The following is a 105239-nucleotide window of genomic DNA, read 5'->3' on the forward strand; positions in this document are numbered from 1 at the left end:
AGAGAAGGGGATAGTGAGAGAGAGGGGAGGGAGAGGGAGAGAGAGGGGAGGGGGAGAGAGGGAGAGAGAGAGAGGACGTACCATGTTTGCAGAAGCCTCTGTCATACCAGGGACAGTCTTTGATCTTAGACTCTGGGTCGATGTGGAGGAACGGACACTCCTTGTTACTGCACTCTCCTAGACACACAGAGACACGCACAGTTAGCAGATACAGATGGAGGCACCAGTAGACAGTTAGCAGATACAGATGGAGGGGGGCACCAGTAGACAGTTAGCAGATACAGATGGGGGGCACCAGTAGACAGTTAGCAGATACAGATGGAGGGCACCAGTAGACAGTTAGCAGATACAGATGGAGGGGCACCAGTAGACAGTTAGCAGATACAGATGGAGGGGCACCAGTAGACAGTTAGCAGATACAGATGGAGGGGCACCAGTAGACAGTTAGCAGATACAGATGGAGGGGGCACCAGTAGACAGTTAGCAGATACAGATGGAGGGGCACCAGTAGACAGTTAGCAGATACAGATGGGGGGCACCAGTGGACAGTTAGCAGATACAGATGGGGGGCACCAGTAGACAGTTAGCAGATACAGATGGAGGGGGCACCAGTAGACAGTTAGCAGATACAGATGGGGGCACCAGTAGACAGTTAGCAGATACAGATGGAGGGGGCACCAGTAGACAGTTAGCAGATACAGATGGGGGCACCAGTAGACAGTTAGCAGATACAGATGGGGGGCACCAGTGGACAGTTAGCAGATACAGATGGGGGGCACCAGTAGACAGTTAGCAGATACAGATGGAGGGGCACCAGTAGACAGTTAGCAGATACAGATGGGGGGCACCAGTAGACAGTTAGCAGATACAGATGGGGGGGCACCAGTAGACAGTTAGCAGATACAGATGGAGGGGCACCAGTAGACAGTTAGCAGATACAGATGGAGGGGCACCAGTAGACAGTTAGCAGATACAGATGGAGGGGCACCAGTAGACAGTTAGCAGATACAGATGGGGGCACTGCAGTAGACAGTTAGCAGATACAGATGGGGGGACACTGCAGTAGACAGTTAGCAGATACAGATGGGGGGACACTGCAGTAGACAGTTAGCAGATACAGATGGGTCACTGCAGTAGACAGTTAGCAGATACAGATGGGGGACACTGCAGTAGACAGTTAGCCAATACAGATGGGGGTACTGCAGTAGACAGTTAGCAGATACAGATGGGGGGGACACTGCAGTAGAGTTAGCAGATACAGATGGGGGGCACTGCAGTAGACAGTTAGCAGATACAGATGGGGGCACTGCAGTAGACAGTTAGCAGATACAGATGGGGGCACTGTGTTGTCTCTCTCGTTGTGATGTGTGTTGTTGTCTGAGGTCTCTTTATGTAGTGTTGTGTTGTCTCTCTCGTCTCTGTTGTTTTGTCCTATAATTGATTTGTATCTTTAATCCCAGGCCCCGTCCCCGCAGGAGGCCGTCATTGGAAAATAAGAAATTGTTCTTAACTGCCTGGTTCAATAAAAGGTGAAATTAACCCCCAGCGACGTACCGAACTTGGAGTAGAAGTAACACTCGGGCATCTTGGTCATGTCGTACTCGTGTAGGAACTCACACTGGTCTCCCTTCTTACAGAGTCCTCTGAGCCAGTGTTTACACACCACCGTCTTCTCCCCACTGATGTGACGGAACGGACACATCCCACCTGCAGCAACACACACACTGGGTCAGTTCCTATCCACACACACACACTGGGTCAGTTCCTATCCACACACACACACTGGGTCAGTTCCTATCCACACACACGCACTGGGTCAGTTCCTATCCACACACAGACACTGGGTCAGTTCCTATCCACACACACACACTGGGTCAGTTCCTATCCATACACACACACTGGGTCAGTTCCTATCCACACACACAGACACTGGGTCAGTTCCTATCCACACACACAGACACTGGGTCAGTTCCTATCTACACACACACAGACACTGGGTCAGTGCCTATCTACACACACACACACTGGGTCAGTTCCTATCTACACACACACACACTGGGTCAGTTCCTATCTACACACACACACTGGGTCAGTTCCTATCTACACACACACACACTGGGTCAGTTCCTATCTACACACACACACACTGGGTCAGTTCCCATCTACACACACACACACTGGGTCAGTTCCTATCCACACACACACTGGGTCAGTCCTTATCCACACACACACACACTGGGTCAGTTCCTATCCACACACACACACTGGGTCAGTTCCTATCACACACACACACACACACACACACTGGGTCAGTTCCTATCCACACACACACACTGGGTCAGTTCCTATCCACACACACACACTGGGTCAGTTCCTATCTACACACACACTGGGTCAGTTCCTATCTACACACACACACACACTGGGTCAGTTCCTATCTACACACACACACACTGGGTCAGTTCCTATCTACACACACACACACACACTGGGTCAATTCCTATCTACACACACACACACACACTGGGTCAGTTTCTATCTACACACACACACACACTGGGTCAGTTCCTATCTACACACACACACACACTGGGTCAGTTCCTATCCCCACACACACACTGGGTCAGTTCCTATCCCCACACACACACACTGGGTCAGTCCTATCCCCACACACACACACTGGGTCAGTTCCTATCCACCACACACACACTGGGTCAGTTCCTATCCACACACACATACTGGGTCAGTTCCTATCCACACACACACATACTGGGTCAGTTCCTATCCACACACACACACACATACTGGGTCAGTTCCTATCCACACACACACACACACATACTGGGTCAGTTCCTATCCACACACACACACACACATACTGGGTCAGTTCCTATCCACACACACACACACACATACTGGGCCAGTTCCTATCCACACACACACACTGGGTCAGTTCCTATCCACAAACACACACTGGGTCAGTTCCTATCCACACACACACTGGGTCAGTTCCTATCCACACACACACACACTGGGTCAGTTCCTATCCCACACACACACACACTGGTTCAGTTCCTATCCACACACACACACTGGGTCAGTTCCCTATCCACACACACACACACTGGGTCAGTTCCTATCCACACACACACACTGGGTCAGTTCCTATCCACACACACACACTGGGTCAGTTCCTATCCCACACACACACACTGGGTCAGTTCCTATCCACACACACACTGGGTCAGTTCCTATCCACACACACACACTGGGTCAGTTCCTATCCACACACACACTGGGTCAGTTCCTATCCACACACACACACTGGGTCAGTTCCTATCCACACACACACTGGGTCAGTTCCTATCCACACACACACACTGGGTCAGTTCCTATCCACACACACACACTGGGTCAGTTCCTACACACACACACACACTGGGTCAGTTCCTATCCACACACACACACTGGGTCAGTTCCTATCCACAAACACACACTGGGTCAGTTCCTATCCACAAACACACACTGGGTCAGTTCCTATCCACAAACACGCACTGGGTCAGTTCCTATCCACACACACAGACACAGGGTCAGTTCCTATCCACAAACACAGACACTGGGTCAGTTCCTATCCACAAACACACACTGGGTCAGTTCCTATCCACAAACACACACTGGGTCAGTTCCTATCCACACACACACACTGGGTCAGTTCCTATCCACACACACAGACACATGGTCAGTTCCTATCCACAAACACGCACTGGGTCAGTTCCTATCCACACACACAGACACAGGGTCAGTTCCTATCCACACACACAGACACAGGGTCAGTTCCTATCCACACACACAGACACAGGGTCAGTTCCTATCCACAAACACAGACACAGGGTCAGTTCCTATCCACAAACACACACTGGGTCAGTTCCTATCCACACACACACACTGGGTCAGTCCCTATCCACACACACACACTGGGTCAGTTCCTATCACACACACACACTGGGTCAGTTCCTATCCACACACACACACTGGGTCAGTTCCTATCCACACACACACACTGGGTCAGTTCCTATCCACACACACACACTGGGTCAGTTCCTATCCACACACACACACTGGGTCAGTTCCTATCCACACACACACTGGGTCAGTTCCTATCCACACACACACACTGGGTCAGTTCCTATCCACACACACACTGGGTCAGTTCCTATCCACACACACACACTGGGTCAGTTCCTATCCACACACACACACTGGGTCAGTTCCTATCCACACACACACACTGGGTCAGTTCCTATCCACACACACACACTGGGTCAGTTCCTATCCACACACACACTGGGTCAGTTCCTATCCACAAACACACACTGGGTCAGTTCCTATCCACAAACACACACTGGGTCAGTTCCTATCCACAAACACGCACTGGGTCAGTTCCTATCCACACACACAGGGTCAGTTCCTATCCACACACAGACACAGGGTCAGTTCCTATCCACACACAACGACACAGGGTCAGTTCCTATCCACACACAGACACAGGGTCAGTTCCTATCCACAAACACAGACACAGGGTCAGTTCCTATCCACAAACACACACTGGGTCAGTTCCTATCCACACACACACACTGGGTCAGTTCCTATCCCACACACACACACTGGGTCAGTTCCTATCCACACACACACACTGGGTCAGTTCCTATCCACACACACACACAGGGTCAGTTCCTATCCACACACACAGGGTCAGTTCCTATCCACACACACAGACACAGGGTCAGTTCCTATCCACAAACACAGACACAGGGTCAGTTCCTATCCACACACACACACTGGGTCAGTTCCTATCCACACACACACACTGGGTCAGTTCCTATCCACACACACACACACTGGGTCAGTTCCTATCCACACACACACACTGGGTCAGTTCCTATCCACACACACACACTGGGTCAGTTCCTATCCACACACACACACTGGGTCAGTTCCTATCCACACACACACTGGGTCAGTTCCTATCCACACACACACACTGGGTCAGTTCCTATCCACACACACACACTGGGTCAGTTCCTATCCACACACACACACTGGGTCCGTTCCTATCCACACACACACACTGGGTCAGTTCCTATCCACACACACACTGGGTCAGTTCCTATCCACACACACACACTGGGTCAGTTCCTATCCACACACACACACTGGGTCAGTTCCTATCCACAAACACACACTGGGTCAGTTCCTATCCACAAACACACACTGGGTCAGTTCCTATCCACAAACACACACTGGGTCAGTTCCTATCCACACACACAGGGTCAGTTCCTATCCACACACACAGACACAGGGTCAGTTCCTATCCACAAACACAGACACAGGGTCAGTTCCTATCCACAAACACACACTGGGTCAGTTCCTATCCACAAACACACACTGGGTCAGTTCCTATCCACACACACACACTGGGTCAGTTCCTATCCACACACACAGACACATGGTCAGTTCCTATCCACAAACACGCACTGGGTCAGTTCCTATCCACACACACAGACACAGGGTCAGTTCCTATCCACACACACAGACACTGGGTCAGTTCCTATCCACACACAGACACAGGGTCAGTTCCTATCCACAAACACAGACACAGGGTCAGTTCCTATCCACAAACACACACTGGGTCAGTTCCTATCCACACACACACACTGGGTCAGTTCCTATCCACACACACACACTGGGTCAGTTCCTATCACACACACACACTGGGTCAGTTCCTATCCACACACACACACTGGGTCAGTTCCTATCCACACACACAGGGTCAGTTCCTATCCACACACAGACACAGGGTCAGTTCCTATCCACAAACACAGACACAGGGTCAGTTCCTATCCACACACACACACTGGGTCAGTTCCTATCCACACACACACACTGGGTCAGTTCCTATCCACACACACACACTGGGTCAGTTCCTATCCACACACACACACTGGGTCAGTTCCTATCCACACACACACACTGGGTCAGTTCCTATCCACACACACACACTGGGTCAGTTCCTATCCACACACACACACTGGGTCAGTTCCTATCCACACACACACACTGGGTCAGTTCCTATCCACACACACTTGTAGAGGAGGCTGTAGTAGTCACATAGAGAACTCATCACCGATAATACTCTCACCTTTGAGACAGGCAGCTCTCATGAAGAACTCACACACAGCAGCCCCGGACTCTGCACAGACACAGGAAGTTACAATACATAATCCTCAAACTCTGCAAAAACACCTAACAATAAAACCAGTTTAGAAGTTAGCTAGCTAGCCAAGTTAGCTTAGCTACCATGCTAAAACTACAACAGTACCTAGCTAACGTTAGCTAACTGGCTAACTTAGTAAGTAGCGACTACTTACTGTCCATCCCGGGGAAAGGGAGAGGCTGAGCCCCCAGCTGCTGCTCCACAGCTATCTCTAGATCAAACTTGATGTGGTCCACGGTGGCTATCAGGTCCTGCATGATGGCAGGTCTCACTACGCTCCGACCAGACAGAAACAGGCTAGCCTAGCCTAGCCTAGCCTAGCCTAGCCTAGCTTAGCAGTCTAACGGCAGTTAGCAATCAGCTAATCTGTGAAATCTCGCTTTTAGTAGCTGATATATCAACCATAAAAAGGCGTGGGAGCTAGATTGCTTTGTCTAGCTAATTGTATATATTTTTAACGTGTAGAAATCAACAGTGGGAAAAGTTAGATTAACTAAGACAGGTCTTGTTGATCTGCCATCTTGTTTCTCCTGCCTCCAGAAGGCGGGCAGGTTGAACTCTAACCTTTGACCTGGAGGGGGGTTAAAAGGCCGACTAATCGATCTCTGAGAGAGTCTGGATGTGAACTTGCCAGAAGATGCCGACCCTATAATTACGCTTGTTTACACAGAGCTGCACTGGGGTCAGAATGACACCATGGTTACATTAAGCTCCCCATTGAGCTAGTGTGAGATATGGGCTGGAAAAGGGTAACGCAATGGGATAAGCCACCATACTCCAAATGCAGTTAACCCACTGTTCCTAGGCCATCATTGAAAATAAGGATTTGTTCTTTAACTGACTTGCCTTGTTACATAAAGGTTAAATAAATAAAAATATTTAAAAAATTCACACTACTAGTTTTCCAGGAAAACTGCCATTTGTATCCTCATGCGGTAGCCACCGCAGCCATTTTGAAATGCGTCAGCCAATCAGCTCTTTTGTTGTTCAACACCAACATGTCATTTCATGATGGCTGCTGTGAATACTGCTAGTTAGCATGAGGGCGAAGAGGGACGGTTTTTTCTGGGGGGGTAAGCGGTATTTCAATCTTCTTGGTGGAGCAGTGAGGATGAAGGTAACATTTGGGTGCAGTGGCATATCCCATCCCCGTATCGAGGTACGTTTCTCAACCCGTATCCCATCCCGTATCGAGGTACGTTTCTCAACCCGTATCCCATCCCGTATCCCATCCCCGTATCGAGGTACGTTTCTCAACCCGTATCCCATCCCCGTATCGGTACGTTTCTCAACCCGTATCCCATCCCCGTATCGAGGTACGTTTCTCAACCCGTATCCCATCCCCGTAACGTTTCTCAACCCGTATCCCAATCGAGGTACGTTTCTCAACCCGTATCCCATCCCCGTGCAGGTACGTTTCTCAACCAACCCGTATCCCATCCCCCATCCGTTTCTCAACCCGTATCCCATCCCCGTATCGAGGTACGTTTCTCAACCCGTATCCCATCCCCGTATCGAGGTACGTTTCTCAACCCGTATCCCATCCCCGTATCGAGGTACGTTTCTCAACCCGTATCCCATCCCCCGTATCGAGGCACGTTTCTCAACCCGTATCCATCCCCGTATCGAGGTACGTTTCTCAACCCGTATCCCATCCCCGTATCGAGGCACGTTTCTCAACCCGTATCCCATCCCCGTATCAACCCGAGGTACGTTTCTCAACCCGTATCCCATCCCCGTATCGAGGCACGTTTCTCAACCCGTATCCCATCCCCGTATCGAGGTACGTTTCTCAACCCGTATCCCATCCCCGTATCGAGGTACGTTTCTCAACCCGTATCCCATCCCCGTATCGAGGTACGTTTCTCATCGAGGCACGTTTCTCAACCCGTATCCCATCCCCGTATCGAGGCACGTTTCTCCACGTTTCTCAACCCGTATCCCATCCCCGTATCGAGGCACGTTTCTCAACCCGTATCCCATCCCCGTATCGAGGTACGTTTCTCAACCCGTATCCCATCCCCGTATCGAGGTACGTTTCTCAACCCGTATCCCATCCCCGTATCGGTACGTTTCTCAACCCGTATCCCATCCCCGTATCGAGGCACGTTTCTCAACCCGTATCCCATATCGAGGCACGTTTCTCAACCCGTATCCCATCCCCGTATCGAGGTACGTTTCTCAACCCGTATCCCATCCCCATCGAGGTACGTTTCTCAACCCGTATCCCATCCCCATCGAGGTACGTTTCCAACCCGTATCCCATCCCCCTATCGAGGTACGTTTCTCAACCCGTATCCCATCCCCGTATCGAGGTACGTTTCTCAACCCGTATCCCATCCCCGTATCGATCTCAACCCGTATCCCATCCCCTGGCGTTTCTCAACCCGTATCCCAAATGCGTTTCTCAACCCGTATCCCATCCCCGTATCTCACGCTGGCGTAAAATATCAACAGCAATAAGGTTTTTAATGTTATTTGACTATTTGACCCACAAGCCAGCCAGTCCTTCATCACTCAGAAGAAAAGGAAAACTCAACATACTGTTAGAATCTGGTATCAGGATAAATATCACAATTAGTCACCGATTGTATACTATGTATTTTTTATTAGCTAAGTAATAAATGCAACTTTCGTATATACGGGCTCACTGTAATACCACGCAGGGCAGAACAGGGAACTGACTGGATGTACGTAAACAGTTGTTCTTATATTGTGATAGACATTGTTCCAACCCGTCTGTTGGCCTATCACAGTAGAGACTGGGCGTGGTTTAAACTTGCTCAGCCTATTGCAGGCGCTCAGGCAGGTCCCCGCTTCTTGGAGTCCTCCCTCCATCGATGTATAGATCCTTACTGTTCTGGTATCGCAGCCTAGTTATAACAGTTGCTCAGTTCCTGCTATTGTGTTGTTCAGTATTTTTCCATCTCAGTTAGACCTCGTGATGACCACCCCTCCCTATACCTGATTAACCACAACTTTGTAAGATACAGCAAGTCACACCATGTGCTCAATATTGTTACATACAAACACAAGGACAAAGCATCTGCTGGGCTGTTATCTACAGTTTTGCAACATGCAGGTCACACCATGTTACTCAGTTCTTGTCACACACACACAAACAGACAAGTAGATGTAGCAAGCAGTTGTTTACTCTCATGATGATGCTCAAGTGCACAAATGCAGATACTTCACACAGCCAACATCAGATCATATTTAATCATATATATATGGTAATGGCTATAATGTAAAATACCGGATCCCACAATACTGCCGTATCTGTTAACCAGCCTAGTTCCAGGGTGCGCATGATTTACATCCTGGGGTAGCCCGTTTCACCCAGGAAGGGATCTTGTTTTTTATTGTCAGGGTTTAGATCTTTAGTGAGTGTATGTCAGAGAACACATGATGAAATGGGCACAGACAACAGCACAAAGGGCGAGAAGGCCGAGACAATAATACATCATGCAAAGCAGAAACAACTGACAGTAAGAGTGTCCATGATTGAGTCTTTGAATGAAGAGATGGAGATAAAACTGTCCGGTTTGAGTGTTCAAGTGTCCATTAGCAAGTAAAATCACTACCTACTTTACCCCCCCCCCCTAACTCCTCTCTGTCTTCTACACTGAAATCCTCCTCTCTGTCTTCTACACTGAAATCCTCCTCTCTGTCTTCTACACTGAAATCCTCCTCTCTGTCTTCTACACTGAAATCCTCCTCTCTAACTCCTCTCTGTCTTCTACACTGAAATCCTCCTCTCTAACTCCTGTCTGTCTTCTACACTGAAATCCTCCTCTCTAACTCTCCTCTGTCTTCTACACTGAAATCCTCCTCTCTGTCTTCTACACTGAAATCCTCCTCTCTAACTCTCCTCTGTCTTCTACACTGAAATCCTCCTCTCTGTCTTCTACACTGAAATCCTCCTCTCTGTCTTCTACACTGAAATCCTCCTCTCTAACTCTCCTCTGTCTTCTACACTGAAATCCTCCTCTCTAACTCCTGTCTGTCTTCTACACTGAAACGACTGGACAGGAGGAAACAGAATACACCACTTTTACATCCTGTTATCAGATGGGGCGGCAGGGTAGCCTAGTGGTTAGAGTGTTGGACTAGTAAGCGGAAGGTTGCAAGTTCAAACCCCGAGCTGACAAGGTACAAATCTGTCATTCTACCCCTGAACAGGCAGTTAACCCACTGTTCCTAGGCCATCATTGAAAATAAGAATTTGTTCTTAACTGACTTGCCTAGTTAAATAAAGGTAAAATAAAATGTCTAGGATGGAGAAGAGAAGGGGATGGAAGAGGAGGCCAGAAGAGGGGCGGGACCCAGGGTTCCAGAGCATCAAATTCATGATGCATTGTGGGTATATTGACTGTGACTGATGTAAAAGAAATAATGAGTAGTTATTTATGATACAGCCTTTTGTCAGAAAAATAACCAAATAAATACATGGACCCGTCAAACCTGTTGATGGTATAATATCAGTCAAATATAATCACCATTTAACTACACTGAACAAAAATAGAAACGCAACATGCAACCATTTCAAAGATTTTACTGAGTTACAGTTCATATATGGAAATAAGTCCATTGAAGTCAATGCCTTAGGCCCTAATCTATGGATTTGACATGACTGAGAATACAGATGTGCATCTGTCGGTCACAGACACACATTAAAAAGAAAGGTAGGAGGGTGGATCAGAACCAGTCAGTATCTGGTGTGGATCAGAACCAGTCAGTATCTGGTGTGGATCAGAACCAGTCAGTATCTGGTGTGGATCAGAACCAGTCAGTATCTGGTGTGGATCAGAACCAGTCAGTATCTGGGGTGGATCAGAACCAGTCAGTATCTGGTGTGGATCAGAACCAGTCAGTATCTGGGGTGGATCAGAACCAGTCAGTATCTGGGGTGGATCAGAACCAGTCAGTATCTGGTGTGGATCAGAACCAGTCAGTATCTGGTGTGGATCAGAACCAGTCAGTATCTGGTGTGGATCAGAACCAGTCAGTATATGGTGTGGATCAGAACCAGTCAGTATCTGGTGTGACCACAATTTCCTTCACGCTGCATGACACCTCCTTTGCATACAGTTGATCAGGCTGTTGATTGGGGCCCGGGAAATTTTATCCAACTCCTCTTCAATGGCTGTGAGAAGTTGCTGGATATTGGCGGGAACTGGAACATGCTGTCGTACAAGTTGATCAAGAGCATCTGAACACTTTTTTCCCCCCGAGCTCCTAGTTGTTTTGAATGCACTGAAGTCGGAGATTTCCGAGTTCCCGGTTGTTTTGAACGCGGCAAAAGCCCCAATTGAATGAAATAGAATTGAGTGACGTACATATCGTGCGAGGCTCGAGCTGAAGCTGAAAGACCTCTGCGGTGTGACGTCAATAAGAAGCGACGGTGAGCAGGCCTACGAAATCAATACACAAAAATAGGACGGGGGGAAATAAGGTTTTGTTGTTTTTGGTTAAATAAATCCGTTTGATTCAACACAATGCCGAAAGTGAAAAGGAGCAGGAAACCACCTCCGGATGGCTGGGAGTTGATTGAACCGACATTGGATGAATTAGACCAAAAAATGAGAGAAGGTAATTGTAGCTAGGTAATAATGTTAGCCACCTAAGCTAGTTTAGTCCGTACCAAACGAGGCTCCGCTGACATCATGTCTACACAATGTTGACATTTGTTTAGGATATTTAACCAGTCAACTAGTACTCATTTCGCTATGTTACCAAGCTGTTGTATGAATCTGACTTGGATCCTGTTTCCTGGATCCTGTTTTATTGACGAGCTGTGACAGCCAGATGCCGTTATTAACTTATTTACTCGTGTCTGTATGGTTCCTTTTTCCTATTGTGTTTTCTTGTTCAGATACCCTCGAAAATCATGACCCAAAATGTAGACGTTATATAGGTAGCTTCTAAGTTGACTACACTGAATAAAAATATAAACGCAACATGCAACACATTTAAAAAAAAATGTTACTGAGTTCATATATAATGAAATCCTTAAACTGAAATAAATTATTTCGGCCCTAATCTGTGGATTTCACATGACAGGGAATACAGATATGCATCTGTTGGCCAGTCAGTATCTGGTGTGGATCAGAACCAGTCAGTATCTGGGGTGGATCAGAACCAGTCAGTATCTGGTGTGGATCAGAACCAGTCAGTATCTGGGGTGGATCAGAACCAGTCAGTATCTGGGGTGGATCAGAACCAGTCAGTATCTGGTGTGGATGAACCAGTCAGTATCTGTGTGGATCAGAACCAGTGTATCTGGTGTGACCCGTTTGTCGCATGCAGCGTGACACGTCTCCTTCACATAGAGTTGATCAGGCTGTTGATTGTGGCCTGTTGAATGTTGTCCCACTCCTCTTCAATGGCGGGAACTGGAACACGCTGTCGTACACGTCGATCCAGAGCATCCCAAACATGCTCAGTGGGTGACATGTCTGGTGAGTTTGCAGGCCATGGAAGAACTGGGACATGTTCAGCTTCCAGGAATTGTGTACAGATCCTTGCGACGGCCGTACATTATCATGCTGAAACATCAGGTGATGGTGGCGAATCAACGGCGTAACAATGGGCCTCAGGATCTCGTCACGGGTATCTCTGTGCATTCAAATTGCCATCAATAAAATGCAATTGAGTTCGTTGTATGTAGCTTATGCCTGCCCATACCATAACCCCACTACCACCATGGGGCACTCTGTTAACAACGTTGACATCAGTAAACCGCTCGCCCACACGATGCCATACACGCTGTCGGCCATCTGCCCGGTACAGTTGAAACCAGGATTCATCCGTGAAGAGCATAATTCTCCAGCGTACCAGTAGATGAGGAAGATGAGCATTTGCCCACTGAAGTTGGTTACGGCCGAACTGCAGTCAGGTCGAGACCCTGGTGAGGACAACGGGCACGCAGATGACAGTTTGTGACAGTTTGTGTAGAAATTCTTTAGCTGTGCAAACCTACAGTTTCCGGGTGGCTGGTCTCAGACGATCATATGTAAAGAAGCCGGATGTGGAGGACCTGGGCTGGTGTGGTTTGTGGATGATAAGCTGGTTGGACACACTGCCAAATTCTCTAAAATGACAGAGGTGGCTTATGGTAGAGGAATGAACGTTGAACTCTCTGGCAACTTCTCTGGTGGACATTCCTGCAGCATGCCAATTGCACGCTCCCTCAACTTGAGACACCTGTGGCATTGTGTGTTGTGACAGAACTGCACATTTTAGAGTGGCCTTTTATTATCCCCAGCGCAAGGTGCACCTGTGTAACGATCATGCTGTTTTAATCAGCTTCTTGATAATCCACACCTGTCAGGTGGATGGATTATCTTGGCAAAGGAGAAATGCTCACTAACAGGGAGGTAAACAAAGTTGTGCAAAAAAATTTGGTGTGTGAAAAAAAAGTGTAGAATTGTAGGAAGTGTCTTAGAATGTCAAAACATATACAAAGTTGTACACAATTTGAAAGAGATTAGTTTTTTTTTTTTAATGAAATTTCTGGGATTTAAAAAAAAAATTATAATTTCAGGTCATGAAATAGGGGACCACTTTACATGTTGCGTTTTTATTTAGTTGTTCAGTAGAGTTAGTTTAGCAACCAACCAGCCAGCTAGTAGCTATTTAGCTAGCTACAATATAAAGGTGATGAATGAATGTGAATCTTGGATAACGGTTATCTTGGATAATGTGAATCTTGGATAACGGTTATCTTGGATAATGTGAATCTTGGATCAAATCAAATCAAATTTATTTATATAGCCCTTCGTACATCAGCTGATATCTCAAAGTGCTGTACAGAAACCCAGCCTAAAACCCCAAACAGCAAGCAATGCAGGTGTAGAAGCACGGTGGCTAGGAAAAACTCCCTAGAAAGGCCAAAACCTAGGAAGAAACCTAGAGAGGAACCAGGCTATTTGGGGTGGCCAGTCCTCTTCTGGCTGTGCCGGGTGGAGATTATAACAGAACATGGCCAAGATGTTCAAATGTTCATAAATGACCAGCATGGTCGAATAATAATAAGGCAGAACAGTTGAACTGGAGCAGCAGCACAGTCAGGTGGAAGTTGAAACTGGAGCAGCAGCATGGCCAGGTGGACTGGGGACAGCAAGGAGTCATCATGTCAGGTAGTCCTGGGGCATGGTCCTAGGGCTCAGGTCAGTTGAAACTGGAACAGCAGCATGGCCAGGTGGACTGGGGACAGCAAGGAGTCATCATGTCAGGTAGTCCTGGAGCTCAGGTCCTAGGGCTCAGGTCCTCCGAGAGAGAAAAAAAGAGAGAAGGAGAGAATTAGAGAACGCACACTTAGATTCACACAGGACACCGAATAGGACAGGAGAAGTACTCCAGATATAACAAACTGACTCCAGCCCCCCGACACAAACTACTGCAGCATAAATACTGGAGGCTGAGACAGGAGGGGTCAGGAGACACTGTGGCCCCATCCGAGACACCCCGGACAGGGCCAAACAGGAAGGATATAACCCCACCCACTTTGCCAAAGCACAGCCCCCACACCACTAGAGGGATATCTTCAACCACCAACTTACCATCCTGAGACAAGGCTGAGTATAGCCCACAAAGATCTCCGCCACGGCACAACCCAAGGGGGTTATAACGGTTATCTTGGATAATGTGAATCTTGGATAACGGTTATCTTGCATAATGTGAATCTTGGATAACGGTTATCTTGCATAATGTGAATCTTGGATAACGGTTATCTTGGATAATGTGAATCTTGGATAACGGTTATCTTGCATAATGTGAATCTTGGATAACGGTTATCTTGGATAATGTGAATCTTGGATAACGGTTATCTTGGATAATGTGAATCTTGGATAACGGTTATCTTGGATAATGTGAATCTTGGATAACGGTTATCTTGGATAATGTGAATCTTGGATAACGGTTATCTTGGATAATGTGAATCTTGGATAACGGTTATCTTGGGTAATGTGAATCTTGGATAACGGTTATCTTGCATAATGTGAATCTTGGATAACGGTTATCTTGGATAATGTGAATCTTGGATAACGGTTATCTTGGATAATGTGAATCTTGGATAACGGTTATCTTGGATAATGTGAATCTTGGATAACGGTTATCTTGGATAATGTGAATCTTGGATAACGGTTATCTTGGATAATGTGAATCTTGGATAACGGTTATCTTGGATAATGTGAATCTTGGATAATTCCTGTATTTTATTGATGACGAGCTGTGATTGTCTCCTTCCAGCCGAGACGGAGCCTCACGAGGGAAAGAGGAAGGTGGAGTCCCTGTGGCCGATATTCAGACTGCATCATCAGAGGAGCAGATATATCTTCGACTTGTTCTACAAGAGGAAGGCCATCAGCAGAGGTAGATGTTACTGTTATATAAGAGGAAGGCCATCAGCAGAGGTAGATGTTACTGTTATATAAGAGGAAGGCCGTCAGCAGAGGTAGATGTTACTGTTATATAAGAGGAAGGCCATCAGCAGAGGTAGATGTTACTGTTATATAAGAGGAAGGCGGTCAGCAGAGGTAGATGTTACTGTTATATAAGAGGAAGGCCATCAGCAGAGGTAGATGTTACTGTTATATAAGAGGAAGGCCGTCAGCAGAGGTAGATGTTACTGTTATATAAGAGGAAGGCCATCAGCAGAGGTAGATGTTACTGTTATATAAGAGGAAGGCCATCAGCAGAGGTAGATGTTACTGTTATATAAGAGGAAGGCCGTCAGCAGAGGTAGATGTTACTGTTATATAAGAGGAAGGCCGTCAGCAGAGGTAGATGTTACTGTTATATAAGAGGAAGGCCGTCAGCAGAGGTAGATGTTACTGTTATATAAGAGGAAGGCCGTCAGCAGAGGTAGATGTTACTGTTATATAAGAGGAAGGCCGTCAGCAGAGGTAGATGTTACTGTTATATAAGAGGAAGGCCGTCAGCAGAGGTAGATGTTACTGTTATATAAGAGGAAGGCCATCAGCAGAGGTAGATGTTACTGTTATATAAGAGGAAGGCCGTCAGCAGAGGTAGATGTTACTGTTATATAAGAGGAAGGCCATCAGCAGAGGTAGATGTTACTGTTATATAAGAGGAAGGCCATCAGCAGAGGTAGATGTTACTGTTATATAAGAGGAAGGCCATCAGCAGAGGTAGATGTTACTGTTATATAAGAGGAAGGCCATCAGCAGAGGTAGATGTTACTGTTATATAAGAGGAAGGCCGTCAGCAGAGGTAGATGTTACTGTTATATAAGAGGAAGGCCATCAGCAGAGGTAGATGTTACTGTTATATAAGAGGAAGGCGGTCAGCAGAGGTAGATGTTACTGTTATATAAGAGGAAGGCCATCAGCAGAGGTAGATGTTACTGTTATATAAGAGGAAGGCCGTCAGCAGAGGTAGATGTTACTGTTATATAAGAGGAAGGCGGTCAGCAGAGGTAGATGTTACATAAGAGGAAGGCCATCAGCAGAGGTAGATGTTACTGTTATATAAGAGGAAGGCGGTCAGCAGAGGTAGATGTTATATAAGAGGAAGGCCATCAGCAGAGGTAGATGTTACTGTTATATAAGAGGAAGGCCATCAGCAGAGGTAGATGTTATATAAGAGGAAGGCCATCAGCAGAGGTAGATGTTACTGTTATATAAGAGGAAGGCCATCAGCAGAGGTAGATGTTACTGTTATATAAGAGGAAGGCCATCAGCAGAGGTAGATGTTATATAAGAGGAAGGCCGTCAGCAGAGGTAGATGTTACTGTTATATAAGAGGAAGGCCATCAGCAGAGGTAGATGTTATATAAGAGGAAGGCCGTCAGCAGAGGTAGATGTTACTGTTATACAAGAGGAAGGCCATCAGCAGAGGTAGATGTTACTATTATATAAGAGGAAGGCCATCAGCAGAGGTAGATGTTACTGTTATATAAGAGGAAGGCCATCAGCAGAGGTAGATGTTACTGTTATATAAGAGGAAGGCCATCAGCAGAGGTAGATGTTACTGTTATATAAGAGGAAGGCCATCAGCAGAGGTAGATGTTACTGTTATATAAGAGGAAGGCCGTCAGCAGAGGTAGATGTTACTGTTATATAAGAGGAAGGCGGTCAGCAGAGGTAGATGTTACATAAGAGGAAGGCGGTCAGCAGAGGTAGATGTTACATAAGAGGAAGGCCGTCAGCAGAGGTAGATGTTACTGTTATATAAGAGGAAGGCCGTCAGCAGAGGTAGATGTTACTGTTACATAAGAGGGAGGCCGTCAGCAGAGGTAGATGTTACATAAGAGGGAGGCCGGCCGTCAGCAGAGGTAGATGTTACATAAGAGGGAGGCCGGCCGTCAGCAGAGGTAGATGTTACATAAGAGGGAGGCCGGCCGTCAGCAGAGGTAGATGTTACATAAGAGGAAGGCCGTCAGCAGAGGTAGATGTTACATAAGAGGGAGGCCGGCCGTCAGCAGAGGTAGATGTTACATAAGAGGGAGGCCGGCCGTCAGCAGAGGTAGATGTTACATAAGAGGGAGGTCGGCCGTCAGCAGAGGTAGATGTTACATAAGAGGGAGGCCGGCCGTCAGCAGAGGTAGATGTTACATAAGAGGGAGGCCGGCCGTCAGCAGAGGTAGATGTTACAGAGGTAGATGTTATATAAGAGGAAGGCCGTCAGCAGAGGCTCCAGGACAGGCTCCTGTAGTGACCTCCAGGACAGGCTCCTGTAGGGACCTCCAGGACAGGCTCCTGTAGGGACCTCCAGGACAGGCTCCTGTAGGGACCTCCAGGACCGGCTCCTGTAGGGACCTCCAGGACCGGCTCCTGTAGGGACCTCCAGGACAGGCTCCTGTAGGGACCTCCAGGACAGGCTCCTGTAGGGACCTCCAGGACAGGCTCCTGTAGGGACCTCCAGGACAGGCTCCTGTAGGGACCTCCAGGACAGGCTCCTGTAGGGACCTCCAGGACAGGCTCCTGTAGGGACCTCCAGGACAGGCTCCTGTAGGGACCTCCAGGACCGGCTCCTGTAGGGACCTCCAGGACCGGCTCCTGTAGGGACCTCCAGGACCGGCTCCTGTAGGGACCTCCAGGACCGGCTCCTGTAGGGACCTCCAGGACCGGCTCCTGTAGGGACCTCCAGGACCGGCTCCTGTAGGGACCTCCAGGACATAGTGACCTCCAGGACAGGCTGCTGTAGGGACCTCCAGGACAGGGTTAATGTTGTTGGCTTATTTTTTGGGTTGGGTTTTTAGGTATAATGCTCTGTGTGTGTGTGTGTGTGTGTGTGTGTGTGTGTGTAGAGCTGTATGACTACTGTATAAAGGAGAGTTATGCTGATAAGAACCTGATCGCTAAGTGGAAGAAGCAGGGATACGAGAACCTGTGCTGCCTTCGCTGCATCCAGACACGAGACACCAACTTTGGAACCAACTGCATCTGTCGAGTTCCCAAGAGCAAACTGGAGGTGGTGAGTACAACTACACAATACTATAGTACTACTACACAATACTATAGTACTACTACACAATACTATAGTACTACTACACAATACTATAGTACTACTACACAATACTATAGTACTACTACACAATACTATAGTACTACTACACTACTATACCATATCAATACACTACATCTGTAGAGTTCCCAAGAGCAAACTGGAGGTGGTGAGTACAACTACACAATACTATAGTACTACTACACAATACTATAGTACTACTACACAATACTATAGTACAACTACACAATACTATAGTACTACTACACAATACTATAGTACTACTACACAATACTATACCATATCAATACACTACATCTGTAGAGTTCCCAAGAGCAAACTGGAGGTGGTGAGTACAACTACACAATACTATAGTACTACTACACTATAATACTACTGCAACCCAATACTACTACACTATAATACTACTGCAACACAATACTATAGTACTACTACACTACTATACCATATCAATACACTACATCTGTAGAGTTCCCAAGAGCAAACTGCTACACAATACTACTACACTGTAGTACTACTACACTATACTACTACTACACTATAATACTACTGCACTATACACATCACTACTACACTATAATACTACTGCACCATAATACTACTGCACCATAATACTACTACAATATAATACTACTACACTATAATACTACTGCAACACAATACTATAGTACTACTACACTACTATACCATATCAATACACTACATCTGTAGAGTTCCCAAGAGCAAACTGCTACACAATACTACTACACTGTAGTACTACTACACTATACTACTACTACACTATAATACTACTGCACTATACACATCACTACTACACTATAATACTACTGCACCATAATACTACTGCACCATAATACTACAATATAATACTACTACACTATAATACTACTACACTATAATACTACTACACGAATACTACCGCACCATAATACTACCGCACCATAATACTACCGCACCATAATACTACTGCACTATAATACTACTGCACTATAATACTACTACACTATAATACTACTGCACTATAATACTACTGCACTATACACATCACTACTACACTATAATACTACTGCACCATAATACTACTGCACCATAATACTACTACACTATAATACTACCCCACTATAATACTACCGCACCATAATACTACCGCACCATAATACTACCGCACTATAATACTACTGCACTATAATACTACTGCACTATAATACTACTGCACTATAATACTACTGCACTATAATACTACTGCACTATAATACTACTGCACTATAATACTACTGCACTATAATACTACTGCACTATACACATCACTACTGCACTATAATACTACTACACTTTAATACTACTGCACTATACACATCACTACGCTATAATCCTACTACGCTATAATACTACTGCACTATAATACTACTGCACTATAATACTACTACACTTTAATACTACTGCACTATACACATCACTACTACGCTATAATCCTACTACGCTATAATCCTACTATGCTATAATACTACTGCACTACAATACTACTGCACTATAATACTACTACACTACAATAATACTACACTCTAATACTACTGCACTATAATACTACTGCACTATACACATCAATACGACACTATAATACTACTACACTATAATACTACTACACTATAATACTACTGCACTATACACATCACTACTACACTAATACTACTGCACTATAATACTACTGCACTATATAATACTACTGCACTATATAATACTACTCCACTATAATACTACTCCACTATAATACTACTCCACTATAATACTACTCCACTATAATACTACTCCACTATAATACTACAGCACTATAATACTACTGCACTATAATACTACTGCACTATAATACTACTGCACTATAATACTACTGCACTATACACATCACTACTACACTATAATACTACTGCACCATAATACTACTGCACCATAATACTACAACAATATAATACTACTACACTATAATACTACTACACTATAATACTACTACACTATAATACTACTACACTATAATACTACCGCACCATAATACTACCGCACCATAATACTACCGCACCATAATACTACCGCACTATAATACTACTGCACTATAATACTACTGCACTATAATACTACTGCACTATAATACTACTGCACTATAATACTACTGCACTATACACATCACTACTGCACTATAATACTACTACACTTTAATACTACTGCACTATACACATCACTACGCTATAATCCTACTACGCTATAATCCTACTATGCTATAATACTACTGCACTACAATACTACTGAACTATAATACTACTACACTACAATAATACTACACTCTAATACTACTGCACTATACACATCAATACGACACTATAATACTACTACACTATAATACTACTGCACTATACACATCACTACTACACTAATACTACTGCACTATAATACTACTGCACTATAATACTACTGCACTATATAATACTACTGCACTATATAATACTACTCCACTATAATACTACTCCACTATAATACTACTCCACTATAATACTACTCCACTATAATACTACTCCACTATAATACTACTGCACTATAATACTACTACACTATAATACTACTACACTATAATACCACTACACTATAATACCACTACACTATAATACTACTGCACTATAATACTACTGCACTATAATACTACTCCACTATAATACTACTGCACTATAATACTACTGCACTATAATACTACTGCACTATAATACTACTGCACTATAATACTACTGCACTATAATACTACTGCACTATAATACTACTGCACTATAATACTACTACACTATAACACATCACTACTACACTATAATACTACTGCACTATAATACTACTGCACTATAATACAACTGCACTATAATACTACTGCACTATAACACATCACTACTACACTATAATACTACTACGCTATAATACTACTACGCTATAATACTACTGCACAATAATACTACTGCACTATAATACTACTGCACTATAGACATCACTACTACACTATAATACTACTACACTATAATACTACTACACTGTAGTACTACTGCACTATAATACTACTGCACTATACACATCACTACTGCACTATAATACTACTACACTATAATACTACTACACTGTAGTACTACTGCACTATAATACTACTACACTGTAGTACTACTGCACTATAATACTACTACACTATAATACTACTACACTATAATACTACTGCACTATAATACTACTGCACTACAATAATACTACACTAATACTATTACATTATAATACTACTATACTATAATACTACTATCGGTACACTGTCATTTTATATCTCACACACACCTGAGGTGTATTCATTAGTGCACACCTTAGCAAAACATTTTGCAACGAAAACAATGGTTCCTTATTGGCCAAATTCATGTTTGTTCCTCCCCATTTCAGTTGCTAGTGGGTTAACCTCTCGCTCGCTCTCTCTCGCTGTCTGTCTTGTCTGTCTGTCTCTCTCCCTCTCTACAGGGGAGGATTATAGAGTGCACCCACTGTGGCTGCCGAGGCTGCTCCGGCTGAATCGTCAGGATCATCGCCTGACTGTTCTACTCTGGCTCGTCTAGTCAGGTCTGGATCGCCTGGCTGTTTTGCTGTGGGGATCGTCTAGCCTGGCCTGGCTGTTCTGTTCTGGATCGTCAGTTATTTTCTACGGGACATCAGGGCTCATCTACTCCACCTGTGTGCTTCATTACCCTGGAGCGTCTAATCTCAAATACACCCCTAGTCTCTAGCCCACTACTCTCTAGCCCACTACTCTCTGCCCCCTACTCTCTGCCCCCTACTCTCTGCCCCCTACTCTCTGCCCCCTACTCTCTAGCCCAAAACTCTCTACCCCCTACTCTCTGCCCCCTACTCTCTAGCCCCTACTCTCTAGCCCACTACTCTCTAGCCCAAAACTCTCTGCCCCCTACTCTCTAGCCCCTACTCCCTGTATAGGGGTGTCTTTGTGATTGGGCAAGGTTATTGTTACCATTCCAGCTGTTTAGTACACACGGTGGTCATTATTAAGTGCTATTGTACCTCATTTACAGTGAAGAGGGCCGTGGGAGAGGGTGGGATGGGAGGCTTTTTCTGCTGTTGAACATGTCATTGCTTTCAACCTGATGAATCTTGTTTTGTTTGTACCTTTTTATAATTTCAATTAAAACTCTCTTGTTTTAAATAATGCCGTCTGTGTGTATGTCACGGGTGGGATCTGAACCAGGGTCTCCCACGTTGGAGAAACCAAGCGTCTTGACCATGGGACCAAGAGGACAATGTGAATTCACATGGCACGGCTGCCTCATCACACCATGAACCAGACACCTCTCTGCAGTCAATCTGAATGGGTTCTGAGACAATAAACCAGACTCTCTGGTCTCTCTAACAACATCTCTTCTAGTCTCTAACAACATCTCTTCTAGTCTATAGTCTCTAACAACATCTCTTCTAGTCTCAAGTCTCTCTAACATCTCTTCTAGTCTCTAACAACATCTCTTCTAGTCTCTAACAACATCTCTTCTAGTCTCTAACAACATCTCTTCTAGTCTCTTAACAACATCTCTTCTAGTCTCTAGTCTCCAACAACATCTATTCTAGTCTATAGTCTCCAACAACATCTATTCTAGTCTATAGTCTCCAACAACATCTATTCTAGTCTCTAACAACATTCTTCTAGTCTCTCATCTTTAGTCTCTAACAACATCTTCTAGTCTCTCTAACATCTCTTCTAGTCTAACATCTTCTAGTCTCTAACAACATCTATTCTAGTCTCTCTAACATCTCTTCTAATCTCTAGTCTATCTAATACTAGAACACTGGGTTCCACCATCTCTGACCTGTTTACCTCAATACATTAATACTAGAACACTGGGTTCCACCATCTCTGACCTGTTTACCTCAATAGATTAATCTAGAACACTGGGTTCCACCATGACATCTCTGACCTGTTTACCTCAATACATTAATCTAGAACACTGGGTTCCACCATATCTGACCTGTTTACCTCAATACATTAATCTAGAACACTGGGTTCCACCATGACATCTCTGACCTGTTTACCTCAATACATTAATACTAGAACACTGGGTTCCACCATCTCTGACCTGTTTACCTCAATACATTAATCTAGAACACTGGGTTCCACCATCTCTGACCTGTTTACCTCAATACATTAATACTAGAACACTGGGTTCCACCATCTCTGACCTGTTTACCTCAATACATTAATCTAGAACACTGGGTTCCACCATATCTGACCTGTTTACCTCAATACATTAATACTAGAACACTGGGTTCCACCATCTCTGACCTGTTTACCTCAATACATTAATACTAGAACACTGGGTTCCACCATCTGACCTGTTTACCTCAATACATTAATACTAGAACACTGGGTTCCACCATCACTGACCTGTTTACCTCAATATATTAATCTAGAACACTGGGTTCCACCATCTCTGACCTGTTTACCTCAATACATTAATCTAGAACACTGGGTTCCACCATGACATCTCTGACCTGTTTACCTCAATACATTAATACTAGAACACTGGGTTCCACCATCTCTGACCTGTTTACCTCAATACATTAATCTAGAACACTGGGTTCCACCATCTCTGACCTGTTTACCTCAATACATTAATACTAGAACACTGGGTTCCACCATCTCTGACCTGTTTACCTCAATACATTAATCTAGAACACTGGGTTCCACCATATCTGACCTGTTTACCTCAATACATTAATACTAGAACACTGGGTTCCACCATCTCTGACCTGTTTACCTCAATACATTAATACTAGAACACTGGGTTCCACCATCTGACCTGTTTACCTCAATACATTAATACTAGAACACTGGGTTCCACCATCACTGACCTGTTTACCTCAATATATTAATCTAGAACACTGGGTTCCACCATCTCTGACCTGTTTACCTCAATACATTAATACTAGAACACTGGGTTCCACCATCTCTGACCTGTTTACCTCAATACATTAATACTAGAACACTGGGTTCCACCATCTCTGACCTGTTTACCTCAATACATTAATACTAGAACACTGGGTTCCACCATCTCTGACCTGTTTACCTCAATACATTAATCTAGAACACTGGGTTCCACCATCTCTGACCTGTTTACCTCAATACATTAATCTAGAACACTGGGTTCCACCATCTCTGACCTGTTTACCTCAATACATTAATACTAGAACACTGGGTTCCACCATCTCTGACCTGTTTACCTCAATACATTAATCTAGAACACTGGGTTCCACCATCTCTGACCTGTTTACCTCAATACATTAATCTAGAACACTGGGTTCCACCATCTCTGACCTGTTTACCTCAATACATTAATACTAGAACACTGGGTTCCACCATCTGACCTGTTTACCTCAATACATTAATACTAGAACACTGGGTTCCACCATCACTGACCTGTTTACCTCAATATATTAATCTAGAACACTGGGTTCCACCATCTCTGACCTGTTTACCTCAATACATTAATACTAGAACACTGGGTTCCACCATCTCTGACCTGTTTACCTCAATACATTAATACTAGAACACTGGGTTCCACCCTAAAGACATTTGATGAGGCCTACATTAAAGACATATGCTCCGTTGTGTAAATAAATTAAACTAGCTCCAGTAGGCTAATATTTGTGAGTGTGAACTGTATTACTGTATTGTATTATATGGTCTGAAGTTACACACATTGTTTAAACTAATTCTGGTGCGCAAAAGTGGTCTTCAAAGTTACAAATATACACTAGTGAATTTGATTTACATTTACTGCTATAGTCTACCACCATCTGAATGGTTATGGGTCTGAATGGTTATGGGTCTGAATTAATAACTGCTATAGTCTACCACCATCTGAATGGTTATGGGTCTGAATTAATAACTGCTATAGTCTACCACCATCTGAATGGTTATGGATCTGAATGGTTCTGGGTCTGAATGGTTATGGGTCTGAATTAATAACTGTTATAGTCTACCACCATCTGAATGGTTATGGGTCTGAATGGTTATGGGTCTGAATTAATAACTGCTATAGTCTACCACCATCTGAATGGTTATGGGTCTGAATTAATAACTGCTATAGTCTACCACCATCTGAATGGTTATGGGTCTGAATGGTTATGGGTCTGAATTAATAACTACTATAGTCTACCACCATCTGAATGGTTATGTGTCTGAATGGTTATGGGTCTGAATTAATAACTACTATAGTCTACCACCATCTGAATGGTTATGGGTCTGAATGGTTATGGGTCTGAATTAATAACTGCTATAGCCTACCACCATCTGAATGGTTATGGGTCTGAATTAATAACTGCTATAGTCTACCACCATCTGAATGGTTATGGGTCTGAATGGTTATGGGTCTGAATGGTTATGGGTCTGAATTAATAACTGCTCCATCCTACCACCATCTGAATGGTTATGGGTCTGAATTAATAACTGCTCCATCCTACCACCATCTGAATGGTTATGGGTCTGAATTAATAACTGCTCCATCCTACCACCATCTGAATGGTTATGGGTCTGAATTAATAACTGCTCCATCCTACCACCATCTGAATGGTTATGGGTCTGAATTAATAACTGTCCATCCGCTCTTCATTCCAACCCCTGCTCTTCATTCCAGTTCTATTGGCTGCTGTATTTAACGTTCAGCGAACATAGAGTTTGCGTCCCTCTTCCAATAGTCTATTGGTATAAGAAATGGAACAGAAAACGATGTCCAGCAACCTATTCTAGGCAAGCTTCTTCAGCATGGGACTCCGAGGAGTGTGTTTCAAGGAGAGAGGCCTGTGGGGAGCATTTCACAAGAGACTATCAGTTAGAACCTTATTATGCATAATCTATCATTAATTAGCTAAATATAAGGCTAATACTGCACTGAATTTATTACCTGAAAGAGGTAGGCTAGGACAACTATATATAGAGTCTGTAGGTCTGTTATGACTGTCTGTCTTTGACAGGGTGGGACCTAAGGTGCTATAACTGATCCTATTGGTCTGTAATGACTGTCTGTCTTTGACAGGGTGGGACCTAAGGTGCTATAACTGATCCTATTGGTCTGTAATGACTGTCTGTCTTTGACAGGGTGGGACCTAAGGTACAATAACTAATCCTAATTGGTCTGTTATAACCGTCTGTCTTTGACTGGGTGGGACCTAAGGTAATAAACTATCTATCATATCACTATAACAATTTAAATGCTGTTCTGAATGTACCATGTTGTGTCATAATAATAATTTCATAATTCAACTATATATAGGCACTTTAATCAATATATTTGTACAGTACGGTATTATTTCATCACTGTCTATCAGTTTCATTGGAAAGTTCAGATGTTTCTGTTATGTGTTTTTATTGGCTAACAGCGAGAAAGGGGGCGTGGACATCACGTCTCTCTGTACACTGATTGGTTTATAGGTTTCGCGGACTTTGTATTCCTAGTAAACTCAATTTGCATGTTTGTCTTTCTCCAAACGTCAGATTTCCAACGGTGACAGCTGCACTGCCGAGCGACCCGGTGGGTACCCAGCAAAATAACTCTTTAGTTGTTATATTTACACTATTTGTACATTATTCACAAATAAAATAGCTCGATTAGCGTGCGGTTTTTGGGGTGACGTTTGACACTTTTTCTAGCTAGAAATATGATACAATGTGTAACTTTTTCTTGAATAAGTGAGTCCTATTTAAAAAAAAGAAAGTATTATGCATTAACTCAAATGTTCTATTTAGTGAAATCGGATCGTAATATCGTAAATGTAGTGAAACAGTTAGACCGCATGTCACGAGACAGCTGAACCTGCTGGCTGACTTTAGGGTCAGTGCTATGCGGGATCCTCGGGACGGTCGTACTCTAACTGACCCATACCTTACCTACAGATAGACGCAATGACCCGTACCTTACCCTACAGATAGACGCAATGACCCGTACCTTACCTACAGATAGACGCAATGACCCGTACCTTACCTACAGATAGACGCAATGACCCGTACCTTACCTACAGATAGACGCAATGACCCGTACCTTACCTACAGATAGACGCAATGACCCGTACCTTACCTACAGATAGACGCAATGACCCGTACCTCACCTACAGATAGACGCAATGACCCGTACCTCACCTACAGATAGACGCAATGACCCGTACCTCACCCTACAGATAGACGCAATGACCCGTACCTTACCTACAGATAGACGCAATGACCCGTACCTTACCTACAGATAGACGCAATGACCCGTACCTTACCCTACAGATAGACGCAATGACCCGTACCTTACCTACAGATAGACGCAATGACCCGTACCTTACCTACAGATAGACGCAATGACCCGTACCTTACCTACAGATAGACGCAATGACCCGTACCTTACCCTACAGATAGACGCAATGACCCGTACCTTACCTACAGATAGACGCAATGACCCGTACCTTACCTACAGATAGACGCAATGACCCGTACCTTACCTACAGATAGACGCAATGACCCGTACCTTACCTACAGATAGACGCAATGACCCGTACCTTACCTACAGATAGACGCAATGACCCGTACCTTACCTACAGATAGACGCAATGACCCGTACCTTACCTACAGATAGACGCAATGACCCGTACCTTACCTACAGATAGACGCAATGACCCGTACCTTACCTACAGATAGACGCAATGACCCGTACCTTACCTACAGATAGACGCAATGACCCGTACCTTACCTACAGATAGACGCAATGACCCGTACCTTACCTACAGATAGACGCAATGACCCGTACCTTACCTACAGATAGACGCAATGACCCGTACCTTACCTACAGATAGACGCAATGACCCGTACCTTACCTACAGATAGACGCAATGACCCGTACCTTACCTACAGATAGACGCAATGACCCGTACCTTACCTACAGATAGACGCAATGACCCGTACCTCACCCTACAGATAGACGCAATGACCCGTACCTCACCCTACAGATAGACGCAATGACCCGTACCTCACCCTACAGATAGACGCAATGACCCGTACCTTACCATACAGAAAGACATCATGATCCGTACCTCACCCTACAGATAGACGCAATGACCCGTACCTCACCCTACAGATAGACACAATGACCCGTACCTTACCCTACAGATAGACGCAATGACCCGTACCTCACCCTACAGATAGACACAATGACCCGTACCTCACCCTACAGATAGACGCAATGACCCGTACCTTACCCTACAGATAGACGCAATGACCCGTACCTTACCCTACAGATAGACACAATGACCTGTACCTTACCCTACAGATAGACACAATGACCCGTACCTCACCCTACAGATAGACACAATGACCCGTACCTTACCCTACAGATAGACGCAATGACCCGTACCTCACCCTACAGATAGACACAATGACCCGTACCTCACCCTACAGATAGACACAATGACCCGTACCTCACCCTACAGATAGACACAATGACCCGTACCTCACCCTACAGATAGACACAATGACCCGTACCTTACCCTACAGATAGACGCAATGACCCGTACCTCACCCTACAGATAGACACAATGACCCGTACCTCACCCTACAGATAGACACAATGACCTGTACCTTACCCTACAGATAGACGCAATGACCCGTACCTCACCCTACAGATAGACGCAATGACCCGTACCTTACCCTACAGATAGACACAATGACCTGTACCTTACCCTACAGATAGACGCAATGACCCGTACCTTATCCTAGGTATGAGGAGGGCCCAGAGTTTCTCTCTCTTTCATACAAAGGTATGAGGAGCGCCCAGATTTTCTCTCTTTCATACAAAGGTATGAGGAGCGCCCAGAGTTTCTCTCTTTCATACAAAGGTATGAGGAGCGCCCAGATTTTCTCTCTTTCATACAAAGGTATGAGGAGCGCCCAGAGTTTCTCTCTTTCATACAAAGGTATGAGGAGCGCCCAGAGTTTCTCTCTCTTTCATACAAAGGTATGAGGAGCGTCCACAAAGTGTTTTGTGTGTGGTAGTGCTTAGTAATGAGTCTCTGATAACGAACACATTTAATAAAACGACACGTCCTGATCCAACATCCACATCATGATGGTAAACGACACGTCCTGATCCAACATCCACATCATGATGGTAAACGACACGTCCTGATCCAACATCCACATCATGATGGTAAACGACACGTCCTGATCAAACATCCACATCATGATGGTAAACGACACGTCCTGATCAAACATCCACATCATGATGGTAAACCCAGAGAGTTATTTCAGAACAGGACAGAATGATTCAGGAAACTGGGCTTCGACTTTGGACCAGTCAGTCAACTAGCAAGACATTGTTGTCATTTTCTAACAGTTGATGATCAGCAGAAATAAGGGACTAACTAACTCTCTCAGTAGATGTGACTTCCTCTTTCTAACAATCCCCTGGTCTTGTACACAGATAGTATCTAACATTCACCAAAGCCAGCTACTGATAGTTCAACCCAGATGGAATATGATCAGGCCTACTGTACATCTGACTAGAAATGACTGTTGAAAACTAGTCTAGGTTGGAACTGTTGATCAGGCCTACTGGACATCTGACTAGAAATGACTGTTGAAAACTAGTCTAGGTTGGAACTGTTGATCAGGCCTACTGTACATCTGACTAGAAATGACTGTTGAAAACTAGTCTAGGTTGGAACTGTTGATCAGGCCTACTGGACATCTGACTAGAAATGACTGTTGATAACTAGTCTAGGTTGGAACTGTTGATCAGGCCTACTGGACATCTGACTGTAGAAATGACTGTTGAAAACTAGTCTAGGTTGGAACTGTTGATCAGGCCTACTGGACATCTGACTAGAAATGACTGTTGATAACTAGTCTAGGTTGGAACTGTTGATCAGGCCTACTGGACATCTGACTAGAAATGACTGTTGATAACTAGTCTAGGTTGGAACTGTTGATCAGGCCTACTGGACATCTGACTGTAGAAATGACTGTTGAAAACTAGTCTAGGTTGGAACTGTTGCTGTTAAAATACAATAATAATTGTTATTCTGAACTGGAATAAACTGATTGAAGCAAGATGCTTTTTGAGGCAAACAGGACGTTTGAGAGATCTCCAGGGTTATCTATATCCCTGAGAGAATGGGTTTGGTTATGGAGACCAGAGAGATCTCCAGGGTTATCTATCCCTGAGAGAATGGGTTTGGTTATGGAGACCAGAGAGATCTCCAGGGTTATCTACTGAGCTTGGTTGTGGAGACCAGAGATCTCCAGGGTTATCTATCCCTGAGAGAATGGGTTTAGTTATGGAGACCAGAGAGATCTCCAGGGTTATCTACTGGGCTTGGTTGTGGAGACCAGAGAGATCTCCAGGGTTATCTACTGGGCTTGGTTGTGCAGACCAGAGATCTCCAGGGTTGACTGAGAACCCACTCACACAGTTCTGGGTTGTTCATCTACAAACAGGAAGTGGTCTCCTGACTGAGAACCCACCTCACACAGTTCTGGGTTGTTCATCTACAAACAGGAAGTGGTCTCCTGCCTGACTGAGAACCCACTCACACAGTTCTGGGTTGTTCATCTACAAACAGGAAGTGGTCTCCTGACTGAGAACCAAATCAAATCAAATCAAATTTTATTTGTCACATACACATGGTTAGCAGATGTTAATGCGAGTGTAGCGAAATGCTTGTGCTTCTAGTTCCGACAATGCAGTAATAACGAGCAAGTAATCTAACTAACAATTCCAAAAAAACTACTGTCATACACAGTGTAAGGGGATAAAGAATATGTACATAAGGATATATGAATGAGTGATGGTACAGAGCAGCATAGGCAAGATACAGTAGATGATATCGAGTACAGTATATACATATGAGATAAGTATGTAAACCAAGTGGCATAGTTAAAGTGGCTAGTGATACATGTATTACATAAGGATGCAGTCGATGATATAGAGTACAGTATCAACGTATGCATATGAGATGAACAATGTAGGGTAAGTAACATTATATAAGGTAGCATTCAGTTCTGGGTTGTTCATCTACAACAGTTCCAACCTAGACAGATATGTCAGAGTGTTTTTAATGGGGGAAATAAACATGAATAGATATTTATATGGATATTTAATGTCATTGGTATTTGTTTTAGGCATAAGGGCAATGAAATGTACCGATATTTATGTATAGTTGCATATTTTACTTAGCTTGGGTCCCAGGAAAACAGAATTTCTCATTTGGGTGCCAGGCTGAAAAGGTTAAAGAACCCCCTGCTTTACACGCTACAACACCGAATGGGTGACTTTATCTAGCGAGGTTAGTTAGCTGACGGTGGCTGGCCTCTGTAAGTTGGACAAATAAGATAACACAAGTCATGAGTCCAGCTGCTGTTGCATCAGACACAGAGTGGCAGTGACAGGGGTGGCACCCTATTCCCTACATAGTCCACTATTTTCACCAGGACCATACCAAATGGCACCCTATTCCCTACATAGTCCACTATTTCACCAGGACCATACCAAATGGCACCCTATTCCCTACATAGTCCACTATTTCCACCAGGACCATACCAAATGGCACCCTATTCCCTACATAGTCCACTATTTCCACCAGGACCATACCAAATGGCACCCTATTCACTACATAGTCCACTATTTCACCAGGACCATACCAAATGGCACCCTATTCCCTACATAGTCCACTATTTCACCAGGACCATACCAAATGGCACCCTATTCCCTACATAGTCCACTATTTCCACCAGGACCATACCAAATGGCACCCTATTCCCTACATAGTCCACTATTTCCACCAGGACCATACCAAATGGCACCCTATTCCCTACATAGTCCACTATTTCCACCAGGACCATACCAAATGGCACCCTAATCCATACATAGTCCACTATTTCCACCAGGACCATACCAAATGGCACCCTATTCCCTACATAGTCCACTATTTCCACCAGGACCATACCAAATGGCACCCTATTTCTTACACACTGTTCCAGTGATAAGCTGACTAAATATAGTCCTGAATACCAGATGACCTGACTAAATATAGTCCTGAATACCAGATAACCTGACTAAATATAGTCCTGTTGGTTTAAACATGGCTGTTCTAGTGATAACCTGACTAAATATAGTCCTGTTGGTTTAAACATGGCTGTTCCTGTGATAACCTGACTAAATATAGTCCTGAATACCAGATAACCTGACTAAATATAGCCCTGAATACCAGATAACCTGACTAAATATAGTCCTGAATACCAGATAACCTGACTAAATATAGTCCTGAATACCAGATAACCTGACTAAATATAGTCCTGAATACCAGATAACCTGACTAAATATAGTCCTGAATACCAGATAACCTGACTAAATATAGTCCTGAATACTATATTTTCCCAACAAGTGATATTTAGAGGGGTTGGCAAAAGATACTGTTGAATCTTATTTGGCATAGCTTAACTAACTAACTAACTAACTAACTAACTGTCTGTCATGTCTCATAGCTTAACTAACTAACTAACTAACTGTCTGTCATGTCTCATAGCTTAACTAACTAACTGTCTGTCATGTCTGTAGATCAGTACCAGTCGTCATGTCTCATAGCTTAACTAACTAACTAACTAACTAACTAACTAACTAACTATCTGTCTTGTCTGTAGATCAGTACCAGTCGTCATGTCTCATAGCTTAACTAACTAACTGTCTGTCTGTCTGTGTCTGTAGATCAGTACCAGTCGTCATGTCTCATAGCTTAACTAACTAACTAACTGTCTGTCTGTCTGTAGATCAGTACCAGTCGTCATGTCTCATAGCAACGGTACCAGTCACCATGTCAGTAAGGACGTGTGGGCGTCTCACAACAAGATGATGCAGGAGCCACTCAGCTCCAACGACTCTGAGGTACGTCACGCGGGGGGGGGGGAGTGTGTGTGGGTGTGTGTGTGTGTGTGAGGCCGGGATTGAAACCGATCGCCCTTTGTCGACAATGCGTCTTCCAAAAGGCAATTTTCACGGAGCCCCGCATTCACAGTAAACACTGTGAGCTCAATCAGAAAGGACCTTTTGAAATGTGAGCGCTGTTGACGAAGGGATCTGATTGGTTCCTGGTGTGAGTGTCTGATTGGTTCCTGGTGTGAGTGTCTATAAGGCTGTGTGTTTAAGCCTGGTTTCTATATTCTAGAATCCACATGGTGATAAAATATGCACATTTTCCCTCCGATGGTGTTTCTACCTAAACTGACTCGTTGCTGTTGATGACGTCGCTTTTACGTTTCCTTGTACCGAATATAAAGGGCAATGTGTTTCAGCCAGGTAACTACAGGCCAGGTAACTACAGGCTGGGTTAAGGCCAGGTAACTACAGGCTGGGTTAAGGCCAGGTAACTACAGGCTGGGTTAAGGCCAGGTAACTACAGGCTGGGTTAAGGCCAGGTATCTACAGGCTGGGTTAAGGCCAGGTACTACAGGCTGGGTTAAGGCCAGGTAACTACGGGCTGGGTAACTACAGGCCAGGTAACTACAGGCCAGGTACTACAGGCTGGGTTAATATACATCTAAAGGGCAATGTGTTTCAGCCAGGTAACTACAGGCCAGGTACTACAGGCTGGGTTAAGGCCAGGTAACTACAGGCCAGGTAACTACAGGCCAGGTAACTACAGGCTGGGTAACTACAGGCTGGGTAACTACAGGCTGGGTTAAGGCCAGGTAACTACAGGCTGGGTTAAGGCCAGGTAACTACAGGCCAGGTAACTACAGGCTGGGTTAAGGCCAGGTAACTACAGGCCAGGTACTACAGGCTGGGTTAAGGCCAGGTACTACAGGCTGGGTACTACAGGCTGGGTTAAGGCCAGGTACTACAGGCTGGGTTAATATACATCTAAAGGGCAATGTGTTTCAGCCAGGTACTACAAGCTGGGTTAAGGCCAGGTAACTACAGGCCAGGTACTACAGGCTGGGTTAAGGCCAGGTAACTACAGGCTGGGTTAAGGCCAGGTAACTACAGGCTGGGTTAAGGCCAGGTAACTACAGGCTGGGTTAAGGCCAGGTAACTACAGGCTGGGTAACTACAGGCTAACTACAGGTCAGGTAACTACAGGCCAGGTACTACAGGCTGGGTTAAGGCCAGGTACTACAGGCTGGGTTAATATACATCTAAAGGGCAATGTGTTTCAGCCAGGTACTACAGGCTGGGTTAAGGCCAGGTAACTACAGGCTGGGTTAAGGCCAGGTAACTACAGGCCAGGTAACTACAGGATGGGTTAAGGCCAGGTAACTACAGGCCGGGTTGAGGCCAGGTAACTACAGGCTGGGTTGTGTTAGGTGTGTATTATAATGATTCGGTGTATTGTCTAGGTGTATTATAATGAATCGGTGTATTGTCTAGGTGTATTATAATGAATCGGTGTATTGTCTAGGTGTATTATAATGAATAGGTGTATTATAATGAATTGGTGTATTGTCTAGGTGTATTGTCTAGGTGTATTATAATGTCTAGGTGTATTGTCTAGGTGTATTATAATGAATCGGTGTATTGTCTAGGTGTATTATAATGAATCGGTGTATTGTCTAGGTGTATTATAATGAATCGGTGTATTGTCTAGGTGTATTATAATGAATCGGTGTATTGTCTAGGTGTATTATAATGAATCGGTGTATTGTCTAGGTGTATTATAATGAATCGGTGTATTGTCTAGGTGTATTATAATGAATCGGTGTATTGTCTAGGTGTATTATAATGAATCGGTGTATTGTCTAGGTGTATTATAATGAATCCGTGTATTGTCTAGGTGTATTATAATTAATCAGTGTATTGTCTAGGTGTATTATAATGAATCGGTGTATTGTGTGTATTATAATGAATCGGTGTATTGTCTAGGTGTATTATAATTAATCAGTGTATTGTCTAGGTGTATTATAATTAATCAGTGTATTGTCTAGGTGTATTATAATGAATTGGTGTATTGTGTTAGGTGTATTATAATGAATAGGTGTATTATAATGAATTGGTGTATTGTCTAGGTGTATTATAATGAATCCGTGTATTGTCTAGGTGTATTATAATGAATCGGTGTATTGTCTAGGTGTATTATAATTAATCAGTGTATTGTCTAGGTGTATTATAATGAATCAGTGTATTGTCTATGTGTATTATAATGAATCAGTGTATTGTCTGTGTATTATAATGAATCGGTGTATTGTCTAGGGGTATTATAATGAATAGGTGTATTATAATGAATTGGTGTATTGTGTGTATTATAATGAAACAGTGTGTTAGGTGTATTATAATGAATCGGTGTATTGTGTTAGGTGTATTATAATGAATAGGTGTATTATAATGAATTGGTGTATTGTCTAGGTGTATTATAATGAATCCGTGTATTGTGTGTATTATAATGAATCGGTGTATTGTCTAGGTGTATTATAATTAATCAGTGTATTGTCTAGGTGTATTATAATGAATCAGTGTATTGTCTATGTGTATTATAATGAATCAGTGTATTGTCTATGTGTATTATAATGAATCGGTGTATTGTCTAGGGTATTATAATGAATAGGTGTATTATAATGAATTGGTGTATTGTGTGTATTATAATGAAACAGTGTGTTAGGTGTATTATAATGAATCGGTGTATTGTCTAGGTGTATTATAATGAATCGGTGTATTGTCTAGGTGTATTATAATGAATCGGTGTATTGTCTAGGTGTATTATAATGAATCGGTGTATTGTCTAGGTGTATTATAATGAATCGGTGTATTGTCTAGGTGTATTATAATGAATAGGTGTATTATAATGAATTGGTGTATTGTCTAGGTGTATTATAATGAATCCGTGTATTGTGTGTATTATAATGAATCGGTGTATTGTCTAGGTGTATTATAATGAATCAGTGTATTGTCTATGTGTATTATAATGAATCAGTGTATTGTCTATGTGTATTATAATGAATCAGTGTATTGTCTATGTGTATTATAATGAATCAGTGTATTGTCTATGTGTATTATAATGAATCAGTGTATTGTCTATGTGTATTATAATGAATCGGTGTATTGTCTAGGGGTATTATAATGAATAGGTGTATTATAATGAATTGGTGTATTGTGTGTATTATAATGAAACAGTGTGTTAGGTGTATTATAATGAATCGGTGTATTGTCTAGGTGTATTATAATGAATCGGTGTATTGTCTAGGGGTATTATAATGAATAGGTGTATTATAATGAATTAGTGTATTGTCTAGGTGTATTATAATGAATCCATGTATTGTCTATGTGTATTATAATGAACCGGTATATTGTCTAGGTGTATTATAATGAATCCGTGTATTGTGTGTATTATAATGAATCGGTGTATTGTCTATGTGTATTATAATGAATCGGTGTATTGTCTATGTGTATTATAATGAATCAGTGTATTGTCTAGGTGTATTATAATGAATCGGTGTATTATAATGAATTGGTGTATTGTGTTAGGTGTATTATAATGAATCAGTGTATTGTGTGTATTGGTGTATTGTGTGTATTATAATGAATTGGTGTATTGTCTAGGTGTATTATAATGAATGGGTGTATTGTGTGTATTATAATGAAACAGTGTGTTAGGTGTATTATAATGAATCGGTGTATTGTCTAGGTGTATTATAATGAATCGGTGTATTGTCTAGGGGTATTATAATGAATAGGTGTATTATAATGAATTGGTGTATTGTCTAGGTGTATTATAATGAATCCATGTATTGTCTATGTGTATTATAATGAACCGGTATATTGTCTAGGTGTATTATAATGAATCCGTGTATTGTGTGTATTATAATGAATCGGTGTATTGTCTATGTGTATTATAATGAATCCATGTATTGTCTATGTGTATTATAATGAACCGGTATATTGTCTAGGTGTATTATAATGAATCAGTGTATTGTCTAGGTGTATTATAATGAATCTGTGTATTGTCTATGTGTATTATAATGAATCGGTGTATTGTCTATGTGTATTATAATGAATCGGTGTATTGTCTAGGTGTATTATAATGAATCGGTGTATTGTCTAGGTGTATTATAATGAATTGGTGTATTGTGTTAGGTGTATTATAATGAATAGGTGTATTATAATGAATTGGTGTATTGTCTAGGTGTATTATAATGAATCCGTGTATTGTCTAGGTGTATTATAATTAATCAGTGTATTGTCTAGGTGTATTATAATGAATCGGTGTATTGTGTGTATTATAATGAATCGGTGTATTGTCTAGGTGTATTATAATGAATCGGTGTATTGTCTAGGTGTATTATAATGAATCGGTGTATTGTCTAGGTGTATTATAATGAATCAGTGTATTGTCCAGGTGTATTATAATGAATCGGTGTATTGTGTGTATTATAATGAATCGGTGTTGTGTGTATTATAATGAATCGGTGTATTATAATGAATCGGTGTACTGTAATGAATCGGTGTATTGTGTGTATTATAATGAATCAGTGTATTGTCTAGGTGTATTGTAATGAATCGGTGTATTGTGTGTATTATAATGAATCATTGTATTGTCTAGGTGTATTATAATGAATCAGTGTATTGTCTAGGTGTTCTCCATCATCAAGAGAGAGAAGCACCGTCAGACCTTCGGCCTGGAGCTGATCGCATCAGAGAACTTCACCTCCAGAGCTGTTCTAGAAGCCCTGGGCTCCTGTATGAACAACAAGTACTCAGAGGGGTATCCTGGACAGAGGTAGGCACTATGAAGCTTTATGAAGCTGTATTTAACCAGGGAGTCACTCAGAGGGGTATCCTGGACAGAGGTGGGCACTATGAAGCTTTATGAAGCTGTATTTAACCAGGGAGTCACTCAGAGGGGTGTCCTGGACAGAGGTGGGCACTATGAAGCTATGAACCTGTATTTAACCAGGGAGTCAATCGGAGGGGTATCCTGGACAGAGGTAGGCACTATGAAGCTTTATGAACCTGTATTTAACCAGGAGTCACTCAGAGGGGTATCCTGGACAGAGGTAGGCACTATGAAGCTATGAACCTGTATTTAACCAGGGAGTCAATCAGAGGGGTATCCTGGACAGAGGTAAGAAAAGCAATCGCATTCTGTAGCAAAAGTCTTCAATCAATAATAAGAAATACCAGGAAGGCACCAGAATATCTAACTGGGAGGAGACTATATGGCTTTAGGTGGTTAGAGTATCGACTATATGGCTTTAGGTGGTTAGAGTATAGACTATATGGCATTAGGTGGTTAGAGTATAGACTAGATGGCATTAGGTGGTTAGAGTATAGACTATATGGCTTTAGTCAGGGGGTTAGAGTATAGACTATATGGCTTTAGGTGGTTAGAGTATAGACTATATGGCTTTAGTCAGGTGGTTAGAGTATAGACTATATGGCATTAGTCAGGTGGTTAGAGTATAGACTATATGGCTTTAGTCAGGTGGTTAGAGTATAGACTATATGGCATTAGTCAGGTGGTTAGAGTATAGACTATATGGCTTTAGTCAGGTGGTTAGAGTATAGACTATATGGCTTTAGTCAGGTGGTTAGAGTATCGACTATATGGCTTTAGTCAGGTGGTTAGAGTATAGACTATATGGCTTTAGGTGGTTAGAGTATAGACTATATGGCATTAGTCAGGTGGTTAGAGTATAGACTATATGGCATTAGTCAGGTGGTTAGAGTATAGACTATATGGCTTTAGGTGGTTAGAGTATAGACTATATGGCATTAGTCAGGTGGTTAGAGTATAGACTATATGGCATTAGTCAGGTGGTTAGAGTATAGACTATATGGCTTTAGGTGGTTAGAGTATAGACTATATGGCTTTAGGTGGTTAGAGTATAGACTATATGGCTTTAGGTGGTTAGAGTATAGACTATATGGCTTTCAGGTGGTTAGAGTATAGACTATATGGCATTAGTCAGGTGGTTAGAGTATAGACTATATGGCATTAGTCAGGGGGTTAGAGTATAGACTATATGGCTTTAGGTGGTTAGAGTATAGACTATATGGCATTAGTCAGGGGGTTAGAGTATAGACTATATGGCTTTAGGTGGTTAGAGTATAGACTATATGGCATTAGTCAGGGGGTTAGAGTATAGACTATATGGCATTAGTATGGCATTAGTCAGGTGGTTAGAGTATAGACTATATGGCATTAGTCAGGTGGTTAGAGTATAGACTATATGGCATTAGTCAGGTGGTTAGAGTATAGACTATATGGCATTAGACTATATCAGGTGGTTAGAGTATAGACTATATGGCATTAGTCAGGTGGTTAGAGTATAGACTATATGGCATTAGTCAGGTGGTTAGAGTATAGACTATATGGCATTAGTCAGGTGGTTAGAGTATAGACTATATGGCATTAGTCAGGTGGTTAGAGTATAGACTATATGGCATTAGTCAGGTGGTTAGAGTATAGACTATATGGCTTTAGGTGGTTAGAGTATAGACTATATGGCTTTAGGTGGTTAGAGTATAGACTATATGGCTTTAGTCAGGTGGTTAGAGTATAGACTATATGGCATTAGTCAGGTGGTTAGAGTATAGACTATATGGCATTAGTCAGGTGGTTATGGCATTAGTCAGTATAGACTATATGGCATTAGTCAGGTGGTTAGAGTATAGACTATATGGCATTAGTCAGGTGGTTAGAGTATAGACTATATGGCATTAGTCAGGTGGTTAGAGTATAGACTATATGGCATTAGTCAGGTGGTTAGAGTATAGACTATATGGCTTTAGGTGGTTAGAGTATAGACTATATGGCATTTAGGTGGTTAGAGTATAGACTATATGGCTTTAGGTGGTTAGAGTATAGACTATATGGCATTAGTCAGGTGGTTAGAGTATAGACTATATGGCATTAGTCAGGTGGTTAGAGTATAGACTATATGGCTTTAGGTGGTTAGAGTATAGACTATATGGCATTAGTCAGGGGTTAGACTATATGGCTTTAGGTGGTATAGACTATATGGCATTAGTCAGGTGGTTAGAGTATAGACTATATGGCATTAGTCAGGTGGTTAGAGTATAGACTATATGGCTTTAGTCAGGTGGTTAGAGTATAGACTATATGGCATTAGTCAGGTGGTTAGAGTATAGACTATATGGCATTAGTCAGGTGGTTAGAGTATAGACTATATGGCATTAGTCAGGTGGTTAGAGTATAGACTATATGGCTTTAGTCAGGTGGTTAGAGTATAGACTATATGGCTTTAGTCAGGTGGTTAGAGTATAGACTATATGGCATTAGTCAGATGGTTAGAGTATCGACTATATGGCTTTAGGGGGTTAGAGTATAGACTATATGGCATTAGGTGGTTAGAGTATAGACTATATGGCTTTAGGTGGTTATAGTATAGACTATATGGCTTTAGGTGGTTAGAGTATAGGCTATATGGCTTTAGGTGGTTAGAGTATAGACTATATGGCTTTAGGTGGTTAGAGTATAGACTATATGGCTTTAGGTGGTTAGAGTATAGACTATATGGCTTTAGGTGGTTAGAGTATAGACTATATGGCTTTCAGGTGGTTAGAGTATAGACTATATGGCATTAGTCAGGTGGTTAGAGTATAGACTATATGGCATTAGTCAGGTGGTTAGAGTATAGACTATATGGCATTAGGTGGTTAGAGTATAGACTATATGGCATTAGTCAGGTGGTTAGAGTATAGACTATATGGCATTAGGTTAGGTATAGACTATATGGCATTAGTCAGGTGGTTAGAGTATAGACTATATGGCTTTAGTCAGGTGGTTAGAGTATAGACTATATGGCTTTAGGTGGTTAGAGTATAGACTATATGGCTTTAGGTGGTTAGAGTATAGACTATATGGCTTTAGGTGGTATAGACTATATGGCATTTAGAGTATAGACTATATGGCTTTCAGGTGGTTAGAGTATAGACTATATGGCTTTCAGGTGGTTAGAGTATAGACTATATGGCATTAGTCAGGTGGTTAGAGTATAGACTATATGGCATTAGTCAGGTGGTTAGAGTATAGACTATATGGCATTAGTCAGGTGGTTAGAGTATAGACTATATGGCATTAGTCAGGTGGTTAGAGTATAGACTATATGGCTTTCAGGTGGTTAGAGTATAGACTATATGGCATTAGTCAGGTGGTTAGAGTATAGACTATATGGCATTAGTCAGGTGGTTAGAGTATAGACTATATGGCTTTAGTATAGGTGGGTAGAGTATAGACTATATGGCTTTAGGTGGTTAGAGTATAGACTATATGGCATTTAGGTGGTTAGAGTATAGACTATATGGCATTAGGTAGTTAGAGTATAGACTATATGGCTTTAGGGGGTTAGAGTATAGACTATATGGCATTAGTCAGGTGGTTAGAGTATAGACTATATGGCATTAGTCAGGTGGTTAGAGTATAGACTATATGGCTTTAGGTGGTTAGAGTATAGACTATATGGCATTAGTCAGGTGGTTAGAGTATAGACTATGGCTTTCGGTGGTTAGAGTATAGACTATATGGCATTAGTCAGGTGGTTAGAGTATAGACTATATGGCATTAGTCAGGTGGTTAGAGTATAGACTATATGGCTTTAGGTGGTTAGAGTATAGACTATATGGCTTTAGTCAGGTGGTTAGAGTATAGACTATATGGCTTTAGTCAGGTGGTTAGAGTATAGACTATATGGCTTTAGTCAGGTGGTTAGAGTATCGACTATATGGCTTTAGTCAGGTGGTTAGAGTATAGACTATATGGCTTTAGGTGGTTAGAGTATAGACTATATGGCATTAGTCAGGTGGTTAGAGTATAGACTATATGGCATTAGTCAGGTGGTTAGAGTATAGACTATATGGCTTTAGGTGGTTAGAGTATAGACTATATGGCTTTAGGTGGTTAGAGTATAGACTATATGGCTTTCAGGTGGTTAGAGTATAGACTATATGGCTTTAGGTGGTTAGAGTATAGACTATATGGCTTTAGGGGTTAGAGTATAGACTATATGGCTTTAGTCAGGTGGTTAGAGTATAGACTATATGGCTTTCGGTGGTTAGAGTATAGACTATATGGCATTAGTCAGGTGGTTAGAGTATAGACTATATGGCATTAGTCAGGTGGTTAGAGTATAGACTATATGGCATTAGTCAGGTGGTTAGAGTATAGACTATACTAATGGGTTTGGTTGTGGAGACCAGAGATCTCCAGGGTTATCTAATGGGTTTGATTGTGGAGACCAGAGGGATCTCCAGGGTTATCTAATGGGTTTGGTTGTGGAGACCAGAGATCTCCAGGGTTATCTATCCCTGAGAGAATGGGTTTGGTTGTGGAGACCAGAGGGATCTCCAGGGTTATCTAATGGGTTTGGTTGTGGAGACCAGAGATCTCCAGGGTTATCTAATGGGTTTGGGTGGAGACCAGAGATCTCCAGGGTTATCTAATGGGTTTGGTTGTGGAGACCAGAGATCTCAACAATGTGTATGTGTGTGTGTGTGTAGGTACTACGGTACAGAACATGTTGATGAGTTGGAGCGTCTGTGTCAGAGGAGAGCTCTGGAGGCCTACGGACTGGACGCTGACAAGTGGGGAGTTAACGTACAGCCATACTCAGGTAGTACCCCCCTCCACTACACAGAGACACATACTCAGGTAGTACCCCCCCCACTACACAGAGAGACACACACACACACACACACACACACACACACACTACACAGAGACACACGCACACACACACACACACACACACACTACACAGAGACACACGCACACTAGATACTGGAGGTGTAACCAGGCCATCCCAGTACAGCTCTGTAGGGTCTAACTAGGTGTAACCAGGCCATCCCAGTACAGCTCTGTAGGGTCTAACTAGGTGTAACCAGGCCATCCCAGTACAGCTCTGTAGGGTCTAACTAGGTGGAGGTGTAACCAGGCCATCCCAGTACAGCTCTGTAGGGTCTAACTAGGTGGAGGTGTAACCAGGCCATCCCAGTACAGCTCTGTAGGGTCTAACTAGGTGGAGGTGTAACCAGGCCATCCCAGGACAGCTCTGTAGGGTCTAACTAGGTGGAGGAGTAACCAGGCCATCCCAGTACAGCTCTGTAGGGTCTAACTAGGCGGAGGTGTAACCAGGCCATCCCAGTACAGCTCTGTAGGGTCTAACTAGGAGTAACCAGGCCATCCCAGTACAGCTCTGTAGGGTCTAACTAGGAGTAACCAGGCCATCCCAGTACAGCTCTGTAGGGTCTAACTAGGCGGAGGTGTAACCAGGCCATCCCAGTACAGCTCTGTAGGGTCTAACTAGGAGTAACCAGGCCATCCCAGTACAGCTCTGTAGGGTCTAACTAGGTGGAGGTGTAACCAGGCCATCCCAGTACAGCTCTGTAGGGTCTAACTAGGAGTAACCAGGCCATCCCAGTACAGCTCTGTAGGGTCTAACTAGGTGTAACCAGGCCATCCCAGGACAGCTCTGTAGGGTCTAACTAGGTGGAGGTGTAACCAGGCCATCCCAGTACAGCTCTGTAGGGTCTAACTAGGTGGAGGTGTAACCAGGCCATCCCAGTACAGCTCTGTAGGGTCTAACTAGGTGGAGGTGTAACCAGGCCATCCCAGGACAGCTCTGTAGGGTCTAACTAGGTGGAGGTGTAACCAGGCCATCCCAGGACAGCTCTGTAGGGTCTAACTAGGTGTAACCAGGCCATCCCAGTACAGCTCTGTAGGGTCTAACTAGGTGGAGGTGTAACCAGGCCATCCCAGGACAGCTCTGTAGGGTCTAACTAGGTGTAACCAGGCCATCCCAGGACAGCTCTGTAGGGTCTAACTAGGTGTAACCAGGCCTTCCCAGTACAGCTCTGTAGGGTCTAACTAGGTGGAGGTGTAACCAGGCCATCCCAGGACAGCTCTGTAGGGTCTAACTAGGTGGAGGTGTAACCAGGCCATCCCAGGACAGCTCTGTAGGGTCTAACTAGGTGTAACCAGGCCATCCCAGGACAGCTCTGTAGGGTCTAACTAGGTGTAACCAGGCCATCCCAGGACAGCTCTGTAGGGTCTAACTAGGTGGAGGTGTAACCAGGCCATCCCAGGACAGCTCTGTAGGGTCTAACTAGGTGTAACCAGGCCATCCCAGGACAGCTCTGTAGGGTCTAACTAGGCGATGTGTTTGTAGGCTCCCCTGCTAACTTTGCTGTGTACACGGCGATTGTGGAGCCTCATGGGAGGATCATGGGTCTGGACCTCCCTGATGGAGGTCACCTGACGCACGGCTTCATGACGGACAAGAAGAAGATCTCTGCCACATCCATCTTCTTTGAGTCCATGCCCTACAAGGTAAACAACAACAACACATCTTCTTTGAGCCCATGCCCTACAAGGTAAACAACAACACATCCATCTTCTTTGAGCCCATGCCCTACAAGGTAAACGACAACAACACATCCATCTTCTTTGAGTCCATGCCCTACAAGGTAAACAACAACAACACATCCACCTTCTTTGAGCCCATGCCCTACAAGGTAAACAACACATCCATCTTCTTTGAGCCCATGCCCTACAAGGTAAACAACAACAACAACACATCCGTCTTCTTTGAGTCCATGCCCTACAAGGTAAACAACAACACATCCATCTTCTTTGAGTCCATGCCCTACAAGGTAAACAACAACAACACATCCATCTTCTTTGAGTCCATGCCCTACAAGGTAAACAACAACACATCCGTCTTCTTTGAGCCCATGCCCTACAAGGTAAACAACACATCCATCTTCTTTGAGCCCATGCCCTACAAGGTAAACAACAACACATCCATCTTCTTTGAGTCCATGCCCTACAAGGTAAACAACAACACATCCATCTTCTTTGAGTCCATGCCCTACAAGGTAAACAACAACACATCCATCTTCTTTGAGCCCATGCCCTACAAGGTAAACAACACATCCGTCTTCTTTGAGCCCATGCCCTATAAGGTAAACACATCCATCTTCTTTGAGCCCATGCCCTACAAGGTAAAGAACAACACATCCATCTTCTTTGAGTCCATGCCCTACAAGGTAAACAACAACACATCCATCTTCTTTGAGTCCATGCCCTACAAGGTAAACAACAACACATCCATCTTCTTTGAGCCCATGCCCTACAAGGTAAACAACAACAACACATCCATCTTCTTTGAGTCCATGCCCTACAAGGTAAACAACAACAAAAACAACACATCCATCTTCTTTGAGTCCATGCCCTATAAGGTAAACAACAACAACAACAACACATCCATCTTCTTTGAGTCCATGCCCTACAAGGTAAACAACAACACATCCACCTTCGAGTCCATGCCCTACAAGGTAAACAACAACACATCCATCTTCTTTGAGTCCATGCCCTACAAGGTAAACAACAACACATCCATCTTCTTTGAGTCCATGCCCTACAAGGTAAACAACAACAACAACAACACATCCATCTTCTTTGAGTCCATGCCCTACAAGGTAAACAACAACACATCCACCTTCGAGTCCATGCCCTACAAGGTAAACAACAACACATCCATCTTCTTTGAGTCCATGCCCTACAAGGTAAACAACAACACATCCACCTTCGAGTCCATGCCCTACAAGGTAAACAACAACACATCCATCTTCTTTGAGTCCATGCCCTACAAGGTAAACAACAACACATCCATCTTCTTTGAGTCCATGCCCTACAAGGTAAAAACAACACATCCATCTTCTTTGAGTCCATGCCCTACAAGGTAAACAACAACACATCCATCTTCTTTGAGTCCATGCCCTACAAGGTAAACAACACATCCATCTTCTTTGAGTCCATGCCCTACAAGGTAAACAACAACACATCCATCTTCTTTGAGTCCATGCCCTACAAGGTAAACAACAACAACAACACATCCATCTTCTTTGAGTCCATGCCCTACAAGGTAAACAACAACAGGAGGAGGAGCCGGCACATAGAGAGAGGAGCCGGGGCATAGAGAGAGGAGCCGGGGCATAGAGAGGGGAGCACAGAGAGAGGAGCCGGGGCACAGAGAGAGGAGCATAGAGAGAGGAGAGAGGAGCCGGGGCATAGAGAGAGGTACATAGAGAGAGGAGCCGGGCATAGAGAGAGGAGCCGGGGCATAGAGAGAGGAGCCGGAGCACAGAGAGAGGAGCCGGAGCACAGAGAGAGGAGCCGGAGCACAGAGCGAGGAGCCGGGGCACAGAGCGAGGAGCCGGGGCACAGAGCGAGGAGCCGGGGCACAGAGCGAGGAGCCGGGGCACAGAGCGAGGAGCCGGGGCACAGAGCGAGGAGCCGGGGCACAGAGCGAGGAGCATAGAGAGAGGAGCCGGGGCATAGAGAGAGGAGCATAGAGAGAGGAGCCGGGGCACAGAGAGAGGAGCCGGAGCATAGAGCGAGGAGCCGGGGCACAGAGCGAGGAGCCGGGGCACAGAGCGAGGAGCCGGGGCATAGAGAGAGGAGCCGGGGCATAGAGAGAGGAGCATAGAGAGAGGAGCCGGGGCACAGAGAGAGGAGCCGGAGCATAGAGCGAGGAGCCGGGGCACAGAGCGAGGAGCCGGGGCACAGAGCGAGGAGCCGGGGCACAGAGCGAGGAGCCGGGGCACAGAGAGGAGGGGCACAGAGCGAGGAGCCGGGGCATAGAGAGAGGAGCCGGGGCATAGAGAGAGGAGCATAGAGAGGGTAGCCGGTGCATAGAGAGAGGAGCAGAGAGAGAGGAGCCGGAGCATAGAGAGAGGAGCATAGAGAGAGGAGCATAGAGAGGGAGCATAGAGAGAGGAGCCGGGGCATAGAGAGAGGAGCATAGAGAGAGGAGCCGGGGCATAGAGAGAGGAGCATAGAGAGAGGAGCATAGAGAGAGGAGCCGGGGCATAGAGAGAGGAGCCGGGGCATAGAGAGAGGAGCATAGAGAGAGGAGCCGGGGCATAGAGAGAGGAGCATAGAGAGAGGAGCCGGGGCATAGAGAGAGGAGCATAGAGAGAGGAGCATAGAGAGAGGAGCCGGTGCATAGAGAGAGGAGCATAGAGAGAGGAGCCGGGGCATAGAGAGAGGAGCATAGAGAGGGTAGCCGGTGCATAGAGAGAGGAGCAGAGAGAGAGGAGCATAGAGAGAGGAGCCGGTGCATAGAGAGAGGAGCATAGAGAGAGAGAGAGGGCATAGAGAGAGGAGCCGGGGCATAGAGAGAGGAGCATAGAGAGGGTAGCCGGGGCATAGAGAGAGGAGCATAGAGAGGGTAGCCGGTGCATAGAGAGAGGAGCATAGAGAGGGTAGCCGGTGCATAGAGAGAGGAGCAGAGAGAGAGGAGCCGGGGCATAGAGAGAGGAGCATAGAGAGAGGAGCATAGAGAGAGTAGCCGGTGCATAGAGAGAGGAGAGGAGCAGAGACACACACCACACAGTTTATTTGAGATCAACGTCCTTCTGCCTGCCTGTCCAGCCAAGGTAACCACGGGGAGAACAGAACTGTCTGACGCACCGTTCTGTCATCACACCAGAGATGGGCCTTGACACGGTTAGTTGGTTGTGTCAGTGTTGTCTTTATGTTGCAACAATGTTGCTGTGCAAAGGCCTTGACCACACGGAGTTGTCTCACTGACCTTTACCCATCCTCAACACCTGATTGGCTGATTTAAATGATGTGGTAAAGGGCTGGATAGGACGGAGGTACTGTGCAGCCCTCTTTATTGACCTATCGAAGGCTTTCCATACTGTAGACCAAAGATCTAAGATCGTCTGCAGTCGTTCTGGATCGGGCCTCATTTTATTGGTAAGTCAGGTTTCCGGGTCGAGAGCTTCCTTGGTGTTCAAATCACTAAGGACTTAAAGTTCCCGGAGTGTTCCTTAAAGTTCCCGGAGTGTTCCTCCTTTGAGCCCCGGAGTATTCCTCCTTTGAGCCCCGGAGTATTCCTCCTTTGAGCCCCGGAGTATTCCTCCTTTGAGCCCCGGAGTATTCCTCCTTTGAGCCCCGGAGTATTCCTCCTTTGAGCCCCGGAGTATTCCTCCTTTGAGTCCCGGAGTATTCCTCCTTTGAGTCCCGGAGTATTCCTCCTTTGAGTCCCGGAGTATTCCTCCTTTGAGTCCGGAGTATTTCTTTGATTGATTTCTCAATGCCAGAAACACATATAATAGTAACTTAGAGCACCCCAAGAAAACATTCCCAAATTTTACAAATTCTTAAATCAATTCTTATAAAGTTATTCTAAAAGTTGGGTTTGATTTTTCAGATCTGTTTGAATTTCAGAGATCACGTGATCAAAGCCAACCAGCTGTAAACACGTCTACCAGGATGGTATTTAACTGCTGATGATGTCGTAGATAGGCTGGTACTATGGGAAAGAGCCGTTTTCAAGGTGTTTGTGGTGGCTGTGCGTGGTGCTAATTCGGTCGTTCTGTGGTTGTTTTCTCTACAGCCCGAGTGCTGCCTAAAGGTGTTTATGGTGGTGCTAATTTGGTCGTTCTGTTGCTCTCGGGGGGTTGTTTTCTCTACAGCCCGAGTGCTGCCTAAAGGTGTTTATGGTGGTGCTAATTTGGTCGTTCTGTTGCTCTCGGGGGTTGTTTTCTATACAGCCCGAGTGCTGCCTAAAGGTGTTTATGGTGGTGCTAATTTGGTCGTTCTGTTGCTCTCGGGGTTGTTTTCTATACAGCCCGAGTGCTGCCTAAAGGTGTTTATGGTGGTGCTAATTTGGTCGTTCTGTTGCTCTCGGGGTTGTTTTCTCTACAGCCCGAGTGCTGCCTAAAGGTGTTTATGGTGGTGCTAATTTGGTCGTTCTGTTGCTCTCGGGGTTGTTTTCTCTACAGCCCGAGTGCTGCCTAAAGGTGTTTATGGTGGTGCTAATTTGGTCGTTCTGTGGCTCTCGGGGTTGTTTTCTCTACAGCCCGAGTGCTGCCTAAAGGTGTTTATGGTGGTGCTAATTTGGTCGTTCTGTTGCTCTCGGGGTTGTTTTCTATACAGCCCGAGTGCTGCCTAAACAGAAATGCGACGCTTCGGCCACGGGATCTAGTGGCATTCCGGAGAAGCGCAGGGGCAATGCTTTTTTGGGGGGGGATTTTTTGGGTCCGTGGGAGGGGGATGTGGGAGGGAGGAATATGTGGGAGGGGTGTGTGGGAGGGGGGGAAGTGTATTTCTGGATCGTAGGATCAATGTGGCTTCTTGTTGAAGAGGCAGCAGATAACAGTAGCTTTCTAGAGCTTTCGCTCCTCTTTCTCCATTTCTGAATTGGGGGCCATTTTCTTTCTAGCTGACAAAACCCCCCCCACTTTGTAGACAAAAGTATGTGGACAACCCTTTTCAAATGAGTGGGTTATGTTTCAGCCACGTCCGTTGCTGACAGGTGTATAAAGTCATGGACTCTACAAGGTGCCGAAGGGGTTCCCCCAGATTAACGAAGTGACGTTCGGTAATCTGTGTTCTATCAGGTGGATCCTAGTGACGTTAATCTGTGTTGTATCAGGTGGATCCTAGTGACGTTAATCTGTGTTGTATCAGGTGGATCCTAGTGACGTTAATCTGTGTTGTATCAGGTGGATCCTAGTGACGTTAATCTGTGTTGTATCAGGTGGATCCTAGTGACGTTAATCTGTGTTGTATCAGGTGGATCCTAGTGACGTTAATCTGTGTTGTATCAGGTGGATCCTAGTGACGTTAATCTGTGTTGTATCAGGTGGATCCTAGTGACGTTATTCTGTGTTGTATCAGGTGGATCCTAGTGACGTTAATCTGTGTTGTATCAGGTGGATCCTAGTGACGTTAATCTGTGTTGTATCAGGTGGATCCTAGTGACGTTAATCTGTGTTGTATCAGGTGGATCCTAGTGACGTTAATCTGTGTTGTATCAGGTGGATCCTAGTGACGTTAATCTGTGTTGTATCAGGTGGATCCTAGTGACGTTAATCTGTGTTGTATCAGGTGGATCCTAGTGACGTTAATCTGTGTTGTATCAGGTGGATGGATCCTAGTGACGTTAATCTGTGTTGTATCAGGTGGATCCTAGTGACGTTAATCTGTGTTGTATCAGGTGGATCCTAGTGACGTTAATCTGTGTTGTATCAGGTGGATGGATCCTAGTGACGTTAATCTGTGTTGTATCAGGTGGATCCTAGTGACGTTAATCTGTGTTGTATCAGGTGGATCCTAGTGACGTTAATCTGTGTTGTATCAGGTGGATCCTAGTGACGTTAATCTGTGTTGTATCAGGTGGATCCTAGTGACGTTAATCTGTGTTGAATCAGGTGGATGGATCCTAGTGACGTTAATCTGTGTTGTATCAGGTGGATCCTAGTGACGTTAATCTGTGTTGTATCAGGTGGATCCTAGTGACGTTAATCTGTGTTGTATCAGGTGGATCCTAGTGACGTTAATCTGTGTTGTATCAGGTGGATCCTAGTGACGTTAATCTGTGTTGTATCAGGTGGATCCTAGTGACGTTAATCTGTGTAGTATCAGGTGGATCCTAGTGACGTTAATCTGTGTTGTATCAGGTGGATCCTAGTGACGTTAATCTGTGTTGTATCAGGTGGAACCTAGTGACGTTAATCTGTGTTGTATCAGGTGGATCCTAGTGACGTTAATCTGTGTTGTATCAGGTGGATCCTAGTGACGTTAATCTGTGTTGTATCAGGTGGATCCTAGTGACGTTAATCTGTGTTGTATCAGGTGGATCCTAGTGACGTTAATCTGTGTTGTATCAGGTGGATCCTAGTGACGTTAATCTGTGTTGTATCAGGTGGATCCTAGTGACGTTATTCTGTGTTGTATCAGGTGGATCCTAGTGACGTTAATCTGTGTTGTATCAGGTGGATGGATCCTAGTGACGTTAATCTGTGTTGTATCAGGTGGATCCTAGTGACGTTAATCTGTGTTGTATCAGGTGGATGGATCCTAGTGACGTTAATCTGTGTTGTATCAGGTGGATCCTAGTGACGTTAATCTGTGTTGTATCAGGTGGATCCTAGTGACGTTAATCTGTGTTGTATCAGGTGGATCCTAGTGACGTTAATCTGTGTTCTATCAGGTGGATCCAGACACTGGTCTCATCAACTACGACCGACTGGAGGAGAACGCCCGGCTGTTCCACCCTAGACTGATCATCGCAGGTAACACACACACACACACACACACACACACACACCACCACCACAACCATCATCATCATATACACACACACCACCACCACCATCATATACACACACACACACACCACCATCATACACACACACCACCATCAATATACACACCACCACCATCATCATATACACACACACACCACCACCACCATCATCATATACACACACCACCACCATCATCATCATATACACACACCACCACCATCATCATCATCATCATCATCATATACACACACCACCACCATCATCATCATCATCATCATCATATACACACACCACCACCATCATCATCATCATCATCATCATATACACACACCACCACCATCATCATCATCATCATCATATAACACACACCACCACCATCATCATCATCATCATCATACACACACCACCACCATCATCATCATCATCATATACACACACCACCACATCATCATCATCATATACACACACCACCACCATCATCATCATCATCATATACACACACCACCACCATCATCATCATCATCATATACACACACCACCACCATCATCATCATCATCATCATATACACACACCACCACCATCATCATCATCATCATATACACACCACCACCATCATCATCATCATCATATACACACACCACCACCATCATCATCATCATATACACACACCACCACCATCATCATCATCATCATATACACACACCACCACCATCATCATCATCATCATATACACACACCACCACCATCACCATCATCATCATATACACACACCACCACCATCATCATCATCATATACACCACCACCACCATCATATACACACACACCACCACCACCATCATCATATACACACACCACCACCACCACCATCATCATATACACACACACCACCACCATCATCATCATCATATACACACACCACCACCATCATATACACACACACACCACCACCATCATCATCATATACACACACACACACCACCATCATCATCATATACACACACCACCACCATAATCATCACATACACACACACCACCACCACCATATACACACCACCACCATCATCATCATACACACACCACCACCATCATATACACACACACCACCACCACCACCATCATATACACACACACACCACCACCATCATCATCATATACACACACACACCACCATCATCATCATATACACACACCACCACCACCATCATCATCATCATATACACACACACCACCACCACCACCACCATCATCATCATATACACACACCACCACCACCATCATCATCATCATATACACACACCACCACCACCATCATCATCATCATACACACACACACCACCACCATCATCATCATATACACACACACCACCACCACATCATCATATACACCACCACCACCACCACCATCATACACACACACCACCACCATCATCATATACACCACCACCACCACCACCATCATACACACACACCACCACCACCATCATCATATACACACACACACCACCATCATCATCATATACACACACACCACCATCATCATCATCATCATACACACACACCACCACCATCATCATATACACCACCACCACCACCACCATCATATACACACACACCACCACCACCATCATCATATACACACACACACCACATCATCATCATATACACACCACCACCATCATCATCATCATATACACACACACCACCACCACCATCATCATATACACACACACACACACACACCACCACCACCACCACCATCATATACACACACACACCACCATCATCATCATCATATACACACACACCACCATCATCATCATCATATACACACCACCACCATCATCATATACACACACCACCACCATCATCATCATCATATACACACACACCACCACCACCATCATCATATACACACCACCACCATCATCACACACACCACCATCATCATCATCAACACACACACCACCATCATCATCATCTACACACACCACCACCATCATCATCACACACACACCACCATCATCATCATCTACACACACCACCACCATCATCATCATCATATACACACACACCACCACCATCATCATATACACACACACACCCACCACCACCACCACCACCATCATCATCACACACACCACCACCATCATCATATCACATACACACCACCACCACCATCATCATCATCATATACACACCACCATCTTCATCATCATCATCATCATATACACACACCCACCACCATCACCATCATCATCATATACACACACCACCATCACCACCATCATCATATACCACCACCATCATCATCATCATCATCATCATCATATACACACACCACCACCACCATCATCATCATCATCATATACACACACACCACCATCACCATCATCATCATCATCATATACACACACCACCACCACCATCATCATCATCATATACACACACCACCACATCACCATCATCATATACACACACCACCACCATCATCACCATCATCATCATATACACACACCACCACCATCATCACCATCATCATCATATACACACACCATCATCACCATCATCATCATATACACACACCATCACCATCATCACATCATCATCATACACACACCACCACCATCATCATATACACACACACACCACCATCATCATCATCTACACACACACCACCATCATCATCATATACACACACACACCATCATCATCATCATCATATACACACACACCACCACCATCATCATACACACACACACCACCACCACCATCATCATATACACACACACACCACCACCATCATCATCATATACACACACACACCACCACCATCATCATCATCATCATATACACACACACACCACCATCATCATCATCATATACACACACACACACCACCACCACATCATCATCATCATCATATACACACACACACCACCACCATCATCATCATACACACACACACACCACCACCATCATCATATACACACACACACCACCACCATCATCATCATATACACACACACACCACCACCATCATCATCATCATATACACACACACCACCACCACCACCATCATCATCATCATCATACACACACACACCACCATCATCATATACACACACCACCACCATCATCATCATCATATACACACACACACCACCACCATCACCACCATCATATACACACACACCACCACCACCATCACCATCATCATATACACACACACCACCACCACCACCATCATCATATACACACACACCACCACCACCACCATCATCATCATCATCATCATACACACACACCACCACCACCACCATCATCATCACATCATATACACACACACACCACCATCATCATATACACACACACACCACCATCATCATCATCATATACACACACACACCACCACCATCACCATCATCATATACACACACACCACCACCATCATATACACACACACCACCACCACCATCACCACCATCATATACACACACACCACCATCACCATCACCATCATCATATACACACACACACCACCATCATCATCATCATACACACACACACCACCACCATCACCACCATCATATACACACACACCACCACCACCATCACCATCATCATATACACACACACCACCACCACCACCATCATCATCATACACACACACCACCACCATCATACACACACACACCACCACCATCACCATCATCATCATACACACACCACCACCACCATCACCACCATCATCATCATCATATACACACACACCACCACCACCACCACCACCATCATCATATACACACACACCACCACCACCACCATCATCATCATCATATACACACACACACCACCATCATCATATACACACACACACCACCATCATCATCATCATATACACACACACACCACCATCATATACACACACACCACCACCACCACCACCATCATCATCATCATATACACACACACACCACCATCATCATATACACACACACACCACCATCATCATCATCATCATATACACACACACACCACCATCATCATCATCACACACACACACACCACCACCATCATATACACACACACCACCACCATCATATACACACACACCACCATCATCATCATCATATACACACACACACCACCATCATCATCATCATATACACACACACACCACCACCATCATCATCATATACACACACACCACCACCACCATCATCATCATATACACACACACCACCACCATCACCACCATCATCATATACACACACACCACCACCACCACCATCACCATCATCATATACACACACCACCACCACCATCATATACACACACACCACCACCACCACCACCACCACCATCATATACACACACACCACCACCATCATATACACACACACCACCACCATCATCATCATATACACACACCACCACCACCACCATCATATACACACACACCACCACCATCATCATCATATACACACACACACCACCACCATCATGATCATCATATACACACACCACCACCACCATCATCATCATATATACACACACACACCACCACCACCATCATCATATATACACACACACACCACCACCACCACCAGCAGGTCCTGTCGCCAGCTGTATCACATTGTGTCCAATCAGACTCTCTGTTCAGGGACAGAATCTCCTGTTGTATCATTTGGGCCTGGTTTCCCAGACACAGAATCTGCTGTCGTATCATTTGGGCCTGGTTTCTCAGACACAGAATCTCCTGTTGTATCATTTGGGCCTGGTTTCTCAGACACAGAATCTCCTGTTGACATTGTATAATTTGGGCCTGGTTTCTCAGACACAGAATCTCCTGTTGTATAATTTGGGCCTGGTTTCTCAGACACAGAATCTCCTGTTGTATCATTTGGGCCTGGTTTCTCAGACACAGAATCTCCTGTTGTATCATTTGGGCCTGGTTTCCCAGACACAGAATCTCCTGTTGAAATATCTTGTCCAGGACTTTCCAATGTCATTATCTGTAAATAAAATATTTTTGACTACAAAACATCGAAATCTGTAATTTTCACAGTTGATGTTGGGAATGGTGCTGAAGATGAGGTTTAAAAAACGAGACCGTTTCCTGTTAACCGTCTTCTCTCCAGGTACCAGCTGTTATTCCCGTAACCTCGACTACGCTCGGCTGCGTCGTATCGCCGATGAGAACGGAGCTTTCCTATTGGCCGACATGGCACACATCAGCGGACTGGTGGCGGCCGGGGTCGTCCCGTCTCCGTTCGAGTACTGTGACGTGGTCTCCACGACGACCCACAAGACGCTGCGGGGCTGTCGCTCTGGGGTCATCTTCTACAGAAAGGGTACGGAGAGGAGGGGGGGGTATCATGCTGGCCAGCATGGTCGTATAATAACAAGGCAGAACAGTTGAAACTGGAGCAGCAGCACGGCCAGGTGGACTGGGGACAGCAAGGAGTCATCATGTCAGGTAGTCCTGGGGCATGGTCCTAGGGCTCAGGTCCTCCGAGAGAGAGAAAGAAAGAGAGAATTAGAGAGCATATGTGGGGTGGCCAGTCCTCTTCTGTCTCTTTTAGTGTGTGTATCATTCATCATATCATCATGTATCTCTCTCTCTGAGGGGTTTAGTGTGTGTATCATGCTGGTCTCTCTCTCTGAGGGGTTTAGTGTGTGTATCATGCTGGTCTCTCTCTCTGTGGGGTTTAGTGTGTGTATCATGCTGGTCTCTCTCTCTGTGGGGTTTAGTGTGTGTATCATGCTGGTCTCTCTCTCTGTGGGGTTTAGTGTGTGTATCATGCTGGTCTCTCTCTGTGGGGTTTAGTGTGTGTATCATGCTGGTCTCTCTCTCTGTGGGGTTTAGTGTGTGTATCATGCTGGTCTCTCTCTCTGTGGGGTTTAGTGTGTGTATCATGCTGGTCTCTCTGTGGGGTTTAGTGTGTGTATCATGCTGGTCTCTCTGTGGGGTTTAGTGTGTGTATCATGCTGGTCTCTCTGTGGGGTTTAGTGTGTGTATCATGCTGTCTCTCTCTCTGTGGGGTTTAGTGTGTGTATCATGCTGGTCTCTCTCTCTGTGGGGTTTAGTGTGTGTATCATGCTGGTCTCTCTGTGGGGTTTAGTGTGTGTATCATGCTGGTCTCTCTGTGGGGTTTAGTGTGTGTATCATGCTGGTCTCTCTCTCTGAGGGGTTTAGTGTGTGTATCATGCTGGTCTCTCTCTCTGAGGGGTTTAGTGTGTGTATCATGCTGGTCTCTCTCTGTGGGGTTTAGTGTGTGTATCATGCTGGTCTCTCTGAGGGGTTTAGTGTGTGTATCATGCTGTCTCTCTGGGGTTTAGTGTGTGTATCATGCTGGTCTCTCTCTCTGTGGGGTTTAGTGTGTGTATCATGCTGGTCTCTCTGTGGGGTTTAGTGTGTGTATCATGCTGGTCTCTCTCTCTGTGGGGTTTAGTGTGTGTATCATGCTGGTCTCTCTGTGGGGTTTAGTGTGTGTATCATGCTGGTCTCTCTGTGGGGTTTAGTGTGTGTATCATGCTGGTCTCTCTCTGTGGGGTTTAGTGTGTGTATCATGCTGGTCTCTCTCTCTGTGGGGTTTAGTGTGTGTATCATGCTGGTCTCTCTGTGGGGTTTAGTGTGTGTATCATGCTGGTCTCTCTCTCTGTGGGGTTTAGTGTGTGTATCATGCTGGTCTCTCTGTGGGGTTTAGTGTGTGTATCATGCTGGTCTCTCTGTGGGGTTTAGTGTGTGTATCATGCTGGTCTCTCTCTGTGGGGTTTAGTGTGTGTATCATGCTGGTCTCTCTGTGGGGTTTAGTGTGTGTATCATGCTGGTCTCTCTCTGAGGGGTTTAGTGTGTGTATCATGCTGGTCTCTCTCTCTGTGGGGTTTAGTGTGTGTATCATGCTGGTCTCTCTCTCTGTGGGGTTTAGTGTGTGTATCATGCTGGTCTCTCTCTCTGAGGGGTTTAGTGTGTGTATCATGCTGGTCTCTCTGTGGGGTTTAGTGTGTGTATCATGCTGGTCTCTCTGTGGGGTTTAGTGTGTGTATCATGCTGGTCTCTCTCTCTGTGGGGTTTAGTGTGTGTATCATGCTGGTCTCTCTCTCTGTGGGGTTTAGTGTGTGTATCATGCTGGTCTCTCTGTGGGGTTTAGTGTGTGTATCATGCTGGTCTCTCTGTGGGGTTTAGTGTGTGTATCATGCTGGTCTCTCTCTGTGGGGTTTAGTGTGTGTATCATGCTGGTCTCTCTGTGGGGTTTAGTGTGTGTATCATGCTGGTCTCTCTCTCTGTGGGGTTTAGTGTGTGTATCATGCTGGTCTCTCTCTCTGTGGGGTTTAGTGTGTGTATCATGCTGGTCTCTCTCTGTGGGGTTTAGTGTGTGTATCATGCTGGTCTCTCTCTGTGGGGTTTAGTGTGTGTATCATGCTGGTCTCTCTGTGGGGTTTAGTGTGTGTATCATGCTGGTCTCTCTGTGGGGTTTAGTGTGTGTATCATGCTGGTCTCTCTCTGTGGGGTTTAGTGTGTGTATCATGCTGGTCTCTCTCTCTGTGGGGTTTAGTGTGTGTATCATGCTGGTCTCTCTGAGGGGTTTAGTGTGTGTATCATGCTGGTCTCTCTGAGGGGTTTAGTGTGTGTATCATGCTGGTCTCTCTGAGGGGTTTAGTGTGTGTATCATGCTGGTCTCTCTGTGGGGTTTAGTGTGTGTATCATGCTGGTCTCTCTCTCTGTGGGGTTTAGTGTGTGTATCATGCTGGTCTCTCTGTGGGGTTTAGTGTGTGTATCATGCTGGTCTCTCTGTGGGGTTTAGTGTGTGTATCATGCTGGTCTCTCTCTGTGGGGTTTAGTGTGTGTATCATGCTGGTCTCTCTCTCTGTGGGGTTTAGTGTGTGTATCATGCTGGTCTCTCTGTGGGGTTTAGTGTGTGTATCATGCTGGTCTCTCTGTGGGGTTTAGTGTGTGTATCATGCTGGTCTCTCTCTGTGGGGTTTAGTGTGTGTATCATGCTGGTCTCTCTCTCTGTGGGGTTTAGTGTGTGTATCATGCTGGTCTCTCTCTCTGTGGGGTTTAGTGTGTGTATCATGCTGGTCTCTCTCTCTGTGGGGTTTAGTGTGTGTATCATGCTGGTCTCTGTGGGGTTTAGTGTGTGTATCATGCTGGTCTCTCTGTGGGGTTTAGTGTGTGTATCATGCTGGTCTCTGAGGGTTTAGTGTGTGTATCATGCTGGTCTCTCTGTGGGGTTTAGTGTGTGTATCATGCTGGTCTCTCTCTCTGTGGGGTTTAGTGTGTGTATCATGCTGGTCTCTCTCTCTGTGGGGTTTAGTGTGTGTATCATGCTGGTCTCTCTCTCTGTGGGGTTTAGTGTGTGTATCATGCTGGTCTCTCTCTGTGGGGTTTAGTGTGTGTATCATGCTGGTCTCTCTGTGGGGTTTAGTGTGTGTATCATGCTGTCTCTCTCTCTGTGGGGTTTAGTGTGTGTATCATGCTGGTCTCTCTCTCTGTGGGGTTTAGTGTGTGTATCATGCTGGTCTCTCTGTGGGGTTTAGTGTGTGTATCATGCTGGTCTCTCTGTGGGGTTTAGTGTGTGTATCATGCTGGTCTCTCTCTCTGTGGGGTTTAGTGTGTGTATCATGCTGGTCTCTCTCTCTGTGGGGTTTAGTGTGTGTATCATGCTGGTCTCTCTCTCTGGGGTTTAGTGTGTGTATCATGCTGGTCTCTCTCTCTGTGGGGTTTAGTGTGTGTATCATGCTGGTCTCTCTCTGAGGGGTTTAGTGTGTGTATCATGCTGGTCTCTCTGAGGGGTTTAGTGTGTGTATCATGCTGGTCTCTCTCTCTGAGGGGTTTAGTGTGTGTATCATGCTGGTCTCTCTGTGGGGTTTAGTGTGTGTATCATGCTGGTCTCTCTCTCTGTGGGGTTTAGTGTGTGTATCATGCTGGTCTCTCTGTGGGGTTTAGTGTGTGTATCATGCTGGTCTCTCTGTGGGGTTTAGTGTGTGTATCATGCTGGTATCATCTCTCTCTCTGTGGGGGTTTCATGCTGGTCTCTCTCTCTGTGGGGTGTGTATCATGCTGGTCTCTCTCTGTGGGGTTTAGTGTGTGTATCATGCTGGTCTCTCTGTGGGGTTTAGTGTGTGTATCATGCTGGTCTCTCTCTGTGGGGTTTAGTGTGTATCATGCTGGTCTCTCTGTGGGGTTTAGTGTGTGTATCATGCTGGTCTCTCTGTGGGGTTTAGTGTGTGTATCATGCTGGTCTCTCTCTGTGGGGTTTAGTGTGTGTATCATGCTGGTCTCTCTGTGGGGTTTAGTGTGTATCATGCTGGTCTCTCTCTCTGAGGGGTTTAGTGTGTGTATCATGCTGGTCTCTCTCTCTGTGGGGTTTAGTGTGTGTATCATGCTGGTCTCTCTCTGTGGGGTTTAGTGTGTGTATCATGCTGGTCTCTCTCTGAGGGGTTTAGTGTGTGTATCATGCTGGTCTCTCTGTGGGGTTTAGTGTGTGTATCATGCTGGTCTCTCTGAGGGGTTTAGTGTGTGTATCATGCTGGTCTCTCTCTCTGTGGGGTTTAGTGTGTGTATCATGCTGGTCTCTCTCTCTGTGGGGTTTAGTGTGTGTATCATGCTGGTCTCTCTGAGGGGTTTAGTGTGTGTATCATGCTGGTCTCTCTGTGGGGTTTAGTGTGTGTATCATGCTGGTCTCTCTGAGGGGTTTAGTGTGTGTATCATGCTGGTCTCTCTGTGGGGTTTAGTGTGTGTATCATGCTGGTCTCTCTCTGTGGGGTTTAGTGTGTGTATCATGCTGGTCTCTCTGAGGGGTTTAGTGTGTGTATCATGCTGGTCTCTCTCTCTGTGGGGTTTAGTGTGTGTATCATGCTGGTCTCTCTCTGTGGGGTTTAGTGTGTGTATCATGCTGGTCTCTCTCTGTGGGGTTTAGTGTGTGTATCATGCTGGTCTCTCTCTGTGGGGTTTAGTGTGTGTATCATGCTGGTCTCTCTGTGGGGTTTAGTGTGTGTATCATGCTGGTCTCTCTGAGGGGTTTAGTGTGTGTATCATGCTGGTCTCTCTCTCTGTGGGGTTTAGTGTGTGTATCATGCTGGTCTCTCTCTCTGAGGGGTTTAGTGTGTGTATCATGCTGGTCTCTCTGAGGGGTTTAGTGTGTGTATCATGCTGGTCTCTCTGAGGGGTTTAGTGTGTGTATCATGCTGGTCTCTCTGAGGGGTTTAGTGTGTGTATCATGCTGGTCTCTCTGTGGGGTTTAGTGTGTGTATCATGCTGGTCTCTCTCTCTGTGGGGTTTAGTGTGTGTATCATGCTGGTCTCTCTGTAGGGTTTAGTGTGTGTATCATGCTGGTCTCTCTGTGGGGTTTAGTGTGTGTATCATGCTGGTCTCTCTGTGGGGTTTAGTGTGTGTATCATGCTGGTCTCTCTCTCTGTGGGGTTTAGTGTGTGTATCATGCTGGTCTCTCTGTGGGGTTTAGTGTGTGTATCATGCTGGTCTCTCTGTGGGGTTTAGTGTGTGTATCATGCTGGTCTCTCTGAGGGGTTTAGTGTGTGTATCATGCTGGTCTCTCTCTCTGTGGGGTTTAGTGTGTGTATCATGCTGGTCTCTCTCTGTGGGGTTTAGTGTGTGTATCATGCTGGTCTCTCTCTCTGTGGGGTTTAGTGTGTGTATCATGCTGGTCTCTGTGGGGTTTAGTGTGTGTATCATGCTGGTCTCTCTGTGGGGTTTAGTGTGTGTATCATGCTGGTCTCTGAGGGGTTTAGTGTGTGTATCATGCTGGTCTCTCTGTGGGGTTTAGTGTGTCTATCATGCTGGTCTCTCTCTCTGTGGGGTTTAGTGTGTATCATGCTGGTCTCTCTCTCTGTGGGGTTTAGTGTGTGTATCATGCTGGTCTCTCTCTCTGTGGGGTTTAGTGTGTGTATCATGCTGGTCTCTCTCTGTGGGGTTTAGTGTGTGTATCATGCTGGTCTCTCTGTGGGGTTTAGTGTGTGTATCATGCTGGTCTCTCTCTCTGTGGGGTTTAGTGTGTGTATCATGCTGGTCTCTCTCTCTGTGGGGTTTAGTGTGTGTATCATGCTGGTCTCTCTGTGGGGTTTAGTGTGTGTATCATGCTGGTCTCTCTGTGGGGTTTAGTGTGTGTATCATGCTGGTCTCTCTGTGGGGTTTAGTGTGTGTATCATGCTGGTCTCTCTCTCTGTGGGGTTTAGTGTGTGTATCATGCTGGTCTCTCTGTGGGGTTTAGTGTGTGTATCATGCTGGTCTCTCTCTCTGTGGGGTTTAGTGTGTGTATCATGCTGGTCTCTCTGTGGGGTTTAGTGTGTATCATGCTGGTCTCTCTCTCTGTGGGGTTTAGTGTGTGTATCATGCTGGTCTCTGTGGGGTTTAGTGTGTGTATCATGCTGGTCTCTCTCTCTGTGGGGTTTAGTGTGTGTATCATGCTGGTCTCTCTCTCTGTGGGGTTTAGTGTGTGTATCATGCTGGTCTCTCTGTGGGGTTTAGTGTGTATCATGCTGGTCTCTCTCTCTGTGGGGTTTAGTGTGTGTATCATGCTGGTCTCTCTCTCTGTGGGGTTTAGTGTGTGTATCATGCTGGTCTCTCTGTGGGGTTTAGTGTGTGTATCATGCTGGTCTCTCTGTGGGGTTTAGTGTGTGTATCATGCTGGTCTCTCTCTGTGGGGTTTAGTGTGTGTATCATGCTGGTCTCGCTCTCTGTGGGGTTTAGTGTGTGTATCATGCTGGTCTCTCTGTGGGGTTTAGTGTGTGTATCATGCTGGTCTCTCTCTGTGGGGTTTAGTGTGTGTATCATGCTGGTCTCTCTCTGAGGGGTTTAGTGTGTGTATCATGCTGGTCTCTCTCTCTGTGGGGTTTAGTGTGTGTATCATGCTGGTCTCTCTCTCTGTGGGGTTTAGTGTGTGTATCATGCTGGTCTCTCTGTGGGGTTTAGTGTGTGTATCATGCTGGTCTCTCTGTGGGGTTTAGTGTGTGTATCATGCTGGTCTCTGAGGGGTTTAGTGTGTGTATCATGCTGGTCTCTGAGGGGTTTAGTGTGTGTATCATGCTGGTCTCTCTCTCTGTGGGGTTTAGTGTGTGTATCATGCTGGTCTCTCTGTGGGGTTTAGTGTGTGTATCATGCTGGGTCTCTCTGAGGGGTTTAGTGTGTGTATCATGCTGGTCTCTCTCTCTGTGGGGTTTAGTGTGTGTATCATGCTGGTCTCTCTCTCTGTGGGGTTTAGTGTGTGTATCATGCTGGTCTCTCTGTAGGGTTTAGTGTGTATCATGCTGGTCTCTCTGTGGGGTTTAGTGTGTGTATCATGCTGGTCTCTCTGTGGGGTTTAGTGTGTGTATCATGCTGGTCTCTCTCTCTGTGGGGTTTAGTGTGTGTATCATGCTGGTCTCTCTGTGGGGTTTAGTGTGTGTATCATGCTGGTCTCTCTGTGGGGTTTAGTGTGTGTATCATGCTGGTCTCTCTGAGGGGTTTAGTGTGTGTATCATGCTGGTCTCTCTCTCTGTGGGGTTTAGTGTGTGTATCATGCTGGTCTCTCTCTCTGTGGGGTTTAGTGTGTATCATGCTGGTCTCTCTCTCTGTGGGGTTTAGTGTGTGTATCATGCTGGTCTCTGTGGGGTTTAGTGTGTGTATCATGCTGGTCTCTCTGTGGGGTTTAGTGTGTGTATCATGCTGGTCTCTGAGGGGTTTAGTGTGTGTATCATGCTGGTCTCTCTGTGGGGTTTAGTGTGTGTATCATGCTGGTCTCTCTCTCTGTGGGGTTTAGTGTGTGTATCATGCTGGTCTCTCTCTCTGTGGGGTTTAGTGTGTGTATCATGCTGGTCTCTCTCTCTGTGGGGTTTAGTGTGTGTATCATGCTGGTCTCTCTCTGTGGGGTTTAGTGTGTGTATCATGCTGGTCTCTCTGTGGGGTTTAGTGTGTGTATCATGCTGGTCTCTCTCTCTGTGGGGTTTAGTGTGTGTATCATGCTGGTCTCTCTCTGTGGGGTTTAGTGTGTGTATCATGCTGGTCTCTCTCTGGGGTTTAGTGTGTGTATCATGCTGGTCTCTCTGTGGGGTTTAGTGTGTGTATCATGCTGGTCTCTCTGTGGGGTTTAGTGTGTGTATCATGCTGGTCTCTCTCTCTGTGGGGTTTAGTGTGTGTATCATGCTGGTCTCTCTCTCTGTGGGGTTTAGTGTGTGTATCATGCTGGTCTCTCTCTGTGGGGTTTAGTGTGTGTATCATGCTGGTCTCTCTGTGGGGGTTTAGTGTGTATCATGCTGGTCTCTCTCTCTGTGGGGTTTAGTGTGTGTATCATGCTGGTCTCTGTGGGGTTTAGTGTGTGTATCATGCTGGTCTCTCTCTCTCTGTGGGGTTTAGTGTGTGTATCATGCTGGTCTCTCTCTCTGTGGGGTTTAGTGTGTGTATCATGCTGGTCTCTCTGTGGGGTTTAGTGTGTATCATGCTGGTCTCTCTCTCTGTGGGGTTTAGTGTGTGTATCATGCTGGTCTCTCTCTCTGTGGGGTTTAGTGTGTGTATCATGCTGGTCTCTCTGTGGGGTTTAGTGTGTGTATCATGCTGGTCTCTCTGTGGGGTTTAGTGTGTGTATCATGCTGGTCTCTCTCTCTGTGGGGTTTAGTGTGTGTATCATGCTGGTCTCGCTCTCTGTGGGGTTTAGTGTGTGTATCATGCTGGTCTCTCTGTGGGGTTTAGTGTGTGTATCATGCTGGTCTCTCTCTCTGTGGGGTTTAGTGTGTGTATCATGCTGGTCTCTCTCTCTGAGGGGTTTAGTGTGTGTATCATGCTGGTCTCTCTCTGTGGGGTTTAGTGTGTGTATCATGCTGGTCTCTCTCTCTGTGGGGTTTAGTGTGTGTATCATGCTGGTCTCTCTGTGGGGTTTAGTGTGTGTATCATGCTGGTCTCTCTGTGGGGTTTAGTGTGTGTATCATGCTGGTCTCTGAGGGGTTTAGTGTGTATCATGCTGGTCTCTCTCTCTGTGGGGTTTAGTGTGTGTATCATGCTGGTCTCTCTGTGGGGTTTAGTGTGTATCATGCTGGTCTCTCTCTCTGAGGGGTTTAGTGTGTGTATCATGCTGGTCTCTCTCTCTGTGGGGTTTAGTGTGTGTATCATGCTGGTCTCTCTGTGGGGTTTAGTGTGTGTATCATGCTGGTCTCTCTGTGGGGTTTAGTGTGTGTATCATGCTGGTCTCTCTGTGGGGTTTAGTGTGTGTATCATGCTGGTCTCTCTCTCTGTGGGGTTTAGTGTGTGTATCATGCTGGTCTCTCTGTGGGGTTTAGTGTGTGTATCATGCTGGTCTCTCTCTGTGGGGTTTAGTGTGTGTATCATGCTGGTCTCTCTCTGTGGGGTTTAGTGTGTGTATCATTGTTACGAATCCCTTTTGGCCCGACAGTCTAGGGGGGATGGTAATGACACCCGTAACATAACTCATGCAAATTATAATAGTGACAAAGTAAAAGTGAGAACGAAATAACCACAGACAACTGAAATATACCGTCAAACTCAGGGTTTATTAATAAAACACACGGTAATGGGGGGGAGCAGGAAAAGGGGCTGAGCTGGACCCAAGGAAAGAAACAATAAGCATTCAAAAACACCCCTAAGCTAGACTAGCCTACTTTAACAACAGCTAACTAACCAAAAATACAGTGGGTGGTCCGCCCAGTTCTAACTAGTGTATTTAACAAAGTTCCCCTACGGGTAGTGTATGCCCATGGGCGACTTGTCTTGGTTTCCCCCTTTTCCCACCAGCAACAAACAAACACCATAACCAAAAACAATACTCACAGGTGACGACAAAGTGCTATGGAGGTGCTCAAACAAAAGAGAGGTTAAGACACAAAGCGAGAGTGAACCACAGAGATCTACAGACATGGCATTTACAGAGAGATTGAGCTCTAGAGCAAACAACTGATGGGGTTTTTAAACCAAGGGAAAGGAACTGTGATAGGGTAGGAAATAGGAGGAGGTGTGTCTTCTGATTGATGATTGATTGTTGACTGATTGGGGAGTGATGATTTTCACCTGTGAGGGCAGAAGGAGAGAAAAGAAACACACACAGGATAACTGTATCCGTAACAATCATGCTGGTCTCTCTCTGTGTCCCTGTCCTCCAGGAATACGTAGTGTGGACCCTAAGGGAAAGGAGACTCTGTATAATCTGGAGTCTCTCATCAACCAGGCAGTGTTCCCAGGACTACAGGGAGGACCCCACAACCACGCCATCGCAGGTACAGGCACTTCTCTGGACACCTACAGTGCCTTGCGAAAGTATTCGGCCCCCTTGAACTTTGCGACCTTTTGCCACATTTCAGGCTTCAAACATAAAGATATAAAACTGTATTTTTTTGTGAAGAATCAACAACAAGTGGGACACAATCATGAAGTGGAACGACATTTATTGGATATTTCAAACTTTTTTAACAAATCAAAAACTGAAAAATTGGGCGTGCAAAATTATTCAGCCCCCTTAAGTTAATACTGGAAATAATGACAATAATGACAATTTTTTTCACAATACTCCATAATGACATCACGATACTCCATAATGACATCACGATACTCCATAATGACATCACGATACTCCATAATGACATCACGATGCTCCATAATGACATCACAATACCCCATAATGACATCACAATACTCCATAATGACATCACGATACTCCATAATGACATCACGCTACTCCATAATGACATCACAATACTCCATAATGACATCACAATACCCCATAATGACATCACAATACTCCATAATGACATCACAATACTCCATAATGACATCACGATACGCCATAATGACATCACGATACTCCATAATGACATCACGATGCTCCATAATGACATCACAATACCCCATAATGACAAAGTGAAAACAGGTTTTTAGAATTGTTGGCAAATGTATAATTAGAATAAAAACATACCTTATTTACATAAGTATTCAGCCCCTTTGCTATGAGACTTGAAATTGAGCTCAGATGCTTCCGGTTTCCATTGATCATCCTTGAGATGTTTGTGCACGTCAGAGCAAACGCCATGAGGTAAAACAATTTGTCCGTAGAGCTCCGTGACGGGATTGTGTCGAGGCACAGATCTGGGGAAGGGTACCAAAAGAATATCTGCAGCATTGAAGGTCCCCAAGAACACAGTGGGTCTCCATCACTCCCGAGTGGCGCATCGGTCTAAGCCACTGCATCTCAGTGCTAGAGGCGTCACTACAGACCCTGGTTTGATTCCAGGCTGTATCACAACCAGCCATGATTGGGAGTGCAATAGGGCGGCGCACATTGGCCCAGCCTCGTCCGGGTTGTGGTAGGCCGTCATTGTAAATAACTGACTTGCCTAGTTAAATAAAGGTTAAGTTAAACCTAAATGGAAAAAGGTTGGAAGCCCCAAAATTCTTCCTAGAGCTGGCCGCCCAGGAAAACTGAGCAATCGTGGGAGAAGTGCCTTGGTCAGGGAGGTGACCAAAGACCCGATGGTCACTGACAGAGCTCCAGATTTCCTCTGTAGAGATGAGAGAACCTTCCAGAAGGACAACCATCTCTGCAGCACTCCACCAATCAGGCCTTTATAGTAGAGTGGCCAGACGGAAGCGACTCCTCAGTAAAAGGCACATGACAGCCCGCTTGGAGTTTGCCAAAAGGCACCTAAAGGACTCTCAAACCATGAGAAACAAGATTCTCTGGTCTGATGAAACCAAGATTGAACTCTTTGGCCTGAATGCCAAGCGTCACGTCTGGAGGAAACCTGGCACCATGAGGAAACCTGGCACCATGATGGTGAAGCATGGTGGTGGCAGCATCCCTACGGTGAAGCACGGTGGTGGCAGCATCATGCTGTGGGGATGTTTTTCAGCTACAGGGACTGGGAGACTAGTCAGGATCGAGGGAAAAATGAACAGAGCAAAGTGCAGAGAAATCCTTAATGAAAATGTGCTCCAGAGCGCTCAGGACTTCAGACTAGGGAGAAGGTTCACCTTCCAACAGGACAACGACCCTAAGCACACAGCCAAGACGATGCAGGAGTGGCTTCGGGACAAGTCTCTGAATGTCCTTGAGTGGCCCAGCCAGAGCCCGGACTTGAACCTGATCGAACATCTCTACAAATACCTGAAAATAGCTGTGCAGCAACGCTCCCTGTCCAACCTGACAGAGCTTGAGAGGATCTGCAGAGAACAATGGGAGAAACTCCCCAAATACATGGTGTGCCAAGGTTGTGGCATCATACCCAAGAAGACACGAGGCTGTAATCGCTGCCAAAGGTGCTTCAACAAAGTACTGACAAAAGGGTCTGAATACTACTGAGTGAAGGGTCTGAATACTACTGAGTAAAGGGTCTGAATACTTCTGAGTAAAGGGTCTGAATACTACTGAGTGAAGGGTCTGAATACTACTGAGTAAAGGGTCTGAATACTACTGAGTAAAGGGTCTGAATACTACTGAGTAAAGGGTCTGAATACTACTGAGTGAAGGGTCTGAATACTACTGAGTAAAGGGTCTGAATACTACTGAGTAAAGGGTCTGAATACTACTGAGTAAAGGGTCTGAATACTACTGAGTAAAGGGTCTGAATACTACTGAGTGAAGGGTCTGAATACTACTGAGTAAAGGGTCTGAATACTACTGAGTAAAGGGTCTGAATACTACTGAGTAAAGGGTCTGAATACTACTGAGTAAAGGGTCTGAATACTACTGAGTAAAGGGTCTGAATACTACTGAGTAAAGGGTCTGAATACTACTGAGTAAAGGGTCTGAATACTACTGAGTAAAGGGTCTGAATACTACTGAGTAAAGGGTCTGAATACTACTGAGTGAAGGGTCTGAATACTACTGAGTGAAGGGTCTGAATACTACTAGTAAAGGGGAATACTACTGGGAGGGTCTGAATACTTATGAAGGGTCTGATGTCATTATGGGGTATTGTGATGTCATTATGGGGTATTGTGATGTCATTATGGGGTATTGTGATGTCATTATGGGGGTGTGATGTCATTATGGGGTATTGCGATGTCAGAGTTTAAGGGTTAATGTTTCTCTAGGTGGTGGCCCTGAAGCAGGCTCTGACCCCAGAGTTTAAGGGTTAATGTTTCTCTAGGTGGTGGCCCTGAAGCAGGCTCTGACCCCAGAGTTTAAGGGTTAATGTTTCTCCAGTTTAAGGGTTAGAGTGTGTGTGTTAATGTGTATGAATGTTTCTCCAGGTGGTTGCCCTGAAGCAGGCTCTGACCCCAGAGTTTAAGGGTGAATGTTTCTCCAGGTGGTTGCCCTGAAGCAGGCTCTGACCCCAGAGTTTAAGGGTGAATGTTTCTCCAGGTGGTGGCCCTGAAGCAGGCTCTGACCCCGGAGTTTAAGGGTTAGTGTGTGTGTGTTAATGTGTATGAATGTTTCTCTAGGTGTGGCGGTGGCCCTGAAGCAGGCTCTGACCCCAGAGTTTAAGGGTTAGTGTGTGTGTGTTAATGTGTATGAATGTTTCTCTAGGTGTGGCGGTGGCCCTGAAGCAGGCTCTGACCCCAGAGTTTAAGGGTTAGTGTGTGTGTGTTAATGTGTATGAATGTTTCTCTAGGTGTGGCGGTGGCCCTGAAGCAGGCTCTGACCCCAGAGTTTAAGGGTTATGTTTCTGTGTGTGTGTTAATGTGTATGAATGTTTCTCTAGGTGTGGCGGTGGCCCTGAAGCAGGCTCTGACCCCGGAGTTTAAGGGTTAATGTTTCTCCAGGTGGTTGCCCTGGAGCAGGCTCTGACCCCAGAGTTTAAGGGTTAGTGTGTGTGTGAATGTTTCTCTAGGTGTGGCGGTGGCCCTGAAGCAGGCTCTGACCCCAGAGTTTAAGGGTTAATGTTTCTCTAGGTGTGGCGGTGGCCCTGAAGCAGGCTCTGACCCCAGAGTTTAAGGGTTAATGTTTCTCTAGGTGTGGCGGTGGCCCTGAAGCAGGCTCTGACCCCAGAGTTTAAGGGTTAATGTTCCTCTAGGTGTGGCGGTGGCCCTGAAGCAGGCTCTGACCCCAGAGTTTAAGGGTTAGGCTCTGTGTGTGTGTTAATGTGTATGAATGTTTCTCTAGGTGTGGCGGTGGCCCTGAAGCAGGCTCTGACCCCAGAGTTTAAGGGTATCAGTACCAGGTGCTCTCTAACTGCAGAGCTATGGCCAACGCCCTCATCAACCACGGTGGCCTACAAGATCGACCACCGGTGAGACAATAATGTCATGGTTGGTTAACAGACTGTAACCTGTGTTAATGTTGTGTTAATGTTGTGTTAATGTTGCTGTAGGGTTGTGGTTAACAGACTGTAACCTGTGTTAATGTTGTGTTAATGTTGCTGTAGGGTTGTGGTTAACAGACTGTAACCTGTGTTAATGTTGTGTTAATGTTGCTGTAGGGTTGTGTTAATGTTGCTGTAGGGTTGTGTTAATGTTGTGTTAATGTTGTGTTAATGTTGCTGTAGGGTTGTGTTAATGTTGTGTTAATGTTGCTGTAGGGTTGTGTTAATGTTGTTGTAGGTTGTGTTAATGTTGCTGTAACTGCAGGTTGTGTTAATGTTGCTGTCAACCAGGTTGTGTTAATGTTGTTGTAGGGTTGTGTTAATGTTGCTGTATGGTTGTGTTAATGTTGCTGTAGGGTTGTGTTAATGTTGCTGTATGTTGCTGTAGGGTTGTGTTAATGTTGTTGTAGGGTTGTGTTAATGTTGCTGTAGGGTTGTGTTACTGTTGTTGTAGGGTTGTGTTAATGTTGCTGTAGGGTTGTGTTAATGTTGCTGTAGGGTTGTGTTAATGTTGCTGTATGGTTGTGTTAATGTTGTTGTAGGTTGTGTTAATGTTGCTGTATGGTTGTGTTAATGTTGCTGTAGGGTTGTGTTAATGTTGCTGTAGGGTTGTGTTAATGTTACTGTATGTTGTTGTAGGGTTGTGTTAATGTTGCTGTAGGGTTGTGTTAATGTTGCTGTAGGGTTGTGTTAATGTTACTGTATGTTGTTGTAGGGTTGTGTTAATGTTGCTGTAGGGTTGTGTTAATGTTGCTGTAGGGTTGTGTTAATGTTGCTATATGTTGTTGTAGGGTTGTGTTAATGTTGCTGTAGGGTTGTGTTAATGTTGCTGTATGTTGCTGTAGGGTTGTGTTAATGTTGTTGTAGGGTTGTGTTAATGTTGCTTTAGGGTTGTGTTAATGTTGCTGTAGGGTTGTGTTAATGTTGCTTTAGGGTTGTGTTAATGTTGTGTTAATGTTGTTGTAGGGTTGTGTTAATGTTGCTGTAGGGTTGTGTTAATGTTGCTGTAATGTTGTTGTAGGGTTGTGTTAATGTTGTTGTATGGTTGTGTTAATGTTGTTGTAGGGTTGTGTTAATGTTGCTGTAGGGTTGTGTTAATGTTGCTGTTATGTTGCTGTAGGGTTGTGTTAATGTTGTTGTAGGGTTGTGTTAATGTTGCTTTAGGGTTGTGTTAATGTTGCTGTAGGGTTGTGTTAATGTTGCTTTAGGGTTGTGTTAATGTTGTTGTAGGGTTGTGTTAATGTTGCTGTAGGGTTGTGTTAATGTTGCTGTATGTTGTTGTAGGGTTGTGTTAATGTTGTTGTATGGTTGTGTTAATGTTGCTGTAGGGTTGTGTTAATGTTGCTGTAGGGTTGTGTTAATGTTGCTGTAGGGTTGTGTTAATGTTGCTGTATGGTTGTGTTAATGTTGCTGTATGGTTGTGTTAATGTTGCTGTAGGGTTGTGTTAATGTTGCTGTATGGTTCTGTTAATGTTGCTGTAGGGTTGTGTTAATGTTGCTGTATGTTGTTGTAGGGTTGTGTTAATGTTGCTGTAGGGTTGTGTTAATGTTGCTGTATGTTGCTGTAGGGTTGTGTTAATGTTGCTTTAGGGTTGTGTTAATGTTGCTGTAGGGTTGTGTTAATGTTGTTGTAGGGTTGTGTTAATGTTGCTTTAGGGTTGTGTTAATGTTGTTGTAGGGTTGTGTTAATGTTGCTGTAGGGTTGTGCTAATGTTGCTGTAGGGTTGTGTTAATGTTGCTGTAGGGTTGTGCTCATGTTGCTGTAGGGTTGTGTTAATGTTGCTTTATGGTTGTGTTAATGTTGCTGTAGGGTTGTGTTAATGTTGCTGTAGGGTTGTGTTAATGTTGCTGTAGGGTTGTGCTAATGTTGCTTTATGGTTGTGTTAATGTTCTCCAGGGGGTTCTGATAACCATCTGATCTTACTGGACCTGAGGCCCAACGGGACGGACGGAGGACGAGCTGAGAAGGTTCTAGAAGCTGCTGCCATCGCCTGCAACAAGAACACCTGTCCAGGTAACTAACAGACACAGTCCTCTGTAGGTGGTGAGAGGGCTCTGTGTCCCAGTTGTCTGTATATGATAACAGACACAGTCCTCTGTAGGTGGTGAGAGGGCTCTGTGTCCCAGTTGTCTGTATATGATAACAGACACAGTCCTCTGTAGGTGGTGAGAGGGCTCTGGTCCCAGGTGTCTGTATATGATAACAGACACAGTCCTCAGAGGGGCTCTGTGTCCCTGTATATGATAACAGACACAGTCCTCTGTAGGTGGTGAGAGGGCTCTGTGTCCCAGTTGTCTGTATATACATATGTGTGTGAGTGTGTGTATATGTGTGTGTGTGTGTGTGTGTGTGTGGTGATGTGTGTAGGTGATAAGAGTGCGTTGCGTCCCAGCGGTCTGAGGTTCGGCTCTCCTGCTCTGACCTCCAGAGGAATGGTTGAAGACGACTTCAGGAAGGTCGCAGAGTTCATCCACAGAGGTGACCCCTAACCCCTGACCTCTGTGTGTCTATAGACATAGTGCTGACCCTAGATGTCCAGCTAGCAGACCAAGGCCACCTCTAACCCCCTGACCTCTGTGTCTATAGACATAGTGCTGACACTAGATGTCCAGCTAGCAGACCAAGGCCACCTCTAACCCCTGACCTCTGTGTCTATAGACATAGTGCTGACCCTAGATGTCCAGCTAGCAGACCAAGACCACCTCTAACCCCTTGACCTCTCACCACTCGTTCTCCCTACAGGTATCCAGGTGACCCTGGACATCCAGGCCTCTCTGCAGCCCAAGGCCACCTCTAACCCCTTGACCTCTCACCCCTCATTCTCCCTACAGGTATCCAGGTGACCCTGGACATCCAGGCCTCTCTGCAGCCCAAGGCCACCTCTAACCCCTTGACCTCTCACCCCTCGTTCTCCCTACAGGAATCCAGGTGACCCTGGACATCCAGGCCTCTCTGCAGCCCAAGGCCACCTCTAACCCCTTGACCTCTCACCCCTCGTTCTCCCTACAGGAATCCAGGTGACCCTGGACATCCAGGCCTCTCTGCAGCCCAAGGCCACCTCTAACCCCTTGACCTCTCACCCCTCGTTGTCCCTACAGGTATCCAGGTGACCCTGGACATCCAGGCCTCTCTGCAGCCCAAGGCCACCCTGAAGGAGTTTAAGGAGGCCCTGGCAGGGGAGGGGAAGCACCAGGAGAGGGTAGCAGAGCTGAGGGGGGAGGTGGAGGCTTTCGCTGGGGGGTTCCCCATGCCTGGTCTGGAGGAACTTTAAAGACCCGTTTTCAAGATGAAATGTTTTCATGTCACCTGCCACATCATCATACCTCTTGAATATCCTTTATCTTGAAAACTTGACTGCTGACCTGCAAAACTGACTGTTTCCTTCTCTGCTGTCCTCTGCCTTACCGGTTTGACTGACTGGTTTGTTCCCTGCCTTAACGGTTTGACTGACTGGTTTGTCCTCTGCCTTAACGGTTTGACTGACTGGTTTGTCCTCTGCCTTACCGGTTTGACTGACTGGTTTGTTCCCTGCCTTAACGGTTTGACTGACTGGTTTGTCCTCTGCCTTACCGGTTTGACTGACTGGTTTGTTCCCTGCCTTACCGGTTTGACTGACTGGTTTGTCCTCTGCCTTAACGGTTTGACTGACTGTTTCCTTCTCTGCTGTCCTCTGCCTTAACGGTTTGACTGACTGGTTTGTCCTCTGCCTTACCGGTTTGACTGACTGTTTCCTTCTCTGCTGTCCTCTGTCTTACCGGTTTGACTGACTGTTTCCTTCTCTGCTGTCCTCTGCCTTAACGGTTTGACTGACTGTTTCCTTCTCTGCTGTCCTCTGCCTTACCGGTTTGACTGACTGGTTTGTTCCCTGCCTTAACGGTTTGACTGACTGGTTTGTCCTCTGCCTTAACGGTTTGACTGACTGGTTTGTCCTCTGCCTAAACGGTTTGACTGACTGGTTTGTCCCCTGCCTAAACGGTTTGACTGACTGGTTTGTCCCCTGCCTAAACGGTTTTGACTGGTTTGTGACTGACTGACTGTGTTTTTGTCTGCTGTCCCTGCCTTAACAGTTTGACTGACTGTTTGTCCTCTGCCTTCCGGTTTGACTCTGGTTTGTCCTCTGCCTACCGGTTTGACTGACTGGTTTGTCCTCTGCCTTACCGGTTTGACTGGTTTGTCCTCTGCCTTACCGGTTTGACTGACTGGTTTGTCCTCTGCCTTACCGGTTTGACTGACTGGTTTGTCCTCTGCCTTACCGGTTTGACTGACTGTGTTTCCTTCTCTGCCTTAACGGTTTAATGTAATGAAACCCAAGACCAATAAAACTCAAAGATGTGGAACACCCCTCGGTCTCTACCGTCTTTTTTTCTTCAGAAGATGAACGATACTGTAGATAGCATGTGTGGATCAATGGATGTGATTAGAGCGTGCATTGTGGGTAGATATAGAGCCCGTCGGCCATTAGGATTTGGTTCCAGATACACACATTTATCATGTTTCCATTGAGAGAGAAAGATGACTGTAGAGGAACCGGCTGGAGAGGAACCGGCTGGAGAGGAACCGGCTGGAGAGGAACCGGCTGGAGAGGAACCGACTGGAGAGGAACCGACTGGAGAGGAACCGTCTGGAACCGGCTGTGTTTTATCTGACTGGAGAGGAACCGGCTGTGTTTTATCTGACTGGAGAGGAACCGGCTGTGTTTTATCTGACTGGAGAGGAACTAGCTGGAGAGGAACCGGCTGTGTTTTATCTGACTGGAGAGGAACTAGCTGGAGAGAACCCGGCTGTGTTTTATCTTACTGGAGAGGAACCGGCTGTGTTTTATCTGACTGGAGAGGAACCGGCTGTGTTTTATCTGACTGGAGAGGAACCGGCTGTGTTTTATCTGACTGTAGTGGAACCGGCTGTGTTTTATCTGACTGGAGAGGAACCGGCTGTGTTTTATCTGACTGTAGTGGAACCGGCTGTGTTTTATCTGACTGTAGTGGAACCGGCTGTGTTTTATCTGACTGGAGAGGAACCGGCTGTGTTTTATCTGACTGGAGAGGAACCGGCTGTGTTTTATCTGACTGGAGAGGAACCGGCTGTGTTTTATCTGACTGTAGTGGAACCGGCTGTGTTTTATCTGACTGTAGTGGAACCGGCTGTGTTTTATCTGACTGGAGAGGAACCGGCTGTGTTTTATCTGACTGGAGAGGAACCGGCTGTGTTTTATCTGATTGGAGAGGAACCGGCTGTAGAGGAACCGGCTGTGTTTTATCAGACTGGAGAGGAACCGGCTGTGTTTTATCTGACTGGAGAGGAACTGGCTGTGTTTTATCAGACTGTAGAGGAACCGGCTGTGTTTTATCAGACTAGAGGAACCGGCTGTGTTTTATCAGACTGAGAGGAACCGGCTGTGTTTTATCAGACTGGAGAGGAACCAGCTGTGTTTTATCAGACTGGAGAGGAAACCAGCTGGAGAGGAACCAGCTGTGTTTTATCTGACTGGAGAGGAACCAGCTGGAGAGGAACCGGCTGTGTTTTATCTGACTGGAGAGGAACCGGCTGGAGAGGAACCGGCTGTTTTATCTGACTGGAGAGGAACCGGCTGGAGACGAACCGGCTGTGTTTTATCTGACTGGAGAGGAACCGGCTGGAGAGGAACCGGCTGTGTTTTATCTGACTGGAGAGGAACCGGCTGGAGAGGAACCGGCTGTGTTTTATCTGACTGGAGAGGAACCGGCTGTGTTTTATCTGACTGGAGAGGAACCGGCTGGAGATGAACTGGCTGTGTTTTATCTGACTGGAGAGGAACCGGCTGGAGACGAACCGGCTGTGTTTTATCTGACTGGAGACGAACCGGCTGTGTTTTATCTGACTGGAGAGGAACCGGCTGTAGAGGAACCGGCTGTGTTTTATCTGACTGGAGAGGAACCGGCTGGAGAGGAACCGGCTGTGTTTTATCTGACTGGAGAGGAACCGGCTGTGTTTTATCTGACTGGAGAGGAACCGGCTGGAGACGAACTGGCTGTGTTTTATCTGACTGGAGAGGAACCGGCTGGAGACGAACCGGCTGTGTTTTATCTGACTGGAGACGAACTGGCTGTGTTTTATCTGACTGGAGAGGAACCGGCTGTAGAGGAACCGGCTGTGTTTTATCTGACTGGAGAGGAACCGGCTGGAGAGGAACCGGCTGTGTTTTATCTGACTGTAGAGGAACCGGCTGTGTTTTATCTGACTGGAGAGGAACCGGCTGGAGAGGAACCGGCTGTGTTTTATCTGACTGGAGAGGAACCGGCTGTGTTTTATCTGACTGGAGAGGAACCGGCTGGAGACGAACCGGCTGTGTTTTATCTGACTGGAGAGGAACCGGCTGGAGACGAACCGGCTGTGTTTTATCTGACTGGAGAGGAACCGGCTGGAGACGAACCGGCTGTGTTTTATCTGACTGGAGAGGAACCGGCTGTGTTTTATCAGACTGGAGAGGAACCGGCTGTGTTTTATCTGACTGGAGAGGAACCGGCTGTGTTTTATCTGACTGGAGAGGAACCGGCTGTGTTTTATCTTTGATATTGATCATCATCAGATTGGATCCGTCTCCGTAACAACACCCAACGAATGACGGAGACTTCAAGAACTTCCAAATCGACAGAAACATTCAACAATTTAATGTAATGCTGTTTAACACTGGTCCTAGATCAGTCTTATATCACCCCTAATGGTGTGAACCAGACATTCAGCTCTGTTTAACACTGGTCCTAGATCAGTCTTATATCACCCCTAATGGTGTGAACCAGACATTCAGCTCTGTTTAACACTGGTCCTAGATCAGTCTTATATCACCCCTAATGGTGTGAACCAGACATTCAGCTCTGTTTAACACTGGTCCTAGATCAGTCTTATATCACCCCTAATGGTGTGAACCAGACATTCAGCTCTGTTTAACACTGGTCCTAGATCAGTCTTATATCACCCCTCTAATGGTGTGAACCAGACATTCAGCTCTGTTTAACACTGGTCCTAGATCAGTCTTATATCACCTCTAATGGTGTGAACCAGACATTCAGCTCTGTTTAACACTGGTCCTAGATCAGTCTTATATCACCCCTCTAATGGTGTGAACCAGACATTCAGCTCTGTTTAACACTGGTCCTAGATCAGTCTTATATCACCCCTCTAATGGTGTGAACCAGACATTCAGCTCTGTTTAACACTGGTCCTAGATCAGTCTTATATCACCCCTAATGGTGTGAACCAGACATTCAGCTCTGTTTAACACTGGTCCTAGATCAGTCTTATATCACCCCTAATGGTGTGAACCAGACATTCAGCTCTGTTTAACACTGGTCCTAGATCAGTCTTATATCACCCCTCTAATGGTGTGAACCAGACATTCAGCTCTGTTTAACACTGGTCCTAGATCAGTCTTATATCACCCCTCTAATGGTGTGAACCAGACATTCAGCTCTGTTTAACACTGGTCCTAGATCAGTCTTATATCACCTATCTAATGGTGTGAACCAGACATTCAGCTCTGTTTAACACTGGTCCTAGATCAGTCTTATATCACCCCTCTAATGGTGACAGAACCAGACATTCAGCTCTGTTTAACACTGGTCCTAGATCAGTCTTATATCACCCCTCTAATGGTGTGAACCAGACATTCAGCTCTGTTTGACACTGGTCCTAGATCAGTCTTATATCACCCCTCTAATGGCGGCCGTTAGGACTGGAGGGGAGGACTACTGATTCTAGATCAGTCAACCAAACACTTCTGGTTCTCATCCGAGACTCATTCACACCTGGGGACATCAGGCGAGACTCATTCACACCTGGGGACATCAGGCGAGACTCATTCACACCTGGGGACATGAAACTCAGACAGCTATACATAACTAGGTGTAACCAGACCTGATGAAACACTAGGTGAAACCAGACAGCTATACATAACTAGGTGAAACCAGACAGCTATACATAACTAGGTGTAACCAGACAGCTATACATAACTAGGTGTAACCAGACAGCTATACATAACTAGGTGTAACCAGACAGCTATACATAACTAGGTGAAACCAGACAGCTATACATAACTAGGTGTAACCAGAGCTATACATGATGAAACCAGACAGCTATACATAACTAGGTGTAACCAGAGCTATACATAATGAAACCAGACAGCTATACATAACTAGGTGTAACCAGACCTGATGAAACCAGACAGCTGTACATAACTAGGTGTAACCAGACAGCTATACATAACTAGGTGTAACCAGACCTGATGAAACCAGACAGCTATACATAACTAGGTGTAACCAGACAGCTATACATAACTAGGTGTAACCAGACAGCTATACATAACTAGGTGAAACCAGACAGCTATACATAACTAGGTGTAACCAGACAGCTATACATAACTAGGTGTAACCAGACAGCTATACATAACTAGGTGAAACCAGACAGCTATACATAACTAGGTGAAACCAGACCTGATGAAACCAGACAGCTGTACATAACTAGGTGAAACCAGACAGCTATACATAACTAGGTGAAACCAGACCTGATGAAACCAGACAGCTATACATAACTAGGTGTAACCAGACAGCTATACATAACTAGGTGTAACCAGACAGCTATACATAACTAGGTGAAACCAGACAGCTGTACATAACTAGGTGAAACCAGACAGCTGTACATGAAACCAGACAGCTATACATAACTAGGTGAAACCAGACAGCTATACATAACTAGGTGAAACCAGACCTGATGAAACCAGACAGCTATACATAACTAGGTGAAACCAGACAGCTATACATAACTAGGTGAAACCAGACAGCTATACATAACTAGGTGAACCAGACAGCTATACATAACTAGGTGAACCAGACAGCTATACATAACTAGGTGAACCAGACAGCTATACATAACTAGGTGAAACCAGACAGCTATACATAACTAGGTGAAACCAGACAGCTATACATAACTAGGTGAAACCAGACAGCTATACATAACTAGGTGAAACCAGACAGCTATACATAACTAGGTGAAACCAGACAGCTATAAATAACTAGGTGAAACCAGACCTGATGAAACACATGGTAAGGCTGTTTTAGTTTCTGGCATTCAGCCAATCCGTAACAATCACAAGAATAAAATACACATCTAATCAGCTTGACCTTTCAAACAGTCTCAGAATCTCCCACGAGTGTCCAATAGGGTTGAGATCTGGTGACTGAGACGGCCGAGGCGTACGGTTCACATCGTGTTCACGCTCATCAAACCAATCAGTGACCACTCGTTCCCTGTGGATGGAGGGCATAACCATGGTAGCCAAAATAATGGCCTGCCCAGGATATTCATACACGAACCTAAGCATGATGGGATGTTAATTGCTTAATTAAGTCAGGAACCACACCTGTGTGGAAGTACCTGCTGTCAATATACTTTGTGTCCCTCATTTACACAAGGGTTTTGACCTGTAGATGATAGAACAGCAGTTAGGATATCGGAGGGAAACTAGCGGGATGGAATGGTCTGGTAACAGGTTATAGATGGAATGGTCTGGTAACAGGTTATAGATGGAATGGTCTGGTAACAGGTTATAGATGGAATGGTCTGGTAACAGGTTATAGATGGAATGGTCTGGTAACAGGTTGTAGATGGAATGGTCTGGTAACAGGTTATAGATGGAATGGTCTGGTAACAGGTTGTAGATGGAATGGTCTGGTAACAGGTTGTAGATGGAATGGTCTGGTAACAGGTTATAGATGGAATGGTCTGGTAACAGGTTATAGATGGAATGGTCTGGTAACAGGTTATAGATAGATGGAATGGTCTGGTAACAGGTTGTAGATGGAATGGTCTGGTAACAGGTTATAGATGGAATGGTCTGGTAACAGGTTATAGATGGAATGGTCTGGTAACAGGTTATAGATGGAATGGTCTGGTAACAGGTTATAGATGGAATGGTCTGGTAACAGGTTATAGATGTGTAGATGGAATGGTCTGGTAACAGGTTGTAGATGGAATGGTCTGGTAACAGGTTGTAGATGGAATGGTCTGGTAACAGGTTATATAGATGGAATGGTCTGGTAACAGGTTATAGATGGAATGGTCTGGTAACAGGTTATAGATGGAATGGTCTGGTAACAGGTTATATGTAACAGGTAGATGGAATGGTCTGGTAACAGGTTATAGATGGAATGGTCTGGTAACAGGTTATAGATGGAATGGTCTGGTAACAGATGGAATGGTCTGGTAACAGGTTATAGATGGAATGGTCTGGTAACAGGTTGTAGATGGAATGGTCTGGTAACAGGTTATAGATGGAATGGTCTGGTAACAGGTTATAGATGGAATGGTCTGGTAACAGGTTATAGATGGAATGGTCTGGTAACAGGTTATAGATGGAATGGTCTGGTAACAGGTTATAGATGGAATGGTCTGGTAACAGGTTATAGATGGAATGGTCTGGTAACAGGTTGTAGATAGATGGAATGGTCTGGTAACAGGTTGTAGATGGAATGGTCTGGTAACAGGTTGTAGATGGAATGGTCTGGTAACAGGTTATAGATGGAATGGTCTGGTAACAGGTTATAGATGGAATGGTCTGGTAACAGGTTGTAGATGGAATGGTCTGGTAACAGGTTATAGATGGAATGGTCTGGTAACAGGTTATAGATGGAATGGTCTGGTAACAGGTTATAGATGGAATGGTCTGGTAACAGGTTGTAGATGGAATGGTCTGGTAACAGGTTATAGATGGAATGGTCTGGTAACAGGTTATAGATGGAATGGAATCTGGTAACAGGTTATAGATGGTAACAGGTTATAGATGGAATGGTCTGGTAACAGGTTATAGATAGATGGAATGGTCTGGTAACAGGTTATAGATGGAATGGTCTGGTAACAGGTTATAGATGGAATGGTCTGGTAACAGGTTATAGATGGAATGGTCTGGTAACAGGTTATAGATGGAATGGTCTGGTAACAGGTTATAGATGGAATGGTCTGGTAACAGGTTATAGATGGAATGGTCTGGTAACAGGTTATAGAATGGTCTGGTAACAGGTTATAGATGGAATGGTCTGGTAACAGGTTATAGATGGAATGGTCTGGTAACAGGTTATAGATGGAATGGTCTGGTAACAGGTTATAGATGGAATGGTCTGGTAACAGGTTATAGATGGAATGGTCTGGTAACAGGTTATAGATGGAATGGTCTGGTAACAGGTTATAGATGGAATGGTCTGGTAACAGGTTTAGATGGAATAGATGGAATGGTCTGGTAACAGGTTATAGATGGAATGGTCTGGTAACAGGTTATAGATGGAATGGTCTGGTAACAGGTTATAGATGGAATGGTCTGGTAACAGGTTAGATGGAATGGTCTGGTAACAGGTTATAGATGGAATGGTCTGGTAACAGATAGATGGAATGGTCTGGTAACAGGTTATAGATGGAATGGTCTGGTAACAGGTTATAGATGGAATGGTCTGGTAACAGGTTATAGATGGAATGATGGAATGGTCTGGTAACAGGTTGTAGATGGAATGGTCTGGTAACAGGTTATAGATGGAATGGTCTGGTAACAGGTTATAGATGGAATGGTCTGGTAACAGGTTATAGATGTTATAGATGGAATGGTCTGGTAACAGGTTGTAGATGGAATGGTCTGGTAACAGGTTGTTGTAGATGGAATGGTCTGGTAACAGGTTGTAGATGGAATGGTCTGGTAACAGGTTGTAGATGGAATGGTCTGGTAACAGGTTATAGATGGAATGGTCTGGTAACAGGTTATAGATGGAATGGTCTGGTAACAGGTTATAGATGGAATGGTCTGTAACAGGTTGTAGATGGAATGGTCTGGTAACAGGTTATAGATGGAATGGTCTGGTAACAGGTTATAGATGGAATGGTCTGGTAACAGGTTATAGATGGAATGGTCTGGTAACAGGTTATAGATGGAATGGTCTGGTAACAGGTTGTAGATGGAATGGTCTGGTAACAGGTTATAGATGGAATGGTCTGGTAACAGGTTATAGATGGAATGGTCTGGTAACAGGTTGTAGATGGAATGGTCTGGTAACAGGTTGTAGATGGAATGGTCTGGTAACAGGTTATAGATGGAATGGTCTGGTAACAGGTTATAGATGGAATGGTCTGGTAACAGGTTTATAGATGGAATGGTCTGGTAACAGGTTGTAGATGGAATGGTCTGGTAACAGGTTGTAGATGTGTAGATGGAATGGTCTGGTAACAGGTTATAGATGGAATGGTCTGGTAACAGGTTGTAGATGGAATGGTCTGGTAACAGGTTATAGATGGAATGGTCTGGTAACAGGTTATATGTGTAGATGGAATGGTCTGGTAACAGGTTGTAGATGGAATGGTCTGGTAACAGGTTATAGATGGAATGGTCTGGTAACAGGTTATAGATGGAATGGTCTGGTAACAGGTTATAGATGGAATGGTCTGGTAACAGGTTATAGATGGAATGGTCTGGTAACAGGTTGTAGATGGAATGGTCTGGTAACAGGTTATAGATGGAATGGTCTGGTAACAGGTTATAGATGGAATGGTCTGGTAACAGATTATAGATGGAATGGTCTGGTAACAGGTTATAGATGGAATGGTCTGGTAACAGGTTGTAGATGGAATGGTCTGGTAACAGGTTATAGATGGAATGGTCTGGTAACAGGTTATAGATGTGTAGATGGAATGGTCTGGTAACAGGTTATAGATGGAATGGTCTGGTAACAGGTTATAGATGGAATGGTCTGGTAACAGGTTATAGATGGAATGGTCTGGTAACAGGTTGTAGATGGAATGGTCTGATAACAGGTTATAGATGGAATGGTCTGGTAACAGGTTGTAGATGGAATGGTCTGGTAACAGGTTATAGATGGAATGGTCTGGTAACAGGTTATAGATGGAATGGTCTGGTAACAGGTTATAGATGGAATGGTCTGGTAACAGGTTATAGATGGAATGGTCTGGTAACAGGTTATAGATGGAATGGTCTGGTAACAGGTTATAGATGGAATGGTCTGGTAACAGGTTATAGATGGAATGGTCTGGTAACAGGTTATAGATGGAATGGTCTGGTAACAGGTTATAGATGGAATGGTCTGGTAACAGGTTGTAGATGGAATGGTCTGGTAACAGGTTATAGGTAACAGGTTATAGATGGAATGGTCTGGTAACAGGTTATAGATGGAATGGTCTGGTAACAGGTTATAGATGGAATGGTCTGGTAACAGGTTATAGATGGAATGGTCTGGTAACAGGTTGTAGATGGAATGGTCTGGTAACAGGTTATAGATGGAATGGTCTGGTAACAGGTTATAGAGTAGATGGAATGGTCTGGTAACAGGTTATAGATGGAATGGTCTGGTAACAGGTTATAGATGGAATGGTCTGGTAACAGGTTATAGATGGAATGGTCTGGTAACAGGTTGTAGATGGAATGGTCTGATAACAGGTTATAGATGGAATGGTCTGGTAACAGGTTATAGATGGAATGGTCTGGTAACAGGTTATAGATGGAATGGTCTGGTGACAGGTTATAGATGTGTAGATGGAATGGTCTGGTAACAGGTTATAGATGGAATGGTCTGGTAACAGGTTATAGATGGAATGGTCTGGTAACAGGTTATAGATGGAATGGTCTGGTAACAGGTTATAGATGGAATGGTCTGGTAACAGGTTATAGATGGAATGGTCTGGTAACAGGTTATAGATGGAATGGTCTGGTAACAGGTTATAGATGGAATGGTCTGGTAACAGGTTATAGATGGAATGGTCTGGTAACCGGTTATAGATGGAATGGTCTGGTAACAGGTTATAGATGGAATGGTCTGGTAACAGGTTATAGATGGAATGGTCTGGTAACAGGTTATAGATGGAATGGTCTGGTAACAGGTTATAGATGGAATGGTCTGGTAACAGGTTGTAGATGGAATGGTCTGGTAACAGGTTATAGATGGAATGGTCTGGTAACAGGTTATAGATGGAATGGTCTGGTAACAGGTTGTAGATGGAATGGTCTGGTAACAGGTTATAGATGGAATGGTCTGGTAACAGGTTATAGATGGAATGGTCTGGTAACAGGTTGTAGATGGAATGGTCTGGTAACAGGTTATAGATGGAAAGGTCTGGTAACAGGTTGTAGATGGAATGGTCTGGTAACAGATTATAGATGGAATGGTCTGGTAACAGGTTGTAGATGGAATGGTCTGGTAACAGGTTATAGATGGAATGGTCTGGTAACAGGTTATAGATGGAATGGTCTGGTAACAGGTTATAGATGGAATGGTCTGGTAACAGGTTATAGATGGAATGGTCTGGTAACAGATTATAGATGGAATGGTCTGGTGACAGGTTATCGCGTCAATCCACAAACATTTGGTCAACATCTCAGTAAAACGGTGGTCGTCGCGTCAATGTTTAAAAACGACCCCCTTACACCCTCATGCTGACGTCACAACCCTCCCACAACGTTACTACGACAACGTTACTACGACAACCTTCGAAAAACATTTTAAATGTACATATTTATATTTACATATATATTTTAAATGTAACATATTTAAATGTATTTTGGGAAGAGCTGTGGTCACCATTTGTGGACAGTAATACATTAAAAGCAGTGTTTCTCAAACTCGGTCCTGGGGACCCCAATGGGTACTACCTTTTGGTGTTTTTCCCCTAGCACCATACAACCTAGGGTCCCCAGGACCGAGTTTGGGGAAACGCTGCTTTAAATATATAACACCCAACATCCCTACGGTATTAAGGACCTATTTCCTGGTTGTTGTTGTTACATATTTCCTGGTTGTTGTTGTTACATATTTCCTGGTTGTTGTTGTTACATATTTCCTGGTTGTTGTGTTGTTACATATTTCCTGGTTGTTGTTGTTACATATTTCCTGGTTGTTGTTGTATTGTTACATATTTCCTGGTTGTTGTTGTATTGTTACATATTTCCTGGTTGTTGTGTTGTTACATATTTCCTGGTTGTTGTGTCGTTACATATTTCCTGGTTGTTGTGTCGTTACATATTTCCTGGTTGTTGTGTTGTTACATATTTCCTGGTTGTGTTGTTACATATTTCCTGGTTGTCGTTACATATTTCCTGGTTGTTGTGTTGTTACATATTTCCTGGTTGTTGTTACATATTTCCTGGTTGTTATTGTTACATATTTCCTGGTTGTTGTTACATATTTCCTGGTTGTTGTGTTGTTACATATTTCCTGGTTGTTGTGTTGTTACATATTTCCTGGTTGTTGTCGTTACATATTTCCTGGTTGTTGTTGTTACATATTTCCTGGTTGTTGTTGTTACATATTTCCTGGTTGTTGTTGTGTTGTTACATATTTCCTGGTTGTTGTTGTTACATATTTCCTGGTTGTTGTTGTTGTTGTTACATATTTCCTGGTTGTTGTTGTTACATATTTCCTGGTTGTTGTTGTGTTGTTACATATTTCCTGGTTGTTGTTGTTACATATTTCCTGGTTGTTGTTGTTGTTGTTACATATTTCCTGGTTGTTGTTGTTACATATTTCCTGGTTGTTGTTGTATTGTTACATATTTCCTGGTTGTTGTTGTTACATATTTCCTGGTTGTTGTTGTGTTGTTACATATTTCCTGGTTGTTGTCGTTACATATTTCCTGGTTGTTGTTGTTACATATTTCCTGGTTGTTGTGTTGTTACATATTTCCTGGTTGTTGTCGTTACATATTTCCTGGTTGTTGTTACATATTTCCTGGTTGTTGTTGTGTTGTTACATATTTCCTGGTTGTTGTTGTGTCGTTACATTGCACTTCTCCCTTTACATGTTACTTCCAGGTTGAAATATCACAATATTTAAGCATCAGGTTGAAATGGGGAAAATAATGTACCTGTGAAAATAGCTCGCCAATATCGTCTGATGTACAGTTGAAGTAGGAAGTTTACATACACCTTAGCCAAATACATTTAAACTCAGTTTTTCACAATTTCATCCAAGTAAAAATCCCTGTTTTAGGTCCGTTAGGATCACCACTTTATTTTAAGAATGTGAAATGTCAGAATAATAGTAGAGAGAGATTTATTTCAGCTTTTATTTTTTCATCACATTCCCAGTGGGTCAGAGGTTTACATTCACTCAATTAGTATTTGGTAGCATTGCCTTTAAATTGTTCAACTTGGGTCAAACGTTTTGGGTAGCCTTCCACAATCTTCCCACAATAAGTTGGGTGAATTTTGGCTCATTCCTCCTGACAGTAATCTGTCTGTAAACAATTGTTGGAAAAATGACTTGTGTCATGCACAAAGTAGATGTCCTAACCGACTTGCCAAAACTATAGTTTTGTTAACAAGAAATGTGTGGAGTGGTTGAAAAACGAGTTTTAGTGACCCCAACCTAAGTGTATGTAAACTTCTGACTTCAACTGTATGTATTATATGAACGGTGACCATCTGAAAATCCATTATAAATCCTGTTTTAAATCAGATTTCTTCCCAGCATGCTCCACGTATGCCATTTTAAATATGGCTTCCAGTACTGCTTTATCTTCAGGTTATTATGGTGCATCTGACAGTCCCTCTGTAGAGTACCACAGTACAGTCATAGGACCCAATAACAGGGGAATGGTTCACATCTGACAGTCCCTCTGTAGAGTACCACAGTACAGTCATAGGACCCAATAACAGGGGAATGGTTCACATCTGACAGTCCCTCCTCTGTAGAGTACCACAGTACAGTCATAGGACCCAATAACAGGGGAATGGTTCACATCTGACAGTCCCTCTGTAGTGTACCACAGTACAGTCATAGGACCCAATAACAGGGGAATGGTTCACATCTGACAGTCCCTCCTCTGTAGAGTACCACAGTACAGTCATAGGACCCAATAACAGGGGAATGGTTCACATCTGACAGTCCCTCCTCTGTAGAGTACCACAGTAGAGTCATAGGACCCAATAACAGGGGAATGGTTCACATCTGACAGTCCCTCTGTAGAGTACCACAGTACAGTCATAGGACCCAATAACAGGGGAATGGTTCGAATAGTTTTTCTCAGAATACAGTTCAGGATCTTAAAATAAGGGCTGTGTAAATCTCTCTTGGACAAGGTGATTCTTTAAATCAAATATAGGTTGCCTTTATTTACCCCTCCCCCACACACTAAAAAAATTACGCTAATTAGCTGCTAATGTGGCTATCATAAAGAACTACAAATACCATGATGATCTGGACAAGAGACTGACGAATCGAGACAAAGGTAAGAATCTCTGTATTAACTATCTAATGTTAGCTAAATGTAGTTATTAATAAATTGGCTACATTTAATTTAAATGGACAATTCTGCGAACTGTCTTGTGTAAGTTTTTAATTGACACAATACCTGTTAGCAAAGGTGTCAGCTAGAGATGACGTGCAGGAGCATGCTGGGATTTGTAGTTTTGCATGTCTACTTTGATGCTAATTAGCATTTTCAAATCAGAGTAAACAGAGCCGAATATATTGATAAAAGTCACCTTGTCCGAGAGAGATTAACATGGTGGAAAACGATTGGAACCATTTCCCTATTTGACCGCTAGGTTTTATGGGAATTATGACACCACTATGGGGCTCTATAAATCAATGATGTGTATAAACCCTGGATGGCTGACAAAGGGGTGCAGTATTGAAGCCACCGGCAGCCATCTTGGCTCTCCTTAATGATGTGTATAAACCCTGGATGGCTGACAGGGGTGCTGTATTGAAGCCACCGGCAGCCATCTTGGCTCTCCTTAATGATGTGTATAAACCCTGGATGGCTGCTGAGCCACCGGCAGCCATCTTGGGGTGTATAAACCCTGGATGGCTGACAGGGGGTGCTGTATTGAAGCCACCGGCAGCCATCTTGGCTCTCCTTAATGATGTGTATAAACCCTGGATGGCTGACAGGGGGGTGCTGTATTGAAGCCACCGGCAGCCATCTTGGCTCTCCTTAATGATGTGTATAAACCCTGGATGGCTGACAGGGGGGTGCTGTATTGAAGCCACCGGCAGCCATCTTGGCTCTCCTTAATGATGTGTATAAACCCTGGATGGCTGACAGGGGGTGCTGTATTGAAGCCACCGGCAGCCATCTTGGCTCTCCTTAATGATGTGTATAAACCCTGGATGGCTGACAGGGGGGGTGCTGTATTGAAGCCACCGGCAGCCATCTTGGCTCTCCTTAATGATGTGTATAAACCCTGGATGGCTGACAGCCATCTTGGGGGTGCTGTATGGCTGACAGGGGAAGCCACCGGCAGCCATCTTGGCTCTCCTTAATGATGTGTATAAACCCTGGATGGCTGACAGGGGGTGCTGTATTGAAGCCACCGGCAGCCATCTTGGCTCTCCTTAATGATGTGTATAAACCCTGGATGGCTGACAGGGGGTGCTGTATTGAAGCCACCGGCAGCCATTTTGGCTCTCAATTGTAAATAATATGTTGGAAGATATAGAAATCCATTTACTAATGTCACAACATTCATTTCTGACACGTTTATTCCATTATACACCTTAAATGTATAATTTTACACATGTGAGCTACACTAAAAAAATAAACACCCCCCTTAAAACTACTAATGTTACTGTCCCAAACTACAACAACGACAAATACTGAAATACATGTAATTTGGTCCTCGAAACCTTTAATTGAAATGCTGTAGAATTCCATTCCATCCTATGGAGGACTGTCAAAATGGCCGACCGGTGGCTTAAAGCCTCTAAATGGCCAAAACAAAGCATCAGCAGTCCAGAGTCTATATACACGTCGTTGGTTACAGATGCAGTAACGAGCTAAATCCAACTGAACAAAACAATGGGAATGCCGTTGCCATGGAAACGCGTCGGGGTTAAGATCCCCAAGCTTCCTCATTGTCCCCCTACCCCAAAGCTAAATTAGCCTACAGTTACGCTACTGTCTATTTCACACGATGTTGAGGTATAAGGCTTGTGTGGACGTTATCAACTCATCGTCACCAATCAAGTGCATTAGTTTTTTTTTTAAACGACATGACTACCATCAACGATTTCTGTATGCTAGCTATGCTACCAGCTTATACGGATGGGAGTTAGCATTTAGCGGTCACCTCTTCTTCTAAACCTGAAAAAGGGACAACTTCTACATGTTACGCAGGGAAAACAGTCCAATATATCGGGACTTAAGTAACTACATGTGGGTTTGTTACAAAACATACATCATAACAGATATGACAAATGATCCTCTTTCATTAGATTAGATGTGTTGAATGGGCACCAATCTGGTCTTTTTACAACGGCAACGTTCCTAAGCAACTGTAGTAGTACTGTGGTTCCGTGGACAACATGCAACGTCACGGGAGACAGACCGGCACGAACGCACACAGAACATATTAACGTTTCACACAGAACATATTAACGTTTCACACACAACACACACACTTCTCGCTCAGATCAGAAGGACGGTTCATAGTGACTTGTCAATCAATCAAAATCAGCGTCCAGGTCCCCCCGAGGTTAGGGCATTCATCGGAAGGAGGACTTGATGGACAGCATGATTGCGACGTCAATGACGTGAACACTGCTACATTACATTCACTAAACCCCCTCAGTCTCTCCTGGTTACCTAGGAGACAGAGACAGGCCCTCAGTCTCTCCTGGTTACCTAGGAGACAGAGACAGTCTCTCCTGATTACCTAGGAGACAGAGACAGGCCCTCAGTCTCTCCTGGTTACCTAGGAGACAGAGACAGGCCCTCAGTCTCTCCTGGTTACCTAGGAGACAGAGACAGGCCCTCAGTCTCTCCTGGTTACCTAGGAGACAGAGACAGGCCCTCAGTCTCTCCTGGTTACCTAGGAGACAGAGACAGGCCCTCAGTCTCTCCTGGTTACCTAGGAGACAGAGACAGGCCCTCAGTCACTCCTGGTTACCTAGGAGACAGAGACAGGCCCTCAGTCTCTCCTGGTTACCTAGGAGACAGAGACAGGCCCTCAGTCTCTCCTGGTTACCTAGGAGACAGAGACAGGCCCTCAGTCTCTCCTGGTTACCTAGGAGACAGAGACAGGCCCTCAGTCTCTCCTGGTTACCTAGGAGACAGAGACAGGCCCTCAGTCTCTCCTGGTTACCTAGGAGACAGAGACAGGCCCTCAGTCTCTCCTGGTTACCTAGGAGACAGAGACAGGCCCTGTCTCTCCTGGTTACCTAGGAGACAGAGTTCAGGCCCTCAGTCTCTCCTGGTTACCTAGTGAGACAGAGACAGGCTCTCAGTCTCTCCTGGTTCTAGGAGACCACAGTCAGTCTCTCCTGGTTACCTAGGAGACAGAGACAGCCCTCTTGTATCTAGGAGATCTGTCTCCTGGTGTTGTTTTGAGGAGGTGAGTAAGGACTGAAGGCTCTGGAGCACTGCCCAGTCAGTGTTTAGATCAGATCTTGTATGAGACTGGTAGGTGTAGTTAAAGGTACTGCTCTGGGCACTGTCCTAGTAGCACCCCCATGGTGGTAGGTTCTAGGTACTGCTCTGGGGTTATAGCACCCCCAGTGGTAGGGTCTAGGTACTGCTCTGGGGTTATAGCACCCCCAGTGGTAGGGTCTAGGTACTGCTCTGGGGTTATAGCACCCCAGTGGTAGGGTCTAGGTACTGCTCTGGGGTTATAGCACCCCCAGTGGTAGGGTCTAGGTACTGCTCTGGGTTTATAGCGCCCCCAGTGGTAGGGTCTAGGTACTGCTCTGGTTTTATAGTGCCCCCAGTGGTAGGGTCTAGGTACTGCTCTGGTTTTATAGTGCCCCCAGTGGTAGGGTCTAGGTACTGCTCTGGGTTTATAGTGCCCCCAGTGGTAGGGTCTAGGTACTGCTCTGGGGTTATAGCACCCCCAGTGGCAGGGTCTAGTATGTTGTTAGCTTCCAGGTCCTGCTGTGTGGTTCCAGGCGTGTTGTCCTTCTCCAGGTGGGGTTGTGTCGTAACAGCGCCTCCTGAGGTACTGTCCAGGTGCTGCTGGTTGGTTCCAGGCGTGTTGTCCTTCTCCAGGTGGGGTTGTGTAGTAACAGCTCCTCCTGGGGTACTGTCCAGGTAGTGCTGTGTGATCAGCTGACTCAGGTACATCAGGATGGAACAGTCGTCTTCCCCAAGCCTGAGCTGATCCCTCAGGAAGCCCCTCGTCCTCTCCTCCACTTCCTGTCTCTGCTCCAGGTGGCTGATGGGAAGGTGGAGGTGATGCGTAAAGCTAAGGAGGAAGGCCCGGGAAGCCAGTCTACTGAGCACGTTCTGGAGATGAAGGAAGTAGGTGGAACCTCGACGCAGACGGGTTCGGTGGTCCGCCACGTTGGCCAGGAGGGTTCCGCGGTAGCCGGGGCAACGGAGGGTCTTCCGGTCGGCGTCCAGGACGGAGATGTAACGGCTGTAGCGAGACAGAGAGCAGAGCATGCTGGTCCCCACGGGAGACGCCATCCTGGGAGGTAAAGAGGGAGGAGAACTTCAGTCTGAGTGAGATGCATAGCGCCTCGTGAAAGTCTAGACAGATTTTATATTGATCAATGGGGGTAGACTTTAATTAGGCTGTCTGTATGAGTAAGCTAGGAGGCAAAAACATGTCTACTGTATATAGGGTAGGAGGCATATCTACTGTATATAGGGTAGGAGCTAGGAGGCATGTCTACTGTATATAGGGTAGGAGGCATATCTACTGTATATAGGGTAGGAGCTAGGAGGCATGTCTACTGTATATAGGCTAGGAGCTAGGAGGCATGTCTACTGTATATAGGGTAGGAGGCATATCTACTGTATATAGGGTAGGAGCTAGGAGGCATGTCTACTGTATATAGGGTAGGAGCTAGGAGGCATGTCTACTGTATATAGGGTAGGAGCTAGGAGGCATGTCTACTGTATATAGGGTAGGAGCTAGGAGGCATGTCTACTGTATATAGGGTAGGAGCTAGGAGGCATGTCTACTGTATATAGGGTAGGAGGCATGTCTACTGTATAGCTAGGAGGCATGTCTACTGTATAGGGTAGGAGCTAGGAGGCATGTCTACTGTATATAGGGTAGGAGAGGAGGCATGTCTACTGTATATAGGTAGGAGTAGGAGGCATGTCTACTGTATATAGGGTAGGAGGCATGTCTACTGTATATAGGGTAGGAGTCATGTCTACTGTATAGGGTAGGGTAGGAGGCATGTCTACTGTATATAGGGTAGGAGGCATGTCTACTGTATATAGGGTAGGAGGCGGAGGCATGTCTACTGTATATAGGGTAGGAGGAGGCATGTCTACTGTATATAGGGTAGGAGCTAGGAGGCATGTCTACTGTATATAGGGTAGGAGTAGGCATGTCTACTGTATATAGGGTAGGGTAGGAGGCATGTCTACTGTATATAGGGTAGGAGGAGGCATGTCTACTGTATATAGGGTAGGAGGCATGTCTACTGTATATAGGGTAGGAGGCATGTCTACTGTATATAGGGTAGGAGGAATGTCTACTGTATATAGGGTAGGAGGCATGTCTACTGTATATAGGGTAGGAGCTAGGAGGCATGTCTACTGTATATAGGGTAGGAGCTAGGAGGCATGTCTACTGTATATAGGGTAGGAGGCATGTCTACTGTATATAGGGTAGAGGAGGCATGTCTACTGTATATAGGGTAGGAGCTAGGAGGCATGTCTACTGTATATAGGGTAGGAGCTAGGAGGCATGTGTACTGTATATAGGGTAGGAGGCGGAGGCATGTCTACTGTATATAGGGTAGGAGCTAGGAGGCATGTCTACTGTATATAGGGTAGGAGCTAGGAGGCATGTGTACTGTATATAGGGTAGGAGGCGGAGGAATGTCTACTGTATATAGGGTAGGAGGAGGCATGTCTACTGTATATAGGGTAGGAGGAGGCATGTCTACTGTATATAGGGTAGGAGGCATGTCTACTGTATATAGGGTAGGAGGAGGCATGTCTACTGTATATAGGGTAGGAGGCATGTCTACTGTATATAGGGTAGGAGGAGGCATGTCTACTGTATATAGGGTAGGAGTAGGCATGTCTACTGTATATAGGGTAGGAGGCATGTCTACTGTATATAGGGAGGAGGTCATGTCTACTGTATATAGGGTAGGAGGCATGTCTACTGTATATAGGGTAGGAGGAGGCATGTCTACTGTATATAGGGTAGGAGGCATGTCTACTGTATATAGGGTAGGAGGAGGCATGTCTACTGTATATAGGGTAGGAGGCATGTCTACTGTATATAGGGTAGGAGGCATGTCTACTGTATATAGGGTAGGAGGAGGCATGTCTACTGTATATAGGGTAGGAGGAGGCATGTCTACTGTATATAGGGTAGGAGCTAGGAGGCATGTCTACTGTATATAGGGTAGGAGCTAGGAGGCATGTCTACTGTATATAGGGTAGGAGCTAGGAGGCATGTCTACTGTATACAGGGTAGGAGCTAGGAGGCATGTCTACTGTATATAGGGTAGGAGCTAGGAGGCATGTCTACTGTATATAGGGTAGGAGCTAGGAGGCATGTCTACTGTATATAGGGTAGGAGGCATGTCTACTGTATATAGGGTAGGAGGAGGCATGTCTACTGTATATAGAGTAGGAGCTAGGAGGCATGTCTACTGTATATAGGGTAGGAGCTAGGAGGCATGTCTACTGTATATAGGGTAGGAGGCATGTCTACTGTATATAGGGTAGGAGCTAGGAGGCATGTCTACTGTATATAGGGTAGGAGGCATGTCTACTGTATATAGGGTAGGAGGAGGCATGTCTACTGTATATAGGGTAGGAGCTAGGAGGCATGTCTACTGTATATAGGGTAGGAGCTAGGAGGCATGTCTACTGTATATAGGGTAGGAGCTAGGAGGCATGTCTACTGTATATAGGGTAGGAGGCATGTCTACTGTATATAGGGTAGGAGGCATGTCTACTGTATATAGGGTAGGAGCTAGGAGGCATGTCTACTGTATATAGGGTAGGAGGAGGCATGTCTACTGTATATAGGAGTAGGAGGCATGTCTACTGTATATAGGGTAGGAGCTAGGAGGCATGTCTACTGTATATAGGGTAGGAGCTAGGAGGCATGTCTACTGTATATAGGGTAGGAGCTAGGAGGCATGTCTACTGTATATAGGGTAGGAGGAGGCATGTCTACTGTATATAGGGTAGGAGCTAGGAGGCATGTCTACTGTATATAGGGTAGGAGCTAGGAGGCATGTCTACTGTATATAGGGTAGGAGGCATGTCTACTGTATATGTAGGAGGCATGTCTACTGTATATAGGGTAGGAGGCATGTCTACTGTATATAGGGTAGGAGCTAGGAGGCATGTCTACTGTATATAGGGTAGTAGGAGGCATGTCTACTGTATATAGGGTAGGAGGCATGTCTACTGTATATAGGGTAGGAGCTAGGAGGCATGTCTACTGTATATAGGGTAGGAGCTAGGAGGCATGTCTACTGTATATAGGGTAGGAGGAGGCATGTCTACTGTATATAGGGTAGGAGCTAGGAGGCATGTCTACTGTATATAGGGTAGGAGCTAGGAGGCATGTCTACTGTATATCGGGTAGGAGGCATGTCTACTGTATATAGGGTAGGAGGCATGTCTACTGTATATAGGGTAGGAGGCATGTCTACTGTATATAGGGTAGCTAGGAGGCATGTCTACTGTATATAGGGTAGGAGCTAGGAGGCATGTCTACTGTATATAGGGTAGGAGGAGGCATGCATGTCTACTGTATATAGGGTAGGAGCTAGGAGGCATGTCTACTGTATATAGGGTAGGAGCTAGGAGGCATGTCTACTGTATATAGGGTAGGAGGCATGTCTACTGTATATAGAGTAGGAGGCATGTCTACTGTATATAGGGTAGGAGGCATGTCTACTGTATATAGGGTAGGAGCTAGGAGGCATGTCTACTGTATATGTAGGAGGCATGTCTACTGTATATAGGTAGTAGGAGGCATGTCTACTGTATATAGGGTAGGAGCTAGGAGGCATGTCTACTGTATATAGGGTAGGAGGCGGAGGCATGTCTACTGTATATAGGGTATAGGAGGCATGTCTACTGTATATAGGGTAGGAGCTAGGAGGCATGTCTACTGTATATAGGGTAGGAGCATGAGGCATGTCTACTGTATATAGGGTAGGAGGAATGTCTACTGTATATAGGGTAGGAGGCATGTCTACTGTATATAGGGTAGGAGGAGGCATGTCTACTGTATATAGGGTAGGAGGAGGCATGTCTACTGTATATAGGGTAGGAGGAGGCATGTCTACTGTATATAGGGTAGGAGGAGGCATGTCTACTGTATATAGGGTAGGAGCTAGGAGGCATGTCTACTGTATATAGGGTAGGAGCTAGGAGGCATGTCTACTGTATATAGGGTAGGAGGCATGTCTACTGTATATAGGGTAGGAGGAGGCATGTCTACTGTATATAGAGTAGGAGCTAGGAGGCATGTCTACTGTATATATAGGAGTAGGAGGCATGTCTACTGTATATAGGGTAGGAGGAGGCATGTCTACTGTATATAGGGTAGGAGGCATGTCTACTGTATATAGGGTAGGAGGAATGTCTACTGTATATAGGGTAGGAGGAGGCATGTCTACTGTATATAGGGTAGGAGCTAGGAGGCATGTCTACTGTATATAGGGTAGGAGGCGGAGGCATGTCTACTGTATATAGGGTAGGAGTAGGAGGCATGTCTACTGTATATAGGGTAGGAGGCATGTCTACTGTATATAGGGTAGGAGGCATGTCTACTGTATATAGGGTAGGAGGAGGCATGTCTACTGTATATAGGGTAGGAGGAGGCATGTCTACTGTATATAGGGTAGGAGGAGGCATGTCTACTGTATATAGGGTAGGAGCTAGGAGGCATGTCTACTGTATATAGGGTAGGAGGAGGCATGTCTACTGTATATAGGGTAGGAGGTAGGAGGCATGTCTACTGTATATAGGGTAGGAGGCATGTCTACTGTATATAGGGTAGGAGGCATGTCTACTGTATATAGGGTAGGAGGAGGCATGTCTACTGTATATAGGGTAGGAGGGCATGTCTACTGTATATAGGGTAGGAGCTAGGAGGCATGTCTACTGTATATAGGGTAGGAGGCATGTCTACTGTATATAGGGTAGGAGGAGGCATGTCTACTGTATATAGGGTAGGAGGAGGCATGTCTACTGTATATAGGGTAGGAGGCATGTCTACTGTATATAGGGTAGGGCTAGGAGGCATGTCTACTGTATATAGGGTAGGAGGCGGAGGCATGTCTACTGTATATAGGGTAGGAGCTAGGAGGCATGTCTACTGTATATAGGGTAGGAGGAGGCATGTCTACTGTATATAGGGTAGGAGGCATGTCTACTGTATATAGGGTAGGAGGCATGTCTACTGTATATAGGGTAGGAGCTAGGAGGCATGTCTACTGTATATAGGGTAGGAGGCATGTCTACTGTATATAGGGTAGGAGGAGGCATGTCTACTGTATATAGGGTAGGAGGAGGCATGTCTACTGTATATAGGGTAGGAGCTAGGAGGCATGTCTACTGTATATAGGGTAGGAGCTAGGAGGCATGTCTACTGTATATAGGGTAGGAGGAGGCATGTCTACTGTATATAGGGTAGGAGCTAGGAGGCATGTCTACTGTATATAGGGTAGGAGCTAGGAGGCATGTCTACTGGTAGGAGGCATGTCTACTGTATATAGGGTAGGAGGAGGCATGTCTACTGTATATAGGGTAGGGAGGAGGCATGTCTACTGTATATAGGGTAGGAGGAGGCATGTCTACTGTATATAGGGTAGGAGCTAGGAGGCATGTCTACTGTATATAGGGTAGGAGGAGGCATGTCTACTGTATATAGGGTAGGAGGCATGTCTACTGTATATAGGGTAGGAGGCATGTCTACTGTATATAGGGTAGGAGGAGGCATGTCTACTGTATATAGGGTAGGAGGAGGCATGTCTACTGTATATAGTAGGTAGGAGGCATGTCTACTGTATATAGGGTAGGGTAGGCATGTCTACTGTATATAGGGTAGGAGGCATGTCTACTGTATATAGGGTAGGAGCTAGGAGGCATGTCTACTGTATATAGGGTAGGAGGAGGCATGTCTACTGTATATAGGGTAGGAGGCATGTCTACTGTATATAGGGTAGGAGGAGGCATGTCTACTGTATATAGGGTAGGAGGAGGCATGTCTACTGTATATAGGGTAGGAGGCATGTCTACTGTATATAGGGTAGGAGCTAGGAGGCATGTCTACTGTATATAGGGTAGGAGGAGGCATGTCTACTGTATATAGGGTAGGAGCTAGGAGGCATGTCTACTGTATATAGGGTAGGAGCTAGGAGGCATGTCTACTGTATATAGGGTAGGAGGAGGAGGCATGTCTACTGTATATAGGGTAGGAGCTAGGAGGCATGTCTACTGTATATAGGGTAGGAGGAGGCATGTCTACTGTATATAGGGTAGGAGGAGGCATGTCTACTGTATATAGGGTAGGAGCTAGGAGGCATGTCTACTGTATATAGGGTAGGGGCGGAGGCATGTCTACTGTATATAGGGTAGGAGCTAGGAGGCATGTCTACTGTATATAGGGTAGGAGCTAGGAGGCATGTCTACTGTATATAGGGTAGGAGGAGGCATGTCTACTGTATATAGGGTAGGAGGAGGCATGTCTACTGTATATAGGGTAGGAGGCATGTCTACTGTATATAGGGTAGGAGGCATGTCTACTGTATATAGGGTAGGAGCTAGGAGGCATGTCTACTGTATATAGGGTAGGAGGAGGCATGTCTACTGTATATAGGGTAGGGAGGAGGCATGTCTACTGTATATAGGGTAGGAGGCATGTCTACTGTATATAGGGTAGGAGGAGGCATGTCTACTGTATATAGGGTAGGAGGAGGCATGTCTACTGTATATAGGGTAGGAGGCATGTCTACTGTATATAGGGTAGGAGGAGGCATGTCTACTGTATATAGGGTAGGGCTAGGAGGCATGTCTACTGTATATAGGGTAGGAGCTAGGAGGCATGTCTACTGTATATAGGGTAGGAGGAGGCATGTCTACTGTATATAGGGTAGGAGGCATGTCTACTGTATATAGGGTAGGAGGGCATGTCTACTGTATATAGGGTAGGAGGCATTTCTACTGTATATAGGGTAGGAGGCATGTCTACTGTATATAGGGTAGGAGGCATGTCTACTGTATATAGGGTAGGAGGCATGTCTACTGTATATAGGGTAGGAGCTAGGAGGCATGTCTACTGTATATAGGGTAGGAGGCATGTCTACTGTATATAGGGTAGGAGGCATGTCTACTGTATATAGGGTAGGAGCTAGGAGGCATGTCTACTGTATATAGGGTAGGAGTATGTCTACTGTATATAGAGTAGGAGGCATGTCTACTGTATATAGGGTAGGAGCTAGGAGGCATGTCTACTGTATATAGAGTAGGAGGCATGTCTACTGTATATAGGGTAGGAGCTAGGAGGCATGTCTACTGTATATAGGGTAGGAGGCGGAGGCATGTCTACTGTATATAGGGTAGGAGGAGGCATGTCTACTGTATATAGGGTAGGAGCTAGGAGGCATGTCTACTGTATATAGGGTAGGCGGAGGCATGTCTACTGTATATAGGGTAGGAGGAGGCATGTCTACTGTATATAGGGTAGGAGGAGGCATGTCTACTGTATATAGGGTAGGAGGCATGTCTACTGTATATAGGGTAGGAGGAGGCATGTCTACTGTATATAGAGTAGGAGGCATGTCTACTGTATATAGGGTAGGAGCTAGGAGGCATGTCTACTGTATATAGGGTAGGAGGCTAGGAGGCATGTCTACTGTATATAGGGTAGGAGGAGGCATGTCTACTGTATATAGGGTAGGAGCTAGGAGGCATGTCTACTGTATATAGGGTAGGCGGAGGCATGTCTACTGTATATAGGGTAGGAGGAGGCATGTCTACTGTATATAGGGTAGGAGGAGGCATGTCTACTGTATATAGGGTAGGAGGCATGTCTACTGTATATAGGGTAGGAGGAGGCATGTCTACTGTATATAGGGTAGGAGGCATGTCTACTGTATATAGGGTAGGAGGAGGCATGTCTACTGTATATAGGGTAGGAGGCATGTCTACTGTATATAGGGTAGGAGGAGGCATGTCTACTGTATATAGGGTAGGAGGAGGCATGTCTACTGTATATAGGGTAGGCTAGGAGGCATGTCTACTGTATATAGGGTAGGCGGAGGCATGTCTACTGTATATAGGGTAGGAGGAGGCATGTCTACTGTATATAGGGTAGGAGGCGGAGGCATGTCTACTGTATAGACCGTATATAGGCTAGTTATAACAGGATGCTGTAGAACACAGGCACCGCCCCTTCCTCCTCCTCCTCACCTCTGCAGTCCTATGAGTTTCCATCGCTGTAGGTCAGTGAGGCTGAAGGGGCAGGAGAGCCAGGGCTGGACCCTCTCCCCACAGCGCCCGGGTCCAGGCACGTAGAGGGCCAGAGCGGACACCAGCCTCCTGACCCTCCCCTCCTCAGATCCCAGGACCACCAGGGTTCGACCACTCAGTAGGGACCACAGGGCATGCAGGGCAAACGGATACTGACGCACAAACCTGGAGGTAGAGACCGAGAGAGAGATGATCACATGTTATTGGTCACATACACGTTTTTAGCAATGTTATTGAGGGTGTTCCAACAGTCAGTAATATATAATGCTTGTGTTTCTAGCTCCAACAGTACAGTAATATATAATGCTTGTGTTTCTAGCTCCAACAGTCAGTAATATATAATGCTTGTGTTTCTAGCTCCAACAGTCAGTAATATATAATGCTTGTGTTTCTAGCTCCAACAGTCAGTAATATATAATGCTTGTGTTTCTAGCTCCAACAGTCAGTAATATATAATGCTTGTGTTTCTAGCTCCAACAGTCAGTAATATATAATGCTTGTGTTTCTAGCTCCAACAGTAATATATAATGCTTGTGTTTCTAGCTCCAACAGTCAGTAATATATAATGATTGTGTTTCTAGCTCCAACAGTACAGTAATATATAATGCTTGTGTTTCTAGCTCCAACAGTACAGTAATATATAATGATTGTGTTTCTAGCTCCAACAGTAATATATAATGATTGTGTTTCTAACTCCAACAGTCAGTAATATATAATGCTTGTGTTTCTAACTCCAACAGTCAGTAATATATAATGCTTGTGTTTCTAGCTCCAACAGTAATATATAATGATTGTGTTTCTAACTCCAACAGTCAGTAATATATAATGCTTGTGTTTCTAGCTCCAACAGTAATATATAATGATTGTGTTTCTAGCTCCAACAGTAATATATAATGCTTGTGTTTCTAGCTCCAACAGTAATATATAATGATTGTATTTCTAGCTCCAACAGTAATATATAATGATTGTATTTCTAGCTCCAACAGTAATATATAATGATTGTATTTCTAGCTCCAGCAGTAATATATAATGATTGTATTTCTAATAGAAAGAAATAGAAAACACCTTCCATGGGGGGGGCAGGTATAGAAAACACCTTCCATGGGGGGAGCAGGTATAGAAAACACCTTCCATGGGGGGGGCAGGTATAGAAAACACCTTCCATGGGGGGGCAGGTATAGAAAACACCTTCCATGGGGGGCAGGTATAGAAAACACCTTCCATGGGTGGGGGGCAGGTATAGAAAACACCTTCCATGGGGGGGCAGGTATAGAAAACACCTTCCATGGGGGGCAGGTATAGAAAACACCTTCCATGGGGGGGGCAGGTATAGAAAACACCTTCCATGGGGGGGGCAGGTATAGAAAACACCTTCCATGGGGGGCAGGTATAGAAAACACCTTCCATGGGGGGCAGGTATAGAAAACACCTTCCATGGGGGGGTGGGGGGGGCAGGTATAGAAAACACCTTCCATGGGGGGCAGGTATAGAAAACACCTTCCATGGGGGGGGGGGAGCAGGTATAGAAAACACCTTCCATGGGGGGCAGGTATAGAAAACACCTTCCATGGGGGGCAGGTATAGAAAACACCTTCCATGGGGGGGCAGGTATAGAAAACACCTTCCATGGGGGGGAGCAGGTATAGAAAACACCTTCCATGGGGGGGCAGGTATAGAAAACACCTTCCATGGGGGGGAGCAGGTATAGAAAACACCTTCCATGGGGGGCAGGTATAGAAAACACCTTCCATGGGGGAGCAGGTATAGAAAACACCTTCCATGGGGGGGAGCAGGTATAGAAAACACCTTCCATGGGGGGAGCAGGTATAGAAAACACCTTCCATGGGGGGGGCAGGTATAGAAAACACCTTCCATGGGGGTGGGGGGAGCAGGTATAGAAACACCTTCCATGGGGGGGGAGCAGGTATAGAAAACACCTTCCATGGGGGAGCAGGTATAGAAAACACCTTCCATGGGGGGGGAAACACCTTCCAGGTAGGTAGAAAACACCTTCCATGGGGGGGGAGCAGGTATAGAAAACACCTTCCATGGGGGGCAGGTATAGAAAACACCTTCCATGGGGGGGGAGCAGGTATAGAAACACCTTCCATGGGGGGCAGGGGAAAACACCTTCCATGGGGGGCAGGTATAGAAAACACCTTCCATGGGGGGCAGGTATAGAAAACACCTTCCATGGGGGGAGCAGGTATAGAAAACACCTTCCATGGGGGAGCAGGTATAGAAAACACCTTCCATGGGGGGCAGGTATAGAAAACACCTTCCATGGGGGGGGGAGCAGGTATAGAAAACACCTTCCATGGGGGGAGCAGGTATAGAAAACACCTTCCATGGGGGGCAGGTATAGAAAACACCTTCCATGGGGGGGAGCAGGTATAGAAAACACCTTCCATGGGGGGGAGCAGGTATAGAAAACACCTTCCATGGGGGGGAGCAGGTATAGAAAACACCTTCCATGGGGGGCAGGTATAGAAAACACCTTCCATGGGGGGGAGCAGGTATAGAAAACACCTTCCATGGGGGAGCAGGTATAGAAAACACCTTCCATGGGGGGAGCAGGTATAGAAAACACCTTCCATGGGGGAGCAGGTATAGAAAACACCTTCCATGGGGGGAGCAGGTATAGAAAACACCTTCCATGGGGGGGAGCAGGTATAGAAAACACCTTCCATGGGGGGGGAGAAAACACCTTCCAGGTATAGAAAACACCTTCCATGGGGGGGGAGCAGGTATAGAAAACACCTTCCATGGGGGAGCAGGTATAGAAAACACCTTCCATGGGGGAGCAGGTATAGAAAACACCTTCCATGGGGGGGGAGCAGGTATAGAAAACACCTTCCATGGGGGGAGCAGGTATAGAAAACACCTTCCATGGTGGGGGGCAGGTATAGAAAACACCTTCCATGGGGGAGCAGGTATAGAAAACACCTTCCATGGGGGGGGAGCAGGTATAGAAAACACCTTCCATGGGGGGGGAGCAGGTATAGAAAACACCTTCCATGGGGGGAGCAGGTATAGAAAACACCTTCCATGGGGGGAGCAGGTATAGAAAACACCTTCCATGGGGGGCAGGTATAGAAAACACCTTCCATGGGGGGGGGGCAGGTATAGAAAAACACCTTCCATGGGGGGGGGCAGGTATAGAAAACACCTTCCATGGGGGGAGCAGGTATAGAAAACACCTTCCATGGGGGGGGGCAGGTATAGAAAACACCTTCCATGGGGGGGCAGGTATAGAAAACACCTTCCATGGGGGGCAGGTATAGAAAACACCTTCCATGGGGGGAGGGGGCAGGTATAAAGAAAACACCTTCCATGGGGGGAGGGGGGCAGGTATAGAAAACACCTTCCATGGGGGGATGGGGGGGCAGGTATGGAAAACACCTTCCATGGGGGGAGCAGGTATAGAAAACACCTTCCATGGGGGGCAGGTATAGAAAACACCTTCCATGGGGGGGGCAGGTATAGAAAACACCTTCCATGGGGGGCAGGTATAGAAAACACCTTCCATGGGGGGGGTGGGGGGCAGGTATAGAAAACACCTTCCATGGGGGGAGGGGGCAGGTATAGAAAACACCTTCCATGGGGGGGGAAAACACCTTCCATGGGGGGAGCAGGTATGGAAAACACCTTCCATGGGGGGGAGCAGGTATAGAAAACACCTTCCATGGGGGGAGCAGGTATAGAAAACACCTTCCATGGGGAGCAGGTATAGAAAACACCTTCCATGGGGGAGCAGGTATAGAAAACACCTTCCATGGGGGAGCAGGTATAGAAACACCTTCCATGGGGGGGAGCAGGTATAGAAAACACCTTCCATGGGGAGCAGGTATAGAAAACACCTTCCATGGGGGGAGCAGGTATAGAAAACACCTTCCATGGGGGGGAGCAGGTATAGAAACACCTTCCATGGGGGAGCAGGTATAGAAAACACCTTCCATGGGGGGGGCAGGTATAGAAAACACCTTCCATGGGGAGCAGGTATAGAAAACACCTTCCATGGGGGGAGCAGGTATAGAAAACACCTTCCATGGGGGGAGCAGGTATAGAAAACACCTTCCATGGGGGAGCAGGTATAGAAAACACCTTCCATGGGGAGCAGGTATAGAAAACACCTTCCATGGGGGGGCAGGTATAGAAAACACCTTCCATGGGGGGCAGGTATAGAAAACACCTTCCATGGGGGGGCGCAGGTATAGAAAACACCTTCCATGGGGGGGCAGGTATAGAAAACACCTTCCATGGGGGGGGCAGGTATAGAAAACACCTTCCATGGGGGGCAGGTATAGAAAACACCTTCCATGGGGGGCAGGTATAGAAAACACCTTCCATGGGGGGGGCAGGTATAGAAAACACCTTCCATGGGGGGGGAGCAGGTATAGAAAACACCTTCCATGGGGGAGCAGGTATAGAAAACACCTTCCATGGGGGGGAGCAGGTATAGAAAACACCTTCCATGGGGGAGCAGGTATAGAAAACACCTTCCATGGGGGGCAGGTATAGAAAACACCTTCCATGGGGGGGGAGCAGGTATGAAAACACCTTCCATGGGGGGGGAGCAGGTATAGAAAACACCTTCCATGGGGGGGAGCAGGTATAGAAAACACCTTCCATGGGGGGGAGCAGGTATA

General features: G+C 45.2%; 4 protein-coding genes and 1 long non-coding RNA gene across 6 annotated transcripts; 3 read left to right on the top strand and 2 right to left on the bottom strand.

Annotated features, from left to right (window-relative positions):
* Nucleotides 1–81: 81 nt before the first annotated feature.
* Nucleotides 82–6868, bottom strand: LOC121844242 (cleavage and polyadenylation specificity factor subunit 4-like; the record flags this gene model as incomplete). Its single annotated transcript, XM_042314132.1, is given in 4 exon segments — nucleotides 82–177; nucleotides 1555–1707; nucleotides 6200–6250; nucleotides 6429–6868. Coding segments are annotated over 4 exon segments (403 nt in total), but the record flags the coding sequence as incomplete, so codon positions are not given.
* Nucleotides 6869–11691: 4823 nt separating this feature from the next.
* On the top strand, nucleotides 11692–22982 carry LOC112240641 (protein BUD31 homolog). Its single transcript, XM_042314134.1, has 4 exons — nucleotides 11692–11866; nucleotides 15527–15649; nucleotides 18549–18715; nucleotides 22289–22982. Exons 1-4 carry the CDS (start codon nucleotides 11773–11775, stop codon nucleotides 22337–22339), a joined length of 435 nt encoding a protein of 144 aa, XP_042170068.1. The 5' UTR covers nucleotides 11692–11772; the 3' UTR covers nucleotides 22340–22982.
* Nucleotides 15656–18411, top strand: LOC121844243. 2 transcript variants are annotated; one of them, XR_006081910.1, is made up of 4 exons: nucleotides 15656–16791; nucleotides 16827–16984; nucleotides 17020–17382; nucleotides 17453–18411. It is a non-coding gene; the product is annotated as an uncharacterized LOC121844243 (long non-coding RNA). The 2 variants fall into 2 exon arrangements; XR_006081909.1 differs by having other exon boundaries at nucleotides 15656–16715; nucleotides 16751–16984.
* Nucleotides 22983–27263: 4281 nt separating the features above from the next.
* LOC112260818 (serine hydroxymethyltransferase, cytosolic-like) lies at nucleotides 27264–74640 on the top strand. The gene is made up of 13 exons (XM_042314133.1): nucleotides 27264–27357; nucleotides 33624–33738; nucleotides 38415–38560; nucleotides 43303–43415; nucleotides 44970–45130; nucleotides 51813–51894; nucleotides 57053–57265; nucleotides 67020–67133; nucleotides 70297–70341; nucleotides 71002–71061; nucleotides 73054–73170; nucleotides 73525–73635; nucleotides 74256–74640. The coding sequence occupies exons 2-13, from the start codon at nucleotides 33640–33642 to the stop codon at nucleotides 74426–74428; spliced, it is 1434 nt and encodes a 477-aa protein (XP_042170067.1). The 5' UTR covers nucleotides 27264–27357; nucleotides 33624–33639; the 3' UTR covers nucleotides 74429–74640.
* Nucleotides 74641–91636: 16996 nt separating this feature from the next.
* On the bottom strand, nucleotides 91637–100780 carry LOC121844241 (guanine nucleotide exchange protein SMCR8-like). The gene is made up of 2 exons (XM_042314131.1): nucleotides 100531–100780; nucleotides 91637–92581 (listed from the first exon to the last, which is right to left on the bottom strand). Exon 2 carries the CDS (start codon nucleotides 92578–92580, stop codon nucleotides 91744–91746), a length of 837 nt encoding a protein of 278 aa, XP_042170065.1. The 5' UTR covers nucleotide 92581; nucleotides 100531–100780; the 3' UTR covers nucleotides 91637–91743.
* Nucleotides 100781–105239: the final 4459 nt, after the last annotated feature.

Source organism: Oncorhynchus tshawytscha, unplaced genomic scaffold (assembly GCF_018296145.1).
Source record: "Oncorhynchus tshawytscha isolate Ot180627B unplaced genomic scaffold, Otsh_v2.0 Un_contig_5156_pilon_pilon, whole genome shotgun sequence".
Classification (NCBI taxonomy): Eukaryota; Metazoa; Chordata; class Actinopteri; order Salmoniformes; family Salmonidae; genus Oncorhynchus; species Oncorhynchus tshawytscha.

Excerpts from the sequence above, each read along its gene's own strand:
- LOC112240641 (XM_042314134.1), top strand. The coding sequence starts at position 11,773 with ATGCCGAAAGTGAAAAGGAGCAGGAAACCACCTCCGGATGGCTGGGAG. Across the intron at positions 15,650-18,548 it reads GAGGAAGGCCATCAGCAGAG|AGCTGTATGACTACTGTATA; the intron begins GTAGATGTTACT and ends GTGTGTGTGTAG. Across the intron at positions 18,716-22,288 it reads CCAAGAGCAAACTGGAGGTG|GGGAGGATTATAGAGTGCAC; the intron begins GTGAGTACAACT and ends CCCTCTCTACAG.
- LOC112260818 (XM_042314133.1), top strand. The coding sequence starts at position 33,640 with ATGTCTCATAGCAACGGTACCAGTCACCATGTCAGTAAGGACGTGTGG. Across the intron at positions 71,062-73,053 it reads CAACGCCCTCATCAACCACG|GGGGTTCTGATAACCATCTG; the intron begins GTGGCCTACAAG and ends AATGTTCTCCAG. Across the intron at positions 73,636-74,255 it reads CGCAGAGTTCATCCACAGAG|GTATCCAGGTGACCCTGGAC; the intron begins GTGACCCCTAAC and ends TTGTCCCTACAG.
- LOC121844241 (XM_042314131.1), bottom strand. The coding sequence starts at position 92,580 with ATGGCGTCTCCCGTGGGGACCAGCATGCTCTGCTCTCTGTCTCGCTAC.